A 144,179-nucleotide genomic window follows, 5' to 3' on the forward strand; every position below is an offset into this window, starting at 1 on the left:
ATTTTTTTTATGTGTGTCCATATTATATAAATACTAATATATTAATTGTATATATTAATGCAGATTATTTTTTACAACATTCTGGATCTTTTTTACAAAGAAAAACTTTGTTTTCCTTTTAAGTGTCTAAACATTGTTGTTTCTCAATTTTTCTTTTATGTTTTCATCCAAATTATCAATCATCCAAAACTTCAAGATTCTAACTAATAGTACTTGAAAAAAAATATATATTAAATCTTCAAAAAATAAAAAATAAGATGGAAGGTAAAAGTAGAGAAAGGGAAGTCGAAATGCATTTCGTTGGTAATAAAGGTGATTGGAGGATCATTTTGAGCAATAAGTGATAATTATGTTATTTTAAACTTGAAAATTTGGAATAAGGCTGTCATATGCAAACTCCTCTAGGCAATTGCAACAAAGAAAGATACATTATGGATCCATAATTTCTATATAAAAAATAGAGAATTGAATGGACTCCCAAATCCTCCCAAGCATGTTGGCTAGTGAGAAAAGTTTTTGATGCACGAAAGTGATTGAACAATATAGATGCACTAGGATGGTTGCAGCAACACTGTCATAAGGGCAAATTTAGCATAAAAAAAGCTTACTTGACTCGTACATCACAATATTCTAATGTGCCTTGGAAAAATATCACCATGGGAGCATGTCCAATACCACAACATCAATTCATTATGTTGCTTGCCATTAAGAGGAAACTGTCAACGGTTCACAAGCTAGAGAAGTGGGGAATTCAAGTGGATACTGATTGTGTTCAATGCACCTCAAGAGAAATGGAAACAATTGAGCACCTACTTTTCGAATGCCCATACTCAAAACATATCTGGCAACCCCGTTGTCTTCTCAAATGGATGGGTATAAATAGACAAATCATAAAATGGAATGATGAAATTAACTGGCTAACACAGCAAGTCAAGCACAATAGGGCCAAAGCTGAAATCTTGACATTCTTATTTGCTGCAACAGTATACCATATCTGGAATAAAAGAAAGTGTTGAAGATTCTAAGCAAAAGTAAAAGAAAGCGCCAACAAATTGAAAGAGATAGTTATTCAGCTTCACACTCGAAGCAACCACACCAGCAAATGGATCAACTACTGCATAGCTTAAACAATTATCCTAACTAGGACATATGTATATTGTCTAGTTTTCTTGGGACAGAAGAGATCATTTTTCAAGATCTAGTTCCTAGAGTCCACTGGAACTAGTTATTTGTAAATGATCCACGTTTGATTAAATAGAAGTCCTACATTTGACCCAACAAAAAAAAAACTTAAAAAACTATTTCAACGAATAGTTTGTCTAATTTCTGCACTTCTTTTCTTGTTTTAATATTGACAGTAATATGCAACTTTAAATTGTTATTGACAACTATTTTAAACTAATCTCTTTGTTCAATAATAATTGCCCACTATTGACTTATCACAAGGATTAAAAAAATAGTAAATGATAAAAGTTGATTCTATCAATTCACCATTAATATTTATATTTCATCTAAAACATTGAAAAATAAATAGTGTTTAATAGCAAAAATAAAATAGACACAACATGGTAAATTATTCATTGGTTTTAGAAAACTGGATAAGTATTATTGGACATCCCAAAATAGTATATTAGACAAGTAAAGATAAACGGAGGGAGTAATAATTAAATTTGGCACTTGTCGTTTGAAAAAATTATCAACAAGTATTTGTTATAGTTTAATCTCTCGCCCTTTTCATATCTTTATCAATTTCATCTCAAATTTATTAGCTAACAATCATTCAATGATTTCAATTTCATCCCAAATTTGTTCTCTAACAATCACCCAATTTCAATATAATCAACTATCATTAAATAACATATCGTTAAAATTTTATTTTTGATATATTTTTAATATAAACTTCATATAAATAACAATTGAATTTGTATATCGTTGCACTCAAAATTACTAACAACTTCTTTGATTCAATTTTAGTCACTATAATGAAACTTGGGGGATGTGGGTGAAGGGGTTGTATGAGAAATCTTTGACCGTATGAGAAGTTGGATACCATAAAAACTAATTAGTTTGACATTAGAGTAGAGTAGCTTTGTCTAAAATAGTTATTCTTTTCTTTTCCGCCCAAGAGGGATTTTTTTTTTCTAGACCAAATGGGGGAAATTACGGATATATATTTGTTTACGTGTTTTATGTAATATATCGATATTATATAAATAATAATATAATTGGGTAGGTATGATATATAATTATTTACTAAATGTGTATATATACATATATATTATTTATAAAATATTAACATATTACAATAGTCCATCTTTTTCAATGGGCTATTTTTTTTTAAAGAAAAAGTCTAGTTTTCTAAATAGTACGTATTGTTCACCATTTTCCTTTATGCTTCCCTTTGAATTGTCAATCATAGATTAGCCATTGTAAATCTCAAAGATACTAATTATGTTCTAATTAATAGTACTTGAGAAAAATAAATATAAGCATTTCTTTTTTTTAAAAAAAAAACAACAAAGATGGAAATTGGAAGGTAAAAGTAGTGGCCAAAGAAGAAGGAAAGTCGAAATGCACTTTTTGTTTTAGTTATTAGTAGTAATAAAGGTGACTCGATGGCCGAGTAATAAATGATAATAAGGTTATTTTGAATTTTAAAAATTATTCTAATGAATAGTTTGTTTAATGTCTCCACTTATTTTTTCTTGTTCTTATATCTACATTAATATGCAACTTTAAATAATTATTGGCAAACATTTTAAACTAATAATTGAATTTTGATATTTGTCGTTTAAAAAAATTACCAACCAGTAATCCTTATACTTAATCTCTCATCTTCTTTGTATCTTTATCAATTTCATCCCAAATTTATTCTCTAACAATCACTTAATAACCAATAAAATTAGCTATTATCATTAAATGACATGTCGTTAATTTTTTTGATACATTTTTAACGTAGATATCAATATATATACATATATAAAAATTGTATTTCATTTCACTCAAACTCGTTAATAACTTTTGTGATCCTTACCGTCTCTTTTCCTTCCATGAATGTATCTATATTAATTGATGTCTCAATTTGAAACATTATTAATTATCATATTGAATCGCTACATAGTATAACGATCCGTCAAAGATAAAATATTATTATCAACGTTAAATTTTATGCAACTAATTTTAGAAATATATAAGAATATAGCATGTTTAATCACTTATTATATAACTTATTCTTTTTTTGCCTAAGTCTTTTTTCAATAACCCAAATAAATTGTAAAGTTTTGACAATAATAATATAATTTTTTTATTGCGATAAAGTTGATGAATTATAAATAAAAAACTGATATGTATTAACTTGTAAATCATATATATTTTTTAAAATGCATCACAAATATATTGCGCATTGTATATTATTTATAAGTATACAACAAAAAGATCGAATAATATATACAAGTATATAAAATTTGACATTCACATATGTATACATGATGTTAATTACACACATGTATACTCTCTCAAGCAATCATTTTACATATCATTCATCATAATATCATTAATCATCTTAACAATACAAATTACCAATTCAATCCAATTTTTAAAGAATAAAAATAAAATCAATTTTTTTTCTTTTAAGAATACGAATTCAATAATCTGATCAACTAAAAATTTCGAAGACCTTAAATAAAAATATAATTTTTTTGATGTATACTCCAGAAATATGAAATTAATAATAATAAAAAAAGAGTCTCCAAACATATTAGAAGCGGAAGAGAGCTAAACCAAAAATTGGATGTAATTGACTGTTCTAAGAATGTTGTCTAGTTTTATTTCTATTAAAAAATTGATGGAGATTTTTTTCGATTAAATGTCATCTACTATAAGATATTGATTATTCACGAGACAGTGGAACAAAACTTACATGGAAAAATATAAATTTATTACAAATTTGCAAGTTTATAATTGAGCTTAGGCTGAAAATATGAGTGTTTATGACAAACTGATAGTCTCAGTATTTGTAAAAAATTGAAAATAAAAAATATGATGAAAAATACTTTTATCAGTAAAAAAATAATTTTTAAAAAATCACAATAGTATCATATACATGAAACTGTTATCACATCATTTTTTTTTACCAATCTATCTTCATTTAATAAATATCCAGTATGTTCAAGCATAAGGAAACTAATCTTGATTTTCATGACTCCATTCTTAATAAACTATTTATCCGAATTTTAAAATAATCTATCAATTATTATGATGTATAAAGATAACAATCAAAGCATATAAGATGAATATGATAAAGTATTTATATAAATAGTAGTAATAACTTATTATACATATTGACATGTATTATATTTAAGCTCCAAGACAAGTGACATATAAGTCGTCACACACGACCGTAAATATATTCTAATTTATTTTCTTTTAGCAATGCATCAATCAATTAGAGAGCATGGAGTTCTTTCAAAATTTCATTAGTAAACAATTAATTATAACTTAAATTCACTGGTCATAAGATAACACTCATTAAGTCATTATTTGCTTAGCAAATCATTATGCTAAATCAATAATAATACATCAATATGATTCAAAAGAACAAACAATAATTGTTGTTGAAATATAAAAAATCTCATATATATATTCTATATGAAGTCAATTTTGTTAGGGGACGCTTTATCTCTCAGTGATACTTTTCGGCACAAATTCAGATTTAATCGGGTTTCAATGTGAGTACCGAACAACGAATAAAAACCAAAAAAAAACATTGTCAATAAGCATCTAAAAAGTAACTAAGCATAAAATCTATGGATATAACTCCAAAGAAAAAATAATTGTAAAGATGAAGTGGAAGCAACTCTACAAAACAACTATATTTCAAATTAAATTAGAAATTTCTGGTTAATATATTGGTATTAAGATATTGCAAAAACAAAAAAAGATTATAAAGGTGAGACCAAACATATTAAGATCATCAATTTATCTTTTACCATACTTGAAAAATTCTACATTACTTTTAATAGGTTATAGTATATATAATTCATGCATAATAGCAATTTGTTCATATATATTAGCTTTCAAAATTACTTTTTATAGTATTACATGTGTTATCACATATCTATCCATAGGACATATAAACTATAACTCATAAGTCATTTATGTGTCACAATAGACTATTCATACGACACACAAATTATTCTCGTAATGTTATATGTGGTTTGATAATATATGTGCAAAAAGAAACAATTATTGTCTCTTTAGTTTTTATTAACCTTTTTCATCGTATACCTATGAATTAGAAAGAGAAATACAAACTGAAACATGTTATGCTACTTTTTTTTTTAAAATTTCATTTCGTTCTCTTCTTTTTGGATACAAAGCTTTATTTCTTTCTTTTTTAAAAAAAGTTATTCAATTATTAATAATTTCCATAAAAAATATATATTATTTCATATGTCATATCATTTTTAACAAGTAATTGCATGCATTATATATGTCAACCCATTTATTACTATTAACTGAGTCTCAAAATTATAAAATTAATCTCATTTAACAATTAAGTCTATATCAATTTATTCTACAAATAGCTATCATGAAAAGTTAGTAAAAAATTGGCTAGTTTTATGAGTTAAATGTTGTTAGTTAAGAATTATGGCAATGTGCTAATATTATTTAAATTCAATCCAATTTCTAATTCATTTGGCCCAAAGTAAATTTGAGCAAGTTATGACTCAATCCGTTCTAAACTTTTTTTCCATTTTAGCCTTTTTAATTACAGCCTACCCCGTTCAATTGACACCAAGTCATTCCATTTTAATCTTGTTAATTAAAGCCTAACTCGTTCAATTGATACCACTCTAGTTAAACACAATAATTGGGGCTAGGGATTAAAAGATGACTATTTTGTCCATTTGAAAAAATGAAAATTACATGGTTAAACAAATATATACTAGTTAATCAATCATCACAGCTATAGTTTTAGTTAATTATCATTCACAATCAACATTCAATGATAATTACATGGACTTGAGTTTCGAGTTTATATAATTTGTACGTTTGTATAATTTGAAATTTGTATAACTTTTGTATAGTATAATTTTTTATAACTGTTTAAAGTTCAGATGTTTGTGTTTGTATAAATTCGTTATTTTGAGTTTATACAAAAACTACTCAATTATACAAACGTACCTGCAAACTCATCCACAAATTATACAAACGAGACAACTTAAACTGTAATTATAATTCGTAAATATGCAAATTATAACTATGAAACATAATTAACTTTATTACAGTGGCTATTTGCGAAAATTCTCCTTAGAAAAAGTTATACATTTTGGGCCATTTTAGAAGATTAATTTTGGGCCCAAAAGTGTTTCTTCCCAACAATAAAACCTAAAGCCCTAGGTTTACATGTAAAAGCCATTGCCTTAGATTACCGCCTCTTTGCTCCTCCGCAGCAACAACTCTTGTGATCTCTTTCTCTACCGAATCAAATTGTAAATGTCTCTTTGCCTGCATTTCTTTACTTAGATACAATTGTCTGCATTTCGTTACTTAGATACCATTGTTTCTTGTAGTTTCTGTTTTGATTTGTAAAGTAAAAATGTGATCTTTTTGACATTCTTAGAGGTTTTACTGAGATGTGATGGATTTTAATCTCTTTTTCCCCGAACCGTGATGGAGAAAGTAGTTTTTCATACTATCTTATTGTTGAAATTAGTGAGGGTTCTTACCCTTTAACGTCTTAGGGTTCTTGGTATTTGTGGTAAATCTATGCTAGTGATGATAAGTTTTAACGGGGGTGTGAATGGAAATAGGGATTCTGGAGAGTAAAAATGTGATTTTTTTGATAATCTTAGGGGTTTTGCTAAGATGTGAAAGACTTTTATTCTCTTTTCGTACTATCTTATTGTTGGAATTAGCGAAGGTTCTTACTCTTTAATGTTTAGGGTTCTTGGTAGTTGTATTCATGGTAAATCTATGCAAGTGATGGTTAGTTTTGAAGGCTATGTGAATGGAAGTAGGAATTCTGGAGTGTAAAAAAGGCAATAGAATGGGTTATGGTGCTTGAATCATATAGATTATTATGTTCTGGGAAGTGGGTTGATGTGTGTGAGCTTAAGCTGTTATGGGGAACACACTATCTAATATTTAATTGTATTTTCAACATGCCCTCTCACATGCGGGCCTTATTATGCTTTTTGATAATGGGTGGTAGTGATGATTTATATCTTTATTCCTTGATAAAGGAAGCATTTTTTATGGAGGTCTTGTAATAAGATGGTGTTTGTCTAGCTCTATATTGGTAATTATTGTCATGTCTTCTGTTGAGTCTTCACTGTAGTTATATACTTATATTGTTGTCATGATTTCTGAAGTTTGCTGGTGCTTGCTGGTCTGCTTCTAATTTATAGTCACTAATACCTGTGAATTTATGCTGTTAATCTAGTGTCTTTTTGAGGACGTTGACTGCTACCATTTGATTCATTTTGTTTGGTTTTTGGAGCTTTTCTTGTTGTCACTTTTTTTGATGGTGCATCTGATTATTGTATAAACTGGATACAGTTTGATAAGAAAAGATGGTCAGAGTTAGCGTGTTGAATGATGCTCTCAAGAGCATGTACAATGCTGAGAAGAGGGGAAAGCGTCAGGTCATGATTAGACCTTCATCAAAAGTCATCATCAAGTTCCTCATTGTTATGCAGAAGCATGGTATGTTAGTTTCTTAACTGTATGCACTGCTGGCATCACCTTGTCATATTCTTACTTTTGGTATCCATGTGTAGGTTACATCGGAGAATTTGAGTACGTCGATGATCATAGGTCAGGAAAGATTGTTGTCGAACTGAACGGAAGGCTAAACAAGTGTGGTGTTATTAGTCCTCGCTTTGATGTTGGAGTTAAGGAGATTGAAGGATGGACTGCTAGATTGCTCCCTTCTCGACAGGTATAGTTATTAATATAATTCGCTTTGTTCCCTTGATCAATATATGGAACTCCATTTCTGGTCATCTTCAATTTGGGCCTGGCTTCTGTCTTCTGAAATGATTGTCGGGGTGAATGTTATGTCATGGTCATAGCCTTGTGAAATAGACATTTTTAATGTTTGATTCTTTACTTCTTTGATGAATCATGACTTGCTAAATTATGGTTCTCCTTGAGCAGTAGAAAATCTTGAGTAATTTGGGCAAGCACCTGTAATGCTTAAAAGATCCGCTCATTTGTAAATGTCACACAGCAAGCACTCTTTGTAGATGCTTGCAGTTGAGGCTCTCCTGGTTATTCTGTATATTATCTATTTTTATGTTTTGATGTTTACTTATTGGTTTCAACTTGCAGTTTGGGTACATTGTGCTGACTACCTCAGCTGGAATCATGGACCATGAAGAGGCTAGGAGAAAGAATGTTGGTGGAAAAGTTCTTGGTTTCTTTTATTGAGTCGTGTTGACAAGGATGAAAACTTTGGTTTTGCTGTTTGTTGGCTCGTTATAACCGCCCTTTTTTCTGTTTTTCTCATTACCATCAAATTTAGTAGGGATTTTATTGAAAATTTTGAGACAGTTATCAGATTTTGTTGAGAAAGTTGCTGGTGTTTATTGCCTGTTCATCTTTATTGGGGCGTGTCTATTGACATCCAAAGTTTGTTGTAGATTTGCATGTTTGTGTTTCTCCCGAGTATGAATGGAAAGGGAAAGGTCTCTTTTCTTCCAAGTCTTGTTAGAGCAAGCATAAATGTTAAATTTCTAGTAATGTGTTTTTGTGGTTATTATCCCATATACTTGCCAGAATAAAGTAAACAGTAAATTCGATTTACTATTTGTGAAAAGATCACAACATAAAATTGACCATATAGTTTGTGTATTCGTAAAGATGTTCAATTTAAGGTTTCCATTGATTTCTTTGTCATGTTACTTGGTCTTGTATAATTAATTTTGCTTCTTGAATTAAAAATGTAACACAGGATGTAAGACTGGGCACGGGACCTGGTTGTATCGGTACCGTTGTGGTACCATTTTGGTTTGGTAGTATTTGGGACGGAATGGGATACATTGAATCAGTAAATCATTTCTAATTAAAATTAAAAATTGTATTTTGTCATTGTTTTATACTTTTATTAGCTTTTCTTTTTTGTTTATTTAATTTTTTAAAATTACAAACTTAAGTTATTTAAATTACAAGTTATAAGTATAACTTAATAATTTATAAACTTATAAACTTCAAAAGATTCAAATCTTGGGAACTTATAACATAAGCTCAAAAACTTGAAAAAAAAACTTTATTGAACTTAACTTCCAAACTTAAGAAAGTAAAAATTAAAAAAAATATATCTTTAAAATAAACTTAAGTAAAATTACATTTTAAATTTTGAAATTAAATACTATAAAGTATAAACTATTAAAGTAAGAAAAATAAAAAATATTCATATTTTCATAATTCAAAATAACTAATTTTTTTTTTTTTTTTTAAATAGGTGTTGTCCTGTTTATCCCATCCCATTTCGATCTGTTCTGGTTCTATCTAGGTATATAGTGGGACGGAACGGAATCCAACCTCCATCCCGGTAATTTCGGTTCGGTTTATTCCGATACCGAGTAACAACTAGGTCAAACCGTCCTGTTCCGATCTGGTAGTCCCGTTCCGATCCGGTGCCCAGCCTTTGATAGGCTACTTATGTTAACTATAACTCTATCATTATGACTAAGGGTGTTCACGGGTTGGTTTGAATCAGTTATTGGTTAAAATCAAAACCAAATCAACTTAATCGGTTTTTAAATTATCAAAACCAAATCAAATCAAATATAATATACATTTATCGGTTTGGTGGTTATCGGTTTTCGGTTTGGTTTGTTTTGGTTATTCGGTTATGAACCATACACAAAAATAAAAGAAACAATTCATTCAAAATGTGAAAAAAGTGACAACAATCCATTCAAAACGAAAAATAGTTAGAATGACTTAAATTACTGAACTTTCGATCACTAAATTTACTATCAATAAAACTTTAAAATTCACTATATTGGCCTAGAAGGAAAAGACAAAAACATTTTCAGTCCCACAAAGAATTGTCATAGACACTCATATACATGAAATCAATAAGATAAATGTTTCATCTTGGACGTTTTTGTTTTCAATAAGTAAATTATAAAGAAATTTTAATGAAAATATGTGTAAGATCTTTAAAATTATTTATAAAAACAATATATTAAGTATGTATATTAATAAAATATATGTATATAATTCATCGATTCGGTTATTTCTTCGGTTTTTTTTTGAATAAAACCATAACCAAACCAAATACTATCGATTTTCAAAAATCTAAAACCAAACCAAACCCAAATAAAATCGGTTTTATTTTATTGATTTGGTTCAATTTTTCGATTTGGATCGGTTTTTATCCAAACCGTGAACACCCCTAATTTTGACCTTTTGCTTCGTATTGACACAAGATCTATAATTTATTGTATTTTTGTATAATTTTTTGATCGTCTTTTTATTTTGAAGTATTATTTGGTTCTTATTTATTTCTCTTCTTTTCCCTACCAAGCGAAAATGGTCTAACATAAGGTGATAAATATCTAAAACTAGTTATGTTTCATGTATCCATTATTAGGAGTATTAATTTTGTATAGTTTTTACTTTCAATTAATTTTATCTAGTTAAGAGTATGTAGCTGGCATATTAATAAAAAATTATCAAACTTCTACGCAAAACGATAGTAAAATTGTCTAAATAAGAGAATTTTCAGTCTCAATAATTTTTTAAATTTGATGATGAATGCAACAGAACATATAAAGTTCCTTAATATTTGTCATTTCACAAAATTAATGTATAAATAGCACTATTCTTTCTATTTTACGCTTGCGAGTTATCTTGAAAATATATATTTCACCAACGTAGAAAAATTGAGTGAGTAATTTATGTTCCTTGGTCAAATTAATTAATCAAAATAAATAAATTAATTTTAATTAATTGAAAAACTTAACTTCAAAAAATCATTAAATAAAAATAGAATTATAAACTTATTTAGTTTCTTAACGCACATGAAACCTACTATGGAGACATGTAAATAAGAATGGAGGGAGTATAAACATAACAAGAAATAAAATAAAAATTAAAATATTTTAAAACCATATTATAGAAAAATGTAACATAGTATTATTTTAGGATAAACTACCTTATTAGACATACATCACTACTATATATACTAATATTATCTTTACTTTTAAACAATTACATATATTACCACTTTTAGTATTTTATACCATATATTGATATATTATTTGAAAATACTATTAGATACCCACATCCCTTAAAACTATTATTGATTAATTATCTGCTTAAATAACTCTTTCACTCCAAATCAACCACTATCTCTTAATTCTCCCCTCCCATGTTTATCACTCAATTATGTCTCCTCCTTTCTGATTCAAGAATTTCACCTTACAATTTCATTTCAACAATAGTTAATCTACTCTCTTCTTCTCAAGATATCATCACCACAAATTCTCCTGAACCCAAATATCATTTTGTATTGTTCATTTATCACGAGTTCCAATCACAGTAACTGCTACAGAGAAAACTTTCAATTCATAGTGGGTCTTGATTGTTTGTCTCCGAAAGAAATGGATCTTAGTTTTGATTATGTTATGCCACAATGCAAAAGGATCAAAGGGAATATTGTAGAGAGTTTTTGTTTGCTGGTGTTCTTCTAAGACTTTCTTTGGTTACTGTGATATGGATGTGGTAGTACCAACATTACTTTGATATAGCCCTTGAAACATGTGTATCCAATAAGTAGTAATCTTAATTAAGATCCGAGTTGTATTTTTAGTAATGGGGTATCTGAACATGTATATGTATCCACTATATATTAAATTTTGGATACATGATTTTTAACAACACAATGATATTAATGATACAACAGGTACTCTATAGTCGTGATTTGCTCATAGATTCACGTGTTTCAACTACATTTCATATTTAGATACATATAATTAAATGTATATGCTTATTATGTATTCGAGATACATGTTGTTGGATATAACGTATGAAATTTAGATACACATAATTAGATGTATATGCTTCTTCTTTTTGTATATTCCATATTTAGATACATATAATTAGATGTATGTGTTTACTATGTATTCGAGATACAAGCTTTTGGATATAACACATGCAATTGATACTTGATACGTCAAATTCATACTAGATACATATAAAACATACATGAAATTAATATATATATATATACACATACATAAAATTAATACTAGATACGTATAACAAATACATGAAATTAATGCTAGATACATATGAATGTACTTGTATGGCACTCATGTATCTAAATGTTTAGTTTGTTGGATACATCATATATTGATAATCGATATATCAAATTAATGAATTTATTATTTTAAGAGTAATAATTTGAAATTAATCAAATTACATTACCAAGATATACATGTTTTTATCTTATATTAATAATATTAATGAATTTACTATTTCAAAGAATAATAAAATGAAATTAATTATCTATGTATTTTGAAAATCCTCAATTACTCCTCTAATTAAGGAAATAAGTTACAACCAATTAATTTAAATAAATAAATTTTGTACAATTTTAAAATTCGACAGATACATGTATCTCATGAATTCACACTCATGTATCCTAATCATAAAATATGGTAGATAAAGTAATATTTGAAACTATTGAAAATCTTAACAATTAAGACCTAAACTAGTGAGATTTATGTGATTTGCCCATTATTTTATACATATATGGAAGCTCAATGGAATTTCCATTCGGTCAAAAAATGATTTTGGGCCCAAGTGCTTCTTCCTAACAATAAAACCTAAAACCCTACGTTTATAAGTAAAAACCAGTGCTTTAGATTTCCGCCTCTTTGCTCCTCCGCAGCGACAACTCTTGTGATCTCTTTCTCTACCGAATCAAAGCGTAAGTGTCTCTTTGACTGCATTTCTTTACTTAAATACCATTGTTTCTTGTAGTTTCTGTTTAGATTTGTCAAGTAAAAATATGATCTTTTTCACTTTCTTAGAAGCTTTGCTGTGAGGTGATGACTTTTGATCTCTTTTTTTCCCGACCCATGATGGAAAAAGTAGTTTTTCTTACTATCTTATTGCTGATATTAGCTACGCTTCTTACCCTTTAACGTTTTAGGCTTCTTGGTAGTTGTATTTATTGTAAAATTTATGCTAGTGATGAATGGAAGTAGGAATTTGGAGAGTAAAAATGTTATCATTTTTGACAATCTTTGAGGCTTTGCTGTGATGTGATGGCTTTTAACCTCTTTTTTTTTCCCACTCATGATGGAGAAAGTAGTTTTTCATACTATGTTATTGTTGATATTAGCTAGGGTTCTTACCCTTTAACGTTTTAGGGTTCTTGGTTGTTGTATTTATGGTAAAATTTATGCTAGTGATGAACTGATGATTAGTTTTAACAGGGGTGTGAATGGAAGTAGGAATTTGGAGTGTAAAAATGTGATCTTTTTTGACAGTCTTACAGGTTTTGCTGTGAAATGATGGATTTTAATCTCTTTTTTTTTTCCGACCCATGATGGAGAAAGTAGTTTTTCATACTTTCTTATTGTTGAAATTAGTGAGGGTTCTTACCCTTTTATGTTTTAGGGTTCTTAGTAGTTGTATTTATGGTAAATCTATGTGAGTGCTGATTAGTTTTAATGGGGGGTGTAATTGGAAGTAGGAATTTGGAAAGTAAAAGAGGCAATAAAATGGGTTATGGTGCTTTAAGCAAATAGTTTATGATGTTCTGTGTAAGTGGGTTGATGTGTGTGATCTTGTTCTATTAGAGAGAATACACTTCTATTGTTGAATTGTATTCTCAATACTCCCTCTCACATATGGACCTTATTATGCTTTTTGATAACGGGTGGTGGTGAGAATTTGTTTCTTGTTCTTTTATAAAGGCAGCTTATTGATGTAGGTCTGTATATTGGTAATTATTGTGTTGCCTTCTGTTGAGTCCTCACCGTGGCTATATTGTTGTCATGATTTCTGAAGATTGCTGGTCTGTTTCTAATCTATAGTTACTAATACATGTGAATTTGTGCTGTCAACCTAGTGTCTTTGTGAGGACATTGACTATATCTTGCTACCATTTGATTCTTTTTGTTTGTTTTTTGGAGCTATTTTTGTGGTTACTTTTTTCGATGGTGCATCTGATTATTGCATAGACTGGATACAGTTAGATAAGAAAAGATGGTCAGAGTTAGTGTGCTGAATGATGCTCTCAAGAGCATGTACAATGCTGAAAAGAGGGGAAAGCGTCAGGTCATGATTAGACCTTCATCAAAAGTCATCATCAAGTTCCTCATTGTTATGCAGAAGCATGGTATGTTAGTTTCTTAACTGTATTCACTGCTAGCATCACCCTATCATTTTCTTATTGTTGGTATCTATGTGTAGGTTACATCGGAGAATTTGAGTACGTCGATGATCATAGGTCCGGAAAGATTGTTGTCGAACTGAATGGAAGGCTAAACAAGTGTGGTGTCATTAGTCCTCGCTTTGATGTTGGAGTCAAGGAGATTGAAGGATGGACTGCTAGATTGCTTCCTTCCCGACAGGTATAGTGATTAATATATTCACTTTGTTCCCTTGATCAATATATAGAACTCCATTTCTGGTTCCAAATTGAGCCTTGCTTCTAGCTTCCGAAATGATTGTTGGGGTGAACAAGTCGTGGTCATATTAGCTTGTGAAATAGACATAATTAATTTTTGATTCCTTACTTCTTTGTTGAAACAAGTCATGGTCATATTAACTTGTGAAATAGACATTATTAATTTTTGATTCCTTCTTTGCTGAATCATGAATTGGCTTGCTATATGAGTGTTTAACCAATGTTTCATTGTGAAATTTGAAAAACGTAGTTTTGTTTCAAAGGGAAAAAAATGATATTTGAAAATTAGTGCTTCTTCTTAAGCATTAAAAATCTTGAGTACTCGGGGCAATCATCTGTAATGCTTACAGGACCCATCCATTTATAATTGTCACATAGCAAGTGCTCTTTGTAGATAGCAGTTGAGTCTCTCTCTCCTGTAAAGGAAGCATTCCTGTCTATCCAAAGGAGAAATTTTTTATCCTATGGCTTGGCTAACAGAGTCTCGATCTGCTGTTATTTTTGTATTAGTCCATGTGAAGTGTGTTTCTTTGAAGAAGTATCTGAACAGTCATTGTGGATTGAAGCATCATATGTAGTTCATACTTGATACTAAGCAAATGAAATTGCAGACATTTTCTGCGATCACAGATGGAGTAAAAGTCGTACTTGTTTGTCAGTTTTATTTTGTATAGTCTATTTTATGTTTTGATCTTTGCATATTGGTTTTCAACTTGCAGTTCGGGTACATTGTGCTGACTACCTCAGCTGGTATCATGGACCACGAAGAGGCTAGGAGAAAGAATGTTGGTGGAAAAGTTCTTGGTTTCTTTTATTGAGTCATGTTGAAAAGGATGAAAACTTTGGTTTTGCTGTTTGTTGGCTCGTTGTAACCGACCTTTTTCTGTTTTTCTCGTTACCATCAAATTTATTGAAAATTTTGAGACAATTATCAGATTTTGTTGAAAAACTTGCTGGTGCTTATTGCCTGTTGAGACAATTGACATCTAAAGTTGTAGATATGTTTGTGTTTTTTTACTAGTATAGAAGGTAAGAGAAACGTCCTCTTTTCTTCTAGTCTTGTTAGCTTCTATAGAGCAAGCATACATGTTAAAATTCTGGTAAAATGAACCAAGAAGGTTTGATAGTGAGTTTGTGTTCAAGTATACCATTTGTGTAAACAGTGAAGATAATTTTCTTAGATGTATTTGGTTATTAGGTCTTATAGCTCAGTTGTTTAAACTAGAATAGAAATTTTTTGAAAAGAAAAATCAGTTTTTTTAGGGGTAATTCATTTTGCTATCTTGAAATAACTATGTAACATAGGATACTTATATTAGCAATAGCTCATATTGACACGATAATTTATAATTTATACTACTTTTTGTATATTTTTGAATGTCTTAACTTTTAATTTTAAAGTATTTACTTAATTAGTTCTTATTTTTTAATTTTTGCTTTTTCCTACTTATGGGTGTAATCAATATGATAGTGATATCAATAAAGTATAATTCTTTGTTTTCATACGAGGGGAAATTTTATTGAATTTAATTTTTATTTTATGTCTCTTTCTTTTCCCTACAGAGCTACACTTCAATGGTCTTACATAATGTGATAAATATCTAAAATTAGTTATATTTCAGTTATTCACTATCATTTATTTTTTGTAATTATTGTTCTCAATTAATTTTATCTAGTTATGTAGCTGACATATTATTCAAACATTACCAATCTTCTATGCAAAACTAGTAAATTTATCTAAATAAGAGAATTTTTCTGTTTCTATAATTTTTTTATATTTGATCAATGAAACAAAAAAAACAAAGATTGATGTGAACACAACAAGATTTTTTTTTAAAAAAACTTTTAAAACTATATATAGAAAAATGTAAGCTATAAGTTGATAACTTATAAGGATTATATGCTGCTCAAAATGATTTTACGTTTATGATCTTTGCGTCTAATTTTTATTAACCTGCTCAAAATATAAAGATCACATCACAAAATTGACATAGTGAAAGAGAATTTTCTTAGAGGTCTTTTGTTATTAGGTCTTATATCTCATTTGTTTAAACTAGAGGGAAATTTTTGAAGAGAAAATCAGTTTTTTTCTATGAGTAATTTATTTTGCTTCTTGAACTACATATGTAACATAGGCTACTTATATTAGCAATATCTCACATAGACACGACAACTTATAATTTATACTATTTTTCTTTAAAGTTTTTTGAATGTTTAACTTTTAATTTTAAAGTATTACTTATTTGGTTCTTATTTTTTTATTTTTACTTTTTCCTACTTATGGTGTAATCAATATGATAGTGATAGCAATAAAGTATAATTGTTTGTTTTCATACGAGGGGAAATTTTATTGAATTTAATTTTTTTTTATGCCTCTTCTTTTCCCTAAAAAGTGATATCTTAATGATCTTACGTAATGTGATAAATATCTAAAATTGGTTATATTTCAGTCATCCACTATCATTTATTTTTTGTAGTTATTGCTCTCAATTAATTTTATCTAGTTATGTAGCTGACGTATAATTCAAATATTATCAATCTTCTATGCAAAACTAGTAAATTTATCTAAATAAGAGAATTTTTTTGTTTCTATAATTTTTTTTTTATATTTGATCAATGAAATAGAATAAACAAAGATAGATATGAACACAACAAATTTTTTTTTTTTTTTAAAACTTTTAAAATCATATATAGAAAAATGTAAGCTGTAAGTTTATAACTTATAAGTATTATATGCAGCTCAAAATGATTTTACGCTTATGACCTTTGCGTCTAATTTTTAATAACCTGCTCAAATTCAATCTAGTTAACCCGTTTATTTGACTTCTATCCAAATTGAGAAGAACTAAATTTTCCTGCATATGAATAGATAGAGCTCTATTCCCCTTTCTCCTCTATATATATTTCTCCACTTCATTTCTTAGTGAAATATGTGAGACAATTGCTTCTTTCTTTTAATATTTTATAAAGATTATAAATTGACTCCAAGATAGTTAGATTCTTGAAAGGATAGGCCCTTCTTCATCTTTTTCTCAAAAATTTCGACTTCTCTATTTCTTTAGACAAGAAAAATGACATTCCAAAAAATCAACACTAGTTTGGTATTGATCATATTTTTTGCAGTTCAGTACACTGGTTCAACACAAAACAATAATAATATTCATTTCGTTGTAAGTATTGTCTGTTCATTTAATTTATTTTTTTTGCATTATTAAAGTTATGGTTTGTGTTGTGTACTAATCAATTTTATCTTGTACTATCAACAGATTGAAGAAACTTCTTTCGATAGGCTTTGCCAATCGAAGAAGATTCTTACTGTCAACGGACGATTCCCAGGGCCTACCATATATGCGCGCGCTGGAGAAACGTTGGCCCTAGACGTTGAAAACAGAGGGAAGGACAACGTTACAATGTTTTGGTACACAATTCAAATTATCAAGAAATCCTACTTTTCATTGTTTTTGTTTGTTTAAGTAATTTGTTACTTTTGGTGACTCTATTTTGTTCTTTCTAAAATTAAGTTGTAGGCGCGTGGGTAGACACGTGAAGTTTGATCAAGTGGAATGGCTAGTTGAGGCAGGGTCTACAGTAAGAAAAAATATCACAATATCTGACGACGACGAAGGGACGCTATGGTGGCATGCCATGAACATCTGGCAACGCGCCACTGTTCATGGCGCTTTCATTGTCCATCCAAAACCCGGAAAGCCTGATGATCATGCCAATATTCCCATCATTTTAGGTATATAAGTTAAATAATATTCGAATAATTTAGTTTTAAGTAATTTATTTCAAAATCTTAAGTCGTTTACTAACATATATTTTCTTTTTGTTTGATTAATTCTTCACAATTTCACCAGGTGAATGGTGGAAGAAGGATGTCAAGGAGGTCTTCCTTGAATATATTGACTCAGGCAGTGACACAAAATCCGACGCTTTCACGGTTAATGGACAGCCTGGTGACTTCTACCCTTGTTCAAACAATGGTATGTATAAGTCATTCCGTTCAATTTATTTATATCAAACTTAATTAATCTAATAAAAATTAAAATCTTTGTATCCGATCTCTTTAATTAGACATTAATAATAGTCAAGGAAAAGACATGGCTTTTTTCCAAGTAATGGTGGAAGGGGCTTTAAAATTTGATAAAAGAAAGATGCATTAGCTCTGTTATTATGTCGTAATTGTATTGAAATTTTAAAAAGAAAAATCAGTTCTCCCATCTATCAAACTAGTTTTTTTCGGTTGGACTCTTCTGTTTTATTTTTAACATTGTTTTTTTTTGTTTTGCGATTCTGTCCATATGGGCCAGTAAGTTTTTACTTATTATTTTCTCGAGTTATTTGTTGCACTAGTTTTAATGTTCTTTTATTAATTAAAATGGACAGGAACTTTTAGGATTGTAGTGGATACTGGGAAGAAATATCTTCTCAGAATTGTGAACACTGCAATCCATAACAACCTTCACGTTGGGATCGCAAGGCACAACTTAACCGTAATCGCGATGGATGGAAGTCCTATAGCAAAGCAATTTACAACAGACTACGTCGAATTGACTAGACAACACTCGATTGATTGCATCTTCGAGGCAAACCAGCAACCAAATTATTATTATATGGTTGCAGTAACGAATATTAGCGAGGCGTATGACACGAATAAAATTACAACCGCCATCATAGAATACCAAGGGAGTTACATACCCTCTTTACCACCCCTTCTACCTCTTCTTCCCAACTTTTCCCCCAACTACGATAAAAGTTCTAGTAGGGATTATTTATATGTAATAATGACTTTTGTAATTTTGGGTTTATTTTTTTGTACGACATTCGTTGTTTGGTATAGGCAGACTAATAGGGCTCATAGAAGCGCAACGGTCACTCCCATGTAAATTGTAGTACTTATAATAAAGTTTTAGATTGATGCTTATATTTGAAAAATTACAAATTGTACCCCAATAACATGTCAACATCGTCTATGTATTTATTTTGTGTATATGTAAGCTTATGTTTAGCGAGCCTTACCATATGGCACATTGTTAAACAAATAGTCCTCTTTGTTTGTATTATGCTACGAGGTGAGAGTTGAATTGGACTTGCTTAAACTCACCCTGGGAAGTGTATGGCTTCTTAAAACTAGGTGTATTTTTAAGCTTCTCCGAGTCTTCTAAATACACATAACATTGTCTGAGCTGCAACTCTGTAATGGATTAATCCGTAAAATTCAAAACATAATAATCACTAATAAAGCAGCTGATTAAGGACTTGAACTTACATCGGAGGACTTGTCGTATCTCAAAGTGCTCCACATCCTTCAGCAAGATAACCACTGAAGAATTAAACGAAAAATCAAGCCCAAAAAGAGAACTCAGAGCTCATATTCACACAATGCAAAAGTAGAAACTTACAAGTTCTTTTAGCTGACAAACTTCACAATTCATGGTTGATGATTCCTCTTTAGTAAATACTTCACAAATAAAGTCGCGATTGATTGAGGAGACGGGGTAAGTAATTATAATTATAATAAACCCTAGAGTGCAGTTTGATTTAGCCATGCGAACTGGAGAAAACGCAGAGCTGAATTTCGCAAACGTAGTGGAGTAATTTGTAGTTATCTTTGATTACAATTTATGGATTTCACTATATTTGATTTTGGACTTCTTCTGGAGTTAGTTAAATTAAACAACAAAATATATCTTGCGCAAATACTGAAAATTAAATAATTTGTATATTGTCGAGTAATCAAAAAGCCAGGTTTAATCTTAAGACAAGGCGATCCCCTGTACCCTTCCTCTTTAATCTTGCTACTAAGGTTTTATTTAGATCCTTAAATATGTTCAATAATCATGAAAAGTTTACCCCCTTCACTGTCCTATTATTAATCACTTGGCTTATGCTGATGATATTGTCATTTTTAGTAGTGGTAAGTCTTCTTCTCTGAGACTCGTTATGAGCATTGTATAAATGACTATGGCAAGTAGAAAAGGTTTAATTGCTACCAAATGGAGCAGTTGGTGGGACGGACAGTTCAAGCAGCAATTTCTAGAACTTTCTCAGGATGCAAATTAGCTCTACCTTGGAGTGATCTTTGTCAGAATATTATCAATCTGCAACCCACTCTTAGAATCCTCCTGGTGTGCTGGCAGAAGCCTGATTCGTGGTACCTGAAAGTAAACACAGATGAAAGCTTCAACATGAATGATGGCAGAGCAGGACTAGGGGGTGCACTCAGATATGAACACGGGGAGCTTATTATGGAATTTTCTATCGCTGTGCAGTGAGTGCTCTAGTCATAATATAGCAGAAGCTAAGGCAACATGGTTTGAAGGCAAATGATGTAAACAAAAATCATCGTGGAACTGGATTCACTTTTTATAATCAACATGCTTAAGGAAAAAAAAAGGCTAGTAGTTCAGGTTGAACAGAATCATAGAAGCTACTTCTTCAATTCTAGATCTTGCTAGTATCAAGTTTGAGCATTCCTACAGATAAGCCAATCAATTTTCAGACTGGCTAGCAAAGATGGCGATGAACTTTCAAACTAGAAACATTTATCTTTCGGCTCAACAACTTCCCAAGGCCACAAAAGGACTTTTCATTCTGGATAAGAGACAAGTCCCGAGTATAAGGTCTAAAGTTGATAAGGAAATTTTTTTGTTAGTTAGGCTTCTCTTCTTGCTGTAGTATTGATGAGCAATAAGCTGATTTTTGTGTTGTTTGCCCCTTTTTTTGATGGATAGTTTCTATCCATGTGTTGTATTTAAACTTTTGTTATGATATACAACACCTCTAGTGCTACTGGATTTTTTTTTTTTAAAAGCTTAACTTAGAATACAGGTTGTGTTTATTCTTTTTTGGAAAAGTAATAAATTTCAACAGTAAAAGAAGGGCAATAATGTACCCATATACAAGAAGTATATCAAATATAGACAACCTTACAAAAGATACCTTTTTACGAATAAATCCGATCTTCTATACATGTAAGAAGCAAGAAACTTGTGAGTGCACAAAAAATAAATAAGGGATGAGGAACTATTCTTCAAGTGTGCAAAATTCTTCTCTACTTCATCAAAAACTTTGTCAACATAAGTGATAAAGGAGCGACAATCTTATGTTTTGCATCTCTTTTCCGTCTTCTAAAAGTCCAGCTAAACAGTGTTTCTTTCACACTACCTGGCATCACCAACCCATTACCATAGGTTCCAATCTTTTCCACTCTGAAACCAAATTAATAAGTATAGAGATGGTACTTATTGAAATAATTGCATCTGCTGTCCAAAGTCTGTAATGTTCTTGAGCTCTCAGCTGCCTATTCAATCAGAATTTTAGTAATGATAAACCATTTTTTTCACAAACTTGAACAACTATAGTACCTTCGGAGGTTGGACCTGCTTGTAAAGATTTTCATAATATAGAAGCACAAGCTACAAGACTGATCAAAGAAGCATAGATTTTGTAAAGATACAGAAAAGATGGAGACATTCAAGGAAACAATGCAACAAGTGTAAAAGCAACAACTACAAAATCCAAGCTGCAACATATGTAAAATGTGTCCATGTTTTAAAGCTAAAACAACATGTTTTTGGTTGATAAATAATTTTTAAACTTGAACTTTTCTTTTTCTTCAAATTGTCACATGCCTGATAAGTAGCAAAAATATGGAAGAAGTACAAATGAACCAAACTTACCTAGTAACATAAAATATTGAACATTAACCACATCCAATGGCAAGAGCTCTGCTTGAACCATCTTCATTAGTTACAACTGTTATGATTGGAAGTTAGCCCAAACATGCCCTTAAACTGTGGGCTATTGGCTCACCCTACATGAAAATATTGAAGGTGATTATAGATTCTACATGACCAAACACAATCTAATAACGCAATATTTGAAAGTCAAGGTGAAGAATATTCCTTTCAAACAACTGAACGCTGCATAGACTCCCCAATAATCTGATAACTGAGCAATAAAATTAAATTGGGAACATGTTCAGAGGCTATGAGCAACAACTTCAGCTTAATTAATGAAAACATCAATTCAATTTAACCTATTATTAACCACAGAATATATTACTTGGAATGCTTAATGATAGTAATTAGTAATATTGCTATGAATGAGAATTCTTGAAGCATAACCATGAGGAGTTGGCATTGCAAAGTTTTACATGATGTTTTCTTTTGTATTTTCTACCTTTCTGATGACCAATGAAGAGATAACTTCTACCTTCAATGTGCCCAATGTAACTTACCATGGTTGGATCATCATAGCCAGCACGACCTCCATGAAGCTCAACTCACTTCATGCATAACATAAAATTAAGATTCCTCAAGTTGCATTGTAGATAAGCAACTTGCCACCTCAGCGTGGTCAATAATATAAGTAAGGTGTCAATTTTTTTTTCTTAAAAAGACAGTACTTCTCCACTTTTTCATATTTCCATGAAATAATGATATGCTGCATCATGAGGAATGCATCACAACACATACAACACAAGGCATAATCAGTTCATTAAGAATTGCAAATAGTATCGAATTCCCAAACTCAAAAAGTCATGACAGGTATTCTCAAAAGATATGGATAATGGCGAAATCCAATTGAAATGAGTCTTTACCACTAGAAATCATTTCTTTCATTTTAAGATGTTCACAAGTCAACTCAAGCTCTTAACTTGGGCAATTTTCTCAAGAATCACAGACTTTCCACAACAGTTAACAGTATCACATAAGCCTCCACATAGGCTAACATCACAGTAAGGCATCAATCGAATTAAAACAGGGATATCAACACTCACCAACTTCTAAGGCACATACGACTACTCATTTCATAGTTAACTTCCTAAGAACAAGTTAATTACTGATCAACTCAGTCTAAAAAGAGGGATAACCAAACCTACCTCAAGGCCAAAACTTCACCCAAACAACTCAACCGGAGCAAATAATCAACCACGCGCTAACCGAAACGATCCTCAACTATCAAGAATGGGAAAAGTTTATCAAAAGAAGCTCAAAGATACCTATAGTGAAGGGTTTTGAAGTTGGGGGTAAAATAATCCAAAAAATCACTTCGAATATCGAAGAGCAAAATCAGATTTTTAATTGAAATACACTTTCCACAAGCCAAAAGGAAACCGTGGTTTAAAACCCCATAAATTCGATGAAGAAATGAGCTTGAAATCAAGAAATCACCATTATTCTCATTTGAGAAAAACCTCTAAAGTCTCTACTTAAAACCTTGATTTAAAGATGTTATTAAAAGATGGAATTACTAGGAATCGATAAAGATAAGCAAAAGAAGCTTACCCTAACCTAGAATTCACCAAGAATCACTTAACAATCGCCTCCCAAAGCTCCAAGGGTTTGAAAATGGGATTTTTGCGAGAAATCCTGAATTTGAGTTCATTCTAAGTGAATTTTACTCATCGCGATCGTGAAAGACGCGGAAGAAACATTGCGATCGCGAGACACCTTGTCCGCAATCTTGAAGGCTTATTAGAGAAAAAGGAGCTTATCGCGGACGCGAGCCTATGGGCCACGAAGAAGACACATCGCGATCGCCAAGGTAAAAAAGGCAGAATGGTCTGGTGGACCCTTGTACTTGTATCTATTTGTATTGTGAACCCTTCTACTTATCCTTTTGTCATCTGGACCCCTGAACCCATCCAAACTCAACATTCTAAACACTTTTTTTGATGTGGCATCCTATGTGGAAAGACTCCACATGGAGCGTGTGATACACACAAGGTAAAAGCGTGAGATGCCTTAAAAATAAAGTAACGGTCAGATTTTGACCTTTAAAGGCCATCTTTCTTCTTTATTTTCACTCAAACACCATTGTTGGACAAATTTGAGCTTTTTTCTCCTCTTTTTCTCGATTTTGTCTTTTCAAATTTTTTTCTCTTTTATTTTTGGTGCCTTTATTTTTTCCTTCGATCTACTCATCTTTTTTTTGTGTGTGATTCTATTGTATTTTTGTTTCATCTTTTTTTTTTTGTGTGGTTCTATTGTATTTTTGTTGGTTTGATTTTGTTGGTCTTCACAATGACGGTTCGATGTTGCTACTGTGGAATATATGCTGAACTAAAGACATCAAGAACACCAACTAATCCTGGAAGAATGTTTTGGGGTTGCCAAAAATATTCATCCGGTAATGGGTGTGGATTCTTCCGATGGGCTGATGCAAATGATTCAACATGCCAAGAACAATACAACACTAAGAATCCATCAACGAGTTCAGGGCAAGGAAGACAAGGAAGCCAAGGAAGACATAGAAGACATAGAAGACAAGGAAGGCAAGGAAGACAAGGATCAAACACTAGTATTGATATCACTGTTATTGTGATTGTTGTTATTTGGTTTGTAGCCGTTATTTTTAAGATATATTAATTTGTACTAGGTGTTATTTGATAATGAAATGGACTGCATTTGCTTTAGAAATCTAAATAGCAACTTCATTCAAACACAAATTCATACAGAAAAACAAAGTCTTCCTAATAGCAACATAACACAAATTCATGTAGGCGCCATTCATATACAAAAACAAAGTCTTCCTAATAGCATAACCAAAACAATTGGGATCAAGTCATTAATCAAAATAAAGTTAGTTGGGATCAAGTCATTAAGCTAAACCAAGTGAAATCTAATGTGTGCCTTGAGTGCTTGGTGTGCCTTGAGTGCTTCTGTAACTCTCCTCCCGTAGCTGCCTTTGAGTAATTGCAGCTCTTCCCTTCCACCTTAGTCCATTGGGTTTGTAACCAAGATCAATATTGGTAGGAGTTGAACTTGACAATGTAGCACTATGTAATACCCTATCAGTATTTCCAGACTGAGAGAACAACAAAAACCTTAACTTAAAGATGAGCTAATATCAATTAAAGCAATTTAATGTGTTTAAATGATAAAATACATACCCTCGCAGTTACACTGCCACCTGATCCAAATAAGAGACCATAACCAGTTGTCTTTGCTTTTTTTGGTCTTGGTTTCTTATATGCAAGAGTTGCACCACCTCTCAAAGCTGTGCTAGTCTTTCTTTTTTGGCCACCTGCACTAGAAGTTGATTGTTGAGCACTAATTAGACCTGCACTTGGAGTGCAACCTGCACTTGGAGTGCAACCTGCACTTGGACCTGCACTTGGACATACACTTGGACCTGCACTTGGAGTGCAACCTGCACTTGGAGTGCAACCTGCACTTGGAGTGCAACCTGCACTTGGACCTGCATTTACACTTGACTGGCTTCCAGCAGTTGCAGCACTTGCAACACTTGTTCCAGCAGCAACATTTGAAGTTGCAGCACTTGTTCCAGCAGCAACATTTTTCTACAAACATATTTTAAAGTCAAAAGTATAACAAGAGTAAAATTCAGTAACAAAGAGACATTAAAACACAACTTACCAGAGTTGGACATCCTTTCTTGTTATGTCCAAAAGTCTTACACACAGAACATTTCATTTTTCTTCCCTTCCTTGTAGCCTTTCCAAACTTCTTCTTAACTGGCTCATCACTATCTTTTCTTCTATTTTTTCCTGGTCTTCCTGGCATAGCTGTAATTTCAGGTGGTTCAATGGCTGGTCTATCACTTTTTGGCCACATCTTCATGTTTGTCATAGGTTGAATAAACCTATTATATGCTTTCAAGTATGTTTCCTTCTTATACCAGTGATCAACAAATGTATCAACAACCCAATCCTTATAATGAATTGCTGTAAGTGCATGACCACAAGGAATTCCCTTTAATTGCCATGACCTACAACTACACACCTTCTTTCTTAGGTCAACAACATGTTTATATGGTGGATCATGAATCTCAAAGCCAAGATCACCATTAAACTTTACCTCACAATTATCTGCAATTTCAGCATTTTTTCTAAGAATATCCATAGCCATTGGTGCTACATCAGTAATCCATTTTTCTGAAAATTCTCTCATGTGATTCATTCTTTCCATAACTTTGACTCTTATTTCCTCTAGCATAGTGATTATTGATTTGAACCTAGCACCTAAAATCCAACTGTTGAAAGTCTCACACATGTTGTTCTCAACCACATCACACTTGCTATGTTCTTTAAAATATGCCCTACACCATGCTTCTTTGTTATACTTTAACAAAGCTTCTACAATGCCTACTCCTAACTCACTCAAGTCATCAAGTTTGGACTGTAAAAGTACCTCAAATGATGCCCTGGCAACCTGCCAGAATTTTCTTCTCCTTTCTTCACCCCTCCAGTCTTTCTTCCAGCTTGCCCATATATGCCTAGCACACCATCTAATTTCAGCATTTGGCAATACATCAATAAGTGCAAGATGAAGACCCTGTCAAATAAAGAACATTTGACATACAACAATGTTAAATATTAATTACTCCAAAAATGAAGAAATAAATTTAACAAATAATATAGTAATACCTTTTGCATATCAGACATCACTGTTAGTCCTTCACCTTCTGTAAGCTCCAAATCATGTTTGATGCACTTGAGAAACCAAGACCATGTGTCCTTGGTTTCTTTATCAACTATTGCCCATGCTATAGGGTACATCTGATTATTTCCATCTTTGGAAATGCAAGATAACAATTCACCTTTACATACACTTTTAAGAAATGCACCATCTAAACCAATAATCCTTCTACACCCTTCTTTCCATCCAATTTTTAAGGAACCAAGACAAATATAGATGCTCATAAACACCTCTTTTCCTGGAATTGTGTTCTTGGATGTCCTAATAGATACAGTAGTTCCAGGATTTGTGGTCTTTAATTGCTCAGCATAATCATACAACCTAGCAAACTCCTCTCTGAAATCTCCCATATGTTCATTCATAACTCTCAGTTTTGCCTTTCTACAACTTGTCTTACTAACATACAAATCATATTGCTTTTGTATCAAAAACTGAATCTGATGTAGTTTGATGGTAGGCTCACTCATAATCCTCTCCTTGTAATGTTTACTAATCCAAATGGGGGTACACAGTTTGTTTCTTGTTCTTTTAAAACACTTATGGACAGGAAAATATGTTTTAACACTGAAATTTCCAGTGTTACCATCAATACTTCCAAGAATATGCCAAGGACAACCTTTTTTATTACACTTTGCCCTTATCCTTTCCTTCTCATTAGGTTTCAACTTAATATTAACACCCTTCTGAATAGAGTAAGTTTGCAGTGCCTCCCTGAACTCTATGTGATTCAAAAATACCATATACAGTTGAAATAAAACCTTTTTAGCAGTTGGATCAAAGTAGATCTTTGTAATTTCCTTCCTAGGTGCTAGATCTACCACTTCATCATTCTCAACAGGATCCCCTTCATCTTCACTAATGTCACTACCAGGATCTGAGCTATCAAAATAAGGGTCATCACCACCCAAATTGCCTTCAAATCTCCCCCTCTTCTCCTTATAAATGTCTTCAAAACCAGCATCTATACCTACAGGACCAGATGGTATCTCATCTAGATTTACTCTAGCAGTCTTTTCCTTAACTTGTTCTTGAATATTAGACTGCCTAGCTTGAAGCAACTCCTCATCCAAATCACTCAAATCATCAATATTTTCATCAATATCATAGAGTGAATCAGAATCAGAATGTTCTTCAACTCTAGGGGCAGGGGCTTGTTCTTCAACTAAAGGGGACTGCTCTTCAACTAAAAGGGGCTGATTTTGGTTTAAATCCCTATTTTCATTTTCATCAAATGGTTGAGATGAAGACACATCAGCCCTATCTATTTGTGGGGAGGATGACAGATCAGCCCTATTTTTGTGTGGGGAGGAGGACACATCAGCATTATCTTGTTGTGGAGATGAGGACACATCAGCATTAGTGCTAGGCAATACAAGTATCTCCTCTACAACTAAAGGTATACTAATGGGATGTACAACATATACATCAACAAAATCAGCACCCTTCAAACCATTCAGAAAGTTTAAAACATCAGAATCAGTATTTAACATGTAAAAAACACCCTTCTTGTTGACTCTACATCCAAATGTCTCAACATTTTCAACACCCAATTCCATTGCTATTTTATGAAATAACATAATATGCAACTCATCTACATCTATATTAATCTTTTCAACACTACTGATTCCATTGACATACCTTAAAGTAGGATTAGATACAAAACAGCCCCCATAGTGAAATTGAAGTGTCACTATAGTTAAAGCCATGACCTTACGATGCCTGTAAAGTCAAAAATAACAACTACAGTTAAACCATAAACTTACCATGACTGTAACACAAAAATCCCTAATTTTTTTAAGGAAATAATGAATTGTTGTAACAGTTAAAGCCATTAACTTACCATGACTGTAATTGATGTAATAATGCTCAACTAACACTATCAATACCCAAGACAATTGACCAGAAATAAAATATTAATTTTAGTTGAAATTGGGATTTTACGAATAAACCCTAGAATCTAATCGAATTCACGAAATATGCCATTGAAGTCACTCAAAGTCATACATCAACTAAGAAAGCATATTACACTAATATTACATCTAAACCAAAGTAAAATCCCCAAAAAATTTCAGAAAATCGAATGACAATCGACCCTAAAATCAAACAGATACGCGCGAGAAAATGAAAAAGATCAGAATTAACGCAAAAGGCAAGAACTTACAACGAAAATCGGAGTGGAACTGAGCTTCAACTGAGCGAAGGTTTGGAGGAAAATCACAGATGAACGTCGCGGAGAGGAGAAGAGAAGAGGAGAAGAGGAGAAGTGTAAAAGTCGCGAAGGTTTGAAAAATTTCGCCGGAGTTAGGACTATTCTTAGTTTAAGGTGAGTCATTTGCCACGTGGAATATAATATCATACGTGGATTTTTTTTTTTTCTTTTTGGCCAACGTGTACGTGTTTGTGCAACACGCTCCATACCACATCAAAAAAAGTGTTTAAAATGTTGAGTTTGGATGGGTTCAGGGGTCCAGATGACAAAAGGATAAGTAGAAGGGTTCACAATACAAATAGATACAAGTACAAGGGTCCACCAGACCATTCTGCCGGTAAAAAATGACCTGCATAGAAAACTGCCAGCAACTCAAACTCAAATAAAAAGCCTCCGAATGAACCCTAGGAATCGTTCGGGGTCCTATCAAAATAAATTGGACTACTCAATTAGAATCGATATTCCATACTCGATGGAATCGTCAAATTTCCAAAAACAAGGTCAAATAACCCAAGGTCAAATAACCCAATTACCCTCCCAAACCACTCTTAAGGTTAAAACTCAACTTTTCACCCAAATGCCTAAAAACTCAATCGAAGGCCTCAGACACCTTACCAATCACCTAACTATCTAAAACTTGACTTTCCCGACATGATGAGATTGACGAAAATCCCATCCGGCGCTCGGAACTCCAAATGTTGATCGAAGTCAATCCTATCAAGAATTCACAACTCAAGAGGGATGAAATCATCAAAAACATACCCAATCGCATTGGAGACCACACCAACCATTTCCGGAACACAAACTAAGCATGCAAATGCTAAGGAGAGGGTAAAATGGCTAATTCACAATGAAAAGCAATTTCACAAGAAATGGGACACTACATGTTATTGGTTGAAATCAAAACCAAACCAATTTAATCGATTTTTGAATTATTAAAACCAAACCTAACCAAGTATAATATACATTTATTGGTTTGATTGTTATCGATTTTGGTTTGATTTGGTTCGATTTTTCAATTATTAACCATACACAAAAATTAAAATTAATAAAAAAATCATTCCAAAGAGAGAAAAAAGACAACAATTCATATAAAATGAGAAATATTTAGAATGATTAACATAACAGAACTAATTTACTGTGAATAAAGCTTCAAAATTCATCATTTTGGCCTGAAAGGAAGAGACAATGACATTCATAGTCCCACAAAAAATTATCATACACTTATATATGTGAAATCGATATGATAAACGTTCTCATCTTGAATATTTTTGCTTTCGTAAATTAATATTGATGAATACATATATAAATATTTAAAATTGTTTATAAAAATATTATATTATCTATGTATAATGATAAAATATATGTATATAATTTATCGGTTCGATTTGGTCTGATTATTTCTTCGTTTTTTTGAACAAATCAAAATCAAATACTTTTGATTTAAAAAAATCTAAGACCAAATCAAATCTCAATTAAGTCCGTTTATTTAATCCGTTTGGTTCGATATTTTTTATTTGAATCAATTTTTATCCAAACTATGAAGGCGTGAACACCCCTAGTCAATTGGGAAAGTATTATAGAGGCATATTTTTTTTTATATATAGAAGTATGTAATACATTTGATAGACAAATCAACCCACGTATATCATGCTTAAATTCTGCTATATAATTCATAGTCAGTTGTCCAGTATTATAGATACTAACATTTTGATAGTCCTGTAGGATATATTATGCTTAAATTTTGTTAAATAATTGATATACTAATTATTTCTATAAATTTTAGGGATAAGGGTCTGAAAAATATCTCAACTTTGGTCGGATTTACTGTTGCGATACTAAACTTTCATGGGACCTACTACCCCCTAGACTATTTAATACGGTATTTTAAACATATATATTTACCCATGTGGACATAAAAAATAATGTAAAATTATAAATAGTAATGTGTCCACGTGGGCACATATATACCTTTAAAATGCACTATTAAATAGTTCAGGGGGGTAAAAAATACGGTATTAAATAGTCTAGGGAGGTAATAGGTCCTTATGAAAGTTTAGTATCGCAATAGTAAATCCGACCAAAGTTAGGGTATTTTTCAGACCCTCATCCCTAAATTTTATTATAGATAAACATTTTGATAGACATTTATGAAGGACAACTTATACAGTTATACACATTCTAAATATTATGAAGGATAAAACAATTATGTATATCATACTTAAATTTTGTTTAATAATTGATATATACAGTAACCTATAAAAATGGTGTCGATTGAGCCCAAAATAATGACACCGACAACCAAATAAGGAAAGGTCCGATTCACTGTTACAGATTAGAACATTATACATTAGAGATATATACTGTTTTATTTAAAAATAGAAAATGGATTTCAAGAGTCGTCACTTAATTTTTATAGTGAAAATTAAGAAAACAATTTTTTTCAAAAGATTAAAAACATAAAATCTAATGAAAATATTAAAGGGGATTCGGGGTTCATATTAACATTTCAGGAAGGGTTTGAAAGCACCCAAAATGTCCGCTAACATATGCGGTTATCCGATAATTAAAATATTTGGCTAAAATTTAAGAAAATAAGCATGCTTGACTAAAATATCATTTTTAGGGGGAAAGGGAATATTATAAGGATATACTAAGTAAAATTTCAAAGTATAAGTAAGAAAATAAACACTTGTTCAATTTTTTTTTTTTTTTTTTTAAAATATAAATAGTTAACTCAAAATGGCAATCCTTTCAGAAATTGATTTAGGGAAAAACCTTGAAATTAAATAAATAAATAAAAAAGTAGTGGCAATTAAAACAAATAGGAAATGGAGAAGAAGTATTGGGCCCAAGTCTGGTTCTGTGCACCTGGGCCAGCACTTGGGCCTAAATTCAGTTTTGGGCTTTTGGCCCATTTATATCTGGCACAATTCTTCATTTTTGTGCCTGTCCTATGCTATTAAATATTGGACAAATTACTTAACTACACTCTTTTACTTACCTTAATATCCATTTATCCCTACTTATTTCAAAAATTTCAAAAATCCCTTATTTACCTATGTATCCCGTGCACAACGCTATGTATCCCGCTATGTGGAATGTATCAAACGCTATGTATCCCGTGCACAACGCTATGTATCCCGCTATATGGAATGTATCAAACCTAATGTATCCCGTGCACAATGCTATGTATCCCTCTATGTGGAATGTATCAAACCTAATGTATCCTGTGCACAACGCTATGTATCCCGCAAACATTATTTTTAAGGGATAGTAAATAGAAAACTAGAAGGGATAGGATGTTATTTAGTACTTATATTATGTGGTTCCTATAATTTATACTTAAATATTTGCCAAATGTAAGTGGGTTTTTGGCCCAATTCTCTGTCCTAAACTAGCAAATAATACCAAAAAGAAATGGCCTTATTGCCCAATTACAATACAAAACGAAGCTGGAAATTTCAAGAGGGCTTTTGTCCCATTTCAGCTGTGTATTGGGATGTATCACACTGAATATCAATGTATATGCTGCATATTTTCAGCTCCGGGACTTGTTCATTATATTATTTCACCACTGGCTGACTCGATAAAGAGAAGCGGTTGGGCCTCCATGGCCCATTTTGAAGATGCAAGGGAGAACATATGGAGTCCGATGGGCTCAATCGAGGGAGTTCATGTAAGAAAAGACGATAAGGATTACGACAAGATAAGGCCAGAATAGATTACTATCCGAAAAATAGAAATTGATAGACATCAGACAAAGATAAGGCGAGTTTATTACCTCTTGTAGAGCCGCGAATCCGAGACGAACGAGCTAGCGAAGAGCCTTCCACGACCAACCCCAAACCCCAACGATTCCAACGAACTAAACAAAGGCATACGCGAGCAAAGACAAAGCAAAATTGAACCCTATTGGTCAGCGTTGTACTCTGCTAGAGAATTGGAATTGGGCTGGGTCAGTAGTATATTATGAAGTGGGCTACTGAAATTGAGGAAAATTGATAGAATGGACTGCTGAATTTGTGTTGGGCTGATGGGTCGGCTGAATTGACCCAATTTTGGTCGAAAAATTGAATTAAGATACGGTTAAAAAGGTTAGATTTGCAAATACAAAATGGCTAAATGGATTGCAATTATAGCCATATAGAATTCAAAACATTGCCGAATTGAGTTAATTTAGTGAATCCGGCTAGAATTTAAACACGATGAATTAAGATTAATTAATTAGCAAGCTTCTTAAACTGACAAAATAAAATAATTAAACTAAATAACTTAAAATTATAAATATAAATTAAATTAAACTAATTTAATTAAATTTTTAATTAAAATAAATTTTTTTGAAATGATTTTTGAATATCCATAAAATATACTAATTATATAGAAACAATATACATTATTTGAAAATTATAAAAAGTACCAAATCTATTTAAAATAACTTGCAAACTATATTATTATTATTTTTTTTGAAATTTTATAAAACTACTTATTTTAAATTGTTTGAAATTGAAGAAACTCAATGATTAATCTATAATGTGGAGATCTATAATTGGATGTCAACATATACTAGGATATGAATAACAAAGGAATGTACCAAAAAAGAAGAAACTAACTAGTATCCATGGACAAGCAAATATCAAAATTACACGATCTGTTTATTTTTAGAAATATTATGAAGTATTTTCACATATTATTATTATTTAAATAAAATAACAAAAAAAAGTATTATATCGTTTTATTATTGTTATTTAAATATTATTAATATATGAAAATACTTTATAATATTTCTAAAAATAAACTGATAGTATATAATTTTGTTGACTACTATCAAAGATACTAGTTAATTTATAGAATATTTGTGCAATGACTAAATTTCGTAATAATATTATTCATTATATTTGAATATTAAAGACATTTAAATCAAATCTTTTAAAACTGGAATCCTAATTATAATTTTTTTTGTTATTATTATTTAAATATTTATAATATATGAAAATACTCTATAGTATTTCTAAAAATAAATTAATAGCATAATTTTATTGTCCACTTTCAGTGGATACTAATTAATTTGGAGAATGTTTGTACAATGGATAAATTAGGAATTAATATTATTAATTATATTTGAATATTATTCATCATTTAAATCTTAGATTTAGATAATCAGATTGCATACTATGTTTGCCTAAATAACCATTTCTTCTGCACTATATATATATATATATATATAAGTTATTTCAGAAATATAATGAAAAACAAAGATGACATTGATATTTACAACTCTATGCTTCATCATTTTAGTTTGGACCACCATTGCCTTTTATTTGGTTGAAGGCTATGGGTCTAGTCGAAATGCAGATCTCGTCCTTGAGGTATAATTTTCATATCTTTCATAGTAAATTTTATACGCCCTTATTTTTAATGAATAATTTGTAGTGAAATTAATTTATGTTTGCAGACTATTCACGGAGATATTTATGATTGTGTGGATGTTTATAAACAACCAACTCTTTTGCACCTGATGCCGCACAAAGAAAGAATCAAGGTGCAAGATTTATACTCATACAACTTAACTGATTTTTTCTTCTTTTCTTTTGACAAACAAAAGCTGATAAAACACAATTTTGTTGTTTGCAACGTTTTGTATTTTTATCAAAGATGGAATCAAGTTTTGAAAGTTATGAATTTCTGAATTTTGATATAAATAATTTATATATTTCTTAACAATTTGAAAAGAAAAATCTAATACTAGTAATTGACATAAGATGTCTTCCCTAATGTTACTAATTTATAGATCCACACAAGTTATCTTATTATAGGGTTGGGTTAGCCCAATCTATTTCTTTACAAGATATAGTTAATTCATAATTAAAATCAGATTCTTAATAAACTAGCATTTGATGATTTCATATAAACATCCAATCAATTAGTGAATCCAAGAATCTTGTTAAGAATGTTTAAGATTTAATATATAATTAAGTATAAAATTAAAGTTTATATATAATATATGTAGTGTAACTTTTTGAGAAAAAATGTTTAACTGATCACTCTTTGATTAACTCTTATCATTGTCATTAAAATATAACCCTTACATGCATTTATTTTCAGTAATGTTTTATGTTTACTTGAATGTGATTTTACTTGTATTTTCTTTGAAATTCATCATTTTTTTCTGCACGTATGGGGATTTTTGAAACAACAGATGACAATTGCTAAGGAGCTAGAAAAACAAAGATCAGTCAAAGCCAAGCGATTGCAAAATGATGAAAATATTTATTTTAAGGCAGAAGAGTTCTGGTTGAATAAAAAAGGTTGTCCAATTGGAACGGTCCCTATTCGACAATTGACACAAGAACAACTCCAAAATGCCAAAGATGCCTCCTTAAGCATGGCAAATAAATCCCTTGCTGAAGATATCATCGATGTAACTACTTCTTTAATTATTAAAATTTATCATTAATACTCAACAAATTCAATTTCAAATAGTCATTCTAATTAATTTAATGTAATACTATACTTCAGTTTGCAGGAATTAGTATAAATGCATCTCCAGAAATAAAAAGTTTTACAAGTGCCACAACCACTTTTACTTTGTATAATCTACACGTAAATGGACTTGGCCAATATAGTTCTGCAACAATATTTCATCAAAGTGCAGATAATGCGACAAATTTCGAGCAAATACAAGCCGGATGGATTGTAAGTTTTTATATCAAATCAATGATTTGAACCTATTAAGTATTTTTTTGACGATTCGATTTCCTAAAGTCATGATGTGTGTTTGGTTTAGGTACATCCACAACTATACGGTGATAGCCGGACTCGGTTATACTCCCATTGGACAGTAAGTATATTAGAAATTAATTGGTATTTTTCTAAAAGAAATCATTCAAAAACATGTAGAGTAAGTAAATTTCATTTTTTTTAATTAAATAGACAGATGGCGGCCAGAAAACAGGATGTTACAACAATATTTGTCCAGGATTTGTTCAACTTGACACTACAGTACCAATAGATTATGCATTCCCAAAAATTTCTAGGCCAATGTATGATGACTATGAATTGGAAATTCAGATATACAAGGATGAAGGTAATTAAAATTACGATAGTTGTAATACTTTGGAATATTAATATCAGTATCAACAAGTATGTTGTTGTTGTAACTCTGGTGTTGTTTATTTTTGTAGACTATTATCTTTTGTTTCAGGGTTTTATTAGTATTGGATTTTGGCCGGAGACCATTTTCAATGAATTAAGAAATGGATCGCAAGTAGTGCGATATGGAGGACAAGCGTTTACACCAGCGGGTCAACAATATAGTCCACCCATGGGAAATGGTAATTTTCAGGATGGCAATCCACACACCACTTGTCATATGCGTCAAGTCCTGTATGGAGTTGGCTATAATCAACTAGTTCAACCCGATGAATCGTTGGTTCAAACTCATCAATCTAGATGTTACCATGAAGGAAGTCAGCATAATGCTCATGATGATTACTGGGATTATAATTTTTTGTTTGGGGGTGGTGGTTTTTGCTAAGATGCACCAACTGTTTGTATTGTATTGATATATAAAATTAAGAAGCTATTATATTAGTTCTTGCAATTACAATTGCAATTTATTTTGGGTGATTCAATACTTGATGTGCCTGTTATTGAAAACATATTATTTAGGAGAATTGACAATTATGTCAATTCAAACTCTTCTCTTAATTAGCTAACAAGTGTGGCGAGAAGAATGTGATTTTTGCAACCTAAATAAGATAATTTTTTCTGTTTGAGCTTAGGAATAGTGAAATTCCTGACAGAAAACACTTTCTCCTATAATGTGAACGCTGCAATGCGTAAAACACTTTACTTTGGGATCGCAAGGGACAAGTTGTAATCGCAATGGATGGAAGTCCTATAACAAACCCATTTACAACAGACTACGTGGAATTGAGTATACAACAGTCGATTGATTGCATCTTCGAGGCGAACTAATAGCCAGATTATTATATGGTTACTGGAACCGTATGTTGGTCAGACGTATGACATGAATAAAATGAGTTATGGTGCTTTAAGCAAATAGATTGTAAGTGGGTTGGTGTGTGTGAGCTTTTTCTATTAGAGAGAACACACTTTTATTGGTTAATTGTATTCTCAACACGCCCTCTCACATATGGGCCTTTATTATGCTTTTTGATAATGGGTGGTGGTGAGAATTTGTTTCTTTTTCTTTTATAAAGGTAGCGTTATTGATGTAGGTCGGTATATTGGTAATTATTGTGTTGTCTTTTGTGGAGTCCTCACTGTGGTTATATTGTTGTCATGATTTCTGAAGTTTGCTGGTCTGTTTCTAATCTATAGTTACTAATACCTGTGAATTTGTGCTTTCAACCTAGTGTCTTTTAGAGGACATTGACTATATCTTGCTACCATTTGATTCTTTTTGTTTGTTTTTTGGATCTATTTTTGTGGTTACTTTTTTCGATGGTGCATCTGATTATTGCATATACTGGATACAGTTAGATAAGAAAAGATGGTCAGAGTTAGTGTGCTGAATGATGCTCTCAAGAGCATGTACAATGCTGAAAAGAGGGGAAAGCGTCAGTCATGATTAGACCTTCATCAAAAGACATCATTGTTGTGCAGAAGCATGGTATGTTAATTTCTTAACTGTATGCACTGCTAGCATCACCCTATCATTTTGTTACTGTTGGTATCTATTTGTAAGTTACATCGGACAATTTCAGTACATCGATGATCATAGGTCCGGAAAGATTGTTGTCAAACTGAATGGAAGGCTAAACAAGTGTGGTGTCATTAGTCCTCGCTTCGACGTTGGAGATTGAAGGATGGACTGCTAGATTGCTCCCTTCCCGACAGGTATAGTAATTAATATATTCACTTTGTTCCCTTAATCAATATATGGAACTCCATTTCTGGTTATCTCCAAATTGAGCCGAAATGATTGTTGGGGTGAATGTCAAGTCATGGTCATATTAGCTTGTGAAATAGACATTATTAAATTTTGATTCCTTACTTCTTTGCCGTATCATGAATTGGCTTGCTATATGGGTGTTTAATCAATGTTTCATTGTGAAATTTGAAAAAAGTAGTTTTGTTTCAAAGGGAAAAAATGATTTGAAAATTATTGCTTCTTCTTAAGCAGTAAAAATCTTGAGTACTCATCTGTAATGCTTACAAGATCCATCCATCCAAAGGAGCAAGCGCTCTTTGTAGATTCTAATTTCTTCTAGTTTCTCATCCCAATTCTTATCTCTATCTTAGTTACTTGTTATTTTCATATTTCCATTGTAATTCAGTAGTTTGGCTATTGCAATTACGATTCTAAAGTTGTAATTGCGTTTCAGTTTTTCTTATCAATATAGTGAGGAATTTGAGTTTGTTGCATTGGTGCTTTCATTGATTGTACTCCAACAACATCAACGATGTTCTACCTAGATTCAGTGGCGACGCAACTCAGAGAGTTGGATTTTTCAGGCCGAGTTGTACTTTACATACCTTGGCTTTGATGAGAATGACTGGCTTCCACTTCCTTCATTCTACCTTGATGGCGAAGCTCTTGCCTGGTTCAATAGCTTATTTTGCAACAAGCTATTTTTGGATTGGAAGCATTTCAAGGGTAAATTTGTTCAGCGATTTCAACAACAAGCCAACAATGATGTGGTGAGGCGTCTAGCTAATTCCTTACATGTTCATTTTGACTGTGCTAATTCTGTCCCTATAGTTTCACAATCAGTTGTATTGCCTCCCAGTCATTTTCCGGCCTCATCTGCCCTTGATTTTGCTTATGATACTGGTGGTAACCTAAAGGTGGACCAGGTGTTTGATAAATTGTCAGAGACGTATAAAAATATGAATGCCCTGTCAGGCTGTTGGAATTGGAAAACTTGAACAAAATATAAAAAAAGACATTATCTCTGAAATAACATATTTAAACTGAAATAACCTATTTCTTTTAAGTTTAAGTATGTTATTTCAGAGATATGTTATTTCAGAGATAATGTCTTTTTTTATATTTTGTTCAAGTTTTCCAATTTCAACAGCCTGACAGGGTTACAAGATTTAAAAGACTATATACATTTTTAATTTAAGATTTCAAAATTTAAAAATGTCACGTAATTTTTTAAATTTCATATGTCAAGTTAAACAATGAATTGGGGGATCCCAACAGAAAAGGTGAAAAACTGAATCACAATTTTGAAATATGTAGTAATATCAGCAGCATTTCATAATACATGAATGCTAACTGCCCATGAAATTCAGGAAACAAACTGTTAAGCTCTCCTCATATAACTATATAAATACTACTCTTTATTTCTCCTTTTCACAATCATCAAATACATAATAGTTGAGATACTCATTCTCTAAGAGGCTTAGTGTTTTAATTATCTATTAGACAACAAATATATGGATTTTGAGAATTATATCTTCAAATATATGTTTGGCCATGCATGAAATTAGATCAGATTTTGATTTTCATCAAATATTTTCAAGTTTCTAATAAACTTGCTCACAATGCAAGACTAACAAATTTAGATTCAAGAAAACAATTACATTCCTCAAAATACAGCTAAATAATCCTGTTTATATAGTAACCTTACTACTGGTCATCAGTTACTTTCATGAAAGACAATCGATCATCAGGTAATAAGCTAGCTAGTCATGAAAAATTCAAAATAACTCATTGAGAAAACATGCATGTTGAGGAGATCTTTAGTTTAGCAACAAAAGTCTGGAGAATGTTTAACATTCATATCGATCTGTTGTATTACGTTGTTCAGCGAATCTTTACAAGTAAATATCTGTTTAGAGAAGAGAAGACATGGAGATATTAAAATAATTTGATTTGGCTGGTCCAATAACTGCAGGGAAGGTGCAATAAAAACTAAAATAGTGGAACCTAAAGAACAAACAGATTGGTTATATTTTCACAGATGAAATCAAAGAAATAAAGTTGAAAGCACGGACTTACAATGTATCCATGATGATAAATTCTTGTATCCTCTTTTCATTGGCCGCGTAGGCATTAATCAGTAGTGCAAGATCAACATCTTCATGTAAGTAGAGAGATTTTCATTAATAAGTTGAGCATGATTGTAGAAATATATAAGTGATGGAGATTACCGAATTGATCAGCGTCCTTGGTTTGCTGGTCGAAAGCATCCAAAGGTGTGATAGCCAGTAGAGTAGGAGGGGGCAGTGGATTTTCTGGGAATGGTATTTTTATCGATTGTCCAAGTGAATATGTTGACATATCCATAAGTTGAGTCTTTAACGTGTGCTACTGACACCAGGTACGTCTGAAAGGGCTTAAAATGTCTTGCAAACTGTGTTATATCAGCACATAACAAATTTCACATTATCAATGTTATAATTTACCAAACACGTACATAACCCCTTTAACTTGCTTCAAAAATTCATTTTGGCACTTCAACTCAGTCTTGTTTCATATGAACTCTTCAATTTTATTTTTTATATACCATTTAACACATTTTTTTAACCTAGTATAAGTGTTCAACGTGTGTTAGACAAGCATTACAACAACAATATCAACAACAATATCAGTGTTATCTGTAGGATATGGGAGGGTAGAGTATACACAGATCGTATCACTACCTTGTGGAGGTAGGGAGATTTTTTTCGAAAGACCCTCGACTCAAGTGTAGCAAATTCAAGTAAAAAGCGTGATAAGTGCAAAGGAAAAAATTAATTGGGTTGAAGAAAAAAATAGGAAAATATTTTTTTTGTTATTATTATTATTATTATTATTATTTAAATATTCATAATATGCGAAAATACTCCATAATTTTTCTAAAAATAAATCGATAGCATAATTTTGTCGTCCATTCATTGTCAATGGATACTAATTAATTTGGAGAATATTTGTGCAATGGCTAATTTTGGAATTAATATCATTAATTATATTTGAATATTATTCATCATTTAAATCTTAGATTTAAATAATCATATTGCATACCCATGTTTGACTAAATAACCATTTCTTCTGCACTATATATATAAGTTATTTCAGAAATATAATGAAAAACGTAGATGGCGTTGATATTTACAACTATATGCTTCATTATTTTAGTTTGGACCACCATTGCCATTTGCTCGGTTGAAGGTTATGGGTCTAGTCGAAATGCAGATCTCGTCCTTGAGGTACAATTTTCATATCTTTTATAACAAAGTTTATATGCTGTTTTTTTAATGAATAATTTGTAGTGAAATTAATTTATGTTTGCAGACTATTCACGGAGATATTTATGATTGTGTGGATGTTTATAAACAACCAACTCTTTTGCACCTGATGCCACACAAAGAAAGAATCAAAGTGCAAGATTTATACTCATACAACTTAACTGATTTTTTCTTCTTTTCTTTTGACAAACAAAAGCTGATAACACACAATTCTATTGTTTGCAATGTTTTGTATTTTTATCAAAGGTGGAACCAAATTTTGAAACTTTTGATTTACGAATTTTGATATAAATAATTTATACATTTTTATACAATTTGAAAAGAAAAATATAATACGAGTAATTCACATAAGATGTCTTCCCAAAATGTTACTAATTTATGTTAAGAGTTCAAGTTATAGATCCACACAAGTTATCTTAGCTTATTATAGGGTTGAGTTAGCCCTAATCTATTTCTTTTATAAGATATAGTTAATTCATAACTAAAATCAGATTCTTAATAAACTAGCCTTTGATGATTTCATATAAATATCCAATCAATTAGTGAATCCATGAATCTTGTTAAGAATGTTGAAGATTTAATATATAATTAAGTATAAAATTAATATTTATATATAATATATGTAGTGTAACTTTTTGAAAAAAAAATGTTTAACTGATCACTCTTTGATTAACTCTATCATTGTCATTAAAATATAACCCTTACATGCATTTATTTTCAGTAATATTTTATGTTTACTTGAATATAATTTTACTTGTATTGTCTTTGAAATTCATCATTTTTTTCTGCACGTATGGGGATTTTCGAAACAACATATGACAATTGCTAAGGAGCTAGAAAAACAAAGATCAATCAAAGCCAAGCGATTGCAAAAAGGATGAAAATATTTATTTTAAGGCAGAAGAGTTTTGGTTGAATAAAAAAGGTTGTCCGATTGGAACGGTCCCTATTCGACGATCGACACAAGAACAACTCCAAAATGCCAAAGATGCCTCCTTAAGCATGGCAAATAAATCCCTTGCTGAAGATATCATCGATGTAACTACTTCTTTAATTATTAAAATTTATCATTAATACTCAACAAATTCAATTTCAAATATATACTTCAGTTTGCAGGAATTAGTATAAATGCATCTCCAGAAATAAAAAGTTTTACAAGTGTCACAACCACTGTTACTTTGTATAATCTACAAGTAAATGGACTTGACCAATATAGTTCTGCAACAATATTTCATCAAAGTGCAGATAATGCGACAAATTTTGAGCAAAGCCGGATGGATTGTAAGTTTTTATATCAAATCAATGATTTGAACCTATTAAGTATTTTTTGACGATTCGATTTCCTAAAGTCATGATGTTTGTTTCATTTAGGTACATCCATAACTATACGGTGATAGTCGGACTCGATTATACTCCCATTGGACAATAAGTATATTAGAAATTAATTGGTATTTTTCTAGAAGAAATAATTCAAAAACATGTAGAATAAGTAAATTTCATTTTTTTTAATTAAATAGACAAATGGCGGCCTGAAAACAGGATGTTACAACAATATTTGTCCAGGATTTGTTCAACTTGACACTGATGTACCAATAGATTATGCATTCCCAAAAATCTCTAGGCCAATGTATAATGACTATGAATTGGAAATTTAGATATACAAAGATGAAGGTAATTAAAATTACGACAGTTGTAATACTTTGGAATATTAATATCAGCAAGTATATATGTAGTTGTTGTAACTCTGGTGTTATTTATTTTTGCAGACTATTATCTTTTGTTTCAAGGTTTGTTTGTTATTGGATTTTGGCCGGAGACCACGTGTAACATCCGACAATTTAAAATGAATATGAAGAAGCTTGAAATTGGAAGTAGTCACTTTTGGAAAAAGTTCAGAATCTGGAAATTTGGCTAAGTCCAGAATCTGGAAATTTGGCTAAGTTCAAAATCAGGAAATTTGGCCAAGTGTGGAAATCAGTGAATTTTTGGCCAACTTTGAGCAGTCATAACTCCTAGCTCAGGATGATCCAGGAGTAGTTCAAGTTATTTTTGGAAATCCCTTGGAACGATCTTTCCAACGCCACCGAGTTTGCTCGATTCCGAGTTCGTATGAGCGAGTTATCCCCTTTGAAAGTTGGGCAGTTGGCAGGGAGTCCGTCCGGAAATTTTAGGGCATTTTGGTCTTTTTACAAATCATTCTTTTGAGGTTATATTGTTGTGTTAGGCTGATTGTGGATCATTTTTGTTCCATTTTAAAAGAGTAAGAGTTAGGGTTCTTGAGTAAAGAAGAGAAGAAGAGAGAAAGAAGAGAAGAAGAAGAGGAGATTAAGGAGTTTCCGTCAAAGATCGTCGTGGAAATCGTTGGGGGTGATCCCTAATAGGTATGTGAGTTCATAGTGATGGGTTGATTCTTTCCCCCACACACCAAACTCGTTTTATTATTGAGAAAAGATTGGTTGTGTTGTTTGGAGTTGTTGGTTGTGTTGTTGATATTGTTAATTGTGTTGTTGAAGTCCCTTGTTGATTTGGGACATGATTTAGTTGTGTTTTTGAGTTGAATCTCTTGTATGTTGAGGGATTTTATGTTCCTTAGTGTTGGTTGGTTCATACCCCCACACACCAACTCGTTTTTAATTCCAAGAAAAGATTTATTTTGGTTGTTGAAGTTGTTGGTTGTGTTGTTGAAGTTCTTGTTGATGAGGGATATGTTTCTGGTTGTGTTCTTGAGTTGAATCTATTGTATGTTGAGGGGTTTTATGTTTCTAAGTGATTGGGGCTGAAATCTTTGAAGTTGAGGGCTGGCGCCTGGCAGAGTGCAGAGTGCCCAGTAGTCCCCTTTGAAGTTGAGGGCTGGTGCCTGGCAGAGTGCCCAGCAATCCCCTTTGAAGTTGAGGGCTGGCGCCCCGCGCCTCTTAGAGCGCCAAGGACGCCAATCCTTCCCGTTACCTTCATTCCCCACTTTTTCATACATGTTCCTAGGTATTATACCTATGTTTCCTAGTTGTGTCCAACACTCCAAGGTACTTCTAAAAGTCAAGAACTCATCCGTAACATGTGATTAAACACCTTGAATCCAAAATTCCAATTCAAGGAGAGTTAGTTAGAAGTCAAGTGAAGTTAGAAGTTAAGAGTTAAGCTTAGAAGTTAAGCAAGTCAAGCAAGTTGTAAAGTTGTTCAAGAGTCTTTATTGAACGTTTTAACTTCATTTTTAGACTCAAGTGTCAAGTCAAGCAAAAATCTTAGAGTTTCAAGCTAAGTAAAGAGTCTCAAGTTTCAAGTTGAGTAAAGAGTTTAAAGTTGAGTTCATTTCTCAAAGTTATTAGGGAACTATGTATTCCCAAAGAAGTTTTAAAGAAATGTCTTTACATTTAAACAAGGTTGGAAACTGAGATTTCCAAAGAGCCTTCGGGATAGTTTTTTTTTGAGTAATTATCTCAATCAGCAGGAAGACATATGTTTTAAAAACATAAGAGCCAGTACATTTTTGGGAGTAGTATCGAGCACCGAATTGGGGGAGCGTTCAAAGAACCCATAGCCCCCATAGAACCATGTTAGCCACCATGGGTAGAAAATGATCATACTTTTTAGATGAATCCTTTTCATATTAGACTAGTGGATCCATTAGGCAGTTCATGTCTTATACCTTTGGCCGGGTATAAGATGCTCTGGCAGCGTGAGGTCGATCGCTGTATCATCACTATAACTCTTATGTGATGGTTGTCGGTTAGAGAAACTCCCACAGCAGTTATTGTATTTTTATACAGAAATTATTGTATTTTATATACATCAGTTCAATTGTATTTCTATATACATCTCAGGCTTATTGTATCCTTGTATACACACAGAGTTTATAGCATGTTTTAAACAGTCTTTCTTTATATCACACTTGTTTTAAATTGCCTTATATTGAAAGAAGTCAGTCAGGTTGAGTTGAGTTGAGCAAGGTAAACTTTTCAGTTTCTTCCAAATTTTCTTCTAGCCTATGTTGCTTAGTTTTCCAGCTCGCATACTCGTACATTCCATGTACTGATGCCAGTTGGCCTGCATCGTCTTATGATGCAGATACAGGTACCCCGGATCAGCTTCCTGCACATCGTTGATCCAGCTGAGCACTCCAGAGTCAGTGGTGAGCCTCCTTGCATTCCGGAGTACTCAATTATTTTGTGTTCTTAGTTTTTATTTTATTAGGATGTTGCGGGGTCTGTCCCAACATCCATCTCAATATTTTAGAGGCTTCATAGACAGACAGTCAGTCAGTTAGTTTTGAGTCTCTTATCTATGTATATATGTAAATATTCTATTTTGAGATTCGAGTTGCCTTTATGGCCATATTTTATAAGTTAAGTTGTTTTGTAATATTGCATTGCATTGAGTTATTCTGTTGGGTTAGGTTTCCGCTGAGTTAAGAAAGCCAGGCCAAGGGTTCGCTTGGAGCCAGAAATGGTCTCCGGGTGCTGGTCCCGCCCAGGGTGTAGGCTCAGGGTGTGACACAATGTTCAATGAATTAGGAAATGGATCGCAGGTAGTGCGATACGGAGGACAGACGTTTACACCAGCGGGTGAACCATATAGTCCACCCATGGGAAATGGTAATTTTCAGGATGGCAATCCACACACCACTTGTCATATGCGTCAAGTCCTGTATGGAGTGGGTTATAATCAAGAAGTTCAACCCGATGAATCGTTGGTTCAAACTCATCAATCTAAATGTTACCATGAATGAAGTCAACATAATGCTCATGATGATTACTGGGATTATAATTTTTTGTTTGGGGGTGGTGGTTTTTGCTAAGATGCACCAACTGTTTGTATTGTATTGATATATAAAATTAAGAAGCTATTATATTAGTTCTTGCAATTGCAATTTCAATTTATTTTGGGTGATTCAATACTTGATGTGCCTGATATTGAAAACATATTATTTAGGAGAATTGACAATTATGTCAATTCAAACTCTTTTCTCAATTAGCTAACAAGTGTGGCGAGACAAATGTGATTTTTGCATCCTAAATAAGATAATTTTTTCAGTTTGAGCTTAGGAATAGTGAAATTCCTGACAGAAAACACTTTCTCCTGTGAACGCTGCAATGCGTAAAACACTCTACTTTGGGATTGCAAGGCACAACTTAAATGTAATCGCAATGGATGAAAGTCCTATAACAAAGCCATTAACAACAGACTACACGGAATTGAGTATACAACAATCGATTGGTTGCATCTTCCAGGCAAACTAATAGCCAGATTATTATATGGTTGTTGGAACCGTATGTTGGTCAGACGTATGACACAAATAAACTGAGTTATGGTGCTTTAAGCAAATAGATTATGATGTTTTGTGTAAGTGGGTTGCTGTATGTGAGCTTGTTCTATTTGAGAGAACACACTTTTATTGGTTAATTGTATTCTCAACACACCCTCTCACATATGGGCCTTTATTATGCTTTTTGATAATGGGTGGTGGTGAGAATTTGTTTCTTGTTCTTTTATAAAGGCAGCGTTATTGATGTAGGTCTGTATATTGGTAATTATTGTGTTGTCTTCTGTTGAGTCCTCACTGTGTTTATATTGTTGTCATGATTTCTGAAGTTTGCTGGTCTGCTTCTAATCTATAGTTCCTAATACCTGTGAATTGAGCTGTCATCCTAGTGTCTTTTCGAGGAATTTGATTATTTTTGTTTGTTTTTTGGAGCTATTTTTGTGGTTGCTTTTTTCGATGGTGCATCTGATTATTGCATATACTGGATACTCCCAACTTAGCCCTTAGATCTTCAAATTTCTCCTTAGGAAGAGCCTTGTCATGATGTTTGGAATCTGCTGATCTGAGCTGCAATGAACAAGTTGAAGTTCGCCATCCTTCTCTGTTTGCCTGGTAGCGTGAAACTTCACATTTATATGCTTGCTATGACCATGTTGCACTAGATTTTTGGCCATAGATATTGTTGACTTGTTGTCAACCTTAATGACAGTAGCTTCAATGTCATTTTGCTCCAGATCACGTAGAATCTTTCTTAACCATAGACCCTGATTAGTTGCACCAGCAGAAGATTGAGCTACCACCTCTTGCTTCTTTGAATTCCATGAGGACATGCCTGAACCAAGTATAAAAGCATATCCAGAAGTGCTTTTCATATCAACGCTTCCTGCCCAATCACTATCCCATCAGCTGCCCTTGCTTTTCCCTTTTAAACCAAATACCATAATCAATCGTTCCTTTGATATATCTCAAAGTTCATTTAGCAACACCAAGATGAACTTGACTTGGAGCTTGCATAAGCCGCGAATATGAGATCGGGTCTTATTGCTGTCAAATACAGCAAACTATCAATCAGACTTCTATAAACAATTTCTAAACTACAGAAAGACATTCTTCTTTTTCTCAAGATTCTGAATCTGCTGCTAGCGCTCTTCACAGCCCGTCTTCTTCAGATTACTTACCCAGAATTACTCCAAGTATGTTCAAATTTCATTGCGCTCGTTAGAGCTGCATACATGATTTTAAATTTATGAGTTATCAATTTGTGGAACAGCGAGGATCCGTTTCTTTCATACGGTTTAGATCCAGTAGTAGAAATATAAAATTAAATTATCTAAACTCGATACAATAATTGCAGGTCAGGATGATTCAGCTGTAATTATTCAGAAGAGGAAATTGGGGAAGAAGGCAAAAAGTTATGCATATAGAATTCGTGAGCATGGTACGTACTGCATCTAATTCTAATACTAGTATTTACTTTCCGTTTCTATTTGTTTGTTGTACTTTTTTTAAACTAAATTTTCCTTTTCTGCTTCTTTACATCAAAACAATTCGATTTTTTTTGTTACAGTGAAATTGGGTTCGAAGTTTTCAGACATGAGCATTCTTGTATTTAATTGATGTCAGTAACTTTTTAGCTGAAAGTGCTCTTCTATTTATTTGATTTTCACCCTTGCCTCTGCTTTATCAGATAAAACCTCATGGCCATGGTGACGTCCATTCACTTCTTTACTCAAGTGGCCTTCTTAAAGTTTGGTATGTTTTCACTCCTTCTCGACCTTTTTGTTCCATCTTTTTCTTTCTTTTTTGTCATTCTCATCCACTCTGATGTTATTTGGATGAACAAATGAACTAGCCCCTTTTAGCCTACATAAATGTTAATCAGTTAGAGAAAGATGGATACCTTTATGGACCCTAGCTTGTAGTGTATCCATCTTCAAAGTAAAAAAAACGAAATTCATATTACCAAGGCTTTTTTTCCATCGTTTTGCAGAAATAAAAACTGATGTAAAACCTTTTATGTAGCCTGTATCTACATCACTAGTGCATCCAGTTTGTATTGATTTTTCAAGAGGTGCTTTCACTTAAAAATAAAGAGCGTTAACGTATTTCTGTGATTTGATGGTCCAAATTTTGTGCAATCTAGGCATGATGCAGGCTTAGGATGGATCCTTTTTTTCCAGGACACCAACGGTCTACTTTTCAAGGTTAGTTGTATGCCTTTTTCTTTTTTGTTTTTTTCAATTGTATCATATTCTGCTCATGTATGTTAGGCCAATTTTATCAATCTGTACATTTCATTGTCTTCCAGGCAATTCCAGCAGCACTAGGCGTCAGTACGACAAAACAATACCATGTCAATTCTCTCGCTGTTCCTTGGAAAGCAAAAGAAACCATTGGTGGCATTACCAAGCTTACTCATAAAGATGGTGCGTAGATAAGTTGTTTACTTCTACCTTTTCATCTCCCGGGGAAAAGGTCAGAAAAGAAGTAATAAATGCTGAAAAGAAATGGAAGCAGGGGTCATAGCATGGGCTTCCTTTTTGTTCAGTTGTTTATTACAACTATATTTTAGTGGCAAAAATTATTAAATCTAATGGGTGTCATGGGAAGTTTCCTGCTTTCGTAAACTGAACTTTGCAAAGTTAGTAGCCAAATCTCTTACCAGGTCGCAAAAATATTAGGATACTTGAAAATGTCCAACAAGTTGGTTATGCTCCTTTTAGTTGGTCATCTATAAACTTCCAAAAACATTGAAGCTGGTCTTGTGAAGATAATTGTAGATCAGGATCTGTATGTTTATTCCTGTTTGCTTCGGTACCTCATGCTCCATTTGTACAGGGCATGAGTGGGAGAACATAAAAATATCATAGATGAGCAAAAATTGAGCAAAAATTGATTCTAGAGATTGTTCTTTTGTGCTTAGGTCTTCTAATGTGTATGCTAACATTTATTTTGGAGTCTTTTCTGTTTCATCTGTGATATTCTCCAGGAGTAACCGACCTTTTTCTGTTTTTCTTGTTACCATCAAATTTAGTAGGGAATTTATTGAAAATTTTGAGACAATTATCAGATTTTGTTGAAAAAGTTGCTGGTTCTTATTGCCTGTTGAGACAATTGACATCTAAAGTTTGTAGTAGATGTACATGTTTGTATATGAACGGCAAGAGAAAGGTCTCTTTTCTTCTAGTCTTGTTAGTTTCTAGAGTGCAAGCATGCATACATGTTAAATTTCTAGTAAACCAAGAAGGTTGGATAGTGAGTTTGCGCTTATAATCCCATATTGTGTTCAAGTATAATATTTGCGTAAACAGTGAATCCGATCAGCTATTTGGTGTTTTGGGCTAAAATCATCCCTGAAGTATAGCCCAAACTTAGGATACATCCTTTAAGGTATTATTGTGAACAAAAACATCCTTTAACTATCTTAAACTTTGCGGCAAACATCCTTTTGTTAAAAAACTAACAGCTGAAATAAAAATCATATGTAAAGTACATGAATTCCCCCAAATCTCCATATTCAGTGGATTGATCATCTTCATCCTCCAGGAACGATAATGCACAATAGTTCGACTTTATTTATGCTTTTGGGCAGAAAAATAATTAGTTCCAAGCAAAAGAGTTTTGTACTTTATGAAAGGTTAGGATGCTAGTTTTTATTTTTGTCTGTCTTTATGGTCTTGAAAGAAGTATTGTATTTATAAAGGGCAAATAGAAATAACCATGTTCAAGATCTGCTATGGCAATGTAAAATGCCCTCTACTTATTTGATAAGAGGTCTGAAAGAGATTACAGGCATATTGCATATAAATTTCCAAGTCTCATTGCCTTCTAATTGAGAGAAAATCAATTCGACCGAATATAGGGATTTGGGAAAATCACATGCTTGACACATTTTTATTTCACCATTTAGTTTTTTAACAAAAGTTAACATAAGGATGTTTATTGCAAAGTTTAGAATAGTTAAAGGATGTTTTTTGTTTACAATTATACCACAAGGATGTACCATAAATTTGGGCTATACTTGAAGTATGATTTTAGCCCAAAATGTAAAGATCACATCACAAAATTCACACAGTGAACGAGAATTTTCCTAGAGGTATTTGGTTATTAGGTCTGTTGACACTCAATTTTGGCCCTCCACAATATTAATCAATCATGTGCTTCTTCAATTTCAAACGATTTAAAATAATTAGTTTTACTAAATTTCAAAAAAAAAATAATAATATAGTTTGTAAGTTATTTTAAATATATTTGTCACTTTTTTATAATTTTTTAAATAAAATATATGTTTTTGCATAATTTTGTAGATAATTAGTACATTTTTGTGAATATTCAGAAATATTCTCAATTTTTTTTTTTTAGTTTTAATTAAATATTTGGTTAATTAGTTTAGTTATATAATAGTTTATAATTAAGTTTATTATTTTATTTCGTTGACATTAAGAAGCTCATTAATTAATTTAGGCAGAATGACCTAGTAGACCCTTATACTTGATTCTGTTTGTAAGTTGGACCCTTATACTTATGATTTTGTCAACTAAACCCTTAGGGGTCGTTTGGTTTGAAAATGAGTTATGATGGGATAAATTATGATGGGATAAGTTGTGTTGAGATTATTTTATATTGAGTGTTTGGTTTGTTGTATTCAAAATAATAAATTTTAAGAACAATTTATTTGTTTACAAAAATGCCCTTCATTAATGTAAAAAGTGATATAACAAAAGGGTTGAAAGAGACATTTTTGTCATTTACCTATTTTATCCCAGGATAAGTTATCCCGGGATTACTATACCACCCCAAGAGAGGGATAACTTATCCCGGTATTAATTATTAATCCCGGGATAAGTTATCCCGAACTTGCCAACCAAACAACAAAATAAGCGGTACTATAATTTAATCCCGGGACTATTTGGTATTATCCCTCACACCAAACGACCCCTTAAACTCACTAAAACAATATTTTAAACCCTTTCCTCATCCTATGTGTGTGCGTGTGGTACACTCATTTACATGTAGGATTCCACGTCATTTTTAATGACACATAAGAAATTAAATTTTAAACAAATAAAATAAAAATAAAAAGTGTAACCTGGAAAATTTGACCATTATTTTCTCCATTTTTGCTCTCAAATTGAGCACCAAATTCATGTCAAATGGGTGGAATTCTTACCTATTTGACCTGAATTTTACACTATTGGTTCACAAACACAAACCCAACAAATCTCTATACAATTTTAAATTTATTTCATAAATTACAAAACCCATTTGTTATTCTTGAAGCTTCATCAAGCTTATCAATGGATCAATATGGGTTGTGGTGCATTGGTGGGAGTGCTTCCCTTAACCAGATGTCTCGGGTTCGAGCCCTGGGTATGGAGAAAATCCTGTTGAGAGTGTCACCCCTGAATGGGTCTGCAGTGTGCGATCCAGATTTAATCGGAGCTCCAATGTGGACTTCGAACACCGGGTGGGAAACAAAAAAAGAAGAAGCTTATCAATGAAGTTTTTCATTTTTCAATACCTACTAACACCAAAGAATACACACGAATTTGAGATTTTGAAAGAAGAAGTATGGCAAAACGAAAAGAACTAGGAGGGACGTTGATTTTCAGCAAATAATGAATTTTGCGAAAATATTTAGGGGTGGAACAGTGTGCGAGGGTGTTAAGATATGAAGAAGGAAAATGGTGGGTAAATCCAAAGATAGAAGTGGAATGGGTTTAAGAAATTTGGTTGGGGGGTGGGGGTGGGTGTCGTTGCTTTGAAGAAGATGACTTCCCTTTTTTTTGGGTGTTCTCATTTATTTATTTTTAAAAATTTTAATATTTTTTTCATATAAATTTATACATACTTGCTTTAAAACACGTGAAATCATGCATCATTCCAAGTCAGCAATATTAATGCCACATGTATTCAACCAATGGTCGGAGGTGTTTAATATATTGTGTTTCAGTGAGTTCAAGGATCCGGTTGGCTAAATCGTAAGTATAAGGGTCCAACATACAAACGGAGCCAAGTACAAGGGCCTCCAAGACCATTTCGCCATTAATTTATATTAATTCATCTTATTTAGTTTTTAGCCGAATCACCAATTAAACTCAATTTGGCTAACTTCTTAAATTCGAGAAAATGATCAAAATGGTCCCTAATATATGAGGGTTACTTTATTTTGATCTTTAATATATTCCACTTGATTCATATGGTCCTTAATGTATTATAAAAGATACTCAATTTGGTCCTTTGTCCTAAAAGTAACAAATCCATTTGTTAAATTTAACGTCGGGACCCACTAAAAAATAAAATACCAAAAGCTCCCTTTCTTATTCATTCTCTACGTCTTCCCATCGAAAGCTCTGTTTCAGAGAGCTTGTGCGTTTTTTTTTACCTTAGCCATCAAAAGGATCCCTCTTCCACTTTTAAAAATACTACTTCTCAAAAGTATGATTTAGATAATTGAGTTCTGCTTTTGATAAACATCAAAGGACCGATTTCATCTTGTTTTATATAATTTGTGAATTCATTTTTACAATGCCTTCAACATGAAATTTGCTTGGTTGATGCTTCATCAACCCCTTATGACAAATTTTAAAGCTAAAAAATGTTGCCTCAAACATAGGGACACAGGGTCTGTTAAAAAAAATTGTGACGACAACACATATACAATTGGCTCTCACTAGAGACATTAACAATTCTAAATATAGAATCAAATCTTATAATGTCAATAACAATGTAAAAAAATAAACTAATTTTAACTTAATTATAAATATAATTTTTTTAGAAATCCTAATTTTGGATTAGGGCTAATAAACCATGGGAACCGAGGATGGGTGGAGGAGGGACTGAATTGGAGAGCAACGGCTGGCTGGTGGACGAGCGGCGGTGTGTCGATGGCCTAGAGCACTATAATCGCCGGAGAAGAGAGAAGGGAGAAGAATTAGGCCAAGCTTTTCAGCTATGCCTGATGAAGGAAGAAGGGAGCTTTTGGTATTTTATTTTTTAGTGGGCGGGACGTTAAATTTAACTTATGGATTAGTTATTTTTAGGGCAAAGGACCAAATTGAGTACCTTTTATACATGAAGATTAAGGATCAAAATAAAGCAACCCTCATACACGAGGGACATTTTGGTCATCCGATCGGGAGAAGCAAAATGAAATAAGGATTTGGCTGAAAAAGAAGCAAGGCTATGGATACCATGACCGACGGGCATCTTAGAATAAGAAAGGATTGTTCCTGATCCGAAATTCTCTCTTAATTCCCATTGGCCAAGTTTGCAATTTATTTTTCCAATACTTTGCTCCTTGATTTGGCCCAAATTCCACTCCATTCTCAAGACCCTTCAGCAATACCAAAGAGCGACCCAACATCTTTCAATTTTCCAGCCCAATTACTTTCATTCCGAAAAGCCCAATTTTTAAGCAACATTACATACAACAATATCCAACACTAATTCAACCCAACTTCTTTGCAAGAAACCGGTACGTGACCCATCTGCAAATCCATAATCCTAGCAACCTAATCGATCACATTGTTGTTCCCTTTTCCCCCTTTTCAGGGATTTTCAAATCTTTTCCACTAATTGGCTTTGAAAAGAAGAAAGAAATTGAAAAGATTTAAAAAAAATTCAACGGATTTCCCCCAAAATCACCCCATTTAGTTAGTTGATTGTAGTTATTTTCTTCCTTTGCTTATAATGAGTTAGTTGGCTATTGCCTCCAATTTTTGACTCTTTAGTATAACAAAACTGGTAGCTTTAAAATCCCCATAGATAAATCTAGTGTCGTTTATTATATGACTAGAAGGGATTAATTTTATTCAACTTGGATAAAATTTGTAATAAAAAGAGTTACAATTTTTCTATTGATTGAATGGTAGCAACGTATACAAATTAATTAGAGGTATCCCAAGTATCCTTACTATAAGTTGAGAAAGTAAACAAATCTTCAAAAGTAAATGCCCTTTGTAGTTCAGTGATGAAGAACTTTTGAGGATGAAATAACTGAATTCTCGCTCTTGTGAAAAAACAAACCTGCAATGTATGTTTCGAAGTAGACTTTAAACACCAAAGTATATACTATTACATATTTAAGAAACCTTGTGTTGTAACATAAAGTAAAAGTTCAAAAAACAGACAAAGTTGAACAGTACTTGAGACTCAAACAGACGTGACGTGTTTTACAAGCATAATTGTGATTTGTGAATAGCTTATGTCTAGCAGGTGAACAATTTCTTCACTAAGCCTATGAACTAACGCATCCCATTCGTTCAACCTTTCCAACAATTTAAAAGCTATTAGCTGACTCGTAATTCTCAAGAAGACTCCAACTTTTATAATTAGCAATTCAATCTCTTTATGCATTCTCTGCAATGATATCATGTTCAACATAAATACATAATCCACATGTTTCAACAAAGATAAATGATTTGAACCACCTCCAACTTCATGAAGTCCTCATTCCCTTTGTCTCCTAATTCAAAAATGAAAAGCAAATGGAGGGAGTTACAATGTCACTCTTATCCACAAATATAAAGGATAGATATTCCTAAAACAAAAGGAAAATAACATTTAATCCTCTTCTGCTACTACAGGAGAATCCGGCCAAAATCAATTAGAAGCCAGCTGAGAGTGGAAATATCACCAATGTATAGTGACAATCCATGTGATTATATATCTACTCTAGTTGTGTGAGGTTAAGGAGGAGAGAAACTCAAGTTGACAATTATAACCTGATAAATCAAGTGACTAAGATATGGAAGAAACCATTATCTTCTCATATCCCCTGAGAAGCTTTCAAGACTACAAGTTAAATATAGAATCGGAAAAAGAAAACACTTGTAGAACGAAAATAAATACAATATGATCCTTCATATACATATATAGGCATTTACCTTGAGAAAGTGCAGGAAATCATAAAATAGAATCGTCATAAGCTACAAAAAAAATTATATATACATTCTCTGATCTATTCTGAAATATAACACACTTTATGAAGCTACATCGCTTTACCTGTAAATCTAAAACATTAAAGTGACTAAGATCTTTCATAACCAACATAATGATCCACCCTAGTTATTAATGGTTGATCCATCACTTCAAAATAATTTGTATGCGAGATCAAGTTATAATTCATATCAATAAGCTCACAACATAAAATAATTTTTTATCATCCCAAGTATTAAATCTGTCAGGACATGATAGATTGTTAGCACCAAATAAATTGTTAATTTCTCTTGTCTCAATATAACTTTTGGTAAATTACTTTCTTTGTCTGTCACTTATCGGCTGATTGTCATTTGTAAATAGGTAAGATAAAGACCGACTATGAGATTCAAGTAACGAAGTGAAGAGTGGATGACGGTTTGATCACCATCACTATTCATAGAGGTTGAGGATTAATAAAAACAGAAAACATGTAGTAATAATTAAAATATCATCTAGATGATAAAAAAAATTGAAATTCATGCATGCAATCCTCTTCTTTCTCTTGTTGGCTTTAGAGTTTTACACTACTCTTTGTTCATCGAAAATCTCTTTTGACTTCACTAAAGAAATTTATTTGGAAATTGTTTGCAGGCATGCATGTAAAATCACATACTTTAAGTAGAAATTACCAACAAATAAGTGCAAGATTTGAGGGATAGTTAACTTACAAATTAGATAGGGATACTACAACTATATATATATATATATATATATATATTCACACCACATCATTGCAATTGAGTATCTTGAGTGGCTAAAACTCTTATCTCAAATCAGCCGTAAGAAATTTAACAAAATGATCAAGAAAGATGGAAGTGAAAGTAAAATTGCAGAGAAAATCAACATGAGAAATGTCAGTTACTAGTGCAGTGTTCAATTTGGACGGCTTTCGATCGGTACTATTTTTTAGTGTTGTGTTCGTCCCAATAACTGTCCTTTCTAAATATTGGTAGGTAAGATGATGTTAGTCAAAAGTGCAACATGTTTCTTTATGTATTTTTGGGTTGTGTTAGTTATTGCTTATAGGTTTTATATGTACACAAGCACATGCCCCTTGGAATTTCCTTGTCTATCATTTCTCATTAGTTTTATAGCCTCTTATCTTGTATTGAAATTTATGACATTTGGGTTTCAATTTGGTCTAATAGTGACTTGGTCGAATTTTTTAGCTCAAAAATATTTATGTTACTTTCATTCTAATTAAGTTATGTCCTAGTTACTTACTTATTTCACATAGTTCCTTTCTTTGTCGTACGAACCCCTTCCGAGTCCATGGTGGACTTCTCTCTAGCATTCTCGAGTTGAGCCATAGAGGCTCAAATCTTCTTTATCATTGAGTCAGCCAGGTCATCGGAATAGGCCTAGGGAGGTCTGGAAATTGATCACAAGTTTCGGGAAGTCCAAAAATGGATTGTATACACTGATATACAGGTCAAAAAAATTAAAACAGGTGCTTGGAAGCTGAATTAGGCTGGCTGCATACAGTCTGTGTACAGTCCGATATACAGAAAACGGGCTAAAATATAGTATATATACATGAGTATACACTCATTGTATATGCAGATTTTCAGGGGCGGAAACGGGCCAAAGCCCATCTTTTGCACAACAGGTCCAGGCGAAAATGTGCCAAGAGGCCCACCAAATCTCGGAATTAATTTTGCTTCTTGAATTAAATATGTAACATAGGCTACTTATATTAGAAATAGCTCGCATTTCATGACAATTTATAATTTATACTATTTTTTTAAAGCTTTTAAATGTCAAACTTTTAATTTTAAAGTATTACTTATTTGGTTCTTATTTTTTAATTTTTGTTTTTTCCTACTTATAGGTGTAATCAATATGATAGTGATGGATAACAATAAAGTATAATTGTTTGGGAAATTTTATTCAATTTAATTTTTATTTTATGTCTCTTTCTTTTCCCTAAGAGTTATACTTTAATGGTCTTACATAATATGATAAATATCTAAAATTAGTTATATTTCATTTATCCACTATTAGATATTTTGTATAGTTATTGCTTTCAATTAATTTTATCTAGTTATGTAGCTGACGTATTACTCAAACATTATCAATCTTCTATGCAAAATTAGTAAATTTATCTAAATAAGAGAATTTTTCTGTTTCTATGAGTCTTAGTTGTCAGTTTTACTCTGTATATTATCTATTTCTATGTTTTGATGTTTACGTATTAGTCTGTCTCCCATAGTTATTAATAGTACTAATAGACCATTAAAAGTAACATATTCAAAAATTAGTATTCTCTTTGCCCTAATTTATGTTTACGTGACACTTTTCACTTCTTAAAATTCAGACTATGTGAGTTATATACGAATATTTTAATATATATTTTTCATCATATATTGACATAGGAAAAATTACAGTTGCTAATACTTATCACATAGTTTCTTTTAGATAAATTTTAATTTTAAAATATTGAATTGATCAAATTTAATTCAACTTTAAAAATTAGTTAAATTATCTTCCAAAAAATAAAAATTATTACATAAATTTGGATAAAAGGGGTATTAGAAATCATAATTTATACTAGTTTTTTTTTAATGGAAAAATAAAAAATTTCAAATAATAATAATAATCTGTAAGAAAGATTAAGGAAAAAGTACAAAACAAATAAAAAGGTTGGGACCACTGCATATTTATCCATAATTAATCCAAACTTCATTTACATGAAAGGAATAAGAGAGTAAAAAGGGGATTTTTTTGAAGAGAAAATTCAGTTTTTTATGAGTAAATAATTTTGCTTCTTGAATTAAATATGTAAGATAGGCTACTTATATTAGCAAAATAGTTCATATTGACACGACAATTTATAATTTATACTACTTTTTGTATATTTTTGAATGTCTAACTTTTAATTTTAAAGTATTGTTTATTTGGTTCTTATTTTTTTATTTTTGTTTTTTCCTACTTATGAGTGTAATCAATATGATAGTGATAGAAATAAAGTATAATTGTTTGTTTTCATACGAGGGGAAATTTTATTGAATTTAATTTTTATTTTATGTCTCTTTTTTCCCCAACAAAGCTATACTTTAATGGTCTTACATAATGTGATAAATATTTAAAATTAGTTATATTTTAGCTATCCACTATTATTTATTTTTTATAGTTATTGCTCTCAATTAATTTTATCTAGTTATGTAGCTGACGTATTATTCAAATATTACCAATCTCCTATGCAAAACTAGTAAATTTATCTAAATAAGAATTTTTTTCTGTTTCTATGAGTCTTTAGTTGTCAGTTTTACTCTGCATATTATCTATTTTTATGTTTTGATATTTACGTATTGACTTCAACTTGCTGTTTGGGTACACTGTGCTGACTACCTCAGCTGGTATCCTTCAATTACTCTGTCTCCCATAGTTAATAGTACTAATATACCATTAAAAGTAACATATTCAAAAATTAGTATTTTTTTGTCCTAATTGTTTACGTGACACTTTTCGCTTCTTAAAATTCAAATTATGTGAGCTATATACAATAATTGTAATATATATTTTTCATCATATTAACATAAGAAAAATTACAGTTGCTAATATTTATCATATAGTTTTTTTGTAGATAAATTTTAATTTTAAAATATTAATTCAACTTTAAAAAATTAGTCAAATTATCTTCCAAAAAACAAAAATTGTTACATAAATTCGGATAAAAGGAGTATTAGAAATCATAATTTATACTAGTTTTTTTTTTATGGAAAAATAAAAAATTTCAAATAATAATAGTAATCTGTAAGAAAGATTAAGGAATAAGAGAGTAAAAAGTAGTACAAAACAAATAAAAAGGTTGGGACCACTGCATATTTATCCATAATTAATCCAAACTTCATTTACATGAAAGGAATATTTTTGAAGAGAAAATTCAGTTTTTTATCAGTAAATAATTTTGCTTCTTGAATTAAATATGTAACATAGGCTACTTATATTAGCAATAGCTCATATTGACACGACAATTTATAATTTATACTTTTTGTATATTTTTGAATGTTTTAACTTTTAATTTTAAAGTATTAAATTACCTATTTGGTTCTTATTTTTTTATTTTGCTTTTTCCTACTTATGGGTGTATAGTGATAGCAATAAGTATAATTGTTTGTTATCATACGAGGGGAAATTTTATTGAATTTAATTTTTATTTTATGTCTCTTCTTTTTCCTAAAAAGTGATATCTTAATGGTCTTACATAATGTGATAATTATCTTAAATTAGTTATATTTCTGATATCCATTATCATTTTATTTTTATAGTTATTGCTCTCAATTAATTTTATCTAGTTATGTAGTGACGTATTATTCAAATATTACCAATCTTCTATGCAAAACTAGTAAATTTATCTAAATAAGAGAATTTTTCTGTTTCTATGAGTTTTAGTTGTCAGTTTTACTCTGTATATTATCTATTTTTATGTTTTGATGTTTACGTATTAGTCCGTCTCCCATAGTTATTAATAGTACTAATAGATCATTAAAAGTAACATATTCAAAAATTAGTATTCTCTTTGCCCTAATTTATGTTTACGTGACACTTTTCACTTCTTAAAATTCAAACTATGTGAGTTATATAGAAATATTTTAATATATATTTTTCATCATATATTGACATAAGAAAAATTACAGTTGCTAATACTTATCATATAGTTTTTTTTAGATTAATTTTAATTTTAAAATATTGAATTGATCAAATTTAATTCAATTTTAAAAATTAGTTAAATTATCTTCCAAAAAATAAAAATTATTACATAAATTTGGATAAAAGGGGTATTAGAAATCATAATTTATCCTATTTTTTTTTTTAATGGAAAAATAAAAAATTTCAAATAATAATAATAATCTGTAAGAAAGATTAAGGAAAAAGTACAAAACAAATAAAAAGGTTGGGACCACTGCATATTTATCCATAATTAATCCAAACTTCATTTACATGAAAGGAATAAGAGAGTAAAAAGGGGATTTTTTTGAAGAGAAAATTCAGTTTTTTATGAGTAAATAATTTTGCTTCTTGAATTAAATATGTAAGATAGGCTACTTATATTAGCAAAATAGTTCATATTGACACGACAATTTATAATTTATACTACTTTTTGTATATTTTTGAATGTCTAACTTTTAATTTTAAAGTATTGTTTATTTGGTTCTTATTTTTTTATTTTTGTTTTTTCCTACTTATGAGTGTAATCAATATGATAGTGATAGAAATAAAGTATAATTGTTTGTTTTCATACGAGGGGAAATTTTATTGAATTTAATTTTTATTTTATGTCTCTTTTTTCCCCAACAAAGCTATACTTTAATGGTCTTACATAATGTGATAAATATTTAAAATTAGTTATATTTTAGCTATCCACTATTATTTATTTTTTATAGTTATTGCTCTCAATTAATTTTATCTAGTTATGTAGCTGACGTATTATTCAAATATTACCAATCTCCTATGCAAAACTAGTAAATTTATCTAAATAAGAATTTTTTTCTGTTTCTATGAGTCTTTAGTTGTCAGTTTTACTCTGCATATTATCTATTTTTATGTTTTGATATTTACGTATTGACTTCAACTTGCTGTTTGGGTACACTGTGCTGACTACCTCAGCTGGTATCCTTCAATTACTCTGTCTCCCATAGTTAATAGTACTAATATACCATTAAAAGTAACATATTCAAAAATTAGTATTTTTTTGTCCTAATTGTTTACGTGACACTTTTCGCTTCTTAAAATTCAAATTATGTGAGCTATATACAATAATTGTAATATATATTTTTCATCATATTAACATAAGAAAAATTACAGTTGCTAATATTTATCATATAGTTTTTTTGTAGATAAATTTTAATTTTAAAATATTAATTCAACTTTAAAAAATTAGTCAAATTATCTTCCAAAAAACAAAAATTGTTACATAAATTCGGATAAAAGGAGTATTAGAAATCATAATTTATACTAGTTTTTTTTTTTATGGAAAAATAAAAAATTTCAAATAATAATAGTAATCTGTAAGAAAGATTAAGGAATAAGAGAGTAAAAAGTAGTACAAAACAAATAAAAAGGTTGGGACCACTGCATATTTATCCATAATTAATCCAAACTTCATTTACATGAAAGGAATATTTTTGAAGAGAAAATTCAGTTTTTTATCAGTAAATAATTTTGCTTCTTGAATTAAATATGTAACATAGGCTACTTATATTAGCAATAGCTCATATTGACACGACAATTTATAATTTATACTTTTTGTATATTTTTGAATGTTTTAACTTTTAATTTTAAAGTATTAAATTACCTATTTGGTTCTTATTTTTTTATTTTGCTTTTTCCTACTTATGGGTGTATAGTGATAGCAATAAGTATAATTGTTTGTTATCATACGAGGGGAAATTTTATTGAATTTAATTTTTATTTTATGTCTCTTCTTTTTCCTAAAAAGTGATATCTTAATGGTCTTACATAATGTGATAATTATCTTAAATTAGTTATATTTCTGATATCCATTATCATTTTATTTTTATAGTTATTGCTCTCAATTAATTTTATCTAGTTATGTAGTGACGTATTATTCAAATATTACCAATCTTCTATGCAAAACTAGTAAATTTATCTAAATAAGAGAATTTTTCTGTTTCTATGAGTTTTAGTTGTCAGTTTTACTCTGTATATTATCTATTTTTATGTTTTGATGTTTACGTATTAGTCCGTCTCCCATAGTTATTAATAGTACTAATAGATCATTAAAAGTAACATATTCAAAAATTAGTATTCTCTTTGCCCTAATTTATGTTTACGTGACACTTTTCACTTCTTAAAATTCAAACTATGTGAGTTATATAGAAATATTTTAATATATATTTTTCATCATATATTGACATAAGAAAAATTACAGTTGCTAATACTTATCATATAGTTTTTTTTAGATTAATTTTAATTTTAAAATATTGAATTGATCAAATTTAATTCAATTTTAAAAATTAGTTAAATTATCTTCCAAAAAATAAAAATTATTACATAAATTTGGATAAAAGGGGTATTAGAAATCATAATTTATCCTATTTTTTTTTTTAATGGAAAAATAAAAAATTTCAAATAATAATAATAATCTGTAAGAAAGATTAAGGAAAAAGTACAAAACAAATAAAAAGGTTGGGACCACTGCATATTTATCCATAATTAATCCAAACTTCATTTACATGAAAGGAATAAGAGAGTAAAAAGGGGATTTTTTTGAAGAGAAAATTCAGTTTTTTATGAGTAAATAATTTTGCTTCTTGAATTAAATATGTAAGATAGGCTACTTATATTAGCAAAATAGTTCATATTGACACGACAATTTATAATTTATACTACTTTTTGTATATTTTTGAATGTCTAACTTTTAATTTTAAAGTATTGTTTATTTGGTTCTTATTTTTTTATTTTTGTTTTTTCCTACTTATGAGTGTAATCAATATGATAGTGATAGAAATAAAGTATAATTGTTTGTTTTCATACGAGGGGAAATTTTATTGAATTTAATTTTTATTTTATGTCTCTTTTTTCCCCAACAAAGCTATACTTTAATGGTCTTACATAATGTGATAAATATTTAAAATTAGTTATATTTTAGCTATCCACTATTATTTATTTTTTATAGTTATTGCTCTCAATTAATTTTATCTAGTTATGTAGCTGACGTATTATTCAAATATTACCAATCTCCTATGCAAAACTAGTAAATTTATCTAAATAAGAATTTTTTTCTGTTTCTATGAGTCTTTAGTTGTCAGTTTTACTCTGCATATTATCTATTTTTATGTTTTGATATTTACGTATTGACTTCAACTTGCTGTTTGGGTACACTGTGCTGACTACCTCAGCTGGTATCCTTCAATTACTCTGTCTCCCATAGTTAATAGTACTAATATACCATTAAAAGTAACATATTCAAAAATTAGTATTTTTTTTGTCCTAATTGTTTACGTGACACTTTTCGCTTCTTAAAATTCAAATTATGTGAGCTATATACAATAATTGTAATATATATTTTTCATCATATTAACATAAGAAAAATTACAGTTGCTAATATTTATCATATAGTTTTTTTGTAGATAAATTTTAATTTTAAAATATTAATTCAACTTTAAAAAATTAGTCAAATTATCTTCCAAAAAACAAAAATTGTTACATAAATTCGGATAAAAGGAGTATTAGAAATCATAATTTATACTAGTTTTTTTTTTATGGAAAAATAAAAAATTTCAAATAATAATAGTAATCTGTAAGAAAGATTAAGGAATAAGAGAGTAAAAAGTAGTACAAAACAAATAAAAAGGTTGGGACCACTGCATATTTATCCATAATTAATCCAAACTTCATTTACATGAAAGGAATATTTTTGAAGAGAAAATTCAGTTTTTTATCAGTAAATAATTTTGCTTCTTGAATTAAATATGTAACATAGGCTACTTATATTAGCAATAGCTCATATTGACACGACAATTTATAATTTATACTTTTTGTATATTTTTGAATGTTTTAACTTTTAATTTTAAAGTATTAAATTACCTATTTGGTTCTTATTTTTTTATTTTGCTTTTTTCCTACTTATGGGTGTATAGTGATAGCAATAAGTATAATTGTTTGTTATCATACGAGGGGAAATTTTATTGAATTTAATTTTTATTTTATGTCTCTTCTTTTTCCTAAAAAGTGATATCTTAATGGTCTTACATAATGTGATAATTATCTTAAATTAGTTATATTTCTGATATCCATTATCATTTTATTTTTATAGTTATTGCTCTCAATTAATTTTATCTAGTTATGTAGTGACGTATTATTCAAATATTACCAATCTTCTATGCAAAACTAGTAAATTTATCTAAATAAGAGAATTTTTCTGTTTCTATGAGTTTTAGTTGTCAGTTTTACTCTGTATATTATCTATTTTTATGTTTTGATGTTTACGTATTAGTCCGTCTCCCATAGTTATTAATAGTACTAATAGATCATTAAAAGTAACATATTCAAAAATTAGTATTCTCTTTGCCCTAATTTATGTTTACGTGACACTTTTCACTTCTTAAAATTCAAACTATGTGAGTTATATAGAAATATTTTAATATATATTTTTCATCATATATTGACATAAGAAAAATTACAGTTGCTAATACTTATCATATAGTTTTTTTTAGATTAATTTTAATTTTAAAATATTGAATTGATCAAATTTAATTCAATTTTAAAAATTAGTTAAATTATCTTCCAAAAAATAAAAATTATTACATAAATTTGGATAAAAGGGGTATTAGAAATCATAATTTATCCTATTTTTTTTTTTAATGGAAAAATAAAAAATTTCAAATAATAATAATAATCTGTAAGAAAGATTAAGGAAAAAGTACAAAACAAATAAAAAGGTTGGGACCACTGCATATTTATCCATAATTAATCCAAACTTCATTTACATGAAAGGAATAAGAGAGTAAAAAGGGGATTTTTTTGAAGAGAAAATTCAGTTTTTTATGAGTAAATAATTTTGCTTCTTGAATTAAATATGTAAGATAGGCTACTTATATTAGCAAAATAGTTCATATTGACACGACAATTTATAATTTATACTACTTTTTGTATATTTTTGAATGTCTAACTTTTAATTTTAAAGTATTGTTTATTTGGTTCTTATTTTTTTATTTTTGTTTTTTCCTACTTATGAGTGTAATCAATATGATAGTGATAGAAATAAAGTATAATTGTTTGTTTTCATACGAGGGGAAATTTTATTGAATTTAATTTTTATTTTATGTCTCTTTTTTCCCCAACAAAGCTATACTTTAATGGTCTTACATAATGTGATAAATATTTAAAATTAGTTATATTTTAGCTATCCACTATTATTTATTTTTTATAGTTATTGCTCTCAATTAATTTTATCTAGTTATGTAGCTGACGTATTATTCAAATATTACCAATCTCCTATGCAAAACTAGTAAATTTATCTAAATAAGAATTTTTTTCTGTTTCTATGAGTCTTTAGTTGTCAGTTTTACTCTGCATATTATCTATTTTTATGTTTTGATATTTACGTATTGACTTCAACTTGCTGTTTGGGTACACTGTGCTGACTACCTCAGCTGGTATCCTTCAATTACTCTGTCTCCCATAGTTAATAGTACTAATATACCATTAAAAGTAACATATTCAAAAATTAGTATTTTTTTTGTCCTAATTGTTTACGTGACACTTTTCGCTTCTTAAAATTCAAATTATGTGAGCTATATACAATAATTGTAATATATATTTTTCATCATATTAACATAAGAAAAATTACAGTTGCTAATATTTATCATATAGTTTTTTTGTAGATAAATTTTAATTTTAAAATATTAATTCAACTTTAAAAAATTAGTCAAATTATCTTCCAAAAAACAAAAATTGTTACATAAATTCGGATAAAAGGAGTATTAGAAATCATAATTTATACTAGTTTTTTTTTTATGGAAAAATAAAAAATTTCAAATAATAATAGTAATCTGTAAGAAAGATTAAGGAATAAGAGAGTAAAAAGTAGTACAAAACAAATAAAAAGGTTGGGACCACTGCATATTTATCCATAATTAATCCAAACTTCATTTACATGAAAGGAATATTTTTGAAGAGAAAATTCAGTTTTTTATCAGTAAATAATTTTGCTTCTTGAATTAAATATGTAACATAGGCTACTTATATTAGCAATAGCTCATATTGACACGACAATTTATAATTTATACTTTTTGTATATTTTTGAATGTTTTAACTTTTAATTTTAAAGTATTAAATTACTTATTTGGTTCTTATTTTTTTATTTTGCTTTTTCCTATTTATGGGTGTATAGTGATAGCAATGAGTATAATTGTTTGTTATCATACGAGGGAAAATTTTATTGAATTTAATTTTTATTTTATGTCTCTTCTTTTTTCTAAAAAGTGATATCTTAATGGTCTTACATAATGTGATAAATATCTTAAATTAGTTATATTTCAGATATCCATTATCATTTATTTTTTATAGTTATTGCTCTCAATTAATTTTATCTAGTTATGTAGTGACGTATTATTCAAACATTACCAGTCTTCTATGCAAAACTAGTAAATTTATCTAAATAAGAGAACTTTTCTGTTTCTATATTTTTTTTCATATTTGATGAATGAAACAGAATAAACAAAGATAGATATGAACACAACAAGAATATTTTTTTAAAAAAACTTTTAAAACCATATATAGAAAAATGTAAGCTGTAAGTTTATAAGTTATAAGTATTATAGGAAGCTCAAAATGATTTTACATTTATGACCTTTGCATCTAATTTTAATAACCTGCTCAAATTCAATCTAGTTAACCCGTTTATTTGACTTCTATCCAAATTGAGAATAACAAAATTTTCTGCATATGAATAGATGTAGCTCTATTCCCCTTTCTCCTCTATAAATATTTCTCCTCTTCAGTTCTTAGTGAAATATGTTAGACAACTTCTTCTTTCTTTTAATCTACTATAAAGATTCTAAATTGACTCCAGGATAATTACATTCTTCAAAAGATAAGGCCCTTCTTCATCTTTTTCTCAAAAATTTCGACTCCTATAACTCTTTAGACAAGAAAAATGGCATTCCAAAAACAGGCCATGAAAGCCAACACTAGCTTGGTACTTGTCATATTTTTCGCGGTTCAGTACACCGCTTCAACCCAAAATAATAGGAGTACTATTTTTCATTTCGTTGTAAGTATTGTCTGTTCATTGACTAGTTTTTTTTGCAACATTAAAATTCTCGTGTGATTTGTGTACTAATCAATTTTATCTTGTACTATCAACAGATTGAAGAAACTTCTTTCGAAAGGCTTTGCCAATCGAAGAAGATTCTTACTGTCAACGGACAATTCCCAGGGCCTACCATATATGCGCGCGCTGGAGAAACGGTGGTCCTAGACGTTGAAAACAGAGGGAAGGACAACGTTACAATATTTTGGTACATTCTACTTTTTCATTGTTTTTGTTTGTTTGTTTAAGTTGTTACTGATCGTTTTTTTTTTTCTTTCTTTGTAGTTGTAAGCGTGAGGGAAAACACTTGAAGTCTGATCAAGTGAACTGGCTAATTGAGCCAGGGTTTAAAGTAAGAAAACACATCACAATATTTGACAAGGAAGGGACGCTATGGTGGCACGCCATGAACATCTGGCAAAGCGCCACAGTTCATGGCGCTTTCATTGTCCATTCAAAACCCGGAGCTACTTATGATATTCCCATCATTTTAGGTACGTAAAAATTAAGTTCTAGTAATTTTTTTTTTTTCAAATTCTTAAGTCTTTTACTAACATATATTTTCTTTTTATTTGATCTTCACAACATCGCCAGGTGAATGGTGGAAAAAGGATGTCAAGGAGGCTGTCCTTGACTATATTGACTCAGGCGGTGACGTAAATTCAGACGCTTTCACTGTTAATGGACAGCCTGGTGTCTTCTACCCTTGTTCCAACAATGGTACCTACAAGTCGTCCAGTTTTGTTTATTTATATCGAACTTAATTAATAATTAAAAATCAAAATCAAAATCTTCGATCTGGGCTAATTAATTAGACTTTTAATTTGCTAATAGTAGCCAAGGAAAAGACACGACTTTTTCCAAGTAATGGTTGGTGGAGCTTGAAAATTTGATAAAAGAAAGATGCATTAATTCGCTGTACTAGGTTGTTGTTGTATTGAAATTCAAGAATGAAAAATTCTTTTAATTTGTCAATTATAAAGCAAACTTATGCATTATGTGCCAATTGTTCCTCATCAGATAAACAGAGAAATGCTAGTTGATTTATAAGTTAATTAAATTGGTTCCCCTACTTATTAGACTAGTCTTTTGGGTTGGACTTTCCTGTTTGATTTCTAACGTTATAATATTTTACGATTCTGCCTATTATTTTTTTTGGAGTTATTTGTTGCACTCATTTTAATTTTCCTTTATTAATTAAAATGTACAGGAATTTTTAGGGTAGTAGTGAATACTGGGAAGACATATCTTCTCAGAGTTGTGAACGCTGCAATGAGTAAAACACTTTACTTTGGGATTGCAAGGCACAACTTAACCGTAGTCGCGATGGATGGAAGTCCTATAACAAAGCCATTCACAACAGACTACGTCAAATTGAGTATACAACAATCGGCGGATTGTATCTTCGAGGCGAACCAACAGCCAGATTATTATTATATGGTTGCAGGAACAAATGTTGGTCAGACGCATGACATGAATAAAACTACAACCGCCATTATAGAATACCAAGGGAATTACACACCCTCGTCACCACCTCTTCTACCTCTTCTTCCCAACTTCTCCCCCAACTACGATAAAAGTTCTAGTAGGAATTATTTAAATGTAATAATGACTTTTGTAATTTTGGGTTTATTATTCTGTACGGCATTGGTTGTTGTTTGGAATAGGCGGCCTAGAAGGCCTCATAGAAGTGCAATGGTGACTCCCTTGTAAATTATAATAAAGTTTTATATTGATGCTTATATTTGAAATTACAAATTGTTCTCCCAACTATATGATGTATTTTGTATTTCGTGTATATGTAAACTTATGTCCAATGATACTTAAGATATAGAATCACATACACTCAATGGACATATACACATTTCTCGTATAGTGAATTGAATTGTGGTTCAGGAGTTGACAACTATTTACATTTGCTGTCCAAATGGCCCTTGCTTGCCTAAAAGAAAGGAAGTCATATCACTTGTACTGTCTATGCTTTGAGGAAACCTCTAGACTTTAATGTAATTGTTGATGCATAAGAGAGAGAGAGATGGAAGGTGAATAGACAAAAGTTTCGACTGTATTGTGGAGTCCAAGATGCTGTCTTTTTTGGGAATAAACATACTTGGTGTAATAATAGAGATGCACAAGATAAGGTGTTGTTAAAACAGAAAACTGCCTACTTTCACATGAGGGAGACTCTAATAATACTGCCTAGCTACTTTCACATTAAGGATTAACAAGATCATGGATGAAAATCAATTCAATCTTGGGTACAAGGCAACAGGCTGTTGTTACATACTTCAATGAGCTATATATCCTGCATAGATACTGTGATTGATGCATGAGGATACTAACAATTCCTATTTCCTTCTGAAGAGGAGATCAAAGATAGCCTTTTCACAGCAAATTAGTCTTGTGAAGGCCATACATTCCTTTTTCTGCCTAAATGGTTGATTCATGATACTTGTATTGCTATGATCCCTAAGGGGACTGAGAGCATTCTCAAAACTTGTCAATTCTACCAACTCTGATTAGCACAAATCAGAGTGATTTCATCAAAGGTAGCAGGGCATATTCTATTAGCCCAGATCTATTATTCAGGAATGTAGTGTAGTGCTCAAATTGGATATATATGGCCAAATCGTATGATAGAGTATCATAACCATATATTTGCATTCTGATGACAAAGACTTGATTTACAGACCCATTGCCAATGGTAATAGACATATGTGTCTTCTTCAAGTCTCAAAGATATATGACTAACACAAGGAGACCCTATATCACCTTCTCTTTTCATCATTTCTTTCCAAACAAACTCAATGCTTTGAACTCTCAAAATGACTTCATTGGCGTTAGCATGAATAACTAGTATCAACCAAGCTTGGATTTACAATTTCTGCTCGAGTTGATTTTGGAACTACTGGTAACACTTGCCGATAATCTCCTCCAAAACCATGACTTTTCCACCAAATGGTTTATCGATGTCCATTATGTCTCTGAAGCTCATGTCGACTGTTTCTATTGTTTGTCGTTTGGCCATTGCCGCTTCATCCCGTATAATCATTAGAATCACAAAAGAAGTCAACATATTAAGTAATGAATATAATAAAATATTAAATAGAGTTACCTCTTCGTCGACTAATATCAGTTGCCAACGAATACCCTCATCGTTTGCATTTTTATACTCTTTTGTTAAACTCCGTCGAATGACTAAGACTTTAACCACCCATTCTATTGCATATTTCTTCAACTTGCTAATTGGTAGGCACTGGTTCTCGAGCTCTTCCAGATTTGTCATTGCATTGTTGTAGTAGCTAGGATGTACTAATACAATATATATTTGTGACGTAAATGCTATTTATTTTTATATAATTAGTGTTCTTTTGGTCTAACAATCAAGATGCTCAAGAATATAATATTCACCAATCATAAACTAATTCTTCTTTTTTAATTTTAAAAGCGAGCAACTTCAACTAACAATAGTATAAATATCACATTAATTGAAGCAAGTTAATCCAAGGTGGAGAAATGTTACCAATTTTGATGTTGCTGAAAACAAGAAACCTGTTAAAAGTATTAGAACATGAAGAGATAGTAAACGTAATTTCAAATAGAAGTAAATCAATAAAAATGTAACAAATTATTATAACGGATGTATTGCAAACATATCAACTTCAAAACGGAAAAGTCCTTGGCGGACAATCTATTGAATGTTATGGCAATAGTTTTATTTTGTAACAACTTAATTGGACGCAAATGCTATATTTTCTACTACAGCATATATCAACAGCAGTATAGCTAATAGTAGTTATTTAATTAGACATTTGGAGATTATGTATTTCTTAATGTACGGTATAGATTTGTTGTGTTAAAATAATATCTTTTTGGAATTCTGTATGTTTCTATTTTCTGGACAGATTTATGGGTTAGATAAGAATGCTTGAAGGCTAAATTCCCTAATATAGTTTAATTGTTCTGTTAATAAAGGAGTCTTTGTTGCTGATTTTCACTCAAACTCAGGTTGGCAATTAAATTTCCGAGCAAGCTAAATGTTTGGGAGGTATAGGATTTTTTCCAATTACTTCAGCAGCTGGAATCATTGTAAAACTTTCCTAATGTAAGGTATAGAATTGTTGTGCTAAAATAATCTGATCATTTCTTCTTGAAATAGGATTTTTTCTAGACTCGAAGAGAACATGCCATGTATATAATGACTTGCTCTTTCTGACTCTCTTAGGAATTTTGGTGTCCCTTGACTTTATCCCACCTCATTGCCCACTACGCTACACCTTTGGAAGAGCCTCTAAGAAACAATTGATAAGTGCAATGCTCTTTCTGACTCTGTTAGGAATTTTGGTGTCTCTTCACTTTATCCCACTTCATTGACGAGCCTCTAAGTAACCCTGCTATGTCTGTTTCATTCCATTGCTATATTACCTCTGTTATTGCAGAATTTTAGTTATAAAGCTATACCAATTTTTTTTTTGCATCCTCTATCCTAAATTGGACGATTAACTTTGATTGGGCACGATCAAGGCAAAGACATGACCTGAAGTCTTAACTGTTCCAAATGGTTACAGCTAACTCATTGATGAATTTGAATTTTTAGCGTATGAAGTGTTTTAATGTCTATTTTCCAGTAATATGATATTCAAAAAACATCATTTTTTTTTTATCAGTAAGGTGCTTATGGACAACAATAGTTAGGAAACTAATCAATTTAGTCAGTAGAAAAGAAGTAAGTTTTTCATGTTTGAGTTTAGATGATCACACTTTGCTAAACGTATCCAAGCAATATTTTGTTTTGTGTGAATTTTGTACGACCTTGTAAAGTTCCATCTTTGTTAAAAAAAACAGCTACTGATCATATGTACAAGAGAGTTTGGAAAGAAGATCCTTCTTCAACTCTCTCTCTCTCCCTCCTCTCCAAGCAAAAGTGTGAGAAAAGAAACAAATGAAAACTGTAGAAATTCTAGTGGTGAGCATAAGGTAGGACCTCTGTTATAGTCCTTAATCAGAACTTATCTAAATGCTGAGTTTTTTTTAACAACTGTTTGACTTAGAAAAGGTAAAGGAAAAAAAGACAGCAAAGCGGTCATATAAGACTGTCTAAAAGCTATCAAGTAAAACTGATCGCAATGTGCAAGGAAACTAAGGGGTCGTTTGGTAGAGTGTATTAGGAAAAATAACGCATGCATTAGCACTGTGTATTACTAGTACCTTGTTTGGTACTCTTTTCCAACCTATGTTAGTTATACACTCTATTGTGTATTAAAGTGTGTATTGTTAATACCATGAATTTCTAGGTATTAGCAATGCAATGGTTTTAATGCATGCATTAGATTAACTAATGACAAAACTACCCTCTATTAATAATAATAATAATAATAATAATAATAATAATAATAATAATAATTAATTATAATTATTATAATTATTATTATAATAATAATAATAATAATTATTATTATTATATTATAATTATTAATTATAATAATAATAATAATAATAATTATTATTATTATAATTATTATAGTTATTATTATAATAATAATAATAATTATTATTATTATATTATTGTTATTATTATTATTATTATTATTATTTTTGTAAAAGAATGTGGGAGTGTTTTTGTAAACAAATATTTTTTTAATAGTCTTTATACAAGGCTTGCTATTTCCAATACATCAAACCAAACAATGTATAAGAAATAATGCAAGCATAACTAATGCAAGCATTACTAATGCTTGCATTACTAATGCATGCATTACTAATACATCATATTCAACATTATTCTTATACACTCTACCAAACGATCCCTAAGGGTGTAAATATATTTTCGATTAGCATCAAAACAGAGCAGAAGCAAAGCGTCAAGCTTAGGAAAGTAGATTAACCTTAAGAAAATGCCCTCGCCTCTTGTCCCCTACAGCAAAGTAAAACACCTGCAGTGTTTAAAAACCACAAAACAACATTTAACAGAAGTTAATGATTTAAAGTAAAAAAAAAAAAGAACAGTCGAGAAGATAAAAAGGAACTGAAGATTGCATACTCCAATATATCTTTTCCATCACGGGTTGTTCATATCATCCTGGATAAAACTTTCTACGATAGGACATGTCACGGCCGGGATAAAACTCAGTTTGGTTACCTATTATCAACTGTCTTATTTGTTAGTGCATGTTACATGGACCAATATCATCTATCAAATGTCAATTCAGAGCCCATAAATATGTTGTGTTTACATTGAATGCAAATCCATTTATGACGGTCCTTGATAAAATATATCTACTCAAAGAACTATGCAAGAAGAGATTATTTTAGAATTAAAGCAATGGAATCTGGATGAAGTTGATTACTAAATTGCACCATGGCCAATGAGTAAATTATTGCCAGAAATTGTTTAGAGTAAAGTGGCATGGGTAATTGCTCGATTAATTTGTTCAAAAGAACACTCTATTGGCTGCTTTGTCACGGTCAAGTTAAGGTGGTCATGTCATAGTTAGTTGGACTTTTAACTAAAGATAATTTCTTAGTCTCCGGTTGCCATTGCGTTGAATTGGTTACTCTAGGAGAATGATAATTTCTGCCTGGCAAAAACTAAAAGCTAGCAAGTAAAAGTGATCGTAATGTGCGAGTTCATATAAGACCATCTAAAAGCTATCAAGTAAAACCGATCGCAATGTGCGAGGAAACTAAGGGTGTACATATATTTTCAATTAGCAGAGCAAAAGCAAAGCGTCAAGGTCAGGAAAGTAGATTAACCTTAAGAAAGTGGCCTCGCCTATTGTCCCCTACAGCAAAGTAAAACACCTGCAGTGTTTAAAACCCACAAAACAACATTTAACAGAAGCGAATGATTAAAATTTTAAAAAAAACAGTCGAGAAGATAAAAAGGAACTAAAGACTGTATAAATTCCAATATATGTTTTCCATCACAGGTTATTCATCATCCCGGATAAAACTCTCTACTTGAGCACTATGCATACTTTGACTAAAACGACAAAACAACAGTGCACAAATAATGACACAATATAGAAGATTTCGCGGCATTATTGCCCAAGAAACTATTGATGATGTGCGAGCTTGGGATGGCTCATCATGGTGATGGAAACAATACATGGAACTAGACCAGTCTAAGGGTTATCATTCTTACGATCAGAATGTGCACTGGACTCTTTGATTGTCCTGCCCTTCGTTCATGATCACAGTTCTGTTGACATTTGGCCGTAACTATTATGCAACAAAAACATAGTAGGAACAATATTTACCTGATAATGATGTATTTCATTCAGGCACAGAAAAGAGAAACGACAATAACATGTTGTTGGAGACATTTATACAGATGAGTGAAGTATCTAAAAAGTTTTGAAGAACGGATAATTTATGTAATGGAACTTGAGTGTTGCAGAAGGGAAGGTTGAGCAGCAACTATACAACTGTTACAGCGATCGTGAGGGATGTGGAACAGGAGGTATACATTTCTGAAAATTAAATTAGGGCTGACAGCAAATTAAATTTATTATAAATTTACTTTATAATAAATTAATATTTTAAATAAATTAATATTTAAGTAATACTGCAGGGTTAAAATGGTAAATCAACTTTGGGGTTAGGAGGTTCATGCTTATAATAATATATGATATATGATGATTACTCCCAACAATATGACAACATCGTCTACATGTATTTTGTATTTCGTGTATATGGAAACTTATGTCCAATGATACGTAAGATATAGAATCACATACACTCAATCAACATATACACATTTCTCGTATAGGATACTAAATCAAAGGAAGAATACCATTACAGGTAAGTTTTCTAGAGTTGGCTCATCCATTGATAAAATTCGTTCAGATTTCCACTAAAGGCTCTGTCAAGATCGGAGCATATGATTTACATCATGTTTTTATTGATTTTGACCATGGAAATGTGTATGTATGGTAGAAAGTTTATCGATCTGTGCAATATGCAAATGAAGCTTCTAACTTGGAAGGCTAATTTTAAGCCAGAAGCTGAAACCACTTTTAACTTGAAATGACACTTGTTTGTCGAATTGGAATACCAATTATCACAGACAAGACCAAATCAGTAGAGCACAAGTTGACGAAATCCAAATCGATTTTGTGAATGAAAGTGGTGAAAACATAATACTATTGCTATGGAGTTGACAACTATTTACAGTTGCTGTCCAAATGGCCCTTGCTTGCCTAAAAGAAAGGAAGTCATATCACTTGTGTATATGCTAAGTGCACCACTGCTTGAATTTAATGTAATTGTTGATACATAAGAGAGAGAGAGAGAAGGAAGGTGAATAGACAAAAGTTTCGACTGTATAGAAGATTCCAAGATGCTGTTTTGGTGTAATAATAGATCTAGATACAAAGATAAGGTGTTGTTAAAACAGAAAGCTGCCTACTGTGATTGATGCATGAGGATGCTAACAATTCCTTCTGAAGAAGAGATCAAAGATAGCCTTTTCACAGCAAATTAGTCTTGTGAAGGCCATACATTCCTTTTTCTGCCTAAATTTGTTGACTCATGATACTTGTATTGCTATGATCCCTAAGGGGACTGAGAGCATTCTCAAAAGTTACCAACTCTGATTAGCACAAATCAAAGTGATTTCATCAAAGGAAGATCTATTACAGAAAATATTCTATTATCCCAGGAATGAGCTAGGAAGGGAGTGTAGTGCTCAAATTGGATATATATATATATATGGCCAAAGCGTATGATAGAGTATCATGACCATATATTTGCATTCTGATGACAAAGACTTGATTTACAGACACATTTCCAGTAATTGCTACTCCTTGATTGTCAATGGTAATAGACTTCTTCAAGTCTCAATGATATATGACTAAGACAAGAAGACCTTATATCACCTTCTCTTTTTATCATTTCTTTCCAAACAAACTCAATACTTTGAACTCTCAAAATGACTTCATTGGCTTTAGCATGAATAACTAGTATCAACCACCTACCCTTTGCTCATGATATACTAATAATTTTATTTTCCAGCCCTAACAGTGATGATGGATATTCTTAGCATCTGGCCAGCTCGTGAACAAACACAAATCATGTGTCTCCTTAGCTCCAAACCAACAAGCTCAAGAATTGAAGCTTGGGTTTGATCCCTTTTTCATATTCTTTTGACACCCTAGTTTGGTCTGATTATTTCTTCGATTTTTTTGAACAAACCAAAACCAAATCAAATACTTTCGATTTTTAAAAATCTAAAACCAGATAAAGTCGGTTTATTTAATCCATTTAATTCGATACTTTTGATTTAAATCAATTTTTATCCAATACGAGAACACCTCTTATCAGTTGTACAAATATTTTAGACACACATTTTTTTGATATATAAGTATGGAATACATTTTGAAGGACAAATCAACTCATGTATATCATGTTTAAATTCTGCTAAATAATTCATAATCAGTTGTACAAGTATTATAGAGACTCACATTTTGATTAGGGTAAAACTTATCCGCACCTGGCGTATATGTTGTGAACGGAACTAACTACATAAGGGCCTATGGGCTGGAAGGGATGAATGAGACGAGTCCATTTAAGATTATTGGGCTGATTAAAATATTGGAGAGTTTTATTTGGGATCTAGCCTAATTATCAATTGGTTAAATAGGTCTTGGAGTTAACACATACGGGTTATACATATTGAAGAAAATGTTTGTTCCTCTCTTCTTTTAGAGTCTAAGCTTCTCAATCCAATTCTTATCTCTATCTTAGTTGTTATTTTCGTATTTCCATTGTAATTCAATAGTTTGGTTATTGCAATTACGATTCTAAAGTTGTAATCGTGTTTCAGTTCTCTTATCAATATAGTGAGCAATTTGGGTTTGTTACATTAGTGCTTTTATCGATCGTACTCCAACAACAGCAACGATGTTTCTATCTAGATTCACTGGCGACGACAACCCAGAGAGTTGGATTTTTTGGGCCGAGTTGTACTTTACATACCTTGGGTTCGATGAAAATGACTAGCTTCCGCTTCCTTCATTCTACATTGATGGCGAAGCTCTTGCCTGGTTCAAGGTGTTCGACGAAATTTCCCATACAACAGTGAGCTCTGAAATCAATGTTTTGAACACTATAGACCACGAGGGAGAAAACTTTGCAACTACAGTAGCCAAGGTGGTCGACGATAGCTTCAGCGAAGACGTCTACATGCAAACCAATGTGCCTATTGCGGTATTAGTTCATACGAAAGAATCTAATATTTTCACATATTATTAATATTTAAATAAAAATAACAAAAAAAGTATTATATATTTTTATTATTTTATTTAAATATTAATAATATATGAAATTTTTTAAAAATATTTCTAAAAATAAATTGATAGTCTACTATTAGTGATACTAGTTAATTTAGAGAATGTTTGTGCAATGGCTAAATTTGGTATTAATAGTATTCATTATATTTGAATATTGAAGGCATTTTAATCAAATCTTTTAAATTTGGAATCCTAATTATAATACTGTTTTTTGTTATTATTATTAAAATATTAATAATATATGAAAATACTCAAATAATTTTTCTAAAAAAAAATCGATAGCATAATTTTGTTGTCCACACTGTCAATGGATACTAATCAATTTGGACAATATTTGTGCAATGGCTAAATTTGGAATTGATATTATTAATTGTATTTGAATATTATTCATCATTTAATTAGATCATCAGATTGCATACCATGTTTGTCTAAATAACCATTTCTTCTGCACTATATATATATACGTTATTTTAGAAATATAATGAAAAACTAAGATGCCGTTGATATTTACAACTATATGCTTCATTATTTTAGTTTGGACCACCATTTCCTTTTGTTTGGTTGAAGGTTATGGATCTAGCCAAAATGCTGATCTCGTCGTTGAGGTATAGTTTTCATATCTTTTATAGCAAAGTTTATAGTTCATTTCTCAATGAATAATTTGTAGTGAAATTAACCTATGTTTGCAGACTATTCACGGAGATATTTATGATTGTGTGGATGTTATAAATAACCAACTCTTTTGCACCCGATGCCACACAAAGAAAGAATCAAGGTGCAAGATTTATACTCATACAACTTAACTGATTTTTTCTTCTTTTCTTTTGACAAACAAAAGTTGATAGCACACAATTCTGTTGTTTGCGATGTTTTGTATTTTTATCAAAGGTGGAATCAAGTTTTGAAATTTATGAATTTCTAAATTTTGATAGTTTTACTGAATTTTAAATAATAATTTATACATTTTTTTTAACAATTTGAAAAGAAAAATCTAGTACTAGTAATTCACATAAGGTGTCTTGCCAAAATGTTACTAATTTATGTTAAGAGTTCAAGTTATAGATCCAGGTCAATTATCTTTTATAGGGTTGAGTTAACCCCAAAATCTATTTCCTTACCAGATATAGTTAATTCATAATTCAAATCAGATTCTTAATAAACTAGCCTTTGATGATTTCATATAAACATCCAATCAATTAGTGAAGCCATGAATCTTGTTAAGAATGTTGAATATTTAATTTATAATTAGGTATAAAATTAATTTTTAGTATATAGTATATGTAGTGTAACTTTTTTAAATGATCGCTCTTTGCTGACTATAATTCTATTCTTGTCATTGATTCTTGTTCAAAATTATGAAAAGACAGAAAAGAGATGTAACTATCACGAAATGACTAATAAAATATAGCCCTTACATATATTTATTTTCAGTAATATTTTATGTTACTTGAATATAATTTTACTTATATTTTCTTTGAAATTAATTCTTTTTTTTTTTTTGCACCTATGGGGATTTTCGAAACAACAGATGACAATTGCTAAGGAGCTAGAAAAACAAAGATTAGTCAAAGCTAAGCGATTGCAAAAGGATGAAAATATTTATTTTAAAGCAAAAGAGTTCTGGTTGAACAAAAAAGGTTGTCCGATAGGAACGGTCCCTATATGCCGAATAACACAAGAACAACTCCAAAGCACCAAAGATGCCTCCTTAAGCATGGCAAATGAATCCCTCGCTGAAGATATCATCGATGTAACTACTTCTTTAATTATTAAAATTTATCATTAATAGTCAAAAAAATCAATTTCAAATAGTTATTTTAATTAATTTAATTTAATACTATACATCAGTTTGCAGGAATTAGCATAAACGCATCTCCAGAAATAAAAAGTTTTACAAGTATCTCAATGAGTGTTACTTTGTATAATCCACAAGTAAATGGACTTGGCCAATATAGTTCCGCAACAATATTTCTTCAAAGTGCAGATAATGTGCCAAATTTCGAGCAAATACAAGCCAAATGGATTGTAAGTTCTTAATTCAAATCAATGATTTGGACCTATTAAGTATTTTTTGACGATTCGATTTCCTAAAGTCATTATGTTTGTTTGGTTTAGGTGTATTCAAAACTATACGGTGATAGCCGAACTCGGTTATACTCTCATTGGACAGTAAGTATATTAGAAATTAATAGATATTTTTCTAAAAGAAATAATTCAAAAGCATGTAAAGTAAGCAAATTTCATTTTTTTTTGAATTAAATTGACAGATGATGGCCAGAAAACAGGATGTTACAACAATATTTGTCCAAGGTTTGTTCAACTTGACAATGAAGTACCAATATATTATGCTTTCCCAAAAATCTCTAGGCGAATGTATGATGACTATGAATTGCAACTTCAGATCTACAAGGATGAAGGTAATAAAAATTACAACAGTTGTAATACTTTGGAAAATTAATATTAGTATCAACAAGTATGTTGTTGTTGTAACTCTGGTGTTATTTATTTTTGCAGACTATTATCTTTTCTTGCACTATATATTTGTTATTGGATTTTGGCCGGAGACCATTTTCAATGAATTAAGAAATGGATCGCAGACAGTGCGATACGGAGGACAGGCGTATACACCAGCGGGTGAACCAAATAGTCCATCCATGGGAAATGGTAATTATCAGGATGACAATCCACACATCACTTGTCATATGCGTCAAGTCCTGTATGGAGTGGGCAATAATCAAGATGTTCAACCCGATGAATCGTTGGTTCAAACTCATCAATCTAGATGTTACCATGAAGGAAGTGAGTATAATGGTCATGATGGTTACTGGGATTATAATTTTTTGTTTGGGGGTGGTGGTTATTGCTGAGATGCACTAACTGCTTGTATTGTATTGATATATAAAACTAAGAAGCTATTATATTAGTTCTTGCAATTGCAATTTCAATTTATTTTGGGTGATTCAATACTTGATGTGCCTGTTATTGAAAACATATTATTTAGGAGAAAGGGCAATTATGTCAATTCAAACTCTTCACTTAATTAGCTAACAAGTGTGGCGAGACGAACATGATTTTTGCATCCTAAATAAGAGAATTTTTTTCAGTTTGAGCTTAGGAATAGAGAAATTCTTGACAAAAAACGCTTTCTTCTGTAATCGACCCCAAGCTGTAAAAATTCAAGATTATTATATAATCTTTGAGGCGAATTGAACCAACAACCAGATTATTATATGGTTGCTGGAATCGTATGTTGGTTAGACGTATGACACAAATAAAATTACAACCGCCATTATAGAATACCAAGGGAATTACACTCTCTTCACCACCTTTTATACCTCTTCTTCCCGAGTACTCTCCCAACTACCATAAAACTTCTAGTAGGAATTATTTATATGTAATAATGACATTTGTAATTTGGGTTTATTTTTCTTTACGGCATCCGTTGTTTGGTATAGGTGGCCTAGTAGGCCTCATAGAAGTGCAATGGTTACTCCCTTGTAAATTATAATACTTATAATAAAGTTATGGTAGGGGGGGGGGGGATCATATTAGGTTGGAGGGATATATATTTAGAGAGAAATTGTTCAGACTATGAAATGATTTAATAATTTTGATTTAATTCAAGTCTTAGCTCTACACTCTTTTTGTTGAAGAATATGTTCCCAAGGGTTGGCAAGGTCGGTATTTGTTAAAGAATGACAAAAGTCCCACATTGGTGGTTAATGAGATGGGTGGAGTTCTTATAAGGCTTGGGCAATCCTCTTTCCTTTGAGCTAGTTTTTGGGGTGTGAGTTAGGCCTAAGACCTAATTTAACATGGTATCAGAGCAGGACCCATTTCACCCAATGTTGGGGGCCCCAAAATAAAAAATGCCCACGCACCATATGCTAAGCACTGGGCGTGAGATGGGGTGTTAAAGAATGACAAAAGTCCCACATTGGTGGTTAATGAGATGGGTGGACTCCTTATAAGGCTTGGACAATCCTCCTCCTTTTGAACTAGCTTTTGGGGTGTGAGTTAGGTCTAAGACCTAATTTAACAATATTCCATTTCAAGTCACTGCATTTTTGCTTGCAAGTCCAACGTGAGATGAAAATTCAAGAAGATCTTCTCTAAAATAAAAAATCTTAGATTATATGACCCATCTTATATAGTTCCAACTTATAGGTTACTTTAATTTTGTACTCACATGTTGGTTTTAAATTAACCATTGACACTAAGAAATCAGGCTATATATAGATAACAAGTCCTAGAGATCGAAGTATGGAAAATAGCGACTGTTAATTGCATAGAGTTGTTGGAATACAAGGATCAAAAGAAGGGTTCAAACTAGAAGTGGAGCGAGAATTTTTACTTTTTAGCAAGTATTTGAAAAGGTTAAGTAATGAATTGTAACACCCCGAAAATTTATAAGCTAAGACCTGAATAATTCTAAAACACCTCGCAACTCTACTCTTAAATTGAATCGTTTGTTTAACACCTCGAACTTGGAAAAAGGTTAATGGGGATGTTACAACCTTGAAACAGACCATGGACCCTTCACTGAAGCCCAAACGACTCGTGTAAGGGACCACGGTCCCAGTGGCATAGCCAGTAATCTTATGAAGGAGGTCCAAACTTTGAATACTAATTCTTTTTTAAAAAACATGATGATTTATAGAGATTCTATTTTTAATAATATTATGATATAATTTGGATAAATGGGTCTCCTATTTATAGAGAAAGAAAACATTATTCCAAAAGGAAAATGTATTAAAATTTAAGAAAATCTTATTCCACAAAGGAAAAAGGTATTGAAATTGTAACATCTCGCAAATTGAAAGAATTAGAAAGAGTGATTTTTTTGGAAATAATAAAAATCTGGAAAATTGGTTAAGTTTAGTTTGAGTTTTTGGTCAACTTCAAATGATCATAACTCCTAGCTCAGAACGATTTAGGTGTTTTTCCAGATATCGTAGGAAAGATCTTGGAATAATCTTTCCAACGCCGCCGAGATTGCACGATTCCGAGTATGTATGAGTGAGTTATGCCCATTGGAAGTTGGGCTGTTCAAATAAGAAAAGTCCAATCCGGATTTTAGAAGGGCATTATTGTCTGTTCACCACCCAATTAATTAATTTTGTTTTTGGTAATTAAGTTGGGGTCTAAACTGATTGGATTTAGTTTACGCTTTTGAGAAACAAGTTAGGGTTTTGAGAGAAGGGAAAAGAAGAGGAGAAAAGAGGAGAAGGAGCAAGGAATCGTCAAGTTCTTGAAGCTAGGTTCGTGGATTTCATCAAGGGGTGATCCCTACGAGGTATGTGAGTCTTTCATAGCATTGGGTTCATTCACCCTCGCGCTAATCACGTTTATTTCAGCGAAGTTCGTTCTAGAAAGTTGAAAATTTGATGAATCTTGAATGGTGTTCTTGAATTGGGCTGAATTGAGAAGTTTCTGAGATCTTTACGTTGAGTTTTATAGTTGTTTTGAGTTAGGTTCATGGGTACATATGCTGGGTATCTGAATCTAAAGACAAATTGAGAAGAATAGTCGAGCTTAGGTGAATTGGGGCTGGAAAACGAAAGAAGGAAAAAGTCGGGCAAATTTGGAGCCCTTGTCCGCGTTGCGGACCTGTCCCATTATTTCGCAGAAAGTCTCTTCGCGTCGCGGAGCGGTCACGGACCGTTCTGCCTCAAAAATTATTTTCGCGACCAAAAATTTAAATACACCTCCGCGTCGCGGACTAGTTTCTAGGCAGTGATTTCTTGATCATTTCTCATGTTTAGCTATCTAAAATCATTCCTAAACATCATAAGATCTTTCTTATCACAAATCACAATCCTTGAATCCATAATTCAATTCAAGGAAAGTTAAGAGTCAAGTCAAGAGAAGTTAAGAGTCAAGTCAAGAGAAGTCAAGAGTCAAGTTAAGAGAAGTTCATAATGTTTTCCAAAAGTCTTTTACAAATGTTTTAACTTTGTTTTAAGATTTGAGCTTTGAGTTGAGTAAAGAGTAAAGTTTGAAGTTCATTTCTTCAAAAAAGTATATCGGGACTATGTATTCCCAAAGAGTAAATGTTTTTACATATAAATAAGAAAGGAAACTGAGATTTCCAAAAGTGCCTTTGAGCTAGTTTTCAGTAAAAAGTATCAGTAAAGTTCATTCTTCAAAGATTATACGGGAACTAAGTATTCCCAAGAGTTAGAATGTTTTCACATTTGAGCAAGAAAGGAAACTGAGATTTCCAAGAGAGATTTTAAGCTAAGTTTTTGAGTAATTATCTCAAACCAAAGAAAGTGTTTTATTTTTACAAACATATGAGCTAAGTATATTTTGGGAGTAGTATTGAGCACCGATATGGGGACGAGCTTGAGTTCAGATAACTAACGTCTCCATTAACCATGTAGCCATCATGGGTAGTAAAGGATCATACTTTCTAGATGACTCCTTAAGATGCTTTTAGCATAGACTAGTGAATCCACTTAGTTAAGCGTTCTATATGACGGCAAAGTATATGACATTTCTGGCAGTGTGGGCCAGACGTTGTATCACCACTTAGGCTCATAGTGGTGGCTGTCGGTTAGAGAAACTCCCGCAGAGACTATATTACTTTATTATATGAGTAAAGTTGAGTTTGTTATTGCATTTTTCTTTAATGAACTAAGTTGTTTTCTACTGTTTTAAAGGCTTTCTATATATTGCATATGTTTTATTGCTTTATAGTGAGTTTAGTTATTCAGGAGTTGAGTAAAACCAAGGTAAGTGTTTCTTTCAGATTCTTTTCAAGCTTAAGTTATGTTTAGCATTCCAACTCGCATATTTGTACATTCAATGTACTGATGCCAGTTGGCCTGCATCTTATTATGATGCAGACGCATATATTCAGGATCAACATCCAGCGCCTCATTGATCCAGTTTAGCACTCATAGTCAGTTGGTGAGCCTCCTAGCTTTTCGGAGGATGCTTTTATTGCTTTTAGTATTTTTGTTCATTAGGATGTCGTGGGTCCTTTCCCAACGTCCATATCAGTTGTTTAGAGACTTCATAGACAGAGTTAGTGATGTTAGTTCATGAATCTTTACTTTCCCTTTTCAGTTAAGTTGAGGCTTGAGTTGCCACTTTGGCAGTGAATGTTATTTATTGAGCAGTTTAGTTTTTCTTTTAAAGTATAATTATCTTGAGTAAAGTCTTCCGCTGAGTAAATAAGCTAGACCAAGGGTTTGCTTAGGGCCATCAATGGTTCTCGAGTGTCAGTCCCGCCCAGGGTGTAGGCTCGGGGCGTGACAGAAATATAAGGAAATCTTATTCCACAAGAAAAATGTATTAAAATTTAAGGATTTTTTTTATTAAAACCTTATTCCAAAAGGAAAATGTATTAAAATTTAAGAAAAAAGTATTAAAATATAAGGAAATAATTTAATTTTAATTGAAAAAGAATCCTTATTGGAGGTGAGATTTGAACTTGGGTTACTGAACATTTATGTTACTTACGCATGTTTATTTACTTACAAACTTCAAGAAGGCAAAATAATTATAGAAAAATGAAACCGCTCATGTGGGGAATCGAACTGGGGCAGCAAGTGGGCTTGTGACAGCTCTAGTCATCTCCACTGTGGGTTACTTTGTTATTTCAGGGTGTCCTAAATACCATATATACCAATATAAGTCAAAATTGTACGCGTATATATCGTATAATTTTTCGACGAAGGGTGTCCAATTGGAAACCCTGGGGACAAGGTGGCTCCGCCCCCGTACGGTCTGTTTAGGGGAGTGGTCCAACTGTTTAAGGGCTGCCAGGGGAGGAGTCCACCTGGACAGACCCCTAAACGGTCTGTGAAGTCCTAGATGTCCCGTTTAGGGGAGGATGCCTAGCCATCCAATGCTGCCAAGGGGTCTCCTGGATGGTTCCCTGAGGGTTCGTCCGGACCGTCCAACCATCCGTTTAGAGTACCTCGTCAGTTTTCAAGTTAAGGTCAACTTTAAACAACCATAACTCTTAGCATATAATGAATTAGGTGGCCCATGGCTCATTAAATTAAAGATCTTTGAGTCCTCTTTCCAATGCCATTAAGTTTGCCTCATTTCGAGTTTGAAGTAAAAAGTTATGCCCGTTTAAGTAAAGCCCTATTGGGCAGGTGAAGCTTCACAGCTGGCGATACGACCCTTGAAGTGCTTCACGGTCCGTGAAGCCTTAAACGGTCCGTGAAGTCTCCCTTTTAAGGTACTTCGTTAGTCTTTTAAGCTGAGGTCATTTTGGTCTTTCTGATATGCGTTTGGTACTTAAATTACGTCTTTTTAACCCATATTCTAAGCTTAAACCACAATGTTTTACACCTAATTAAGGGCTTAAAAAGTGTTAATCAATTCTTTTACGTTCATTAACACTTCAATACATTAGAGCAAGGTTCCAAGAGGATAAAAGCTAGGGTTTCGAGTGTTCTTTGAGTTTCATCATTTCGCCAAGAACTTTGTTCTTCCATATATGAAAGGCTATCATAGTGTTGGACTAGTTCGTTCTCACACCCTACATCTACTTTCTAATCAGTAAAAGAGTAATCTAGGGTTCTATCCTCAGATTTTAGTATTCTTGAGATAAGTTGATATTGAGTTCTGAATTCTTGAGTTGTTGATTATTGAATTCCTATTTCTAATCATTGAATTGTCATACGTTGTGTATTGTGATTATTGAGTTGATCGTTCATGACTATTTTCTAGCATGAACACTATTCTTGAGTATTTGGTAAATTCTTATTGAGAATTTTTAAATAAAACATTATTGTTTAAACTGAGTTTTGAGGATGTAAAGAGCAGTTTGCGAAAGAGTATAAGGGACTTGAGTATTTCCCAAATGTTTCATTTTTAAATGAAGATATATAATAGACTTTTTTTTTGAGAAAAGTTAAAAGAGTTACCTCTTAATGAGGCTCCTTTTGAGTAATTATCTCAACCCAGGATGTACTTTTACATAGAGCAAAGAGAAACCTTATTTTCTAAATAAGAAATGAGTTTCATAGATATTTTACAACAGTACCTCTTTTAAGAGGATAGTTTGAGCAATTACCTCAAACTAGAGAAAGAGAATGTTTTTATACATTTGTGCAAAAGTATATAATATTATGAGTAGTATTGAGCACCGATATAGGGGAGAGTTCAGAAAACTCACAGCCCCCATAAAACATGTCTTGCCAACATGGGTACAAGATCATACTTTTTAGACGAATCCTTAGTGCCTTCGAGTAGACCTTAGTTGATCCACTTAGTTGAGGTTTCCTATATTCCGACATGATATAGGATAGATTTGGAAGCGTGGATAAGACGTTGTATCATCACGTAGCTTATAGTGATCGTTGTCAGTTAGAGAATCTTCCAATAATGTTAAAGTGTATTCTTATATATCACTTATTATGTTGAGTTTCAAATATGAGTAAGTAATTTTGTAAAGTTTAAATGATTTCATTCCTTTAATTCTTTACATTCAGTTGAGTTTATGCTATATCTATTGCAGTCCTTTCATTCAGTTATTTCACTTTGGCTATATTACATGCTCGTACATTCAAATGTACTGATGTCATTCGACGTGCATATTCGTATGACACAAATACATGTGTTCAGGATCATCAACAAGCATTCTGTTGAGATCACTCTACACTCTAGATAGTTTTGGTGAGCCTCCTTGCATTACAGAGGACTTCACATTTACTTTTAGTTTAGTTGATTTTAGACGTCGTGGGTCTTGTCTCGACATCTATCTTAAAGATTAGAGTCTTCATAGATAGATAGAGTTGAGGAGTATTTCAGTATTTACTTTTCCTTGAGGTGTTTTTGCAAACTATTATACTTATGTTATTGAGTATTTTACAAACAATTTGAGTCGAGTTTTACTTTGAGTTTAAATGTTCAAAAATTCTATTCTAAACCTTTTATTGCTTAAGTAAGACTTCCTATAAGTAGTCAGTCATGAAAAAGGTTCGCTTGGGGACCAATAATGGTTCTTGAGTCTTGGTCACGTTTATGGTGTAGTCTCGGGGCATGACATGAGTATGAACACATAGATGTCCCTTTTGTTTAACTACTTGGGCATTTGTTTGCCTTCTCGGGTAAAAATTGTAAATTCATTATGTCACACCCCAAGCCTACACCCTGGGCGGGACTGGCACTTAAGACCCATTTCTGGCCCCAAGCGAACTCTTGGCCTGACTAGACTCTCAGTTGAAGACTTTATGCATTAATAAAAGAAATCAAATGCACTTAAATCAACTTTCTCAAAATAAATTAGAATATTTTAGGAATAAACATTCAGCTAGCCGAAGTGGCAACTCGAGTCTTATAACAAACAACTAAAATTCAAAGACTAAAGAACCTTTGCTATCTATCTATGAAGTCACTAAAACTATGAGGGATGTCGGGACAAGACCCCCGATCATCCTAACAATTGAAAATGCTAAAGCAATGTAAAAAGGGATCCTTCGGAAAGCAATGAGGCTCACCAAAATGACTCTGAATGCTCAACTGGATCAACAAAGCGCTAGATACTGATCCTGGTTATCTATATCTGCATCATAAATTGATGCAGGCCAAATGGAATTAGTACATATTTAATGTATGAGCATGCGAGGGGAAAACTAAACATGACATAAGCTTGAACTAAAAATCCGAAAGGAACACTTACCTCAGCTTTACTCGACTCAAGGATACTTAACTCAATGCAAAATTTACCAACAATAAAGATGCAATTTATATAAAGCATTTAAACAGTAGGTAGCAACTCAATGTATTGAAAAATACAATAACAACTCAATATATATATAATAAAGTATAATATAACTCTGTGGGAGTTTCTCTAACCGACGACCATCACTATGAGCTATGTGATGTTACAACGTCTCGTCCACGCTTCCAGAACTTTCCTATAACTTGTTGTGATATAGAACGCCTCAACTAAGTGGATCCACTAGTCTATGCTAAAAAGCATTAAAGAATCATCTAAAAAGTATGACCCTTTCTACCCTCGATGGCTACATGGTTTATGGAGACTTGAGTTATTATGAACTCGTCCCCATATCGGTGCTCAATACTACTCCCAAAATATACTCAGCTCATACGTTTAAAAACATAAATCTTTCTTTGTGGTTTGAGGTTATTACTCAAAAAGCATATCTCTTAAAAGAGATGGAACTCAAAACTACTCATGAAAACTCATTTGGGAATAGTGTTTCCTCTCATTTTAAATGTGAAAAATATTTACTCTTTGGGAATACTCAGTTCCCATATAATGTTTTAAATAAGATGAACTTCACTCTTACTCTTGCTTAACTCAATGCTCAAGTCTTAAAACAAGTTTAAAATATTGTAGAAAGACTTCTTAAAATGACTCGAAGAACTCTCAAGACTTGACTCTTAGTTCTACCTTGAATTTGAATTTATGGATTCAAGGTTATGATTCATGTTTACGGATGATTTCTAGATATTTAGAAGTTATTTAGAGTAGTTAGAATCGATAGGGAGTGTTAGTACATTTTAGAAGGACTTAGACGGGCTAAACACCAGAAAAAAGGTGGGGGCAGACGTCCTAGGTGCACTGCTGGCTCTGGACGCTAGCCCCTAAAGTTCAGAGGCTCAATCTTGGCGCACTGCTAGCATGCCATGCCAGCCCTGTTGGTGCATCAGTGGTGCGTCGCGCCACCCCTCCCCTAGTTCAATCCGACAAATTTTTATTCCGGTTTTTTTAATCTTAATTCGACTAAATTTGATTTTTTTTCTCAATTTATTTTTAGATTCAGATACCCAATACATGTACACAAGAATCTAATCAAACACAATTCTAAAATCGACATGATTTTCTCAAGAACTCATCAATCTCATCCCAATCTCAAGAACAAAAGTCAATTTCAAGAACACCATTCAAGAATATCAACCTTCAACTTTCTAGAAAGAATTTAACACTGAAATTATTATGATTGACACTTGGGTGAAAGAACCCAATGCTATGTGAACTTACATACCTCTTTAGGGATCAACCCTTGGCGAAACAACTTCGATTCCGCAAGAAATCTCCAAGAACTCCTTAACTTTTCTCCTCTTTTCTCCTCTCTTCTCTCAAAGCCCTAGCATAATTATGATGGTGTAAACTGAAAAAAATCAGTTTAGACCCCTAATTAATTACTAAAAATGAAATAAATTAATTGGGTAATGAAAAGACCAAAATACCCCTCTTAAATCTGGGTGACTTTCCTTATCGGACAACCCAACTTCAAACGGGCATATCTCCTTCATACAAGCTCGAAAACTAGCAAACTCGGAGGTGTTGGAAAGATAATTCAATGACCTTTCATTTGATATCTTGTATCCCACCTAACTCATCTTGTACTAGGAGTTATGGTCGTTTAAAGTTGACCCAAAACTCATACTTAACATAACTTGCCAAATTTCAGATTTTCATTCTTTCCAAAAATGGTTCTGTCTAATTTTATCTCTTTCAAATAGCGGGGTGTTACACATTAATCTCTTTTTTTCACGTGCTAATTATTGTAATAATTCAAATTTCTTTCAAATGAATTAAATTTCAATGAATTGTTACCGGAAGAGAAGGATAATATTTCAAATTTACATGAATTATTGTGCTTAAAATAAATTGTCATGCCAACAAAATGTAAAACTAGGATAATAATTATTGATTTTAGCGATATTTTTTATTTATTATCATTTATAGAAATACATAACAATATTATGTTAAATCTGCAATATGTACTAAAAGTGAATTATATATGCAATATATATGTATTATAACTGTTTTTTTAAAAAATATAATATGCTTGTTTGGTAAGAAATTGACACATTGAATTATAAGTGTATTAAAATGTGTGATAAATGTATTATCTATCAATAAAACTTGTATTATATGTGAATAATAAATTGTTTTTTGTAATATGTATTAAAACTGCATTATAAATGTATTAAAAGTGATCAAGTGAATTTTTTTTTATTGCTATAAATGGTAAATATTTTCTTAATATAGTATATTTATGTAAGTTTCCCAAACTTTAATACCTCGAGAAATTAATAGCATGTCGTATATGATATTCATTTCTTTCTTTCGCACGCAGACAATTTCACTAGTATCTATGTACAACTGCAACAAACTTCTATACAACTTAAGAAGATCAAATACACTTTATTGTAAGGACGCTAATTCTACAATTCGCAAATCAAATCATGTATACCATGCTTAAATTGTGTTAAATAATTCATAGTCAGTAGCAGGGGTGTTCACAGATCGCTTTGGGTCGGTTATTGACTAAAATCCAAATTAAACCACTTTAACCAGTTTTTAAATTATTAAAATCAAACCAGATCAAATATAATATACATTTATTGGTTTGATTATTATTATTTTAGTTAGGTTTGGTTAAGTTATTCAGTTTTAACCATACACAATTTTTTTTTTAAAAAAAAGATTCATTCAAAAGAGGGGGAAAATGACAACAATTCATATAAAACGAGAAATAGTTAGAATGATTAGCATTACAAAACTTTTAATCACTGAATTTATTGTGAATAAAACTTCAAAATTCACCATTTTGACCTAGAAGAAAGAGACAATGACATTCCTAATCCCACAAAAAATTATCATAGACACTCATACGTGAAACCGATAAGATAAATGTTTTCGTTTCGGATGTTTTTGATTTTATAAATAAATATTAATGAATACATATATAAGATATTTCAAATTGCTTATAAAAATAATATATTACCTGTGTATAATAATAAAACATATGTATATAATTTATTAGTTCAGTTTGATCGGATTATTTCTTCGATTTTAAAAATTAACCAAAACCAAAATCAAATCCAAATCAAATACTTTTGATTTTAAAAAAATCTAAAACCAAATCAAACCCAAATAAAGTCGATTTATTTAGTCCATTTGATTCGACATTTTTGATTTAAATCTATTTTTATCCAAATCTTGATCACCCCTTATCAGTTGTACAAGTATTATAAAGACACATTTTTTTAATTATTATACAAGTATGGATACATTTTGAAGGACAAATAAACTCACGTATATCATGCATAAATGCTTCTAAATAATTCATAGTCAGTTGTACAACTACTATAGATACTCACATTTTGATTAGGGTAAAACAACCCACACTTGGTGTATACATCAACCAATACATGCATGCTATGTGTTTGAATTTATAGTTTATTTTACTAAAACTTAGTTAATTAACATGTGTTTTACTTCATTAAATAACGTAGCCATGAAAATTGCATTAGTTTGGTGTGGGTAAGTTTTTACCTTTTGATAGTCCTGTAGCTTGTTGGAAGGAATACATTTTGAAGGACAAATTAACTTTTATATATTATGCTTAAATTTTGTTAAATAATTGATATAAGCTAATTATTTATATGAATTTTATTATGGATATACATTTTGATAGACATTTATGAAGGACAACTTATACAGTTATACACATTCTAAATATTATGAAGGATAAAACAATTATGTATATTGTAAAACCCCGAATTTTTTTTGAGCCAAGACTCGAACCATCCTTCGTTGTGAGTAGAATTTTACCGAGGAATTTAAAAATTCTTGAGTGTTAAGGTCACTAGATGTAGCACCTGGAGTTCCAAAAATACTAAAGAGAGTTCATTCAAGTCATTCCTAAGTTTTTCTAAGTTTTGGGTCAACTTCAAACGACCATAACTTTCTGTACAAGATGAATTAGGTGGCCCATAAGATATCAAATGAAAGGTCTTTGAATTATCTTTCCAACGGCACCAAGTTTGCTAAGTTTTGAGATCGGCTGAGTGAGATATTCCCTTTTGAAGTCAAGCTGTCCAGTTAAGGAAAGTTACCCGGAAATAGTAAGAGGTATTTTGGTCTTTTCCTTACCCAATCAGATTTAATTCATTTTTAGTAAGGTTTTAAGGGTATAATCCGATTAGGTTCAGTTTTATAATCCTAATATACGCCTAGGGTTTTAGTTGATAGTTCAAGAAGAGAAAAGAGGAAAGGATCAAGGCGTTTGTCGAGGTTCTTGCGTTTTGTTGTGGATTTTCACCATGGGTTTGATCCCTAAGAGATATGTATGTTTCCATAGTGTTGGGTTCGTTCACCCACACGCCAAAAATGATTTTCATATTCAAATTCGTCTATAAAGATTGCAAGATTTAAGTTCTTGATAAGTGTTCTTGAAGTTTCATGCTAAATCCTTGCATACACACAGAGTTGACAACATGTTTTTAAACATTTTGTTTCTTTATATTGCACTTGTTTTAAATTGCTTTATATTGAAATGAGTTCAATCATATTGAGTTGAGTATTCAAAGTTGAGTACCCAGAGTCGAATATCATATCTTTGAGTTGAGTATCTAATCTCTGAGTTGAGTATCTTATCCTTGAATACTTCTGAGTTGAGTAAGTTGAGTAGTTTTAAGTATATTTGAGTTGAGTAAGTTTGAGAAGAGGTAAGTATGTTTCCTTTTTATTAAGTTTCAAGCTTATGTTTTTGCTTTAGAATTCCTCGTACATGCTCATACATTCCACGTACTGAGCCATTTGACATGCATTTTCTTATCATGCAGACACAAGTATTCAGGATCATCAACAGGAGCTTCGTTGATACATCTGAGAATTCGAGTTAGCTATGGTGAGCCTCCTTGCTTCCGGAGGTCTTCATTTACCTTTCAGTTTAGTCAGGATGTCGTGGGTCTTGTCCCGATTCCATCTTTATCAGTTAGAGGCTTCATAGATAGTCAGTAAAGTTGAGAAATCTATATTATTCATTTATTTTATTAAATGTTTTAAAAGACTTAAGTTTCCTATTTTATGGCGAGTTGAATATTATTTATATTCAGAGTATTTCGTTTGAGTTAAAGTTTATATTTTAGTTTCATGGATTTTATTCAGTTTTTAAGCTTTGTATGCTTGAATCAGTTTTCTGCTTGTAGTCAGCCAGGATGAGGGTTCGCTTGGGGACCAGCAATGGTTCTCGAGTGCCGGCCACGTCCAGGGTGTAGGCTCGGGCCGTGACAAGTCGAGTTGTTCATGTCTATAAATTTCGCATGAACTTCACAAATTGAGCATCTTTGAGAGGAATAGTATCTTCAAGTTCTAAGTCTTGAGTAAGGAGTTTCTAACCCTTTTGAGATTATATTCCTAATCATGGGGCTATTATAGGTTACCCATGAAGTCCTTGAGTTGAGTTGTTAATGCCCATAATTCCGCATGAACCCTATGAGTCAAACATTCTTGAGATGAAGTAGTATCATGAAGTCCTTGAGTTAAGATTGTTCATGCCCATAATTCCGCATGAAACCTCTGAGTTGAGCATTCTTGAAACGAGTATTATCTGAGTTGTTGAGTCTCGAGTATTGAGTTCTATGTATGATTATTAAAAACCTTGAATTGAGTCGTTCACGACCATAATTCATCATGAACTTTAGTCTGAGAAGTCTTTTACAATTTTTTTCTAAGCTCGTTTTAAGACTTGAGCACTTGAGTTGAGAAAGAGTAGAGTCGAGTTCATTTTCTTTAAAATGATATATGGGAACTAAGTATTCCCAAGAGTAAATATTTTCACATTTAAAAGAGGAGGAAACTAAGATTTCTAAAAGAGTTTTGAGCAGTTTGAGTAAAATCTCTTTTTAGAGAAAAAATTTGAGTAATAATCTGAAACTATAGAAAGAGTTATGTTTTTAAACATATGAGCTGAGAATATTTTGGGAGTAGTATTGAGCATCGATATAGGGGAGCTTTCATACAACTCATAGCCCCCATAAACCATGTAGTCAACGTGGGTAGAAAGGGTCATATTTTTTAGATGATTCCTTAATGCTTTTTAGCATAGACTAGTGGATCCACTTAGTTGAGAGGTTGTATACCCCGACAAAGTATATGACAGTTCTAGCAGCGTGGGCGAGACGTTGTATGATCACATAGCTCATAGTGATGGTTGTCAGTTAGAATCTCCCACAGAGTTATATTATATTTGATTATATACAAATTGAGTTGTTACTGTATTCTTCAATACATTGAGTTGCTATTTGCTATTTTAAAATTTTTCCATATATTACATCTTTTATTGTTGCTTTATTCTTGAGTATCTTGAGTTGAACTGTGCTTCATTGAATCGAGTACCTTATTGTTAAGTTGAGCCCCATTTTACTGAGTTGAGAACCTTATTACTGAGTTGAGTATCTTATCCTTGAGTACTTTTAAGTTGAGTAAGTTCGAGTAGTTTTGAGTATCCTTGAGTATTCCTTGAGTTGAGTAAGTTTGAGAAGAGGTAAATATGTTTTTTTTCTACTAGTTCAAGCTTATGTTTATGTTTTAGATTTCCCCTTACATGCTCGTACATTCCATGTACTGAGCCATTTCATGATGCAGATACAAGTACTCAGGATCATCAACATGCGCTTCGTTGATACTACATGCAGTTCGAGTTAGCTATGGTGAACCTCATTGCTTTCGAAGGGTTCCACTTGTACTTTTAGGTATATCAGTTGTTAGGATGTCGTGGGTCTTGTCCCGACTTCCATCTTTGTCAGTTAGAGGCTTCATAGATAGACAATAGAGTTTCAGAAGTCTGTTCATTTATTTTGTTAAATGTATTAAAGACTGTTGACACCCAATTTTGGCTCTCCACATTTAACTATAGTTATAATTATAATAATAATAATAATAAAATATATATGTTATGAAATTTTTCATAGGAATACAAAAAAAATTATTTGACGATAAATTTATGTTATTTCTTATAAAAATTAAAGATATTATATTACTACTTACTTTCTCATTTTTTTAAAAATAAATGTTGTTCTTCTTAAGAATTGAATCTACTTTTTTAATTCAAATATAATTCCTTTTGTCGCAATAGATATTTTTCATACATTTATTAAAATTAGAAAGCTTAGTTAATTGATGATTTACTAATTTATATTAATTTAATTTTAAGAGTGACTAATTTTATCAAATAAGCTAATCTTGCAAAATAATTATCACTTATGGCTATTTAATAAAGAAAGTAGTTATAATTTAAATGAATTCAATTTGAGCAAATTTGGCAATCCAAGTCTTATTGAACCGGCCAATCCGTGTATGCCACGTAGGCGAGCACATGGATTGTGCTTCTTTAGATTTGATCTCATCCTTACAATCTAATCTAACGGCCTTAATTAATTCATCCTTTTATATATATATATATATATAATTATTATTATTTTTTTTTTTTTAAAACTCTTTATTTTTACCAACCATCCGATCAAATGATCGGACGGCCCAAATTAAATCCCAAAATATTTCCTTCTTTTCCCAAATAGTACATCAGCCGCGTACCTTCCCCAGAATTTTTTTTCCTTTCCCAGACGTGTTTTCCCCTTCCCCATGGCCGCTCCTCACCTCTCCCATCGCCTCAGTCTGAAAACGGCTATGGACTGCCGGAAAACGTTAATTTCCGGTGGTTCCTTGCCCTATGCCCCCATCTGTCGCTCAACCCCTTTCAAATCCGTCTGAAAAAGGGGACTCTTGGAAGAAACTTTCTTCCCCTTCATCATTATTCCTTCAGATTTGGCTTCCCTAGAATTCAAAAATTCGAATTCTTGGGACCAAAAGGAGTTTACGATTTCTCTATAAAAGGAGCCATTTGGTTCCATTCAAGAAGGAGGGGGATCGATCAACATCCAAAAGTAATCCACAAAAACAGAAAAAAAAAAGAATCCAAGAATCGCTCAAAAGAAGCAAAAATCGCAGCCACTTCAAGTTTTGTTAGAGTTCGAATTTTTATTTTTTTTTTCTTGTCCTTCGGTTCTCTGTTTTGACTTTGAGTTTGGAGGAAGTTCTAAGTTGGAATCTTGACAACAAAGTCTTAGTTTGCTGCTCAACACAAGGTAACATCCTCTTCCTTATTTATCTTTTGTCCCTTAGTTGTCATCTAGTTTGGTCTTGTGAAGAAAATGTTGAAGTGTCCTCTGTTTCTAGTATTTGTCTCTCGTTTTACTCCAAAAGTTTGAGATTATAAACGATATGTTTATCTATTGAGTTCATTTGTTTCAGTATTTGGTTGTTTGCAACTCAAGATGTTGGTCTATGTAAATTTTTGGAATATCACTCGATTTGCTTCATGTCATAGATATAAAATCTTCCCTACTAATATGTGCTAAATTTAACTAATGAAAATTGTAACTCATTTTCTGGAAAAGCAAGAATTCATTATTCTACATAATCAAGTGTCAAAGTCATTAAAGTTATGCTAGAGTTTATACTTATCCTTTTAGCCATATAATAGTCTTTTTTTTTAGTTTGTTGTTCTTGTACAATCTTGTTGTGTTGTTATGTAGTAAGACTAAACCGTGCTGCGTATTTTCTTTTTCTCTAACCGAAAACAATGAATGCATTCATTGGCATTTTCCCGCCTAATTTTGCTTAACATCTTGAAGAATTGGTCCTTTTGGTCAAATTAGTTAGGAGTATATGAATGTGATCATGTGTTAGTAGCTATGGATTTTTTTTTTGTCTAACATATTATTCATACACTATTAGAAGAAAACAATCTCCTTGAATTTAAAATACGTTTGATCATGCAAATTATTCTCTCTTGTGTGCAAAATAAGATGAATCAAAATGCATAGTTTTATTATTTTTAGATCGCAACCAATTCATTTTTTTTTCCATTCTTATTTAACATAACTTCAGATTTTTTTGTTAAGTTTGGCTTTGATCATTTTCTATTGCTGGTTGGCAAAGAGATTAATGTTGATATCCCTCAAATTATCACCAAGTCAGTATACTTTTGTTATAATCAAATCCTTTTTTTAAAAAAAGGCATTTGTTCTTTGATTAAACCATATTAAAAAATAATAAAATAACCTAGTTGGAGAGTCTCTATGTGTATGAAGCTTTACTTCTTTAGGTTGAATTCATGTTTTAATCTTAAAGCCACGTAGTTAAAATATGGTATTTTCCTATTCCTTATCTCGTCTTTAGGATTCGGTTAAGCTATTTATTTTTTAGGTTGAATAGATCGTGTTCATGTATACATTTTAGGATCAACTAAAGGGTGTGTGTTGTGTGCTATATCCCACCCCCCTCAAACGTTTGTTTTGCACGCTCAGGAGTTGAGATTTTGATCAAAGTTAACTGGATCAAGATTTGATATTCATTTTTATATGCCACTGTCATTTTATACTTTATTTCATAATTTAGTTATTCTAATTCTCTTTTCTTTTTAATGTCTCATGTACAACCGGAGAGCTGGAGTTTCTACTTTGAAACTCGTTACTGGCCTAAGATATTAGGCCAACAGCAAATTAGGATCATCGCAATGCTTGGAGCCTCGCAAATTAGGAGTCCAATATTTCTTAGTCTTCCTCTTTTTGAGTCTTAATTATATTGTTTGGATATATTGGCTAATCTTTGCTTACAAGTTTTTGATATATTATTTGTCTTTTATTTTGAAGCCTATTTCACATGAACTAACATTATTTGTCTATGAATTTAGTTGAGACCCCTTTAGAGTAAACGATGCAAAAGATATTTTCTTAGAAAATGAGTTAGCATTTTCACTTAAAACATTCCTTAGGGCCTTTTAAGTTGAAAAGAGGCCTATAGTTTAAGAATTTTCCGAACAAAGTTTCAAAGGTTAAAATAATACTAGTGTTTCAAAATTGGGGAAAAGAAGTGTATATCGACTTAGTCACTTAAGGAATAGGAAAACTTATTGTCTAAAACCCTCTTTGAAATTTTAAAAGGGTGAAATAATTTTCATTTAGGTATCTAAGTAGGAAAAAATAAAAATTCATGAGTTGGGACTTCCAAATGAATTTAGAGATACATAAAGGTTAAAATAATATTCATTTAGGCCTGCTCATTGCTTAGGACCTCCAAATATTTTGAAACTAGTTTAAAGACTAAAATAATTACATATAGAGATTACTTATGGCTAAGATACCTATCTTTAGATATACTTTTTTTTTAAAGAAAAAATAAGTAAGAAAGTAGGCTTATATATTTAACAAAACAAATGTAACTATAGAATAAGTTTCAATAGTTAGGCCTATTTTTACTCTTTACATCACCCCTTTATAAAATGTATTGACTATACTTACTTTTTTTTATCAAACATTGCTAATAACATTTTAATCTTTTTAACATGCTATTTCAAATTTTAGATATGCAAACAGGTTCAAATACAAGGTACACATATATATGTCATACACATAAAGGTATATATTTTATATTTTCTCTACATAATCAATTATATTTTATCTACTATTCCGAATGTTACTTATTTATTTTATAAATTTATTCCTACACTTTACACATTATTTTACCAAATACAATTTATCGTCAACTTATCCCTACATGTAAAAAGAACGATAAACATTCATATGTTTTGAACAACTTATATGTATATATTACACTTCATAATAAATATATTTAAGATCACAAGCCTTTATATGATATTTTAACATTTAGTATCATTATTATTTATTGTATTTGTTTGTTTATTTTAGAAAACTCCATTCTATATATTTTCATTCAAATTACACATCACATATTACTACATATTTACACTCAACTACTATCTTATTTTTACGTCTTAATAAGACGACAAATTTTAGCAAATTCAACATCTATATATTTTGGGATAACTTTATTATGATACACCTATCTATATATATTTTACATATGAATATATCGTATATTTAAGTACATTTATTTATTTATTTATTTTACAATACTACTATTAAATATATTTTATAAGACACATATATGTCGTACCTTGTATTGTATCCTTTTCTTAAAACTAACTAATATCTTATGTTTAATCATTAAAACAGAAATAAATAAATAAGTTTTCCTAATCATATTTTCCTAAATTGAGTTTAAGGACTATCTTCGGATAGGCTCTGAGGGGTGCTTAACACCTTCCCCTCGAGTAATCAAACCCTTACTTAGAATCTCACTGGTTTCGCATATCAAAATAGAGTTTACATTTACATATTTAAAAAATGGTTTTCCTAATATTTTCCTTAAAATTTAGGTGGCGACTCTAAAACAAACAAAAGCAATTTTTCCAAAATCAGAGTGTCAGCCACATTATGTTGTGAACTGTTTCGGCCGGTTCGAAATAGGGTGCGACAAAGACCTAAGTTGCCTATTTTATGGCGAGTTGAATATATTATTTTTAATTCAGTTTTTAAGCTTTGTATGCTTGAGTTAGTCTTCCGCTTGTAGTCAGCCAGGATGAGGGTTCGCTTGGGGACCAACAATGGTTCTCGAGTGTCGGCCACGTCCAGGGTGTAGGCTCGGGTCGTGACACCTATAGAGAGGTATATAACCCAAACCTAAGTATTTGGTTAAGTTTGAATATAGTGAGAGTGTACCATTAGACTCAGAGCTTAGTGAGTAACCCCATTCCATACCCAGTCCAGCCGTCATTCGAGGACGAATAATCCCAAGAGGGAGATAATGTAAAACCTCAGAATTTTTTTGAGCTTAAGACTAAAACCATCTTTCGTTATGAGTAGGATTTTACCGAGGAATTTAAAATTTCTTAAGTGTTAATATCACTAGATGTAGCACCTGGAGTTCCAAAAAGAACTAAAGAGAGTTCATTCAAGTCATTCCTAAGTTCTTCTAAGTTTTGAGTCAACTTCAAACAACCATAACTTTTAGTACATGATGAGTTAGGTGCCCATAAGATATCAAATGAAAGGTCTTTAAATTATCTTTCCAACTCCACGTACTTTGCTAAGTTTCGAGGTCGGATGTGTGAGATATGCCCTTTTGAAGTCAAGCTATCCAGTTAAGGAAAGTTACCCGAAAATAGTAAGGGGTACTTTGGTCTTTTCCTTACCCAATCAGATTTAATTCATTTTTAGTAAGGTTTTAAGGGTCTAATCCGATTAGGTTCGGTTTTATAATCTTAATAAATGCCTATGGTTTTAGTTGAGAGTTCAAGAAGAGAAAAGAAGAAAAAAGAGGAGAAAAGAGGAAAGGATCAAGGTGTTCGTTGAGGTTCTTGAGTTTTGTTGTGGATTTTCACCATGGGTTTGATCCCTAAGAGGTATGTAAGTTTACATAGTGTTGGATTTGTTCAACCATATGCCAAACATGATTTTCATATTCGAATTCGTCCATAAAGATTGCAAGATTTAAGTTCTTGATAAGTGTTTTTGAAGTTTCATTCTAAATCTTGTTTTGTTGGGGTTTTGATGAATTCTTGAGATGAAAGTGAGTGTTTTGAGGGATGTATTGCGTAGATTAGAGTTTAATTTTGTTGAGTAATCGAATCCAAGTGATGGGGAAAGAAACCATTCGATTCTAGGTAAATTAGGGTCGAAAAATGAGTAAGAAAAGATCGAGCATAAAATAAGGACCAGGTCCACGTTGGACCTGTTCCTCAAAAGTGAATTTTTCTCTCCACGAACTCAGACTCCACTGTTTCATAATTAATTCGTGACCAAATGTTATAATTCATCTCCGCGTCGTGGACTTGCTCCCAAGACAGTGTTTTTCAACTGTTTCTCATGATTAACTATCTAAAACACTTTTAATCATCATGACATCTTTCCTACCACAAATCATAACCTTGAATTCATAATTCATAATTCAAATTCAAGGTAGAGCTAAGAGTTAAGTCTTGAGAGTTCTTTCGAACATTATTGAGAAAATCCCTTTGAGTCTTTTGAGGAGTCTTCTACAATTTCTAACAACTTGTTTCAAGACTCGACCAAGTCAGTATGAGAATGAGGAGAATGCATTCATGAGTCTACTTTGTCATCACAAGATCCTTCATATCATGAACTATAACTCTTGAATTCATAATTCAAGAGAGAGTTAAGAGTAGAGTTCAATAAAGTCTTTGAGTTCGATTGTGAATCCTTTGAGATCAACTATCGATTTGAGCTAAGTTTTGAGGAAGTAAGTATGAGAATGAGAAGAGCCGTATACATGAGTTCCATATTGTTATGTAGACCCTCGATTCGAGTCTTTCATGCCCACAAATTCCGCATGAACTTTGTAAACTGAACATCTTTGAGAGGCGTAGTATCTTCAAGTCATAACTCTTGAGTATCGAGTTCCTAACCCTTTTGAGATTATATTCCTAATCATGGGACTATTACATGTTACCTATGAAGTCCTTGAGTTGAGTAGTTTAGGCCCATAGTTCTGCATGAACCCTATAAGTCGAGCAGTTTGGAGATGAGAAGTATCTTTGAGTCTTTGAGTTGAGTAGTTCATGCCCATAATTTTGCATGAACCCTCTGAGTCGAGCATTTTTTAAACAAGTATTACCATTAAAGTTCTTGAGTTTTGAGTTCTAGTTATGGTTATGAAAACCTTAAATTGAGTCGTTCACGTTCATAATTTGGCATAAACTTTATTGTAAGAAGTCTTTTACAAATTTTTCTAAAATTGTTTTTAAGACTTGAGAACTTGAGTTGAGAAAGAGTAGAGTTGAGTTCATTTTTCAAAATGAATATATGGGAACTAAGCATTCCCAAGAGTAAATGTTTTCCCATTTAAAAGAGAAGGAAACTGAGATTTTCAAAAGAATTTTGAGCAGTTTGAGTAACATATCTTTTTAGAGAAAGATTTTGAGTAATACTCTCAAACAACAGAAAGAATTATGTTTTTAAACATATGAGCTAGTTACATTTTGGGAGTAGTATTGAGTATCGATATGGGTACGAGTTTAAGTTCAGATAATTCAAAGTCTCCATAAATAGTGTAGCCAGCATGGGTAGAAAAGGGTCATAATTTTTAGAAGATTCCATAAAGCTTTTAGCATAGATTAGTGGATCCACTTAGTAGTTAGGTTCTATTCCCTCGACAAGGTATATGACGGCCTTGACAGCGTGAGGCAAGACGTTGTATCATCACATAGCTCATAGTGATGGTTGTCGGTTAGAGAAACTCCCACATAGTTATTTTGTATTCTTATATACACAGATTTTACTTTGTATTTTCATATACAAACAAATTTTATCTTATATCCTTGCATACAAATTGAGTTACTATTGCATTTTTCAATACATTGAGTTGTTTTCTACTGTTTTAAAAGCTTTCCATATATTGGATTTGTATTGTTGCTTTATATTGAGTTGAGTATCTAGAGTTGAGTACCCAGAGTCAAGTATCGTATTATTGAATCGAGACTTATTTCACTGAGTTGGATATCTTATCATTGAGTTGAGCCTTATTTTATCTTAGTTTAATTGAACTATGTTTCTTTGAGTTGAGTTGAGTTGAGAAGAGGTAAGTATGTTTCTATTCCACCAGTTCAAGCTTATGTTTGTGCTTTAGAATTCCCCTTACATGCTCGTACATTCCACGTTCTGAGCCATTTGGCCTTTCATTGATTCAGATACATGTATTCAGGATCATCAACATGCGTTTCGTTGTTACCACTTGCAGTTCCAATTAACTATGGTGAGCCTCCTTGCTTCTGGAGGATTTCAATTACTTTTCTGTTGCGTCAGGATGCTGTGGGTCTTGTCTCGACTTCCATCTTTGTCATTTAGAGGCTTCATAGATAGACAGCAGAGTATGAGAAGTGTGTTTCATTTATTTTGTTAAATATTTTAAAGACTTGAGTTGCCTATTTCTGGCGAGTTGAATATATTATTTTATTCAGAGTTAATCTTTTGAGTTAAATATTCTGTAATTGAATTCAATGAATTTTATTCAATTTTAAGCTTTGTATGCTTGAGCTAGTCTTCCGCTTGTAGTCAGCCAGGACGAGGGTTCGCTTGGAACCAGAAATGGTTCTCAAGTGCCGTCCACGTCCAAGGTGTAGACTCGGATCGTGACATATATCATACTTAAATTTTGTTTCATAATTGATTTATATAGTAAGATATAAAAATGGTGTCGATTGAGCCCTAAATAATGAAACCGACAACCAAATAAGGAAAGATCCGATTCACCGTTATAGATTAGAACATTATACATTAGAGATATATACTAGGATATGAATTGTAAAGGAATGTACTAAAAAAAGAAGAAACTAACTAGTATCCACGGGTAAGCAAATATCAAAATGACACGTTCTATTTATATTTAGAAATATTATGAAGTATTTTCACATATTATTATTATTTAAATAAAATAAAAAAATATTATTATATCATTTTATTATTGTTATTTAATATTAATAATATATGAAAATACTTTATAATATTTCTAAAAATAAACTAATAGTATAATTTTGTTGTCTACTATCAGTTAATTTAGAGAATATTTGTGCAATGACTAAATTTGGTAAAAAAATTATTCCTTATATTTGAATATTAAAGGCATTTAAATCAAATCTTTTAATACTGGATTCCTAATTATATTTTTTTTTGTTATTATTATTTAAATATTTATAATATATGAAAATACTCATATTTTTTCTAAAAATAAATCGATAGCATAATTTTATTGTCCACTATCAATGGATACTAATTAATTTGGAGAATATTTGTGCAATGGCTAAATTTGGAATTAATATTATTAATTATATTTGACTATTATTCATCGTTTAAATCCTAGATTTAGATAATCAGATTGCATACCATGTTTGACTAAATAACCATTTCTATATATATATAATGAAATATAATGAAAAACAAAGATGGCGTTGATATTTACAACTATATGCTTCATTATTTTAGTTTGGACCACCATTGCCTTTTGTTTGGTTGAATGTTATGGGTCTAGTCGAAATGCAGATCTCGTCCTTGAGGTATAGTTTTCATATCTTTTATAGCAAAGTTTATATGCCATTTTTCTTAATGAATAATTTGTAGTGAAATTAATTTATGTTTGCAGACTATTCACGGAGATATTTATGATTGTGTGGATGTTTATAAACAACCAACTCTTTTACACCCGATGCTGCACAAAGAAAGAATCAAGGTGCAAGATTTATACTCATACAACTTAACTGATTTTTTCTTCTTTTCTTTTGAGAAACAAAAGTTGTAGCACACAATTCCGTTGTTTGCGGTATTTTTATCAAAGGTGGAATCAAGTTTTGGAACTTATAGATTTCTGAATTTTGATAGTTTTACTGAATTTTAAATAATAATTTATACATTTTTTAACAATTTGAAAAGAAAAATCTAATACTAGTAATTCACATAAGATGTCTTCCCAAAATGTTACTAATTTATGTTAAGAGTTCAAATTATAGATTCACGCTAGTTATCTTATTATAGGGTTGAGTTAGCCCTAAACTATTTCTTTATAAGATATAGTTAATTCATAATTAAAATCAGATTCTTAATAAACTAGCCTTTGACGATTTCATATAAACATCCAATCAATCAGTGAAGCCATGAATCTTGTTAAGAATGTTGAAGATTTAATATATAATTAAATATAAAATTAATGTTTAATATATAGTATATCTAGTGTAACATTTTGAAAAAAAATATTTAACTATAATATTTTATGTTTACTTGTATATAATTCTACTTGTATTTTGTTTGAAATTTATCCTTTTTTTCTTCACGTATGGGCATTTTCGAAAAACCAGATGACAATTGCTAAAGAGCTAGAAAAACAAAGATCAGTCAAAGCCAAGCGATTGCAAAAGGATGAAAATATTTATTTTAAAGCAGAAGAGTTTTGGTTGAATAAAAAAGGTTGTTCGATTGGAACGGTCCCTATTCGACGAATCACACGAGAACAACTCCAAAGCGCCAAAGATGCCTCCTTAAGCATGGCAAATGAATCCCATGCTGAAAATATCATCGATGTAACTACTTCTTTAATTACTAAAATTTATTATTAATAGTCAACGAATTCAATTTCAAATAGTTATTCTAACTAATTTAATGTAATACTATACTTCAGTTTGCAGGAATTACCATACGCGCAACTCCAGAAATAAAAAGTTTTACAAGTATCTCAACCACTGTTACTTTGAATAATCCACAACTAAAAGGACTTGGCCAATATAGCTCCGCAACAATATTTCTTCGAAGTGCAGATGATGCGCCAAATTTAGAGCAAATACATGCCGGATGGATTGTAAGTTTTTATTTCAAATCAATGATTTGAACCTATTAAGTATTTTTTGATGATACAATTTCCTAATGTCATGATTGTTTGGTTTAGGTACATCCAAAATTATACGGTGATGGACGTACTCGGTTATACTCCCATTGGACAGTAAGTATATTAGAAATTAATTGATATTTTTCTAAAAGAAATAATTCAAAAACATGTAGAGTAAGTAAGTTTCATTTTTTTCTGAATTAAATAGATAGATGGCGGCCAGAAAACAGGATGTTACAATAATATTTGTCCAGGATTTGTTCAACTTGACAGTGAAGTACCAATAGATTATGCTTTCCCAAAAATCTCTAGGCCAATGTATGGTGACGTTGAATTGAAAATTCAGATCTACAAGGATGAAGGTAATTGTAATACTTTGGAATATTAATATCAGCAAGTATATAAATGTAACTCTGGTGTTATTTTTGCAGACTATTATCTTTTCATACAGTCTATGTTTGTTATTGGATTTTGGCCGGAGACTATTTTCAATGAATTAAAAAATGGATCGCAGATAGTGCGATATGGAGGAAAGGCATATACACCAGCGGGTGAACCACATAGTCCACCCATGGGAAGTGGTGCTTTTCAGTTAAACGATCCACAAATCACTTGTCATATGCGTCAAGTCCTGTATGGAGTGGGCGAAAATCAAGACGTTCAACCCAATGTATCGTTGGTTGAAACTCATGATTCTAGATGTTACCATGCAGGAAGTGAGTATAATGCTTATGATGGTTACTGGGATTATAATTTTTTGTTTGGGGGTCCTGGTTTTTGCTGACTCCTTGTATTTTATTGATATACAAAATAAAGAAGCTACTATATTACTTCTTACTTTTTTATGGTATTCTTCATTCAAATTAAATTTAATCTGTTAGTTTAGAGAGAACGAGAAAAGTTAAAGAGTTTAAAATCAACAAAATTCTTTTCTAATCGCAAGCCATAACCTATTTCCTTACCTAATGGGATTGCATAGCATGTTTGTTAAAATAAATTAAATGCATATAATCTTTGATTTAAATAGTGAGATTGCATAGCATGTTTGTTAAAATAATGGGAATAATTTAATGTCGCTAGTAAAAATCATAGTTATCTCTCTCCGTATAAAAGCACTTACAAATAGAGGTCCACACAACCAATTAGGACATGAATACAAACTGGAGAGTACATATACATCATTTAAGTTAACAAATTAGGAATATGAATAAAGAGTAATTTACAAAAAGAAAAATACTTATTTGAAACATTATTATAGTTTTTAAATGAATTAAATGCATAGAAATCCTTAATTTAAATAATGAGATTTTTAACATGTTTGTTAAAATAATTTAATGTCCCTAGTAAAGATTTTATTTATCTCTCTCTATATATAAATCGGTTACAAATAAATACAGATGTTACAAATTAGGACATTATAATTGATGACATATACATCATTAAGTTAATAAAATATGAGTATAAATAAAGAGGAATATACCAAAAAAATATTTGTGCAATGTATAGATTTGGAACATTATTTATATTATTTAAATGAATTAAATATATATAAATGTTAGATTTAAAAGATGAGATTGCATATGATATTTAAATAATTTAATTACTTTCAAAGACTGAACATTTGTCCTAGATTTAAATGATGAGATTACATAACATATTTGTTAAAATAATTTAATCACTTTCCAAGATTGGACATTTCTCTTCGATTTAAATGATGAGATTACATAACATATTTGTTAAAATAATTTTAATAACTTTCCAAAATCGAACTTAATCACCTTCCAAAATTGAACATTTCTTCTACAGTATATATATATTAAATCACATTTCTTCCAAAATAAATTAAATGCATATAATGTTTGATTTAAATAGTGAGGTTGCATAGCATGTTTGTTAAAATAATTTAATGTCGCTAGTAAAAATCACATTTATCTCTCTCTCCGTATAAAAAGCACTTACAAATAGAGGTCCACACAACGAATTAGGATATGAATACAAATTGGAGACATATACATCATTTAAATTAACAAATTAGAAATATGAATAAAGAGTAATTTACAAAAAAAAAAAAAAACTTATTTGAAACATTATTTATAGTTTTTAAATGCATATAAATCCTTAATTTAAATAATGAGATTTTTAACATGTTTGTTAAAATAATTTAATGTCCCTAGTAAAGATATTATTTATCTCTCTGTATAAAAATCGGTTACAAATAAATACTCATGTTACAAATTAGGACATTAGAATTGATGACATATACATCATTAAGTTAATAAAATATGAGTATGAATAAAGAGGAATATTGTACCAAAAAAAATATTTGTGCAATGTATAAATTTGGAAATAAGAATAATGCTCGAGATGGTTACTGGGATTGTAATTTTGTGTGGGGTGTGCTGGTAATTGCACAGATTATCCAAAATTAAGAAAAATAGCATATTAATTTATTTGTTCTTGCAATTTCATGGTTTCCTTAATCAGCGTAATTAATTTACAATTGCAATTTATTTTGGGTGATTCAATACTTGTAATTGAAAACATATTATTTAGGAGAATGGACAATTATGTAATTAAATCGTTTTTTTTTTTAAAAGGAGAACGCTCAAACATGCATGTCATCAAACTTTGAGGAAAAATTCATTTATGTCATCCGTTAATATTTTGGCTCAATATGTCATTTTAGTTAACAAAATAATGACATGAATAAGCATTTTCTCAAACAAAAATGACATAGATAAGCCAAACTTTTAACAGATGACATAAGTAAATCTTTTTTCAAAATTCGGTAATATATTTGAGCCTTTTTCCAAATTTTTAAATTTTATTTTACCCATTGACACATTCCATCAATTTTGCAATGGATTATTTTGCCATAAAATATTGTCAGTCGAAATTAATCTTTGTGGTGATTGGAAGCATAAATACGTCTCTAACTAATGCCATAACGTTTATACAAGTCGAAATGTGTTCCTATCGTTTCATACTCATTTTATGGACGAAAGTTTCAAGAAATATTATATGCAACAATTTTTTTATATATTTATATATGTGTTTAAGTATACCGGCTAGAATAAAGTAAAAGTGAACCGATCGACTATTTGTGTAATGATCAAACATTTGAAGTTATTGCTTTAAATCAATTTTATCTACTTATGTGGCTCACATATTATTTAAACATTATCGAACTGTTTCGCAAAACTAGTAAATTTATCTATCACATAAAGTGTGGCGCAATGAATAGGATTTTTTTTTTTAATCCTAAAAAAGAGAATTTTCTGCAGTTTGAACTTAGATAAAAAATTAAATTGAAGTTAATTTTGCTTTTCTAAATTAGAAAGTTAACTAGGTACATACGTTAGTAGTATGAACAAACGCAATGGGTTAATAGAGCTATATATTCCTCCTTGCAGGTTAATTAAAACTTTAATTTGTAGTAATTTTACTTTCAAATCCAACTTCTAATTATCAGTTCATTTTACTATCCAATTTTCCGCTATATATATTTTCTCCCAATTTCATTTTAACTCCTAAGACGAAAAAAATTATGAGGTACGAAAAACAAGTGAAATTAAGGGTGTGTTTGGTATGAAGGAAAACATTTTCCGGAAAATGTTTTCCAATTTTCTCATGTTTGGTTGGGCTAAATGTTTTGGAAAATGTTTTCCAAATCAACTCATTTTCCTCAAATTTAAGGAAAATGACTTCCCTTCTAAACTTAGGGAAAACATTTTCCAAAACTCTCTTCCAACGTCAAATTACAATTATTTTTTTGTTGAAAAAACCAATTTATTTTGTCCTACCCTCAAACCACCCCCCAACCAACCCCCCCCCCCCAAAAAAAAATAAAAAAAAATTTTAAAGCTTGTTTTTAAATTCAATTTTTTTATCCCACCCTCACCCCTACCCCCACCCCCTCCCAAAAATATATTAAAAATTATTTTTAAAAGATATTTCTAATTTCAATATTTTATTTTTTACCCCCCACCCACTACCCTCACCCCCCATCAACCCCCCCCCCCCTATTAGCCCCCAACCCCCTTCAAAAAGAAAAAAAATTAAGTTGGTTTTTAAAAAATATTTTCAACTTCAAATTTTTATTTTTTCATCCCGATCCTCGATAACCCATCCCCCTCTCCGGTCACCCCCCACCCCCCAAAAAAAATTGAGTTTGTTTTTTAAAAAATATTTACAAATTCAAAATTTTATTTTTTCACCCTACCCTCGACCCCAACCCACCTCCTACCCAACCCCCCCCCCCCCCCCCCCCCCCCCCCCCGCCCCAAAAAAAATGTTTTTAAAAAATATTCTCAACTTCAAAATTTCATTTTTTCATCCTACCCTTGACCCCCCCCACCCACCTCCTACCCACCCCCCCACCAGCCCCCCCCCCCACACAAAAAATTTAAGTTTGTTTTTAAAAAATATTTTTAATTTCAAAATTTCATTTTTTCACCCCTAGAACCCCCACCCACCCACCCCCTACCAGCCCCCCACCCCCCTCCCCAAAAAAAAATAAAAAATTTCAAGTTTGTTTTTAAAAAATATTTTCAATTTCAAAATTTCATTTTTTCACCCCTACCCTCGACCCCCACCCACCCACTCCCTACCAGCCCCCCACCCCCCTTCCCAAAAAAAGAAAAAAAAATTTCAAGTTTGTTTTTAAAAAATATTTTCAATTTCAAAATTTCATTTTTTCACTCTACCCTCGACCTCCACCCACCCACCCCCCTACCAGCCCCCCCCTCCACCCCCAAAAAATAATTTTAAGTTTGTTTTTCAAAAATATTTTCAACTTCAAAATTTCAATTTTTCACCCCTACCCTCGACCCCCCCCTTCACCCACCCCCTACCACCCCCCACCCCCCAAAAAAAATTTAAGTTTGTTTTTAAAAACTATTTTCAATTTCAAAAATTATTTTCTACTCTAGTAAAAATAAAAGATATTTCTCAAAAATATTTTTCATTCATAAATCAAACACTAAAAATCTTTTCCGTAAAATATTTTCTACTTCCCAACCAAACATGAGAAAATAAGTCAAAAATCAACTTGTTTTCCAGAAAAACATTTTCTAGGAAAACATTTTCCATGGAAAACATTTTCCTTCATACCAAACACACCCTAATAAACAGCTTGCGCCTATTCATATATATCGCGGTTCAGTTTGTTATGTCTACACAAAATAATGTTTCTCATTTTGTTGTAAGTTTCCATCTTCATTTTCTTGCAAGTAATTATTAAAATTCCTGTCTTTGTTACGTACTAACCAATTTTATCTTACATTGCATATATACATGACCAGGTTGAAGAAGTTACTTTCGAAAGACTGTGAATCCAAGAAAATTCTCACAGTCAACCAACAATTCCCCGGGCCAACTATATATGTTGGGGCCAGAGAAACTTTGGTCATGGACATAGAAAACAAGGGAAATGACAACATTACTATGTATTGGTACACATTTATTTTTTTATATCAATTAGGAAAATTGAATTTCAACAAATGAAATCTATTTTCATTAATTTACTGCAGAAGATATACCAAGCAACAAAGATCAGAATTGAACTATAAATCCCCACATATATTACGGTCAACCAAAATATTTGACAGTAAATTTTTTAAGAATAATTCTGAATTTTGATTGCAAAATGATGTTCAAACGATCCATGACACATTGTTCCCTCAGTAATATTCACTCTCCTCACATTAAAAAATATGTTTAATAAAATTTTGCTTTAACTTGGTGTCTATTTGTTCCAAAAGTTGTAGGCGTGGGGGAAGATACTTGGGATCAAAAACAAATTACAAATGGCTAATTCAACCAGGCTCAATTGTACGTCAAAACCTAACATTATTATCTCATGACGAGGAAGGGACATTGTGGTGGCAAAGCGCCACAGTTCATGGCGCTATTGTGGTTCCGAGCCTGGAAGTAGTTGTCCCGATCCTCATGCTAATATTCCGGTTATTTTTGGTAACTACGTATAGATATTATTAGTTATCAAACAAGCACGTTATAATTCCATAAATTAATTATATTTTTGTTAATTTGATTCATAGGTGAATGGTGGAAGAAGGATATATTATCTAAAAGAGGCTGTACTTGAATATGTTGAATCTGGCAGCAAAATTATGAATTCTGACGCTTTCACCATAAATGGTCAGCCCGGACAATTTTACCCTTGCTCAAATAATGGTAAGTATACACACCTAATTAAAAAAAAAACCTTTTTGTATTAATCGAATTAACTATTTATTTGATCGATGGACAGGAACTATCAAGATAGTAGTGGAGGTCGTTGGGAAGACTTATCTTCTCAGAATAGTGAACGCGGCAATGGGAAAAACTCTTTATTTTGGGATCGCGAAGCACAAGCTAACAATAGTAGCGATGGATGGACACCTTATTACAATCCATGGACTATGTCAAGTTAAGTGTACAACAGTCCATCGACTGCATTTTGGAGGCGAATCAACAACCAGATTATTATTATATGCATGGCTGCGAGAGAATACGTCACTACTCGTCTCAGTGTACAATATGATAATACAACTACCACAGCTATTTTAGAATACCAAGGAGATTACGTCCCCTCTACACCACCTTTTCTTCCTAATTCCTATTATTACTATGATAAAAATCCTAATGGTAATAACAAAATTAGGTCTAATTCAGTTTTATACCTAGTACTTATATTTGTAATTTTGGGCTTAGCTTCGTGTTGTGAATATTATTTTGTTTGCTTTAGGTGGCGTACAAGTGGAACTGTCAACCCCCTGGCCTAGATATTGTCCAAAAATAATTATAGAATTTTTCTTGTCCATGTTATTATATATATATATATATATATATATCTTTTTTGCCTTAATTCAAAAATGCTTAATCTTCTATATCTATGAAAAATTATAAAAGTTGACCTAGATATGACCACGTGAACATGGTTATTTTTCCATGATCATGGTTTGATTAAATACTAATATTGGATATTAATGAAAAATTACAAAAGTCAGCCTAGAAGAGTTACTTAGCTAAGATTTGATGTGACTAAGACATACTTAGATGATGGTATTCCATTTATGAAGAATGAGAATTTAAAAATATTATGACAAAAAATCAATTCAAGTTGATATTTACAGACAACTCAACTTTAGATAGGCTAAGTTGAGTGAGTAAAAAGGATTTAAGCTAATAAATGAGAGCATCATTAATTTGTCCAAAATTAGACAATCATGTTTTATAGGCCTAATTAATTTTGCCACCTTAGTTAGAAGTTTTTGCACGGATTGCCCCTATTTTAAGGTGACCTTTAATTTTGCCTCAAATATGACGATTTTTAATGTTTGTCTATATTCTTCATTTAATGAAAATTTGTGAATTGAAGCATCCTTATCTATGACCTAATTTTGTTAGGCATAAGTTTAGAAAATCTTTGTCTTGCTTAACATTAAAGTATTAGGAATTGTGTTACACAACATATGTAGTGTAGTATCTCTATGATCGGATTTCTCTAGACTTATTAGAAAACTCTTGTCTTGCTTGACATAATTCTATAGGAACTATGCAACATAACTTGTGGATTAGAGGTGGATCTAAGATTTGAAAGTAGAATTAAGCAACATAACTTGTGGATTAGAAGCAGATCTAGGATTTGAAAGTTGTGGACACTGCATACTTTGTGCGGTTTCAAAAATATTTACAGATGAGATGATAAATAAGTTGTATGCCTAATACATAAACATGACCGTTAACTTGGTTTCAATTGGCAACTATTCCCTCCAACTTTGGGAGAGCACAAATAAGCACTTAAACTTCTATAAAATTGAACAAGCAGACATTGTGTCCTACGTGGCACAATACACGTAGGACGCGATGTATGACACAAAATTGTCATGTAGGGTGCCATGTAAGACGAATGTGTCTATTTGTTCAATTTTATACAAATTTAAGTGTCAACTTGTGCACACCCTAAGTTAAAGGTCATAGTTATCAGTTAAAGCCAAGTTAAGGATCATACTTATGTTTATGCCTAAATTTTATATCGTTATCACCATAGGGAGATCTTTGGCTTGATTGTTTGAGCAAGTATTTAGTTAGGAGAGGATTGGGGTTCAATTCTATTAAACCACATTTTAAAAATAAAACAATAAAACCTTATTTAAATATTTACCATAAAAATGTTGTTGAGCAAATTAAAAACGAACCACCTTAGAGGACAAAACTTGACTCTCTTCACATTTGGGCTTTGGCACTATGAAGTTAAACACACACATATACAGTAATATATATATATATATATATATCGACAACGACATTCGGGTGTCGTGTTACCCCAAGACATGTATATTTAGATTCCCATGATTGATAGATTTTGTAGGAACTAAGTTATGCATTTTACAGTAGAACTTGTGGGTTCTGAACTGAGCTTTTATCTCTATTGACATAAATTCAATAAGAACTGAACTACAATTATGCCTTTTAAGATAACTTGTGAGAGATTTACAAACCATAAAATTATGTCAAAACAAAAATTATTTGTTATTTCAATGTCATGGGTATTTTTTATCACTTGTCTTTTTTTTACTTAAAGTACCCAAGGACAAAAATTAAAAATCATCAACTTTGAGGGTAAAAGTTAAAAACCGTTGCAAAATAAGAGCATTGAGATCATATTTTTCTTCACCTTTATAAAAAAAAAGGCTAGTTTCAAATACATACAATAAAGTAATTAGTTTACAATAAATATAGCCATGTTTTAATTTACACAAAAAAAAAAAGACAATGTCACAGGAAATATACACAACTAATATAGTTTGTCAAAAGTTAGTTATAGTTTTTCAATTACGATTTGTAGCTACATGTTAGAGGGAGAAGAGAGGCAAGCGAGATTGAGAGAGGGAGGAGAGAGGCGAGCGAGAGAGGGCAGAGAGTGGAGTGAGGTGAACTGTATATGTATATCTGTTAAATATTTTTATATATGTAACTAGTATACATATGTATTTATATATCTGGCGAGCGAAATTGGGAGAGGGAGGAGAGAGGCGAGCGAGAGAGGGCATAGAATGGAGAGAGGCGAACTGTATATATATATTTGTCATGTAATTGTATACATGTAACTAATATACATATGTATTTGTATATTTGGCGAGCGAGATAATTGTGTGAGGGAGGAGAGAGATGAGCGGGTGAGGGCAGAGAGTGGGGAGACGCTAATTGTATTTGTATATATGTCATATAATTGTATATGTATATGTATAATTTGTATTTGTATATGTACAAAAGAGGAGAAAGGCAAGAGAGAGGAAGAGAGGAGAGATGCGACGTAATTATAGCTAAAATTAAGTTGCGAGCCGTAATTAATTTAAACTATAACTATGTTAGCTAATTAACTAGTATATGTTTGTTTATCCACGTAATTTTCCCTTTTAAAAATTGGGCATCTTTTTGGGTAAAGCAAAAATTTTGCATAATTTTCCCTAAAAAACGCTTACAAATAAAGCCCAAACTGCAAATAAAGGGATCCTAGTTCTTAATAATGAGATGTGTTTAAGTATGTTAATTATTTCAATTCCTAAATTGAACCATTTCTTCTTCTATCTATATATATATGTACTTTCAGAAAAAATCATAAAAATCAAAGGTGTATTATTTTTAATGGCGTTGAGACTCGTTACTATATGCCTCCAATTTTAATTTTGAACATCATTGCCCTTTATTTGGTTGAAGGATATGGGTCTGGTAGAAGATCAAAAGTTGTTGCTGAGGTATAGATTCCATTTCTTTTATATGTTTAATATTCAAAATTTAAAAGTTTATATTTCGATTTTTAGTTTTTTGATGAATAAATTATTATAAAGTTAGTTTATTTTTGCAGACTATTCATGGAGATATTTATGATTGTGTGGATATCTATAAACAACCATGTCTTCTGCACCCAATACTGGACAAAGAAAGAATAAAGGTATAAAATTTGTCCTTGCTTTAATTTGTGGTTTTTGATATTTCACTTCAATAAATTGTTTTCTACGTTATGATATATCCAAATTGTTCGAGCTATGTCCCTCGGGGACATCCGATAAAATTGGAACGATACAAAGAAGATTAGCATGGTTCATGTGCAAGGGATGACACACACAAATTAAAAAATTGTCTAAACTTTTAATCAAGTGAATTCGAGTCATCAATAGAGTAAAAATGGTCGAATCTCCTAGAAGATTATAAAAAAATAAAATAAAAATAAAAATTGTTCAAGATATATCTTTCACTCTCTCACTGTTTAACTTGGGCTATTGGGTTTTCTTGGATCTTTTTATTCGATTTTTGGGATGATTTCATAGTTCGACATGATATTAGAGACAATCTCATTTCCATTCTTGGTTTTCTTTTATGTTGCATATCTGTATTGTATTATCATTCTCTCTCATTTTACTTATTATTTTTTTATTGATATTTCATCCTTATTTTATACACGGACATTTTTGAAATAACAGATGACAATTGCGAAGGAGTTAGAAAAACAAAGGTTATTGAAAGCTAAGCAATTGCAGAAGGATGATAATATTTATTTTAAAGCAGAAGAGTATTGGCTGAATAAAAAAAGTTGTCCAATTGGAACTGTCCCTATTCGACGAATGACACAAGAACAACTCCAAAGCACCAAAGATGCCTCCCTAAACTTGGCAAATGAATACCTTGCTGACAATACTATCGATGTAACTACTTTTTTTTTTTTTTTAGTTATTTCTAATTACAAATATTTATTAGAACTATTATTAATTTACAAATTTGAGTCCATATAGTTATTAATCAATTTATACTTTGATTAATTTTATAAATAACTATTTCAGTTTGCAGGGATTAGCGTTAAAGCATCTCCAGAAATAAATAGATTTACAGGTGCCTCAAGTATCATTACCTTGTATAACCCACAAGTAAATGGACTAGGCCAATACAGTTCCGCAACAATATTTCTTCAAAGTGGAGAAAATGCAACAATTATTGAGCAATTACAAGCTGGATGGATTGTAAGTGTTTTTTTTTTTTTTTTTGTAACAACTGCAAATACACCTAAAGAGCACCTAATCCAATACAATCGTCTTCTAGGAAGGGTATTGTGAGTATTAGGTCAATAATAAGCTAGTTACAAGACCAATCCCTCTACAAGTTTATTATAGAGTCCGAAACCTAAATAAGCCACAAAAAGATAAAAGTGACCAAAATAAGTCACTATTCTAGTAAGTAACTAAAATAGGCTTAGTGGAAGAAAAAAAATTCCGTTTTATGAAATATTCCAAACGTTTTCTGTTAGTCTCATAACGTGTATATTTTAATATATAACGGAACTATTTCTTACACTTTGTAAAGTGAGTTTTTCTTACACTTTATAAAGTGGAAGTTTTTTAATTTTATTTCCCTTAACTGATTTTTTTTTTTCTTCAAAATTTTAGGTACATCCAAAACTATACGGTGACGGACGGACTCGATTGTATACTCGCTGGACAGTAAGTGTTTTAATTAAGAATAATTTATCATATCCTTACTCAATTTAGTTAATTGCTTATAATAGTTTTTGTTGTGTATTAGGCAGACGTCCACCAGAAAACTGGATGTTACAATACAATTTGTCCAGGATTTGTTCAAGTAATTAAGTAGTGAAATACCAGTAGATTATGCTTTCCCAATAGTCTCCTCTCCACAATCTGATGACTAAGAATTGCAAATTCAGATCTACAAGGATCAAGGTAATTACTTATTAATTTGTCATGTCATATATGTTTATTAATTCAAATTTACCTTAAGTATCTTCTATTAATAATAATTGCAACACATACAGAGTATTATCTTCAGTTGGCCACAATGTTTGCTATTGGATTTTGGCCTGATACTCTTTTTAAGGAGTTGAGAAACGGGTCTGAGACGGTGCGATTTGGAGGGAAGGCATACACTGCACCTCACTTGTCATATGCGTCAAGTCATGTATGGAGTGGACATTGATCAAGAAATTCAACCCGATGAATCGTTGGTTCAAACTCATCGATCTAGGTGTTATTGCCAAGGAAAGGAGAATAATGCTCGAGATGGTTACTGGGATTATAATTTCTTATTTGGGTAATTGCACAGATTCACCAATTACTTGTATGTAATTCATATCCAAAATCAAGAAGCTAGCATACACATTAGTTCATGGTATTGTTGCTCTTTTTAAAATGTCATTTTCTGAATTCATTTTAAGATCAATCAAGTGGAATAATTGAACTCATCACATCATTTTTCATTACTCTCCAACACACACAATGAAGAGAAATATATGATTCTAGTAGTTTTACTAGTTTAGAAATCACTTGCCTCAATTCAATTCAAGACTTGAGCCTTTCCTTTCTGAACAATGTTCAAAGTCATACAATCTAATTCAATCAAGTAATCACAATAAGATTCCGAAAATAACTACACCTAAATCATTCACTTTGAAAAATGGGTCAAATCAACTCAAAAACTCAATTCTGAAAATGAGGTTTGAATTCGAAAATATTTACTTGAAAACGTTATCTAAGGCATTTAGAACTCATTGGTGAAAACCATTTTGAAAAAGGAATTAAAATCAGTTCACAGTCATCATTTTACTTAAAAATTCAAGTTCTTGAAAAATCTTGTCATGTGCCAATCAAAATCTCAACTTTTGATGTTAAAATCCAAAAATGATAAAATGAAATGAAGTTTTAGGGTCACAAAGTCTTACCCAAATGATTTAGCACAATAAATCTCTTCGAAATCACCTCCAAAGGTTTTCCAATAACTCAAAAAGGAAGAAAAATGGGTAAACCACCGAAATTGCATATCTAAAACCTCTCTGATCTCGCAAAAGGGACATAGATGCGCTTAAGCAAACGTTCCAAATGCGACTCCCGGTTTGCTTAAGCAGGCTGGCTTTTGCAATAGTGAGGCCTGCAGACACCACAAACACAATCAACTACAAAATCATCAAATGGTCCCTCGGAATTCGTTCAGATTTCATATGTAGACACGTAATTTTTGACCGAATTTGAGATATTATACCATTTTTAGTACATAAATATTGCTTTTATATATAAATTAAATATTTTATTTTTCATCGTATTTTAGTAAGTTTATTTTTAAAAGATTGAAAAACTACAAAAAAATATATGTTTTCTTTTAATTTAAATTTTAATAAATAAGCTAGTATTTCTTAATTATATTTTTAGACTAGCTATTTGACTTTTCTCATATTTTATTAATTCAAAATAATTAATTAATATTTTTATTATTATGATTTTTATATATATATATATATATATTTAATTTAATAAATATAATAACCTAAACTACCCACACTACCTCACTACCCCACTACATTACCCCCACTCACCTCACATTTTCCTCCACGACCCCACCACAATTTCACACCCTACACCTATATACTTCTACACCAACACAGAAAAGGAAAAAAAGAAAAGAAAAAGAAAACAAATTTCAGCATCCTAAACACAAACAACACACACAAAAAAACGTACAAAAAAAGAAGAAGAAAGAATACACTATACATTCATACCAAAAGACACTCGTACGTATAGGAAAAAAAAATCCAAACATCTAAACGTTTTTTAATTCCTTCCAACCCCACACTTAGAGGTTGAGTTTGAGATTTACTTTCGTGGTTTTGAGTTCGTGGCTCCTTATTAGGATTTTTTCCTTTTCGTGAATTGAATTTTCGCAAGAGGTACCATTTAATCTTCATTGTATAATTTGATTTCATTATTATACAAGATGTGATTCTAATATCATGAAGTTGCTCAAATTTATGTGTGTTTAATTTTAGCATTATAATATTAAAATTTGTTTGAACCTTTTATATCATTAGATGTAGAAATAAAATTGTATAACTTGTGATTATTTGTTTTGGTGTTGGTGCCTTATTAATTTTGATGAATTATATGTTGAGTTGTGTTCAAATAAGTGATAAGTTATTTTTGTGCAATAATATGGGTGTTGTTTTTATCTTTTGAGTGCTAACTTAGTTAGTTTTTAGTAAATAAATATATAAAATAAAAACTAATAAGAAAATTTCAACAGTGAGTAATAACTATTGTGCACATGTTTATGATGAAATAATGTTATTATTACTACTTTTAATATTATTATTATTGTGGTCAGTGGTAGTTCGGCACCATTTGATTCGCGCTTAAAAATTGGCAGACTAATTTTTGTAGGCAAATTTAGATACGCTAAAAATGGTTTCAATTGAGAATGTGGTTATACATCTTTTTTGAAACACTTAAAAGAAATTCAAGGATGCGGTGGCGCACCTCGATCGAATTGTTTAATAATTAATTTTTAGTAATTTAAATCAAAAGGTGTAAATTAAGATTATTAGGTGTGAGGTACTCGAGAGAAAGAAGACAGTTATGTCTCTAAATGTCAATACCAAGAATGCGGTCACACATCTAGGTTCAGACTAATAAAAATTCAACAATAAAAAAAAAAAAGCAAATCATGGCCTAAAATAATGTATCCAAAATAATAATAATAATAATTTAACATAAGTATAAGTCAATAAAAGCGACCGTGCTAGAACCACGGGACTCGAGGGGTGCCTAATATCTTCCCCTCGGTCAATAGAATTTCTTACCTGAATTTTTTGGTTCACAGACCAAAATAAAGAGTCATTTCCTATTGATTAGGGATTCAAAAAGGTGACTTGGAACACCATAACTCAATCCCAAGTGGCGACTCTGAAAATTAAAATAATCCCTATTCAATACTGTCACTTAAATTGGAAAAAACCCTCGCCGCTGTCGCGAAAAAGGGTGGACATCTCTGGCAACTCTGCTGGGGAATAACCAGAATTCGAGCTTTGTTATATTGACTTTTACTTGATTTTATTATTTTATTTATTCGATATATTGTGTTTGATGGCCTAATGTGCTACTTGCTACTCATTTATTGCTTTTTATATTTATATTGTTGAACTATACTAAATTATTTTCTCTCACGCACACCATGTGAGTCTTTGAATACACATAACACACGTTCACAAGAATGCAGTTATGCATCCTATTTTCTTTTGAGATAAAGCTGGAATGTCTTGACACCCAGTGAAGGATATTTAGTCACATATGTTAGGCGGGGTTGGACCAGCAATGAAGTCGGAATAGCGCTGCTACCGATAAGTTGCCCCTCCCTGGCTCGAGTTGTCTACTCGGGTAAGTCAGTCTAGATACCTATCTTATCCAGGTTTGAACCTAGTAAAACTAGAACATAAACATGGTTATACCTAGAAGACTCAGATTATTTGCATCATTTTCATGTGACTTAGTGAGCCTCAAAACAAGAGTTGGGTCCGTTCAGGACAAGTATCCCTCTCTTACTTGATCACTTAAATCATTTTATGTGCTACGTGTAAATGCATTTATTTAGAAAATCTCTATAAGTTGACTCATTTTAGTGTGACTAGTGAAGAAAAATTTAAAAAAAAATAATATATTTCTTCTTTTAGAAGATATTATACCTTTCTAGAAAATGAAATGAAAGATTTTTCACAATTTAATCAAAATTACAAAAAAGAATTAATTAAATTTCCTTTTGTACAGTTAATAAAAAAAAAATCAAAATATTTTACTTTCATAATATTTTAAAAATTGCTTTTTTATCAGAATAAAGTTTTTAATATTTCAAAGTTTTTTTTTTCTGTCCAATATGGACGTACTACGCACACCTGATTCTCACCTCAATGAGATACGTAGGCAACCCTCTTTGAGTTCGGTGATCTTTATTCAAAAAAAAAAAAAAAAAATCTTTTTTCAAAAGTTTAAAAAAAAAAAATGAAAAACAAGAAGCTTTAATCTTTATCAAAAACAAGTTTTTATTAATTTTCTTTTAATATTTTTTTTTAAAAAAAAAACAAAAGAATTTTATCTCAAAGCTCTAAAAAAGAAAAGCTTAGTTATTGAGTTTTTGAAAAAATATGCAAAGATCTTAGTCATGTTCGCAAGCGTGTTACGTACGCAATCTCAAACGGATTTGATCAATGCATTATTAAATCATTTTTTTAAAAAAAAAACTTATAACTGAAGAAGGTTTAACCCTAACAAGCATTATTATCTATGTGTTAAATTAAGGTGGTTGATTTGTGGTTAAGCTGGCATCTCATCCCTACAATACAAGGTCAAAAGGGAAAAAGAAAATGACTCACAAAGACGGAAATGAGTCGGACAATGATGAGGTCCAGAACCAGATGATGTCACAAGAAACAGTGTCAGCCGAAGAGATAAGGATACTAAGACAACAAATGACGAAGATGTACGAAGCTTGGATGAGTGGACAAGCTCCACCACCTTCAATCCATGACTATCTAAATACAAATATGTCACCCCATGTCCAAGTATCGATGAGTGATCCAATTTATCCACTAGGATTCGGTCCCTATGCTAACGCATCTAACGTAGCTGGAACTTCTACGGTGCGCCCTTTGAGTACGCCTATGACAAGTAATCCACTATTCATTGCAACTGTGCTGACAAATGTTGTTCAACAACCTATAATGGAGCCAAAATCCAACAACGATCCTCCACCCAAAGTTCAATATGATCGAGATTATACTCTTGAATTGACTTTTAAAATCCCAAGCTCTTACCCTCACACTCATCAGTATAGTTCTCATGTTGAGGCTGAAAAAGCTGTTAAGAACGAGGAACATGAAGAATTGGCTAGAAAAATGAAGAGTTTGGAACAGAGTGTAAGAGATATGCAAGGATTGAGAGGTCACAAAAGTGTTTCATTCAATGATTTGTGCATGTTTCCCCACGTTCATCTACCCATCGGTTTTAAAACTCCAAAGTTCAAAAAATATGATGGACATGGAGATCCTGTAGCTCATTTAAAGAGATATTATAATCAACTGAGAAGAATTGCTCATGGCTTATTTTGGGGAAAGTTTGATGGAAATTGCCTCAGAATGGTTCATAGATCAAGATACTTCTAACTGGCATACATGGGATGATTTGGCTCGATGTTTTGTTCAACAATTTCAATATAACATTAACATAGTTCTAGATCGTACCTCACTTGTCAACATGAGGAAGAAGACCATCGAAAATTTTCGTGAATATGCTATTAGGTGGAGGGAGCAAGCTGCTAGGGTTAAGCCACCAATGAAAGAGTCTGAAATAATTGATGTTTTCCTTCAAGCGCAGGAACCAGACTACTTTCATTATTTACTTTCCGTTGTTGGAAAAACATTTGCTGAAGTTATTAAGATTGGTGAAATGGTGGAAAATGGTATCAAGTCTGGAAAAATTGTAAGTCAAGCTACCTTGAAAGCTACAACACAGGTGATTAAAAATGGATCAGGAAAATCTTGGGGAAAAGAAAATGAGAAGAATGTAGTAAATGTTGTGTCAGACTCACAAAAGGGTCCAAGGGGTCTAGTTTATCCATATGCACCACCTCAATTTCATCACTATCTCCCAAAGCAAGATACACAATACTCTATTGTCCCATCTCAATATGCAATCAATGGTGCACAACCATATCTATATCCACCAAACTATCCTCAATGGAGAGCACCAACAAATCAAAATGTTCGTCCTTCTCCTCAAAATTTTCGAGCACCTTATAATCCCCGTCCAAGACAGGGATTTGAGGGAGGTCAAATACCTATGAACAATTACACACCAATTGGAGAGTCTTACACAAGTGTATTTGAGAAATTGAAACGTTTGAATATGATAGAGTCAATTCCTTAAAATTAAGTGAATTCACATGCAAAAGGTTTCAATCATACAATACGGTGTGCATACCATTATGATGCTCCAGGGCACAGTTCTGAAGATTGTCGAAATTTAAGAAGAAAGGTGGAAGAGATGATTGTGGTTCAAAATGATGACCCCCTAAATGTTACTAAGAATCCTCTACTGGCGCATAGTGATGTACATTTCATCGAAATGATATATGATGACAAAGAATATGACAATTCTCTCAATTCTCAGGAAAAGACAATTGAAATTGTTGGAGCTTTCATGAAGGCTAGCGTGCAAAGTAGTGGCTAACAAGTCAAGTTTGGTGATTGGGATACACTCTTCTTTTCTCTCAAAAAGAGTGTATGGATATTTTATTTTGTCATCATTTCTGCTATGCAATTCATTTTTATTTTATTTTAGTAAGTCAAACCTTTCTATCATTTCTCTTATGTGTTTGTTTGTTGAGTCTTGTTGTAGTTTGGGTTATTATAGAGTTGTAACCTAAAATTTAGTTTGTTGTCTAGTCATCGAGTTTTTTTTTTTTTTTTAATATAATCATTATTTTGTGTCAAAGTGGCCCGTTCTATTTGGCTTTCCACATACATTTCTTTTCAATTCAATTTTTGTGACATGATATGCAAGAAGATTTGGAAAGATCTTAAGATTATATCTAGCCATGAAATGAATAGACCATGGAAGTCAAAAAATAAATACATTCGAGGAAATGAATAAATGACTTAAACACCTTGATACGTCCTTTAGTATCGAAAATGGTTAAAAGAATAAGTTTCATTTAAATTGATGTATGTCATTTTTTGTCAAGAAGGTATTACTCAAATGGAGATTTCAAGCTGATATACATAACCATCAATGCATACGTTGCAAAGAGATAATGTATGATTTTCACTTCACATCTTAAAGGGCGTGCTTGTACTTGTCATTATTAATAATTGATATGATGAAGACATTTCATTCTACTATCCAAACACTGTGTAATCCTTTGCTATCCCTTTTGAGCCTTAAATTTATTCTCTTTCATACCCCTCTTTTGGAATCAAAATACAGTCAAAAAGAAAAAGAAAAAAGAGTCACAAATTCAAAAAAAGGAAAAAAGAGTCACAACTTCAAAAAAAAAAAAATAGAAGTCACAGAAAGAGTAAAAAAAAAAGGGTTGCAAAAATCAATAACAACAAAAGAACAAACTTCCTGAACTACGTTCGACCTGATTCTTGCTTTGACAAGATATGTAGGCAGCCTTATTCTGAGGTTTGGTCCAACCAAAAAAAAAAATCTCTAAGATCCTCATCACAAAAATTGGGGCAAAAAAAAAATAATTATTATTATTATTATTTTATTTTGTTTATTTGTTTATTTAGAGTCGATTTCAAAAGTCGTAAGTCTTAACCATCTTATAAGTATTATATCTGAGCTTTCACCCTTTCTTTGTAACCCTGTCCAAAAGCCACGTTACAATCCAAATAAAGACCTTCTGATCAATTTTTAACAATGACAAGTCAAGCAAGCTTTCAGTGTTGATTATCATATGAGGAAAAATGTCACGTCCCTTGCATAAGGAGCGAAAAATGAAGGAATCTTATCGATGAAAATTCTCGAAAGCACTATAAGGCATCATTTGTGTTGAGAGAAAGTGAAATATGAGAGAGTTTTATTGGTGAAAACCCTTAGGGCACTATAAGACGATGTGAGTGAGAGACATACAAATGAGAGAGGTTATTGGTGAAAAACCTTTCGAGGCACCACAAGTCAAATGTGAAGTATGAATCTAGTGCAAAAGTTGGATTATAAAAGTCTGACTTCAGAAGGTTGAAAGTTTGACAAAGATAAAGTTTAGATTGATTGGACAAATCAAGCCATTTAATCTCACATGCATGTCATGATCATTAGAATTGACCATCATTCTCAAAGGAGTTTCTTTTTTTTTTCATTTTTTTTTCTCTTAAAGGTCAATTTTATTTTATTTTACTTTCCTTCTTCTTATTTTGTATTGCTCAATTCGATTTCATTTTTTCCCTTGGATTAGTCTTCATTAAAGCAAGCAGAAAATGATTTCAAAATTGCTACCATATTTTCAATTGTACAAAGCAAAGTTTGGTCAGCACCTCAAATGTGACATGATTCAAGAAATATTGTTATGCATAGTAACTTGCCAATAATTGACAAATTTTGAGAATTTATATGAATACAAGATTCAATGATTGTTGGAGGGTGGAAACAATATAACAAGTATGAAGTTGGAAGTTTTGAACAACTAGAGATATTTTCAAGAATATCAAGGTGAGCTAGCTAGCAAACGAAAGCAGTTTATCTCAAAGCTAAAATTAGCTTCAAACATGGCAACAATAGGAGAAGCTATCCTCAAAGTCAAATGCCACAAATCGACTGCCATTAAAAAAAAGGAAAAAAAGGAAAAAAAAATGAAAGACTCAAATTTGTGAACATTATTGCAAAATAAAATAAAAAATTACATGCATTTTTTCTCCTAGGAAAAACATTTCCTAGAATGAGACATTTATTTCTCATTTTTTCTCCTAGGATAAACACTTTCTTGTCCTAGACCGTTATTAGTATTATTATTTTATTTATTTATTTATTTTCTGTATCCTAGAATAAACACTTTCTAGTTTGAGGCAGTTATTTTTCATTTTTTCTTTTAGGATAAACATTTTCTAATCTAAAAAATTAAAAAAAATGTTATGGTAATTGTATTTGATGATTTAGTTTAGCAGGACCCTCCTAAACAATGGGAATTAGCGTAGCAGGACCCTCCTAAACAATGAGAATTAGATTAGCAGGACCCTCCTAAACAATGGAAACTAGAGTAGCAGGACCCTCCTAAACAATGAGAAGTAGAGTAGCAGGCCCTCCTAAACAATGAGAAGTAGAGTAGTAGGACCCTCCTAAACAATGGGAAGTAGAGTAGCAGGACCCTCCTAAACAATGAGAAGTAGAGTAGTAGGACCCTCCTAAACAATGAGAATTAGATTAGCAGGACCCTCCTAAACAATGGGAAGTAGAGTAGCAGGACCCTCCTAAACAATGGGAATTAGAGTAGCAGGACCCTCCTAAACAATGAGAATTAGACTAGCAGGACCCTCCTAAACAATGGGAATTAGAGTAGTAGGACCCTCCTAAACAATGAGAATTAGATTAGCAGGACCCTCATGGACAATGGGATTAGCAAGACCCTCCTACATAATGTGATTTGGTTACTTTCTCATAGGATAAACACTTCCTAGTCTGAGACCATTTTTTTTTTCTCATAGGATAAACACTTCCTAGTCTGAGTTTATATTTTTAATTTACATTTGCTAATAACTCACAAAAATTTTCCAGTGAAAACTGGGGCAAATTTTTTGTTTATTTCTATTGTTTGTGATGGTTTTCAGGTTTCTTCAAGCGAAACATGGATTTGAAATTCAAGAATAAAGTTTCAACTCTTTTTCAGAATGATCAATCCCATGATAGCCAAAGTCAGCTTCTTCAAGCCAAAATCAGCTTCTTCTATGCATGTAGCAGCTTGACTTCCTGACATTTATTTCTATTCAACTTTTGATCAAGAAAACATGCAATCATTCAAGAACATATTCAAATTGTCATTTCGAAGAGTGCAAAAAACTTGTCTAAGTGGCAAGTTAAGCATCAAATTCAATTCAAGATCAAGAGACTCACCCAAAAATCAAGGTGATATCTCAAAGTCAAGACTCAAGTGAAGACTCAAGAGAAGTTGCATAGATAAGAGCTTGTACTTTTATTTTTCTTTTGACAATTAGCTTTTTTTTATGTAAGGATAAGAGCCGCGACCCGGAGCCTCGATGGAACCTCACTTAACTTTTAACTCATCACCTCATCTCCTTGAACTACACGTGACCTGATTTCCTTATAACCTGGGATATGTAGGCTGTCCAAAACAAGGACTCTGTTGCAAATTTTTTATTCAAATACAAGTCCGGTCAAAATTTGTCACGTTATCTACTTCTTGGTCTGAAAACTCTTCGTGTTTCCAGTCAAAGAGGAGCAAACTGTAGACACGTAATTTTTGACCGAATTTAAGGTATTACACCATTTTTAGTACATAAATATTGCTTTTATATATAAATTAAATATTTTATTTTTCATCGTATTTTAGTAAGTTTATTTTTAAAAGATTGAAAAACTACAAAAAAATATATGTTTTCTTTTAATTTAAATTTTAATAAATAAGCTAGTATTTCTTAATTATATTTTTAGACTAGCTATTTGACTTTTCTCATATTTTATTAATTCAAAATAATTAATTAATATTTTTATTATTATGGTTTTTATATATATATTTAATTTAATAAATATAATAACCTAAACTACCCACACTACCTCACTACCCCACTACATTACCCCACTCACCTCACATTTTCCTCCACGACCCCACCACAATTTCACACCCTACACCTATATACTTCTACACCAACACAGAAAAGGAAAAAAAAAAAAAAAAAAAGAAAACAAATTTCAGCATCCTAAACACAAACAACACACACAAAAAAACGTACAAAAAAAGAAGAAGAAAGAATACACTATACATTCATACCAAAAGACACTCGTACGTATAGGAAAAAAAAAATCCAAACATCTAAACGTTTTTTAATTCCTTCCAACCCCACACTTAGAGGTTGAGTTTGAGATTTACTTTCGTGGTTTCGAGTTCGTGGCTCCTTATTAGGATTTTTTCCTTTTCGTGAATTGAATTTTCGCAAGAGGTACCATTTAATCTTCATTGTATAATTTGATTTCATTATTATACAAGATGTGATTCTAATATCATGAAGTTGCTCAAATTTATGTGTGTTTAATTTTAGCATTATAATATTAAAATTTGTTTGAACCTTTTATATCATTAAATGTAGAAATAAAATTGTATAACTTGTGATTATTTGTTTTGGTGCTGGTGCCTTATTAATTTTGATGAATTATATGTTGAGTTGTGTTCAAATAAGTGACCTCCGACTAGGGAAAAGGGACGGATTTTGGTGTGTTAATTTGGGTGTTTTAATTAGGATCCTTTTAGAGGAAATTGGGTGGGTATTGGGTTATGGGGCGGATAGTTGGGTTATGGGTTTAAAAAAAGGGTCAAACGGGTAGTTCAATAAGATTAAGACACGTGTAAGAAATTAGGGGTCCGTTAGTGAGAGGGGTATATGTGTACCTATAATTGGACGGCAGGGGCTTATGTGGACGCAAAGTATAACGGAGGGAATATACATATCATTTATTAAAGTTCGGGGGTAAATCTGTCCCTTTTCCCATCTTTTAAATATGACTTATGCCTTGCAATTTCTAATAATTAAGGGAAAAAGGCTCAAATATGTCATCGAACTTTTAGAAAAGGCTCATTTATGTCATCCATTAAAAGTTTGGATTATCTATGTCATTATTGTTTAAGAAAAGGCTCATCCATGCCATTATTTTTTAACAATGGTTTTGCAAACCATTCTTTACACGTGGCCAATTATAATTCGGTCATGTCATTATTATTTTTATAAAAAAATTAAAATTCTAAATAAAAATTGAATTAAAATAACCCACCCAAGTTTTAAAAAATCCCTATAACCCATTTTTATTTTTTTAAAACATAACAAACAGTGGCATTATTTGAGCGTTTCAAATAGAAATAGGACCTTGTTGTACAGCATCAGATTCCAGTTTATTACATATTTGCTCAAGCAAATGTACAGTGAAGAAAACTGAAAGTTGAACTTGACATGGAACCTCCGAAATTTCGTGAGCTACTCAGTCGCTCCAATTATCTTGGTCGATCGCAAAAGCTTGTCCATCCCTCCTTTCCAATTCCTCAGTAGTGGCTTTACTTGGAGACCACACAAGAATTTTCCGGTCATTACCACCCGTGAATAGTTCCTGGTCCAGTGAATTGTACCGACAACATTACCACCCGTAAAAAGATTGGGAATGAAAGAATTGGGTTATTGATGGATTATAGGGATTTTTTAAAATTTGGGTGGGTTATTTTAATTCAATTTTTATTCAGAATTTTGATTTTTTTTTATAAAAATAATGATGTGGCCGATTTTAATTGGCCACGTGTAAAAAATGGTTTTGCAAAACCAATGTTAAAAAATAATGGCATGAATGAGCCTTTTCTTAAACGGTAATGACATAGATGATCCAAACTTTTAATGGATGGCATAAATGAGCCTTTTCTGAAAGTTCGATGACATCTTTAAGTCTTTTCCGAATAATTAATAAAGTCACCCTACTCAACTAATTCACCCCAAACATACAATCAAATTAATTTTTTCTAAAAGAGTTTGATAAAAAAAAATAAATGGATAGTTACATAGAGTCATAGATTAGATTCCATACATGAATTACTACATATTTTTACAAATATTTTTTCACTTCGTTTGAAATTTTTGAAGTTGGAATAAAAGATGAAATTATCTTTGGTATTGTTTTGGTAAATAATAGTTTGCTGTTTGACATGAATTGTGATTTAAACATAAAACATAATTTAATACGATCATTTTCATAAAAATAAATAATATAGGGAAAATTTTAAAAAGAAAAATATAATGAAAGTGATAAAAAGGTTAAATCAAGATTTTGGGTATCCACTAAATTTCAAATACCACTTTAAATTGTATTTGAATTTTCATGGTCGTGAATTTCAAATAAAGAAAAATCAGAAAAACGTAAAAAATGTTGGGTTCAAAAGAGAATAGGCGTCATGCGAAAGCTTACAATTGCAAAGCATATGGTTGACAAATCAGATGACAAATAAAAACATACTAAAGACATATATTAATATGGTTTTGTCAAGCTATCTACATATTGCAAACTAATATTAAAAAAACATAAATATGTTTAGGAGAAAACCTCTCATAAACAAGACTCTTAAACGACTAAATTGTGGAAGTTATTGTGTTATTTATATGAGAGGAGGGTCTTCAATTTATACTTCAATTTATAGAATTCCAAACTTTTCTTTTAAGGAAAGAATAACTCAAATATGAAAGAATATTATATTTTTCTTTCAGGAAAAGTTGAAACATTTGTGATAATATTTTGATTTTCTTTCAAGAGAAAAATAAATTTCAAATAAGGTAAGAAAATCAGGGCAAAACCCTAACAAAAAATTTTCATGATTAAATGTATTGATATAATCATTTAGGGGTAATTATGGATATTTATTATGAGAAAAATTTTGTTCGGACCTGTTTTAGATTTTGTAAACCCAAAATGTAAATAGTGAGATTGCATAGCATGTTTAAGCACTTACAAATAAAGGTCCAAATGACGAATTAGGACATGATTACAAGTTGGAGACATATACATCATTAAGTTAACAAAATAGGAATATGAATAAAGAGTAATGTACCAAAAAAATAATACTTATGCAATATCTAGATTTGAAACATTATTGATAGTATTTAAATGAATTAAATGCACATAAATCTTAAATTCAAATAATGAGATTTTTAACATGTTTGTAAAAATAATTTTAATGTCCCTAGTAAAGATTTTATTTATCTCTCTCTGTATAAAAATCGGTTACAAATAAAGAGGAATGTACCAAAAAAATACTTGTGCAATGTATAGATTTGGAACATTATTCATAATATTAAAATGAATTAAATGTATATAAATCTTAGATTTAAATGATGAAATTACACAATATATATGTTAAAATAATTTAATCACTTTCCAAGATCGAACATTTCTCTTAGATTTAAATGATGAGATTACATAACATATTTGTTAAAATAATTTAATCACTTTCCATGATTGAACATTTCTCTTAGATTTAAATGATGATATTACATAATATATATGGTAAGATAATTTAATCACTTTCCAAGATTGAACATTTCTTCTACACTATATATATAAGTGATGGGAATGTCAGAAATATAATCAAAAGCAAAGATGTGTCTAATAGAAAAGTAAACGTCCTTGCTGAGGTAAAATTTCCATATCTTTTATGCGTTTAATGTTTGATATTAGAAAAGTTCATATCTCGATTATTGAATTTTTTATGAATACTTTGTTGTGAAATTAACTTCTTTTTGGAGACTATTCATGGAGATATTTATGGTTGTATGAATATTTATGAACAACTAACTTTCCGCCTCAATACAGGATAAAGAAAGAATCAAGATGCAAGAAGAATGGCTCATCAAGGCATCCAAAAAAGAGTCGGGGTATTGGTGTTATCATTGTAGGACCTATCGTGAGGTGTTCACCTCGAACCAAGCCTCGCGGGGCACCAAATAAGTACCAACTTCAGGGCACCCCACCACAATTTTTTGTGCCCATCATTTAACTCTTTGCTCTCTATCGTTACTTGGGTAAGAACAAGTCTACCCTAACGATGTTACGCATCCAGGAGCATTTTACCATTCCCATTTGAGGAAGCCGGTGTTGAGGTGGACTCACAGACTTCCCATGTCAAAAATTAACCATGGAAAATTAGGAAGTCTGTGAGGCCCCTGGACCTCCAAATTTCTTTGACGGAAACAGTAAAAGATCCATGGCCACCAAACATATTGAGGGTAGACTTGCGATTATACAAATGACGGTAAAGGGTAGGGAGTTCAGTAGATGAATAGAAAACTTGTGATGGGGAACTGATAACCAAGTTTCTTGAAATCGGTGCTTGTGTTGGTGTCCAGCGAGTCCTTGGCTTGAGGTGAACACTTCATGGCAGGTCCTACAACGATAAATATTCACTTTATTTGGATTTTTTAAAGTTGAAGTTGGAGTTGGAGTTTTGTTTGACCATATAGCTTTTTATAAAGAATATTTAGAATATGAATGCGCTTTTAAAAATATGTATGTGTATGTATCAATATTGTATAAATAGTATATGTGTATGTATCAAGATTGTATAAATAGTGTATACCATGTATATTTGAAGAAACTATAATTGCTAATGAAATCCTTGAGTCCCGACTAACTCAAAATTATTTCTAAACAGTCTAAAAGCTATGAGTTCCTCTATATGTTTCGAGTCTTTTAATATATAACTCACTCGAAACAATTCACATTTGCAACACGTCGAATTTTAAAGTCGAGTTCTGAAGAAGCTTTGAACATGAAAGAAGAAGGATATGTGTGCCCTGGTGTTGTTGGTACAAACTAGATGAACCACCAATTAGTCCAAAGTTCAAATCCTGTTAGAGCCCTATTTTATTATATTTATTTTAAGTTTATTTTAGAGCTCATATTTGAGCTAAGATAATACTGATGCACTCAAAACTTTAAATCCTGAGTTTGCCTCTGCTTTGGACCAACTACAACCAACTTTGATAGCTTGGACAAATATCAAATTATCACTAAGGTGTGGTGGGAATGGAGGAGGAGATCCCTCTAACTACTTAAATTAACAGTTTTGATTTCAAGCCCTAAGAATAGAAAACTCCCGAGCGAGGAGCAATTCTCCTAACTGGTGTATACACTTGTCGTCCATATTGCACGCGCTTCGCACCGTGTTTCATTTCCGTGAAAAGGTGAAAGGGTCAATATCCAACATCCGCGGCACCCCATAATTGAACCCAAAAATCTACATCGATCATAAATAACTTTTATGGTAAGAATTTATTGTACGTAGTCTTACGAAGACAAAGGAAGCAAATTATTGTACTACTCACCTGAATCCTGATAGATTCTAATTGTGACTTCAAAGTCATCGATTTTTTTGGGAAACATTTGGGAAAATAAAATATTTTGGTATGTCATTGCTTGTCTGAACATATCCTGAACATATGCTATTGATTTGGAAATTTTTGCAAATAGTCACTATAATAAATTTAATTATGCTCCATAACTATAGTTTGCATATTTACGGGGTTGTAACTACCGTTTAAGTTGTCTCATTTGTATAATTCGCAGGTACGTTTGTATAACTGAGCTATTTTTGTATAAACTCAATATAACGAATTTATACAAATACAAACACCTGAACTTTAAACAGTTATACAAATTATATTATGTAACATCTCGCTAATTGAAAGAACTAGAAAGAGTTAGAATTGGAAATAGTCATTTTAGGAAAGAATGAAAAATCTGGGAATTTGTTAAGTTTGGGTTTTTGGTCAACTTCAAATGACCATAACTCCTAACTCAGGATGAGTTAGGTGTGTTTCCAGATACCATAGGAAATATTGTTGAATTACCTTTTCAACTCCGCCGAATTTGCGCGATTACGAGTTTGTATGAGTGAGATATGCCCTTTGGAAGTTGGGTTGTTTAGATAAGGAAATTCTAATCCGAATTTTGGAAGGGTATTTTAGTCTTTTCCTTGCCCAATTGTTTTATTTTGTTTTTGGTAATTAAGTTAGCGTCTAATCAGAATAAGACCAGTTTAGAAAAGTTGAAGTTCACGCTAGGGCTTGGAGAAAAGAGAAAAAAGGAGAAAGGAGAAGAAAAGTTCAAAGTTCGTCGATTTCTTGGAGATTTTCGTGTGGATTTCGCCAAGGATTTAATCCTACGAGGTATGTGAGGCTTTCATAACATTGGGTTCGTTCACCCACGTGCCAAACATGTTTATTTCAGCGTGAATTCGTCCTAAAAGAGTTTGAAAGTTGATGTTCTTGATATCTATTCTTGAATTTGATATTGTTCTTGAGTTGGGCTGAAATTGAGAAGTTTCTGAGATTATTGCATCAAATTTTTGAGTTGGTTGGAGTTAGGTTCTTAGGTACAATTGTTGGGTATTTGTATCTAAAAAGAATTTGGGAAAAAGAACCAAGTTTGGGCGAATTGGGGCTGTAAATGAAGAAGAAAATTAGTCGGGCAAATCTGGGCACTTGTTCCACGTCGTGGACCTACTCCCCAGATTTGGGAAAAATCATTTCGCGGAGCGGAGCGGTCACGGACCGTTCTGCCTCAAAAAGTATTTTCGCAACCAAAATTTAAATACCTCTCTGCGTCACGGACCTGCCCTCAGACAATGATTTTTTTTTTATATTTTCTCATGTTTAGCTATCTAAAAAACACTCCTAAACATCATGAGATCTTTCCTATCACAAATCACAATCCTTGAATCCATAATTCAATTCAACGAAAGTTAAGAGTCAAGTTTGGAAGTTAAGAAGCAAGTCAAGAGAAGTTCATTAAAGTTTTTCAAAAGTCTTTCACAAACGTTTTAACTTTGTTCTAAGACTTAAGTTTTAAGTTAAGCAAAGAGTAAAGAGTTGAGTTCATTTCTCCAAAAGTTATAAGGGAACTAAGTATTCCCAAGAGTTTAAAATGTTTTCACATTTGAACAAGAAAGGAAACATCGATTCCAAGAGAGCTTTTAAGCTAAGTTTTGAGTAATTATCTCAAACCAAAGAAAGAAGTTTGTTTTAAAAACATATGAGTTAAGTATATTTTGGGAGTAGTATTGAGCACCGATATGGGAATGCGAGTTCATATTAACTCAAGGCTCCATAAACCATGTAGCCATCATGGGTAGTGAAGGATCATACTTTTTAGATGACTCTTTAAGATGTTTTTAGCATAGACTAGTGGATCCACTTAGTTAAGGCGTTCTATATGACGGCAAAGTATAGGACAGTTCTGGCAGCGTGGGCTAGACGTTGTATCACTACTTAGGCTCATAGTGGTGGTTGTCAGTTAGAGAATCTCCCACATAAACTATTTTACTTTATTATATGAGTAAAGTTGAGTTTGTTATTGCATTTCCTTTAACGAACTAAGTTGTTTTCCACTGTTTTACAAGCTTTTTATATATTGCATATGTTTATTGCTTTATATTGAGTCAAGTTATTCAGGAGTTGAGTAAGGTCAAGCTAAGTGTTTCTTCAGATTCTTTTCAAGCCTATGTTGTGTTTAGCATTCCAACTCGCATACTCGTACATTCAATGTATTGATGTCAGTTGTCCTGCATCTTCTTATGATGCAGACACAGGTAACCAGGATCATCACCCAGCGCCTCGTTGATCCAGTTGAGCACTCAGAGTCAGTTGGTGAGCCTCATTGCATTCTGGAGGACTCCTTTTATTTTGCTTTCAGTATTTCATTGTTAGGATGATCGGGGGGTCTTGTCCCGACATCCCTCGTTGTTTTAGAGGCTTTATAAACAATTAGTAGTTCAGTTGTCTTTACATTATCATTTCATATGTTAAGACTTGAGTTGCCATTTTGGCCAAGTTGAATGTTGACTTTTAAACATTCTAAGTTATTTTATTTAACAGTTGAGTAGAGATGCATTGAATCCTTGTATTTATGCTTTTAAGTCTTTCGCTGAGTAAGTAAGTCAGGCCAAGGGTTCGCTTGGGGCCAGCAATGGTTCTCGAGTACCAGCCACGTCCGGGGTGTAGGCTCGGGGATTGACATATTATACAAAATTACACTATACTAACAAAAGTTATATGAATTATACAAATGTGTGAATTATACAAACTCGAAACTCTAGCCCACGTAATTATCACTGAATGTTGGTCGTGAGTGGTAATTAACTAAAACTATATCTATGATGACTAATTAACTAGTATATGTTTGCTTAACCACGTAATTTTCCCTTATCGATTTGGTATTAGTTTTTAGTATTGGGTTACCCAATAACCCATTAAGACGATAGTAATTTACTACTTTTCCTTCATAAATATTAAATATTAATAATTTGACATAACTAGACACTATATCGGTACTTTACACTATAGTCTACACACTTCACACATTACAGTACTTTTACTTCACATCAGAAATTTCAGATAATGTTTTGGTTGTAACATGTAATTGTAGCCTTTGTACTACACCTACTCTTATTGATGCAATTTCTCATTATATTTTTTGTTTATCTATATCAAAGCATTTCAGCTACATTGTTTGTTTCATTGTATCGTGACTAATTGTTAAAAGAAGTGAGAAGTCATGTATTTATTTTATGGACATTTTCTTATTGGGTACAGCGAAAATCGAATCGTTAATGACCAAAAACTGATAACAAAAAATATTTTATTAGTTTGTTATTGATTTAGCATATTTAAAAACTGAAAAAGATAAACTGAACCAATAATACATAAAACCAAACCGAACTGACCGATACACATCCCTGAAAACGTATTTCTCTCAAAAATATCAAAGCTTAAAGAAAGTAAAACAAAAATAATTTTCTCTACACTGCTAGTACATTTTTAGTAGAATATTTAGAAGTTACATTGTGGTTTAGGAAATATTACATAGAATATTTAAAATGTAAGATAAGGTATTAAAAATTTGTCACATTTCCAATTCCAAGCAATTTTTCCTTTTTTTAATCCAAACGCCAAACCTGCAATCATCATACAACATTGAATCACTAGGAATAAACTTGTAATTAATATGATCAACATAGCTAAAAACATAATATATATATGTATTGAACCTGAATTTTTCCATCAATAGAACCAGCAAATATCATTTCTCCATCTTTATCCACAGCTAAAGATGTTATTTTACTCTGTCCACCACTTTTCATCTTAATACAAGTCATCTTTGTAACTCTTTCTTGCAGCCATACCTCTATATTGCCTGATTTTGTCGCGGAAAATATCAAATCGTTGTTTACTGCTAGTCGTTGGATGTCTGAACCGGTTGAAAGTGTTCCAATGACTGCCTTGCTAGGGAGAGTAAATACCTTCACGAGCACGTTTATTGAAATTCACAAATCAAATGTTTTTTTGTGACTAAACTTGTGATCAATGAGAAAATGTACGTGTATTACCTTTCCGGATATTCCATCAACTAATGAACCACCAGCGAATACAACGTTCTTTTGAACTTGGAGGGAATAGATATTCTGTTTTCCCAACAACTTCTTGGCACCAGCATAAAATGTTGTTGATGTTTGAGTGCTTAAATCAACTTCCTGTCATGTGTTTAATTTGCTTATCAAAACTGAAAATATTTGGTTTTCAGTGTCATGTCATTTGTCTCAATCAAGAATATGACATCAATAGAGGAATGTAGGGAACCTCTGAAATGCACAAAGTATTACTCTCTCTGTCTGTTTTTTACTTGACACGGAGTTAAAGAAAGTCGAGAAGACTTTTTAATCTTGTTGTTTTAGACTAAAGATATGTAAAATGCACCAGAATGCCTTTTAATCTTGTGTAAAAGAAAGTAAGACAGACAAATTGAAACGGAAGGAGTACCTGGATACTATAACCTGTACATCCACAATAAAGCTTATCACCCATAATGGCAAGGCACTTGACATATTTTTGGAAGTTAACATGCTTGGGAACCCCTGACCAATTATATACCTGTCAAATTTGAGGTTTGGAAGTTAACATGCTCAAGGTTTAGTTTACTGAAAAAACATTTATGGTTGTCTTAGATTAACAAGTCTCGCGTGACAAGAGAAACTCGTGTTAAAAGAAATCCAAACTGCTGACCTTGACTCCTGTTGCTTGAGATGCGAAGCATGCAAAATGAGTGTTGGCTATCAACTCAAGCACCGGCTCTTTCACATCATGAACTTGAAGACAGTGGATTTCCTCTTGATTTATAGTCCAAACCTACAAGATTTTGTAATGGTAATGAAGCCTTTTAGTATTCAGCATACCGAGCATAACATGTTCTTAGGGATCGATCACTGCAAAAGGTTTGCTCAGCGTTGTACTGTTAAAATCCTTAGTTGAACTCTGGTGCTTCGTTTAAGAGATTACGTACAAGGCTATGTTTTAAGAATTAAGCATTTCTTAGTCACTTCGATTAGACTTGAACAGCACTTGGTGCTAGAAGGAGAGCTTACCCGGATTGTTCTGTCCAATGAACCACTATACAGTTTATCACATGAAGATGACACGTAAAGACATGTAACCGCCTTTGAGTGCTCACGAGTTTCATGAATTAACCGAGGATTTGTTTTTCCAGTTTCCCATACCTGAACAAAGAAAGATATACATGTTGGAGAAATGTAGCAGCAGATGATCAAAAGGAACTATGGCTGCTTACTAGGAAGGATCTTACCTTAATGGTTCCATCGGAATGACTACTAATTAGCCGACCTCTTATGTGGAGCAGACAAAGAACTTCTCCATTCATCGAAACATCCATCTCAGGACATTCAGAATAACACCATAGTTCTGCCTGTAGTTCTTACTATTAGAACATGTAAAAGATGCATAACTATTAATTAAGTACTTACTAGAATAGAAGTCACTTACAGCATCAATGCATGGCAAGTTCATCAAGGTTTTCATTATATCACTGACTACTGTTGAGTACTTTTTAAGTTTCCTCAAGTTTCTGCATAAACATTTCGCGTATATTCCCAGTTCGCTAAGTGCACCTTATAACATAAAGACCAACCACCAGTTATGAGTAAGATCATAAAATCCTGTATATGTACTAGCTAAGTAGTCAATCCAGCCTTACCTAAATCAGAAATAAAGCCTCTCAAAGCAAGAGCTGCCAAGATCTTTTCCTCGAGGTTCTTCGTTGACTGCAGCATCTGTATAAATTGCTCAAGCAACGACTTACGAGCAATATCTCTAATTCCAGTATCGGGAAAACTATAGAGCATGTGAATAAGCCATGTTGCTACAGTAAATGAAGATTTTGCTATCTCCATGGAGGTGCTTGTAAGGCATTCCTCTAAAGCTTTGAATATTAATCCTTTCTCATGACTGCAAAGAACAAAAGCCATTCTATATTCCCAAGAACTCAGTGCTTTTTCTTCCTCTTCCTATATACCATATGTTCAGTTAAGATTACTACTTGCACAGATTGCATAATAATAAGCCAAATGGCTGAAGAACTTCATACCATTGTATTTGTGATGTCATTTTCACCTGCTCTTTGTTTCTCTTCTTTAATCGTAGCATTATACCGCTGATTAAATCCTGCAGTCTTGAGTAGCCAGGCTTCAAGAAAGGACTTACCAGAGTTAGTCACATGCCCGGAAAGAGATAACAAGGCATCGAGAGCCCTGAGCTGAGACGCAGGAAAGTCCTTTTCGTGAAGTGCTTCAATCAATGCTTCTATTGACTCTTCACGGTATATGCTCATTTTTCGTGGCTCAACCAGAAGGTCAAGCTGCAGAAGAAGAGGAGCAATGGTAGATTTCTGCTCCATTGAAGCCATCTGTAGACAGACAAGAAGAGTGTGCATTGTACTAAATGCTCCCTCATCCTTAATTATCTGCAGAATCTGGTTGCACAATGTTCTCCTGAAATACAGTAAAAAGAACAAGCATATTTCATGAGTCCAAATCTAGAGGGATCACTTTAGGATACAATATTTAAAATTCACTTTCAAAAACCAGATAAGCATGTACTCCCTCTATTTCAATTTTAGTGTCTTAGTTTGAGACTAGATCCGGAGTTGAAGAAAATAAGGAAGACGTTAGTATCTTGTGGTCTTAAACTAAAGATGTGTGAAATATATCAAAATGTTATTTGAATCTTGTTGTTTAAAAGGACAGTAAGACACTTAAATTGAAAAAAAAGGGAGTATTATAAGCAAGTCAAAGGTGATTTTTATAAACTAAAATTTGAAAGAATAGAGTCATGTTTGTTTTGAATACCTGCTTAACAAAACTAACTCATAAAGAAGTTCTATGCATGTTGCCTTCACGCTATCGCTTCCAGTGTGAATTAACTCAAGAACAGGAGATAACTCAATTCTACTAGCTATTGTATTTCTGCAACTCTTATCAGCCCGAATACAGAATAAAAGTATGCATACAATGGACTCTCTTCCATTTTCATGTTCTAGGCACTTTAACAAGGCAGGAATACCATTTCCTGATATAATCTGCATAGCATTGAAAGATCGGTCACTCTCACCTCCTCCGGTTATAATTTGTTCGAGCAACACAACAGCAGCTTCCTTTGGTCCTATTGTGAACTGGAAATCACTAGAATCCTCATTTCTGTTTGATATAATCTGAATAAGAGAGGGTACAAAATTATGAGCTGAAAGTTGAGAGAATGATGGCCTGAGTAGGTAGATAAGTACTGCTGCTTCAGGAAGACCGTCTTTCAGTAAAGTAGCAAGGCACTCAAAATCCGAGTCCACACTTGTGAGGATCTCGCCAATGCTATCATCTGCATACAGTAGCTCAGACAAGATATAAATTGTCGTCTTCAAAACTTCTCTCTTTATGGAAGCTGATAATACCTCTACAAGTCCGTTCACTATTGTTGGTGCTGATAAATAAGAGTGAACTCCTTGAGATTCAAGTTTCGAGTCATTCCATATCTTTGATATAGTCAATATGGCTTCTTCACATTCTTGTAAGTCCTCTGAAGTGCAGAGACATGAAACATGCGGTTTTAAGCCATTGATAATTGCTTCAGTTGCTGCTTGAGAAATTACACTAGTAGGTGACACTGATACAGCTGCTCGCATAAATCTTCGTGATCTTTGTTCCACGATTTCCTCTATCCTCCGATGATTGGGATGATTAAATGTCGGAGATGGAGTAGACTCAGATGATCTCTCTCTTGAAGACGGAATGTTTAAATAGCTTCGCGGTGTTTGAGAGTATGAAAACTCTTGAGCTAGATCAGGGTGCTGTTCCCTCCAAGAGGTTATCAGTCTCTTTAGGACATAATTGGTTTTAGGAAGAGTAGCTGCAGATAAAGACTGCCTTGTAATGGGGCATGTTGTGTTACCTCTTTTTATCCATTCCTGGATGGCTTTCCCTTCATATGTTTGACCGGTTTCAAGGGTGACGGGATCATTGAATATCTGTCCAGTTATTGGACAGACAAAATCTTTTGGTGGCCTTGATGGAGCAGTCGACTTCTCTGACAATGGGAGAGAAATGCAGCTGAGACTTCCTTCATCACTATTATTCGGAGAGCTGTCATTGTTCGAAGAGATTTATAAAAATTCGATCACCTTCTATATCATAAACTAGAAATGACTTGTTCAGACATACCCTTTTTCTAAGGATTGACTAAGGCTCCGCCTTCGATCATTTCTTTTCCCCACAGTTTCATTCTGCACCTGCATGTGTAAGCAACTATCATAGCAAGTCTCGGAACCATTGATAGGAAAAAATCATTTAAGTAAGGATATGAAACATACTGTCCTTTCTTCATCTGAGTCTGCAGAGTTAATTTTTAACTCTTGGGATAAATGCAAAGAATTAGACATGGAGGAGTCCTTAACACGTCCAGACAAGAGGCGTAACACAGGTACACCTTTTCTCGAGGGGGTGTCTGATTTTTTTGGTGAAGGCTCTTGTGAATAAGGAGTTTTAGGGGAGTCCATTGAAGGGAAAGCCTTGGGAGATTGCTTTTGGTTTATATTAATTTGCTCAACTTTCGACCTGGCTTCTACATAGAATGACCGGTTTTCTTGATTCCTTTTATTTGATGCAATGTGTTCATGAGGCTCAGGTTCACAATCTTCTTCATCCTCTTCAGGAATTCCTTTCTGAGTATGACAAGAAGAGCAATACATTAACTTGAATAAACTCCGCAAATTATCACCAATTCATAATGTAACAAGATGTAGCAAAGATAAAGGCGAAAAAACTAACTACTGGATCCCAAGTTGTGGAGTCCTCCTGATTATCGGACGATGAAGAAGTCATATTCAATCTGCTAGAATCCAGAGTAGAGAGCAAAATGATGCATTTTCTTTATAGAGTTCTCATAAGCCATAACAAATATTCAGTAACTCCTAGTTAATGGACCTTACCTCGACTCTCCTTTTGCATTCTCCTTCACTCTCAGAATAGGTGTAAACCCGGCACTCTTAGGCAAGATTGGGCCAAATTTGACATAATCAGGAATTGACCGGCGTACTTCATGCAGCGGAGTCATCGGTGGCTCAGCGATAGGCAACAGAGGGATTACCTTCTTTGAAGTTGCAGAATCATAGTTTATGCAGTCCTTATAGTATTTTGCATAAAGCCTTGTATTGTCATCCAATGATTGCCCATAAAGCTGCTCGAGTTTCTGCATTTTCTCGGCTTGATCAGGCCTTACAGAGAATATCAAAGACTCATTAAAATCATGATCAAAATCCATAGTGAAAGACAAGTCACTGGAATCAGGAATAACATCCATCACTATCCGATGTCTCTCCTCCGAGTACCACCCTACAATTGAGCTCATGTGTGGAAGAAACAGACATTTCCAAAGCTCAGGTGCAAAATCTATCCGCGAGAAGAAAGGATCAATAACAAACATCTCCAGGATATGAAGTACCATATTGTTAACGTTGTTTCTCAACTTCCATAAATAAGAAAGGTTCAAATGTGCCCAAGCAGATAGATAGAAATTAGGCACCCCTGCAGTTTTCTGGCTAGAATCCAACATAGCACATACTTGCAACATTTTTTCCGCGTAATCTAGTCTAGCCATCTTAGTTTCAATGTTTGATGTGTTGATTGCCTCTTCAAGTGCATCAATTCCCCAGTCCAAATTAGCTAAAACTGCTTGATCAGAGTATCGAACTTCTGTATCTTTATCTGAGCTTCCATCTTCAGCTGCTAACCTCTCAGCACATTGTTCTTTATGCGACGTTCTTTGTTCCTTGTCAATCAGCCTATCTTGAATGAAACTTCCTACAGAAGTGATCAAGGACCTAACTATATCTTCCTGATCCATTTCAAATCTATAATTTCCAGCCATTTTTCACGCGCCAATCAAATGTATATTCACAATTATATTGTACGATTCAAATTCAATAGAACGCGATCCAGATACTTCAAGCAAAATCAAATGTGACAATATCAGGAACATGAGAATTGAGAAAGCTAAAAGCTAAACAAAAACATTCAAGACTTTATCAAGTGCATGAGAACAAATACATTTGTATGGTAAAACTAGTACATGTTAACACTGAAAAATGAAAACTACAAGTATAAAATTATTAAGCCTACTAGTATTTTGTTTATGTATAATATTCAGCAAACATGTAAGTTTTTGATTGTTTATTTGTCTAAAATTTGGAAAGAACTAATTACAATATGACAATTAATTTGGAAACTCCAAAACCCTCTATCCTCAAGTTCAAAAACACTTGGTATGTATAACAAAATCCCGAGCTAGGATCGAACACGCGATCTTAAGAAATTAAAGTTTTACTACACCTTAATTATTGCGATGAACCTTAAGCTTATGTCAAAGATATGTCAACACTAATGAAACTAAAAGTAATGGACCTATCTATACATTATAAATTTCCGAGTCACTCGACACCCGTCGAGCAAGGATAGCTCCAACCCAAGATATATATACCTCCTTAAAAATGTGATATTAGAAAATAAGATATATTACCTGCTACAATATGGACGTATGATATATTGTGTGTGAGAGATATACCTGGATTTCATCAGAAGATTTATACTCATCAAATATATCAATCTTTTGTTTTTAGATCAATTAAGTCAATTCCTCAAAATCTACAACGTAAGTCCATTGTTAACCAGAATTTTAGAGACAGAGTTAGAAAGCTAATATTAGAGAAATTAATTAAACTAATATAAGTAATTAAATTAATAGCAGACGGCCGGCTTAATTACAAATCTTTTTCTTGCTGACATACATTATGTATCAATCAATTCCAATATAA

At 31.8% G+C, this 144,179-nt stretch overlaps 9 protein-coding genes, 1 non-coding gene and 4 pseudogenes across 17 annotated transcripts; 13 read left to right on the forward strand and 1 right to left on the reverse strand.

Moving 5' to 3' along the window:
• The first annotated feature begins 6,429 nt into the window (after positions 1 to 6,429).
• On the forward strand, positions 6,430 to 49,858 carry LOC125834104 (40S ribosomal protein S15a-1). Of its 4 annotated transcripts, none has more exons than XR_007443321.1 (5): positions 6,430 to 6,494; positions 14,225 to 14,371; positions 14,446 to 14,606; positions 15,382 to 15,554; positions 49,797 to 49,858. XR_007443321.1 is itself a non-coding variant. In XM_049513287.1 (4 exons), the coding sequence occupies exons 2-4, from the start codon at positions 14,239 to 14,241 to the stop codon at positions 15,478 to 15,480; spliced, it is 393 nt and encodes a 130-aa protein (XP_049369244.1). In that variant the 5' UTR covers positions 12,814 to 12,952; positions 14,225 to 14,238; the 3' UTR covers positions 15,481 to 15,611. The 4 variants fall into 4 exon arrangements, 1 of the variants encoding a protein (XP_049369244.1); XR_007443322.1 differs by having other exon boundaries at positions 15,382 to 15,539; positions 49,788 to 49,858; XR_007443323.1 differs by lacking the exon at positions 6,430 to 6,494 and adding an exon at positions 12,812 to 12,952.
• On the forward strand, positions 6,434 to 49,858 carry LOC125834105 (40S ribosomal protein S15a-1). Of its 2 annotated transcripts, XR_007443324.1 has the most exons (5): positions 6,434 to 6,494; positions 7,564 to 7,710; positions 7,785 to 7,945; positions 8,338 to 8,495; positions 49,788 to 49,858. XR_007443324.1 is itself a non-coding variant. In XM_049513288.1 (4 exons), exons 2-4 carry the CDS (start codon positions 7,578 to 7,580, stop codon positions 8,434 to 8,436), a joined length of 393 nt encoding a protein of 130 aa, XP_049369245.1. In that variant the 5' UTR covers positions 6,434 to 6,494; positions 7,564 to 7,577; the 3' UTR covers positions 8,437 to 8,580. The 2 variants fall into 2 exon arrangements, 1 of the variants encoding a protein (XP_049369245.1); XM_049513288.1 differs by lacking the exon at positions 49,788 to 49,858 and having other exon boundaries at positions 8,338 to 8,580.
• Positions 6,434 to 59,157, forward strand: LOC125834049 (40S ribosomal protein S15a-1-like; annotated as a pseudogene).
• Positions 17,734 to 19,551, forward strand: LOC125834048 (laccase-14-like). Its single transcript, XM_049513222.1, has 5 exons — positions 17,734 to 17,832; positions 17,929 to 18,080; positions 18,184 to 18,404; positions 18,523 to 18,648; positions 19,052 to 19,551. Exons 1-5 carry the CDS (start codon positions 17,734 to 17,736, stop codon positions 19,549 to 19,551), a joined length of 1,098 nt encoding a protein of 365 aa, XP_049369179.1.
• LOC125834096 (uncharacterized) lies at positions 34,582 to 36,860 on the forward strand. Its single transcript, XM_049513278.1, has 7 exons — positions 34,582 to 34,692; positions 34,779 to 34,865; positions 35,523 to 35,744; positions 35,843 to 36,019; positions 36,111 to 36,164; positions 36,257 to 36,410; positions 36,508 to 36,860. Exons 1-7 carry the CDS (start codon positions 34,582 to 34,584, stop codon positions 36,858 to 36,860), a joined length of 1,158 nt encoding a protein of 385 aa, XP_049369235.1.
• LOC125834098 (uncharacterized) lies at positions 41,381 to 46,322 on the forward strand (annotated as a pseudogene).
• Positions 59,158 to 67,395: 8,238 nt separating the features above from the next.
• Positions 67,396 to 69,264, forward strand: LOC125834099 (putative laccase-9). Its single transcript, XM_049513281.1, has 5 exons — positions 67,396 to 67,512; positions 67,608 to 67,759; positions 67,837 to 68,045; positions 68,146 to 68,271; positions 68,762 to 69,264. Exons 1-5 carry the CDS (start codon positions 67,396 to 67,398, stop codon positions 69,262 to 69,264), a joined length of 1,107 nt encoding a protein of 368 aa, XP_049369238.1.
• A 9,073-nt stretch (positions 69,265 to 78,337) lies between these two features.
• On the forward strand, positions 78,338 to 80,710 carry LOC125834097 (uncharacterized). The gene is given in 8 exon segments (XM_049513280.1): positions 78,338 to 78,448; positions 78,533 to 78,563; positions 78,566 to 78,618; positions 79,372 to 79,593; positions 79,692 to 79,868; positions 79,959 to 80,016; positions 80,111 to 80,260; positions 80,358 to 80,710. Coding segments are annotated over 8 exon segments (1,155 nt in total).
• A 23,748-nt stretch (positions 80,711 to 104,458) lies between these two features.
• On the forward strand, positions 104,459 to 106,672 carry LOC125834142 (uncharacterized). Its single transcript, XM_049513333.1, has 7 exons — positions 104,459 to 104,569; positions 104,656 to 104,742; positions 105,365 to 105,586; positions 105,685 to 105,861; positions 105,949 to 106,002; positions 106,097 to 106,250; positions 106,320 to 106,672. Exons 1-7 carry the CDS (start codon positions 104,459 to 104,461, stop codon positions 106,670 to 106,672), a joined length of 1,158 nt encoding a protein of 385 aa, XP_049369290.1.
• Positions 106,673 to 108,252: 1,580 nt separating this feature from the next.
• On the forward strand, positions 108,253 to 112,673 carry LOC125834050 (laccase-14-like; annotated as a pseudogene).
• Positions 112,674 to 114,995: 2,322 nt separating this feature from the next.
• Positions 114,996 to 117,997, forward strand: LOC125834051 (uncharacterized; annotated as a pseudogene).
• LOC125834175 (U6 spliceosomal RNA) lies at positions 115,943 to 116,045 on the forward strand. The gene has a single exon (XR_007443333.1). It is a non-coding gene; the product is annotated as a U6 spliceosomal RNA (small nuclear RNA).
• Positions 117,998 to 122,083: 4,086 nt separating the features above from the next.
• Positions 122,084 to 122,881, forward strand: LOC125834052 (uncharacterized). Its single transcript, XM_049513223.1, has one exon. It carries the CDS (start codon positions 122,084 to 122,086, stop codon positions 122,879 to 122,881), a length of 798 nt encoding a protein of 265 aa, XP_049369180.1.
• Positions 122,882 to 136,776: 13,895 nt separating this feature from the next.
• On the reverse strand, positions 136,777 to 143,237 carry LOC125833809 (putative E3 ubiquitin-protein ligase LIN-1). 4 transcript variants are annotated; one of them, XM_049512981.1, is made up of 15 exons: positions 142,299 to 143,237; positions 142,141 to 142,198; positions 141,681 to 142,031; positions 141,532 to 141,599; positions 140,170 to 141,453; positions 139,410 to 139,812; positions 139,020 to 139,329; positions 138,809 to 138,933; positions 138,612 to 138,731; positions 138,394 to 138,525; positions 138,035 to 138,157; positions 137,792 to 137,902; positions 137,362 to 137,505; positions 137,023 to 137,274; positions 136,777 to 136,929 (listed from the first exon to the last, which is right to left on the reverse strand). In XM_049512981.1, exons 1-15 carry the CDS (start codon positions 143,234 to 143,236, stop codon positions 136,912 to 136,914), a joined length of 4,437 nt encoding a protein of 1,478 aa, XP_049368938.1. In that variant the 5' UTR covers position 143,237; the 3' UTR covers positions 136,777 to 136,911. The 4 variants fall into 4 exon arrangements, with proteins under 4 accessions (XP_049368938.1, XP_049368936.1, XP_049368937.1 ...); XM_049512979.1 differs by having other exon boundaries at positions 142,138 to 142,198; XM_049512980.1 differs by having other exon boundaries at positions 142,141 to 142,201.
• Between the last annotated feature and the right edge of the window lie 942 nt (positions 143,238 to 144,179).

This window comes from Solanum verrucosum, unplaced genomic scaffold (assembly GCF_900185275.1).
Source record: "Solanum verrucosum unplaced genomic scaffold, falcon-dt-bn FXZP01000108.1, whole genome shotgun sequence".
NCBI classification, from domain to species: Eukaryota; Viridiplantae; Streptophyta; class Magnoliopsida; order Solanales; family Solanaceae; genus Solanum; species Solanum verrucosum.

Excerpts from the sequence above, each read along its gene's own strand:
- LOC125834105 (XM_049513288.1), top strand. The coding sequence starts at position 7,578 with ATGGTCAGAGTTAGCGTGTTGAATGATGCTCTCAAGAGCATGTACAAT. Across the intron at positions 7,711-7,784 it reads CATTGTTATGCAGAAGCATG|GTTACATCGGAGAATTTGAG; the intron begins GTATGTTAGTTT and ends ATCCATGTGTAG. Across the intron at positions 7,946-8,337 it reads GATTGCTCCCTTCTCGACAG|TTTGGGTACATTGTGCTGAC; the intron begins GTATAGTTATTA and ends TTCAACTTGCAG.
- LOC125834104 (XM_049513287.1), top strand. The coding sequence starts at position 14,239 with ATGGTCAGAGTTAGTGTGCTGAATGATGCTCTCAAGAGCATGTACAAT. Across the intron at positions 14,372-14,445 it reads CATTGTTATGCAGAAGCATG|GTTACATCGGAGAATTTGAG; the intron begins GTATGTTAGTTT and ends ATCTATGTGTAG. Across the intron at positions 14,607-15,381 it reads GATTGCTTCCTTCCCGACAG|TTCGGGTACATTGTGCTGAC; the intron begins GTATAGTGATTA and ends TTCAACTTGCAG.
- LOC125834048 (XM_049513222.1), top strand. The coding sequence starts at position 17,734 with ATGACATTCCAAAAAATCAACACTAGTTTGGTATTGATCATATTTTTT. Across the intron at positions 18,081-18,183 it reads GACAACGTTACAATGTTTTG|TTGTAGGCGCGTGGGTAGAC; the intron begins GTACACAATTCA and ends TCTAAAATTAAG. Across the intron at positions 18,649-19,051 it reads CTACCCTTGTTCAAACAATG|GAACTTTTAGGATTGTAGTG; the intron begins GTATGTATAAGT and ends TAAAATGGACAG.
- LOC125834096 (XM_049513278.1), top strand. The coding sequence starts at position 34,582 with ATGACATTGATATTTACAACTCTATGCTTCATCATTTTAGTTTGGACC. Across the intron at positions 34,866-35,522 it reads CGCACAAAGAAAGAATCAAG|ATGACAATTGCTAAGGAGCT; the intron begins GTGCAAGATTTA and ends TTGAAACAACAG. Across the intron at positions 36,411-36,507 it reads TCAGATATACAAGGATGAAG|ACTATTATCTTTTGTTTCAG; the intron begins GTAATTAAAATT and ends TTATTTTTGTAG.
- LOC125834099 (XM_049513281.1), top strand. The coding sequence starts at position 67,396 with ATGGCATTCCAAAAACAGGCCATGAAAGCCAACACTAGCTTGGTACTT. Across the intron at positions 67,760-67,836 it reads GACAACGTTACAATATTTTG|TTGTAAGCGTGAGGGAAAAC; the intron begins GTACATTCTACT and ends CTTTCTTTGTAG. Across the intron at positions 68,272-68,761 it reads CTACCCTTGTTCCAACAATG|GAATTTTTAGGGTAGTAGTG; the intron begins GTACCTACAAGT and ends TAAAATGTACAG.
- LOC125834142 (XM_049513333.1), top strand. The coding sequence starts at position 104,459 with ATGGCGTTGATATTTACAACTATATGCTTCATTATTTTAGTTTGGACC. Across the intron at positions 104,743-105,364 it reads TGCACAAAGAAAGAATCAAG|ATGACAATTGCTAAAGAGCT; the intron begins GTGCAAGATTTA and ends TCGAAAAACCAG. Across the intron at positions 106,003-106,096 it reads GGTTATACTCCCATTGGACA|ATAGATGGCGGCCAGAAAAC; the intron begins GTAAGTATATTA and ends TGAATTAAATAG.
- LOC125834052 (XM_049513223.1), top strand. The coding sequence starts at position 122,084 with ATGACTCACAAAGACGGAAATGAGTCGGACAATGATGAGGTCCAGAAC.
- LOC125833809 (XM_049512977.1), bottom strand. The coding sequence starts at position 143,236 with ATGGCTGGAAATTATAGATTTGAAATGGATCAGGAAGATATAGTTAGG. Across the intron at positions 139,330-139,409 it reads ATGACATCACAAATACAATG|GAAGAGGAAGAAAAAGCACT; the intron begins GTATGAAGTTCT and ends TATGGTATATAG. Across the intron at positions 138,526-138,611 it reads ATTCCGATGGAACCATTAAG|GTATGGGAAACTGGAAAAAC; the intron begins GTAAGATCCTTC and ends TTCTTTGTTCAG.